This window comes from Maylandia zebra, linkage group LG22 (assembly GCF_041146795.1).
Source record: "Maylandia zebra isolate NMK-2024a linkage group LG22, Mzebra_GT3a, whole genome shotgun sequence".
NCBI classification, from domain to species: Eukaryota; Metazoa; Chordata; class Actinopteri; order Cichliformes; family Cichlidae; genus Maylandia; species Maylandia zebra.
In genome coordinates, this window is record NC_135187.1 from 537,501 (window position 1) to 665,000 (window position 127,500).

At 44.6% G+C, this 127,500-nt stretch overlaps 6 protein-coding genes, 3 pseudogenes and 5 gene segments (V, D, J or C); 8 read left to right on the plus strand and 6 right to left on the minus strand.

Annotated features, from left to right (window-relative positions):
* The window catches only part of LOC101475565 (semaphorin-6D), a 114,684-nt gene extending 110,627 nt beyond the window's left edge, over positions 1 to 4,057 (plus strand). For all 6 annotated transcript variants that reach the window (XM_024798330.2, XM_024798331.2, XM_024798328.2 and 3 more), the window contains one exon: positions 1 to 4,057. This exon is cut by the window's left edge and continues 323 nt beyond it. In XM_024798330.2, the coding sequence (XP_024654098.2) occupies positions 1 to 880 (880 nt within the window). In that variant the 3' untranslated portion in view covers positions 881 to 4,057.
* A 7,387-nt stretch (positions 4,058 to 11,444) lies between these two features.
* Positions 11,445 to 24,676, plus strand: LOC112429665 (Ig kappa chain V-III region MOPC 321-like). The segment is given in 5 exon segments: positions 11,445 to 11,520; positions 11,679 to 11,980; positions 19,709 to 19,711; positions 22,690 to 22,741; positions 23,529 to 24,676. Coding segments are annotated over 5 exon segments (729 nt in total).
* Positions 24,677 to 29,685: 5,009 nt separating this feature from the next.
* LOC112430190 (immunoglobulin kappa variable 1-5 pseudogene) lies at positions 29,686 to 30,918 on the plus strand (annotated as a pseudogene).
* A 59-nt stretch (positions 30,919 to 30,977) lies between these two features.
* LOC106675653 (Ig kappa-b4 chain C region-like) lies at positions 30,978 to 32,453 on the minus strand (the record flags this gene model as incomplete). The annotated part of the segment is given in 2 exon segments: positions 30,978 to 31,388; positions 32,297 to 32,453. Coding segments are annotated over 2 exon segments (483 nt in total), but the record flags the coding sequence as incomplete, so codon positions are not given.
* A 6,756-nt stretch (positions 32,454 to 39,209) lies between these two features.
* Positions 39,210 to 42,193, minus strand: LOC143414756 (paraneoplastic antigen Ma3 homolog). Its single transcript, XM_076879594.1, has 2 exons — positions 42,077 to 42,193; positions 39,210 to 41,671 (listed from the first exon to the last, which is right to left on the minus strand). The coding sequence occupies exon 2, from the start codon at positions 40,944 to 40,946 to the stop codon at positions 39,210 to 39,212; it is 1,737 nt and encodes a 578-aa protein (XP_076735709.1). The 5' UTR covers positions 40,947 to 41,671; positions 42,077 to 42,193.
* Positions 42,194 to 47,078: 4,885 nt separating this feature from the next.
* On the plus strand, positions 47,079 to 47,641 carry LOC143414757 (immunoglobulin kappa variable 6D-21-like). The segment is given in 2 exon segments: positions 47,079 to 47,124; positions 47,271 to 47,641. Coding segments are annotated over 2 exon segments (417 nt in total).
* Positions 47,642 to 48,454: 813 nt separating this feature from the next.
* LOC143414758 (Ig kappa-b4 chain C region pseudogene) lies at positions 48,455 to 50,271 on the minus strand (annotated as a pseudogene).
* Positions 50,272 to 51,427: 1,156 nt separating this feature from the next.
* Positions 51,428 to 52,903, minus strand: LOC143414759 (Ig kappa-b4 chain C region-like; the record flags this gene model as incomplete). The annotated part of the segment is given in 2 exon segments: positions 51,428 to 51,838; positions 52,747 to 52,903. Coding segments are annotated over 2 exon segments (483 nt in total), but the record flags the coding sequence as incomplete, so codon positions are not given.
* A 6,756-nt stretch (positions 52,904 to 59,659) lies between these two features.
* LOC143414760 (paraneoplastic antigen Ma3 homolog) lies at positions 59,660 to 62,654 on the minus strand. Its single transcript, XM_076879595.1, has 3 exons — positions 62,527 to 62,654; positions 61,965 to 62,121; positions 59,660 to 61,617 (listed from the first exon to the last, which is right to left on the minus strand). The coding sequence occupies exon 3, from the start codon at positions 61,394 to 61,396 to the stop codon at positions 59,660 to 59,662; it is 1,737 nt and encodes a 578-aa protein (XP_076735710.1). The 5' UTR covers positions 61,397 to 61,617; positions 61,965 to 62,121; positions 62,527 to 62,654.
* Positions 62,655 to 67,527: 4,873 nt separating this feature from the next.
* On the plus strand, positions 67,528 to 68,102 carry LOC112429664 (immunoglobulin kappa variable 6D-21-like). The segment is given in 2 exon segments: positions 67,528 to 67,573; positions 67,732 to 68,102. Coding segments are annotated over 2 exon segments (417 nt in total).
* Positions 68,103 to 68,915: 813 nt separating this feature from the next.
* Positions 68,916 to 71,188, minus strand: LOC112429661 (Ig kappa-b4 chain C region pseudogene; annotated as a pseudogene).
* A 1,391-nt stretch (positions 71,189 to 72,579) lies between these two features.
* LOC101479415 (uncharacterized) lies at positions 72,580 to 75,737 on the plus strand. Its single transcript, XM_076879143.1, has 2 exons — positions 72,580 to 72,989; positions 73,836 to 75,737. Exons 1-2 carry the CDS (start codon positions 72,818 to 72,820, stop codon positions 74,696 to 74,698), a joined length of 1,035 nt encoding a protein of 344 aa, XP_076735258.1. The 5' UTR covers positions 72,580 to 72,817; the 3' UTR covers positions 74,699 to 75,737.
* An 88-nt stretch (positions 75,738 to 75,825) lies between these two features.
* Positions 75,826 to 79,365, plus strand: LOC101478945 (uncharacterized). 2 transcript variants are annotated; one of them, XM_014410721.4, is made up of 6 exons: positions 75,826 to 76,505; positions 77,120 to 77,449; positions 77,583 to 77,708; positions 78,057 to 78,107; positions 78,216 to 78,340; positions 78,463 to 79,365. In XM_014410721.4, the coding sequence occupies exons 1-6, from the start codon at positions 76,466 to 76,468 to the stop codon at positions 78,646 to 78,648; spliced, it is 858 nt and encodes a 285-aa protein (XP_014266207.2). In that variant the 5' UTR covers positions 75,826 to 76,465; the 3' UTR covers positions 78,649 to 79,365. The 2 variants fall into 2 exon arrangements, with proteins under 2 accessions (XP_014266207.2, XP_014266208.2); XM_014410722.4 differs by lacking the exon at positions 77,583 to 77,708.
* Positions 79,366 to 86,850: 7,485 nt separating this feature from the next.
* LOC101478665 (cell adhesion molecule CEACAM5) lies at positions 86,851 to 108,903 on the plus strand. The gene is made up of 10 exons (XM_024801048.2): positions 86,851 to 87,002; positions 87,146 to 87,463; positions 89,792 to 89,955; positions 90,071 to 90,200; positions 93,974 to 94,243; positions 95,855 to 96,136; positions 99,289 to 99,543; positions 100,459 to 100,576; positions 105,116 to 105,157; positions 106,316 to 108,903. Exons 1-9 carry the CDS (start codon positions 86,948 to 86,950, stop codon positions 105,132 to 105,134), a joined length of 1,611 nt encoding a protein of 536 aa, XP_024656816.2. The 5' UTR covers positions 86,851 to 86,947; the 3' UTR covers positions 105,135 to 105,157; positions 106,316 to 108,903.
* The last annotated feature ends 18,597 nt before the right edge of the window (positions 108,904 to 127,500 follow it).

Genomic DNA, 127,500 nt, shown 5'->3' on the forward strand with positions numbered 1-127,500 from the left:
GGCGGCGGTGGGAGGGGGAGGAGTCCCGCATCACCACCACTCCCAGCAGTCCCTCCCCCAGACGGTGGTGGACGTGTCGGCGCTGGACGAGCTGCTCAAACACATCCACGAGGTCAGCGCGTCGGGAACCGGCGGCATCAAGGTCCTGACCTCCACCTCCTCTTCCTCGCTGTTCCCCGGGTCGTCCGGCTCCACCGCAGGGCACCATCACAGCCACCATCACCACCACGCACAGACGCGCACGCACCACTACAACCACGGCCATCACCATAGCAACCATCACCAGCAACAGAATGAGGCCGCGTCCTACCACAGCACCTCCGCGCTGCCGAGCGACGGCCTCCCCAAACGCATCGACCCTCCTCCTCAGAACACCACCTCCTCCTCATCTTCATCCTCCTCATCCTCAAACAACCCCACCTCCTCCACCTCCATCCCCTCATCCTCCTCCTCCTCGTCCTCCACTCCGCTCCAGCAGCAAGTGATTCCAGAACGACCTGGAGGAGGCGGCAGCGTCTCCGTGACGCGCCACCACTCTCAGCGTCACTCCCTCATCAGGATGGGCAGCGGGAGTGGCGCCGTGCCCCGCCACCACAGCTTCAACCAGCGAGGGCCGCAGCATGCTCACTTCCTCGCCAGGATGAACACTAACAACAGCAGCAACAACAGCGGTGGCCCCACCCCCGCCAACAGCAAGCAGCCGTCGGTGGCCAGCGCCTGCCTCACACGGCAACACAGCTACAGCGAGGGGCCGCACGCCCAGCGGGCAGCCGTCGTCCGGAGAACGGTGTCGCTCAAACCCCAGATCCCTCCTAAACCGCTCTTCCTGCCAAACACAGCCACGTCACCGGGCGCAGAGGCGGGAAAGTACAACTACTGAGGCTGCCGGGCACCGCGCCGACATGGCCGCTGCTGTCCTTAGACGCCTGCCGGGCTGGTGAGAGAGGATGAGAGGAGAGCGCCGATGGGCTGGAGACACAAAAGAGACCCAGAGCTTTTTGTCCCCATCGCTCCTCGTTACCACCCCTCAGCCGTGCTTGCTGCCCCGCCGCTGAGAGGACGCCGTCCGTCGCCACTCGAGCATCTCTGGCTCATTGAAAGGGGCGGGGCTCGAAACCAGCACGAACTACTAAACATTCCAAAGGCGGCTCGAGGTGGCCACAGAATTCCAGATTAATGCAGTTTTCTTCGGAGCACTTTGATGCGACATCCTGTCGTCGGGCCCGGATTTCATTCGCCAGGATCGTCAGCAAACCTGAACCCCGCAGCAGGGGCGGCTCCCGTCCCCGTGGGGGGCGCAGACTTGTGTTTTCAGCAGCACTCTGAGGACAGACCACCTCGGTCTTCTATACCATATTGGTATCTGCAGGTCGCCCAGCAGGTGTGATAACCGTCTCCACATCACTACAACGACCCTCTTGCATTAACGCCTGCTGAGCGTCACACCCAGACCCCCGCGGGTCGTTTCAGGCCCTGCACTCGTCTGAAGGGGGCGTGTTTTCTCTTCACCAGCTGAGCGCACACTGTGGAAACTTTAACAAAGTTTGCTCTTAAATTGGTGTTTCACCCAAATTACTGCCACGCTCATGCTCCCACTGACCTCCCAGGGTGTCCAGCGCCCACGAGGGTGGAGCAGAGGCAGACTCGTCACCTCAGCTATGCTCTGTAACCCCGCCCGAGGCTGGTGATGCGTTCAGGTACCTGTTAAACCTTTGAAATGTGAAAATGTGTGCAGGCATGCCCAGAGCCCAGAGTCTGGGAGAGGGGGCGTGGCCTGTTGTCTGCCGTGGCGGAGACATTTCAGTCGGACTTCAGTCTCACTCTGCACCTTCATTAAAAACTACATTTCCCAGCAGGCAGTGGGAACGTGAGGATTCTGTTGGTGGTAATTTGGGTGAAGGTCTGCTGGGAGGGTTTCCTCCCAGCTGAAGAACAGTGGATCAGCTGCTTTGTCTTTACCTCGGTGTTTGTTAGCGGCTCTGCCGGGTTCTGTTTCCGCCGCCGGGCTCAGGCAACACAGGTGAGACCGCAGAGCGGACCCTGCAGACCAGCGGGTGACGTGACGCCGGCTCTCCGTGTTGCCTCAGCGTGGATGCACCTGGATGCACTTTCAGGTCTGTTAGCATCATTGTCCACAGACGGATTCAGTTTCTGACTTGGGTGCTGAACACCTGCTTCATGTCACAAACCCTAAAGCTGCAGCTCTTTTAACTACACTGAGGCACAAACACTCAGAGCGCCACCAGTGAGCCGCACGGGCAGCGCCGCTAAACGAAGCAATAAATGTAAAAGAGATGATTCAGGACCTCTGCGCCTGCTCGTTCAGACCATAAAACACGAAGAGTTTCAGATACAAACACCAGTAATCTCGTCACATGTCCAAAAACAGCTGGCATCAACTTTCAAATCCAGTCATTCGAGCTTTGGTGTGGCGTTGCTACTACTTTATCTCATTTATGCCCAAATAGTTTGAGGGTTTCTGGCCCGCCTGGCTGTTTAGGGACAGCGCCGGGGTACATCAGGCAGTCGTACTAACCAGCACAAGTTTGAGACGTAGGCTTGAATGCAGAACACGCGGCTGTGACGTGTAGTCGTCTGAGCGAACTGACTGTCGCGTCCTGCAGACGTGACTTCTCCCCGCGGTCCACAGCGGAGGACGAGCTCTGCACCAACACGATGCAACACGCAGCCGAGAGCGAGCCGCGGTGCGTGATGCGTTTGTTGAGGTTAAATAAAAGAGGCCAAAGCGCGATGGTTGCTGCTCACTGTACAGGGATTCATGCCACAGCGTTTGAGGCGCTTACATCATCCTCTTTCATCTCGCCTGATTCAAACAGTTTGAAATACTGTAGTCACTGCAGATTACAGCTGCTGTGGTCACTGAAGGAGGCTGCCGCAGGACTCGGAGGCTAAATTTACTGCCAATCCCACCCTCTGCTCTCAGCAGGGGATTCTGCAGAAAAAGAAACGGCGTTTAAAAACGAGCCGAACGGGAAGGTTCGGGCGTTTGTGGCATCACTGCAGACGCACCTCTGTGAACACCGACCCGTTAGACACCGAGCGTTTCTCCAGGCACTGCTTTGGAGAGGATATCTGAGAGGTGTCATCCAGCCGTGACAGCTAACGTACACGTCAGGAAAAAGATGACGAACAAGGTTCAGTCAAACACTCAGACTGTCCTTAAACGCACCAACATGGAGAGTTTTCAGGTCTGGATTGTTAGAAATAATACAAAATAGAATAGAACTGTCCTTCCTCATGGCTCTGTGCCGACAGAGCAAACCTGTCGATACGCATTATTATTATTATTAATAAACAATAAGCCAAATTGTGTCTGTTTCTCTCTCTGTCAGCTGAATATCTTAAACAGAGCGACGGCTGTTTGAACCACAGACACGCCTGAACGCGTCGCCTCGGAAACTAAAACAACTTTTTTGCCTTTCGCATTCGTCCAATCGGTGGAAAAGGTAAAACACTGATTAATGGAAAACAGGGAGGGCTGCGTATAAACACCAAAGTGTCACATCGAGCTTTTTGTATTTGAATTTTCCTTCAGATGAAAATGCTGCTTTAATGTTTTGCTCAGAGTTCTGGTTCTGGTTCAGTTGGTAACAAATCCATGGTCCTGCTAACGTGCCGTAGATAATTGGCTGAACGCTCCTTTAGACCTGCGGCGAGCCGCTCCAACCTTCACACAGCACAAACACCACCTCAGAGTCTGTGAGCAGTGCTGAACTCTTCAATCTTCAAAGGTCCTTTATGAATGTTTCCACTGGGTGCTGCTAGGGGGCGCCGCAGAGCATAAAGACTTTGGCGTATTTTATAAAGGTTTTGTATGAGATGCACTTGTAACCTTGAAAATGATTTTGTTTATTCGTTTCGTGGTTCTCGTCCTCTGAAGTGCTGAGAGGAGCAGAGACGCTGTGGACTCACAGCGCCACCCGGTGGGCTACGCTGAAATGACAATGTAATAATGTCACACACTATTATGTTTACCTTACTGCTATTAATTAACAATGTGGATGACGGTGTAAATAAAGGCTACTGTGGAATAGTACTGGCAGCAGAGTGATTCTTCTTTGTGTGGACTCTTATTCTGAAAGGATGGGTGATTAGATTAGATTAGATTAGATGAAACTTTATTAATCCCTCGGGTGGGATGCCCGGCATTGTTCATAATGTCCATCAGTTTCTTTAAGGTCCTCTTCTCTGCCACTGTCACCAGAGTGTCCAGCTTCATGCCGACCACAGAGCTAGCCTTCCTGATCAGTTTCTCCAGCCTGGATGAGTCCTTCTTTGCTGTGCTGCTCCCCCAGCACACCACAGCATAGAAAAGTACTCCAGCAACCACCGACTGGTAAAACATCCTCAGGAGCTTCCTGCAGATGTTAAAAGACCTCAGCCTCCTGAGGAAGTACAGTCGGCTTTGGCCTTTTTTATACCGGTGCTGCGTGTTGCATGACCAGTCCAGTTTGTTGTCCACCCACAGGAAACTGTGCTGAAACACAGATATTATAAGTCAGAACACTTCCTGGTGGTTGATGTGCTGAATTGAGGGACACAGCAAACAGCCCAGTGAGGTTTGTGGGGACCTTAAATGCATCGTCTTCATTAGGGTTCAAAGTTCAAGAGTGGACCAAGGATTATTGGTTCCTTCATCACTGAGGAGGATGTCCTGCTGTAAATATATAGGTACTTAACTCTTTGGTTCACTGTCCACACACAGACTGTTGCATTGGTGTGTTTTGTTTACAGAGCAGTAACCACAGGCGTTATTACAGGCCCTGTTCCTGAGTGCACAACCTGGCCAAGGCTTTTTCTTGCAGCGCTCCCTGGAACAGAGCACAGCAGGACCTGAACTGTTTAATGTTTTATTCTCAGTCAGTTGGGTTGATGAACTGTGATGACTACAGTAAGCTTTGCATGGATATTTAAAGCAGGTCAGTGTTCTGGTTCTGAGGTCTTTTATCCTCTCAGTGTTTCAGTCTCCAGTCTGAGATATCTTTGGTCCTGCCGAGGATAAAGATGTCCTTGACAAAGTTCCTAAAACTGGGGAAAAGGAAGTGTTCTCCAGCAGCAGATGGTTTAAGTGAGCGGTGTGTTTGATATTCTGCGGTGTCGTCTGGTTCATTTCAATTCTGCCAAATTAATTAAAAGCATATGAATGAGTTTCTCACAGCTCTGGAGACAAACATCATCTGACTGTATGAAGGACTTCCTGCTTTCAGTTTTGGGTGTTTTACGTGTCCCGAATGCAGCTTCAGTGATCCTCGATGCGATGACCCTGAGACGGCGTGAGGACTCAAACCAGCTGTCAGGTGGTTTGTTGTAGCTGTTTGCAGAGGTGCTTGGAGGAGTAATGGCACTGTGACGATGTCCTGGATCACTGCTGATCACCTACTGCTGCGGTCAGTCGAACAGCACCATCAGCTGTGAAATTCAAACGGTGCACGGCGCGCTGTTCGATGACCACAATAAAATAACCGTTAAATAAAACGAAGGACATAAACGCTGACAAGCTGAAAGTCTGAACCCCGTCTGAGGATCCGAACAGGAAAACCATCCTGCACACCTCTGATGACTTCGCTTTATCCTTCCAGTAAGAGCCCGCCTCCAGGTCCAGGCGTCGTGGAGGTGCTGTGCTGCCATCTGCTGGTGTAAAGGTAGCAGGTCTTCTTACCTTGGGTTTCGTGAGGTAATATTAAAGAGAGGAAGGCTTTGATAAATGTAAAGACAGTGAAAGAAAAGCAGATTTTAAAGGCAGTGGACTCAGCAGCTCTCAGCACAGTCAGCTCAAATCATTCAGCACTTTTCTTTTTTCACTGTCGAATCGTGGGATTACCTGGATGATGATGAGGATGATGAACTGCAGTTTCCTGCCTTCATTTTTGCTGGTTTGAATCAAAGGAGCAAACCTGAGCTACAGTAAAACTTCAGACCACCTCTTTAAAGTCTCTTTGTGCTGGTTTAAGACAAAGGTCCGGCGTGTCCTCATCAGGACGCGATCTGTGCTGGGGTGTGGCGCTGGAGCCTCAGGTTTATATTTTTAAATGTTGGCTCTCACGTCATTTTACAGAGTAACGTGAAAGTAACATAACGAGTAGTATGACTGATGTCTGTACCTAATAAGTAACGTGCTGCATTCGTTTTAATAAAGTGTTCTGTGTAATATTGTAATTGATGTATCGTACTGAATGTAATCAACCAACACTGATCACAACAAAGAGACCTCGATAAGGAATCGAACTGAATCCTATCCGTGCTCACAGCGATGTTTCCGATCCAGAATCTGATCGGGTGTTCCTGCAGAGCATCAAACGTGCGTGTTCCCGTGGGTCAGGTCACGAACACGTTCAGATGTCAGCGCTGCCATGATGACGGCTGTGAGAGCTCCTAGGATTTCCTCTTCCTTCAGCTGCTGACTTCAGGCCTCTCTGTGCATGCGAGCCACTTTAACCTGCTTTTATTTTGAAATTATCAATTAAGTATTCATCCCTCCCTGCCCCTTTTTACCTGGCCTCTCCTCCCCCGGAGAGTCACGTGGTTACAGGTGTATACATATATACACCTGTAACTCAAACTTTCATCACATTCATTTCCTCTGCTCTGATTTCACGTCTCAGGCTGTGGGACAGGAAGCGTTCATGTTTCCATGGATCCAGCTGTCTCCTTAGAAACAAACAGCAGCACTGAGCGCGCTCAGGGCCTGCAGCAGAGAGCCCGGTTCATCAGATAACCTCCGTGGCATGGCTGTTATCTCTGACTGGGCTTGTAGGATTCACTGATCCAGCTAACGCAGAGCAAGCCTGGATATGTTGAACCTCCTCTGTAGCCACGCCTCCTGAGATAAAGTGGCGTTGTTACGATGTGGAAATCATGTAGATTTATTGTCTCACTCGAAATGATTTCTCACCAAATCCTTCTTTTTCTCATTTTAACCTTATTTGAAATGAAATTCATTGAGAAATCTGCTGTAATTAAAGGAAACTTGAGTTCATATCACGATGTAACCCTGAATTCCCTGATCTTTCTTTCCTCGTAGGCAGCGAACCCAAAGCAGACCTTCATGCTTTGTAACTCTGATGAGACCATAACCCATGTCTTACTCAGGATGACCACGTGGCCATGTATGCATGATGTTTCCATCCAGGCCCCGCCTCAGCAGGTCACCTCTGGGACTCCAGCACTCCGACAGCAGGCGCACACCAACCTGCTGACCAAATCCTTGCCTCCTTGTTGAAGAATGATTGTGGGAATTTAAACTGTGCTAAATTACTTGTTGACCTATAATCTGTCAGAAAAAGATCAACCATATCGCTCGTGAAGATTTTCTTTTCAGCCAGAAAGAGCATTCGTATCACGAAGTAGATGCTATGGTTTCCAGGAGAGATCAGGCCAAGAGGGCAGTTGTCACAAATACAAGATCACAGCTCTTTACACTGGGCTCAATGATGCACAGTCAAAAACAGCTTCTTTCTAGTATATGTAACCCCTTCATACATCTTCTTATCAAGATAAAAACTTGTCGTCCACCGCCGTCAGTCCGGTTCATGAACAGCTGCAGATGTTCGATCTCTGCCGGTGGGCAGCTCTCAGAGCTCAGGTGGAGCTTTTACACCCAGAAACACAAATGTCGTTCTGACTCTCCTGCTTTGTCTCAGCAGACACCAAACACTGACTGCCTGGTTTTCCTGAAAAGCAAGTCTACGTACATCTGTTTGACCAACGCTGTTTATAGGGCTTCGAAGCGTGATGTCACGGGAGGGGGCGTGACCGCCGAGGTGCCATTTTAGCAGGCCAAACAAAGGAGCAAAGCATCAGCAATGGTTCGTCCTTGCTGTGTTGGTCGTTAGATCGCACGATCGGGAAGGGAATAAGCTGGAAAATGGGCTCTGTTTTTATTCTTTCCCCACCTGGAAGCAACGTGAGGTCGCTCGTGTATCAGATGTTACCAAACGAAGGCGTTTGGTAACATCTGATACATCTGATACATCTGATAACATCTAGCCTGGATAGCAGCTGTGAGACGAGCTGATATCCAGTTCTCTACCATCCACAGATATCTGTTGGTGCTCCAGACGTTTTCATTCAGTTAAGTTCTAAATAAGTTCATATCACTCTTTATAGCATATTAGTTGCTAATTGTTTTTCATTATTGCAGCAAACCAGCCTATGAAATGGATGAAACAAATCCTGACTGGGTTCCAACGCTACACATGGGGCACTACGAAATCCCTGCTTCAAACCACATGCTACACACCACCATGCCAATCAGATTAGTTCTTCCATGTGAAGGTGAAGAGGTGACCCTTCTGGATAAGATGGTGAAGGTTTGCTGCATTTTGGTGAACATGTGCCCCAGTGTGGTAGTAAAACCAGGGAAAATGCTCTTGTTAAATACTCTTAAAAGTCTTGTGCTGTTTATGTAGTGATACATTTTCAAAAGAGACAGACAGTAAATTACAGAATGCTAGTAGTGGGTGATATTATATATGCTGTCATGATTTTATGTGAACATTTTGTCATTTGTAAACAATACATGACATTGATTCTACATTGTAACTGATGTTCTACAAAGTGGTTTTAATTAAAATAGGCAAACATTTATTTCTTTATTCAACTTTTGAACTGTGGTACTTAGTAAGTACATATTCAGTAAATGCAAATTATTTACATGCCCCCCTAAATTAAAACATTATGGGTTATTCAGAACAGAACTATGCTTGGAGAAATATTTTCCCATCAGTTGATCCAACTCCTCCACAGTAGCAGGTGGAATCTTTTCTTTTCCCTGTCACTACAGATGGTCTGTTTATGTTTTAATCGAGAGCCTTTTTTTGGGCAGCTGAAGAGGAGAAGTCCATCTTATGGCCAACCTCTGGCTGTATCTTGGTCATATTACCAGGCAAAACCCAGTATGCAGGTTCATCTGTAACAGTCCTTGTGCCACAGATCAACACTGTTGCTTCTACATTAAACAGAAGAGCAGCGACATGGCTGCAGGTCTCTGTGACTCCGGCCTTACAGGTGCAGCGGGCGGCTTCAACCTTCCCTGTGATGCTCACAGTGACCCATGGCTGCAATGCTGGTTCATTCAGTCTTTGAGAGTGCAGGACCTGAAACACACACAGACAAAGTTCATTTAAAGACAAGAACTATGAGCCAAGGCCGACACAAATGTGTTTATCTACTTTCAAATCCATCCATCCATTCGCTTCTGCTTATCCTTTTCAGGGTCGCGGGGGGCGCTGGAGCCTATCCCAGCTGTCATAGGGCGAGAGGCGGGGTACACCCTGGACAGGTCGCCAGTCCGTCGCAGGGCCAACACACAGGGACAAACAACCATTCGCACTCACATTCATTCGCACATTCACACCTAGTGGCAATTTGGATTAACCAATTAACCTATCCCCTCAAGCTGCATGTCTTTGGACGGTGGGAGGAAGCCGGAGTACCCGGAGGGAACCCACGCAAACACGGGGAGAACATGCAAACTCCACACAGAAAGACCTGATGGTGGAATTGAACTCAGGACCTTCTTGCTGTGCGGCAACAGTGCTAACCACCGTGCTGCCGTACTTTCAAATCCATTTATCATAAATGTAACAAAGTGTTTACATGTGATTTTTTTATCTTTTTATGTGTCCATCTATACAACGCTGCATGTTGTATTCTAAATCTGCCTGTTTGTTTTTTTTAATCTGCCAGCAAAAAATGAACCTAAAGTATGTAATGCAAGGATGTCATCGCTTTCAAGAGGGAGAAAGCATAAAGTTCGACTTTTATGAATCACTTAATATGATAAGGAGATTCTGCAGGTCATTAATCGATGTATAAAACCAAAATAGAATATATTTTTACTTACACAGGACACAAACACGGAAGCAAGATGTATAATTAGGATTATTTATAACAAATATGAATTAATTAGTGCAATTTCTTTAACCATAGAGAATGACTAAATCCTTCAGGACAATGTCACATAAATGCACTGAACTCACTATGTTTTCTCTCTAACAGCCTCCACATGTTCTGACTGTAGTTTCCCCTCATGAATGAATTTATGCTGCACTAATCTGAATGTTCGGGGGGAATCAAACGCATTTTACTCGCAGTACTCGAGCTGACTTTGTTTGAATGACGGCGAATTCACAACATGGAGGCTTAAAAAAAGCCAAATCTTGTACCGATCCTTGGTGGATGTGCGCCTCCAGACATTTATAATTGCCAAATTTGTTCAACGTGTATGCGCTGACTCCACAGACAACGTACGAGAAGATATCAGTCTAAGTCAATAGCACTTGGTCTTCAGGGTTTCTACTCCACGGCCGTTATTTCACACGGGTCCACATTTCCAGTGCACGCTATTTTTTGCAAGTACCGTCTCTTTGCATCCGGACGCAACCTGTCTCTATAACATCCTTTTTCTTTTGAGCTGCTTGTAAGTGTGGTTGGTCACAATCTTCCTTCTAACACAGTGTGTTTGTTTGGATTCGTAGCCTGCTAAAAAGGTGCTGCGCTCCCACAATCCACTGCGGTGTGACATCAACTCCAAAGCCCTATTCTGAAACAGCAGTTCACCTGGGCAAACTGCCACCGCTGCTCTACCTCTACAAAGTGTAGATGAGTTAAAGTAAGGTTCAGGTCCAGATGAATGAAGATGGTGGGTTAAAAAAACAAATGGTGATATTTAAAATGGGGAATTCGATTAAGGAGAAAGAATTAACTCATGTTCAGCGTGTTTCAGTCTGGATGTGTGCTCTGAGTCTCCTGTGAACTCTAACAGTGGGAAGTGAAAACAGGCTGTGGGCCTGTGGGGCTTCATGTTCATGAAGTTGAAAGTTTCCACCTGATTAAACACAGCAGTGACAAGACAAAGACGCAGCTGTGAGCAGTTTCCATCCACTCATTGTGGCCATGAAGTCAACTAAACAGGAAAAAGAAATGTTGCTGGCGGCTCTGTAGAGATACATCTTTAATGCTTCCAACTAATGAGAGCTCATAATTAAAGCAAATGAAAGGTGATGTTTGAACTGTTGCTGGTCTCACCACTGAGTGTCAGTAAAGCACAGCAGCCTGACCTCAGCTTGGTACAGTAGGATTTTATTTTACTTTATGAACTTATTCCGTTTCTGTCAGGATAACTCCTGGTTACTTAAATAACATTTCTAAAACAGATTTCCCTCAGATGGGTTGACTTGAAGTATTAAAACAAACTTTACATCCATTCGATTAAATACATTTGATTTGTAGACGATCCTGAGAAGACTGTGGACTTTATATAAACGAGCGTGCAGCGAGTAGAGCCACGAGTGAGAAGGAAAGGTGGTGATGTGCTGAGGACGGCTCCAGCTGACTGACTCTGTGTGTTTGCATACGTGTCCTGCCTCTGCTCACAGCCCTTAAGAGGCCAGTGTTGATCAGTGTCTGTCCAGGCCTTTCAGAGACACTGACACGCCGGCAGCACAATGATGATGTCACTGACTCTACTGCTGGCCACCCTGGGGCTCCTTGTTCAGGGTGAGACTCTCTGTGAGCGCGTGGCTTCAGCGTGAACACTGAAACCAGCAGCAGTGACCTTCTTCCATCTGTTCTCCATCTTCTGTTTGGATGCTGATCATCTTTCTCCACGCTGGATTTGTCTCAGTAACCCTTCTCCTTTTTTCCCTCTTTTCCAGGTTCATCAGGGCAAATCATCGTGACTCAGTCTCCTGGAGCTCAGTCTGTGGTTGCAGGGCAGTCTGTCTCCATCACATGTAGAACCAGTACAAGTGTTTACAGTAATTACTATAAGAAAAACCTGCTTTCCTGGTACCTCCAGAAACCTGGAGGAGCTCCTAAACTCCTGATTTATCAAGCTACATCTCGTCAGTCTGGAGTTTCAGATCGTTTCAGTGGAAGTGGATCTGGTACTGTCTACACTCTGAGCATCAGAGGAGTCCAGGCTGAAGATTCAGGAGTTTATTACTGTCAGAGCGTCGTATGGTGGAACAATCAAGACGTGTTCACACAGCGTAACAGCGTAGTACAAAAACCTCCCTTAGTCAGGCTGACACAGTTCAATGGACACACACCAATGTAAGATGCACACATCAGCAGCATTAATGTGCACAGCTTAGTTTCCCACTGACATACTGATTTTTACATAATTATGACCCCAAATTCCTGAACATCAGGACGATTCCCAAGATAAACACAGCAGACGTTTTCCATGAGTAAGATTCGTAAAGTCTGTGCTGCTTCAAACATGTGGAAATGACACCACACACAGGCGTGTCTCAAAGCACTGTTATCGTGTTTTCTGATGGTCTATATGAATGCACCAACAACATCAGCAGTGAAAGTAATCTAATATGAATGTGTCTGCGCAGACTCTCTGGATGACCGAGAGTCTGCGCAGACACATGTTGGTCTAAGCAGCTGGAAAGAAAGCGACACACTTCTTTAAGTTTCATCCGTGAAGCTTCATCAGTTCTAAACCAAATGGTGTGAGTCCCACCGTGTAACAGGAAAATACCTCCAGTGTGTTTCACTGGTCAGCCTTACACAACATGGGAGGAGCATAGCTATGACGTACATTCAAGCCTGTTATGTTGCAGCCTTTCTGACTTGCATGTAGAGCTGGGCGATATAAGATTTTTTCATATCACGATATGTTTTTTTCATTTCAGGCGATAACGATATCTATCACGATATCAGCCAAATAACTATATTTGTAAGATTTAAATGTGCCGTTGCTCACAAGTAAAATGTGAAATAATCAGCAGCTTGTTTTGATTTAAATATTTATTTCCCATAATAAGTTCAACAGGGTAGATGTACTTAAGGAACATGAGACTTTTTCAGATAAATAAAGGCAAATATTGCAAACTACACAAAAGGCAGCCGCTAAAGCGTTTAAGTTTCAAAATAGAACAAATGAAACAGACTAAATTGTCAATTCCACTTAGAAACAAAATATTAATTCTAAAAATAAATCTTAGTTTGTTTTACAGAAGAACAGACAAAACTGACTAACTTTTGTCAATATCAAATAAACTGAGAACTAAAAGGAAATTCTCAATCTCTCCTTGTTGTATAGCTGAGCTTTTCAAACAGCTGTAACAGTTACTTTAGTCTGACAAAAGCCGAATGACGAATCAGTGCTTCCAGTCAGAGACTGAGCTGCACCGCTTTATTGTATTTCCAGACTTGCTTTCGGCACATTTACAGTGCAGCTGCTCTGTTTTTTGTCAGACTTGAAATAGCAGAAATACCTTCACACTACGGAGCTTCTCTGGCTCTTCCGTTCGACAATCTCTCCGGCGTTGGAACCATCATCTGTTTTCTCCTCGGTAACCTTCGGTCACGCTCTCGGTTGATCTTTCTCTAGTCGGCACACATTTCCTCCATTACCGGGCGGCACGGCGGCTGGCTGCTTCCCAAATACACATGTGCGGCTTGGCACTTGTGCTGTACGTAACAAGTCACGTGACGTGACACTGCGGCTGTGATTGGTTCGGCTCTGCACTATTTAATTTGGATTGGCTGTTCTTTTTTTTTTAAGACGACAAGAGCGGCGAGGTCTATCGCAATAGTTTAATTTTTCTATTGAGAAAAAGTTATTTCGCGATACATATCGTTATCGTTCTATCGCCCAGCTCTACTTGCATGATATTGTAAAGTGTGAAAACTGAGAGACAGATTGAATAGAGACCTACTCAATGTTCACTTTGAGATGAACACAGTTAGCGCTTTGGTAAAATCTAACTTGAGCCTGTGTAATTGTGTTCTTTTGTGGCTCTTTGTGTTCTGGATGTTGTGTTACCAGCACACAGTGGGATCTCTGTGTGATGACCAGGGCAGAGCAAGAGTACACAAACAAAGAAGAAGTGGGTGGCAATAGCTCAGCAGGTAGAACAACCTGCTACCAACTGAAGGTTCGTGGTCACACACTGGAGTATGAATGTGTGTGAAAGCACTTCAGCATCGTCTGAATGTGTAAGTGAGGCGTGTTGTACAAAGCGCTTTAAGTTCCCCTGGAGTAGAAGAACCAGTGCATTCACCATTTAAGCACCGATCCTGGTAGAAAGTCAAAGTAAACTTTATTGTCATCTCTGCTATAGAGAGACGAGACGACGAGGCTCCAGTTCCATTCAGTGCAAAAGAACAACAATAAATATAGAAAGAGTAAGATTAACCGTACACTTTGAGACTGAGGTAAGGGGAGTAAATGTACACTATGAGGTAAAAGAGTTAATAACAGTCTAAACTTTACAATTGAGATTTAAAGTGACTTTGAAGTGGTTTGAAATGACCAACGTAGCAGCTTTACAGTTTACAGTGTGAAATAAAGTGATCAACATGAGCAGGATTCCTGAGAGTAGGACTGACCATAGAGCAGCATCTGTATTTACAAAGGCAGCGGTGTGCGAAGTCCAATAGAGTTCGTTAATGTCCCTCATCTCTGTACGCCGACTCGTCATTGCTGCTGATGAGTAGGGATGGGTATCGTTTAGGTTTTATCCAATACCGGTGCCAAGCCGGTACTTTTGAAACTGTGCTGGTGCTTAACCCTTTACAGCCGATCGGAGCGGGCACGCTCTGTTTTGCGTAACTATTTTTAAATCCCGGTAGCTCTGCAACCACTTAAGCTAGCGCAATCATTTTTTTTGCATATGAAACTGGAGGAGTTGTACTTACATCTTATGCCATCAGCTTGTCCTCGGTCACAGTTTCCTTCCACTTATAGCTTTGCAAAAACTGCATAAAAATCACTTGCAGCAACAAAAACATGATATTCCAGAAACACGCTTCGCCGATCCGATCAGCTTAGGGTTGCCAACTCCCTGAAAAATAAATAAGGGACACCTCGTGGCCAGGGCTGGGCAACCCAGTTGTCTTCACCCTTCCCAGTGTGGTAGCTCTTTTTTTGTGTGTGAAATTATTTTTTAACCATTTGACTTGAACTTGATTTAAGCAGATGCATATTCTTTGTGATATGACCATATGGGAAACAAATGATCATTTAGCCATTTATTTTTAGCTCAAAATGACAACATTAACACAGTAAAACAGGTCTCTTTCTTAAACAGAAGCCTGTCATGCTTAACTTTTGAGAATATAAGTAAATCTTTCTTTAAAAGAACTCTGTCCTGCTTAACTTAAAATTATATAAATTAATAGAAAACAATAGAACAAAATCATTCTTGTAACAGTGCACATTTAGTGCATTTAGTACAATTGGCTTCAGTTGAGGTATTATTTCAGCTTTTCTAATGCTAATCAGCTGCTCCTGTTTGTAAACCCGCTTGTTCCCATGATTACGCATCTTAACTCATCATCATTATTCATCTATGTATTACTTTTATGTATTAGTGATCAATTTGTTGTAATCATCTATCCTTGCAGTTGTTTATTACACAAAATAAATTATATTATCACACTTCTGGCCACATAGCGCTGATATTCACTGCACATGCCCATATTAACCTTAACCAGAGGGTTTAAACAACAAACCAGTGTTTACATACCATATCTGCTTCTGCCGTGGCCTGGTGGACAAGAAATTGGTTAAGGGTTCCCCGAGCTTTCACGCCCCTCGTGTTCTTCATGTGCCCACCATTAGAAGCATGCCTATGGAAAAAGTGCGCCAGCACACAGTGCAGTGCGCTTTATAGTGCACTTTTCCAGCCAGGTGTTTTCCTTTTCCCATTCCTCCCTGTACTTTTGCAGCCTTTTTTTTCTTTCTCTGAGCGAACAAACATTGCTGCTCTGATGCTGGGCTTACACTGTGCGATTTTTGGCCCATTTTGAGCCGATTTTTGAGTCATGCGACCGACTTGGTGATCGGCCCGATTTTGGCCCAGTGGCGTGTCTAGAAAATTTTTGTTGGGGGGGCCAGGTAGGGGCACCGATTTGGAGAAGGGTGGCAGATTTAATTGGCAGATAATGTTTAAAAAAAAAAATTCTACCAACCCTTAACCATAATTCAATAATCCTAATAACCAAATGCACTTTTAACTCTTATTAGAATGAGATTTTAACCACTACGGTGCAAAGTTTTTAGATACTGTGTTGATAAAGTACAAGAGATACAATCAGTGCTTTGTCAGTGTTTACTCAGCAGTCAAGGACATCAATATTTGCATAGTATTTTTACTGACATATAGTACACATATGTTTTGGGCAAAAACATTTTTGAAAATTAAAATACGAACATTTGTAACAAACAATTGACAAATTAGCCAATGCAAAACTTTATCTGCCTGTTAAAAAAAGAAGATAATCTTCTCACAAACTGGTGTTTGATTTTGAAACAGGAAAAAAGTGGGGAAACAACTGAAAAGACTAACATTTGAATAAAACCTGAAAGCAAGTAAATACTTTCTATGCTGCCTTATGGTAAACTTTGGTAATATTGATAAAGAACAACACTGGCTGATGATGAAATACAGTCAGCTGGCATGGTGACACTGCCAGTATTAACCTGCAGGGCTGGACTGGGACAGAAAATCGGGCATTTTGACTACTGACCGACCCACCAGGTATTAAAGCCATAAAGCCTTTGAATGAAAACAAATGCTGTTGTGACAGTGATGTACAGTTTTGTTGGTATATGTATGATTTCTATACATTTTACGTCAGATAAAAACTTTGGTTGTAAGATTTAGATAATTATTTAATAAAAGCGAGATATTTTAAATGAGAATAAGAAAGAAAAGTATTTCTTTGTGCCCACCTTTCCCTGTTACCTGGCCCCCTGGCAAAACTTTGCTAGACCCGCCCCTGCACAGTTACCAGCTGTCAGCTACATAAAAAAGGATCCTGGTGTTATTTGTCTCTCAGAAACAGTTCATAACTTCAACTCATTCATGTCACCTAAAAGGTAAACCTGTTTCTCCATCACCTGTTCAGCTCTGATGATCCAGTAAGGACATCTCCTGGTTTCATCTTCATGTTTCCCTCTCACCACATATCCAAACCGACATCATGACCAGCAGCTTTACAGCTGTGGCTCCAGCAAACATCAGCTGATACTAGAAATTAATATTAAATAAATTCTGACAACAGCTGATCAAGCTTAAACGTGCTGCTGTTGTTTAGCGCGACATCCGCTGGTTTCTTCTTTCTGGCGCAAAGTGGGCGATAAACAAACAAGAGAGAAAAGCCGATCAGCTGATCATTGATCAGTTTCATGATTGAAGCAGCAACAGGAGAGGGAGGGGGAGAGAATGAGAGAAGAGGCAGCTGTGCAGCATAACGACAGAATAAATCCAGCTTTGTGTCTTTTTTCCATTCTAGCTAAAGTCCGGGACAAACTGCGTCTCTTCTCAGCTCAATACGAAACGCGTAACATTTTCTCTGAATGAGGGACCATTCCATTTTTTTAAGGAGCCGTTGGCAACTCTACTAACTTTATGAATAAAATAAAGTTCACTATCAGTAACATCATAGCAACCGAACAGCTGTATAAAAACTCCGTCAAACTGGCTAGAACGCAGTATGAGTTATTGCAACTGACAGTAAAAAGTCAGCAACATGAAAATAAACTCCACCTAAACTTGGTTTATATCTGACCCAGATAGACTGCAGGTCATAACTTCTTACCTGAAGTTCAGTTCACCTGACACTCGGACTGGCGGCTGCCTCGGGTCTCTCCTCCTGCCTCCCCTTCCCTCATCCACCTGTTGCCTCTGTGGAAGCCCCGCCATAGCCACCACCAAACAACGGAGTTATTTCTACACATCGACCTGCATCTGGCCAATCCACCACCTCTCATTGTTGCCATTACAAAAAAAAATAAAAAATAAGTCACCGGGCAGATGCCCGGTATGCCCGATGGCCAGTCCAGCTATGTTAACCTGCAACCAAATCTGCAGCTCCATACAGCAATGTTACGACTTAGATTATATCTTATAACTCATAACTCTTATGTTAGCTGCCCTCAGTAGCATACTGTCTGAAATATTCCACAGCTGCAATAATTCTTTAAGTGTTATTTTTTTCCTTGGTATTCTAATTTCACCGAAGTTTACTAAACTCAACAAACTTAATATTACTTACCGGGACATTTATTCTGTCCTCATTTTCTTTCACCGAAAAATTGTTTCCTGCAGTGCCATCTTTCGTGCTTGGCTCTCCTACCTTTGCTAACGTGATGCACATAGCGCAGAAGCCGATGCTGCATTCACTTACACTCGGATATCTGAGCGTCACCGTGAAAACATAATCGGACATTTGATATTTGATTGAATTTTATTGTTTTGCCTTTGGGGTGGCACCTGGGGTGGCCAGTCTGGTTTGGGGGGTGGCCTGTGCCCCCCCAGCCCACCCCGCTGGACACACCATTGTTTTGGCCTTCATCGTGCATCGTGTAGTATACGTGGGGTAACGAGAAGCGATTAACACCTCACGACCAGCTCCCGATCATCAATCGCTCGTGAGGGTGTCACCACAGGCGCTCACATTGCTCACGCGCAAACACATAAACGTCGGTGAAAAAGATGGAGCAGCAGTGCAGCGTGTGATCTGGACACAAGCGATGGAGGCACAACTTGTAGAACTTTGGAAAGCTCATCCGAGCCTTTTCGATGTGGCATCACAAAATTATCACGACCACAACAACCGTGAAAATAGTTGGATTTACATGCTGCTCAATCACAGCTGCCTTATTAATGTTTTTCATTAGCAATTTAGCAAAGTTGATGGTGGCGGTGTGTCTGTGTGAGTGAAAGACAGACAGAGAGAGAGAGCGACAGATTTTCTGTTATAACCTTCATTTTATGGAGGCACAGTGTGCCGTCCGAGACTTGCACCGCAGTGTCGGCGTTTGTTTCCCTGTTGGCCGGTATTTTCTTCGTAAGCGACCTTTCCTCGACCAATGAGATAAGCGATAATCTGACTTGTCATACTCGAATTGTCATAAGTGTGCTGTCAGCGCATTGGTCACAAAGCAGGAGAGGGGCTGGGAATTATGTTTTCAAACAAAGTGTTAATTCCATTAAAAGTTACAGACTACTTTTGATTCTCACTGTATTACGGGATAAAGTGCGTCCCTTATTAGCTCAATACGGGACGTGAACTTTTGTTTCTAAATACGGGACGATTCCGTTTTTTAAGGGACGGTTGGCAACCCTAGATCAGCTGTTTGTAACACTTACTACGTCCATCAGCGCGAACTATCACATGACCGCATGACCTGCCCGAAACCGGAAGTGACGTCATTTTGCGGAAATTTAGTTTTTTTTTACCATCGTGACCTCAAGAGCTTATACTTGTGTTTTTAAAAGTTATGTTTGACTTCATGACTTTCTGTGTCGTTTCTGGGATGCTGAGGACTCAGATTGCACTGCTGGAAATAGTTTATTTTGATGCATATGCTGTTATTTTGCAAATTTGCACTATAATATTTATTTTCGTTTTTCCTGCAGTATATAAAAATTGGTGTATTTCAAAAATAAAACTATGAAGACACTTAAAATAAATTTCCTGTGGTGGGAAACTATTTTGTATTTACAGTTTTGAGGGATAAGCCTCTTAAATTTCTCTAACTAGAAATATATGTTAAAAAAACAAAAACGATTTTCAATTTTTTTGTAGTTTATTGCACTTTTTTGCAATTTATGTAATTACTATGCACCTAATGCAGACATATTATTAAAGTTTGGACTATAATGGTTGTATTGATGTATAGCAACTTGAAATGCTCCCAAAAATGGCTCCACAGCATGTAAAAATATAATATAAGCTCTGGCGGACTTGGTTCTATGGTAGGTCTTAAAGGGTTAAACGGTGCTCGAACTGGTGCTTAGAGAATGGTGCACACAAACTTTGTCCAAAAACCTCTCATGTTCAGCTGTTTTTTTTGTAAAAAGATAACAAGCTTTGCGCTGGGCAGAGGGGGGAGAGGCGGTAGTTACACTCACAGTAGCACAGGAACAGAGCGGGAGGGAGAGAGAAAGAGAGCCAGGGACAACAAGGTCACATCAGAAAGGTATCCGGTTGTTCAGTCTGACGTCACTAGTCGTGTCTGGACCTAAACTCCGCTGCAGGTCCATATATCAAACGATCACTATGGCATTACTGAGAGTTGAAAAACTGTCTAAAGTCTTTCATCTTTAATAAAATGATCAGCGTTCTGCTCTACCAGGTGTAACAATTGAGTTTAACATCCAGGCATCCATGAAAACGGAATTTATGACATTTAACGGAGTTAGAAGTTAGCAGGGAGTTAGCTCGCTAGCTTCTATCTAAATACTATATAGCATGTCCTGACTGCAGGGTTTTGGAAACAAATTAAAACGTACAGCTCTGTTATCACTTCCAGCATAAATGAAGACAGAAAACTAAACAGCAGTGACGTTTGTAGGGTTACTGAAGTTGGGCTAGCTGGTATATAATGATGTGCTACGTGACCGCTAGCGACACAGCTATGTTAGCATAATATAAACAAGGGCTTCTCACTGGCTCTTGTGGTGATGTTTTTGGAGACCATTACATCCTCTGTGCACTTACTGATGTAGCAGGTCACAGATTCAGTGAACTTGTCCAGGTATAAGAAGCCATTTTGGGTGGCTGCCTCTTTAAACATGTTCCAGTCTGTGCACTTGAAGCAGTCCTGAAGCGCTGAGACAGCCCCACTCGGCCAGACTCTGATGGTTTTCCTGGCTGGTCTTGTGCGTTTCAGCAGTGATGTGTACATGAGCAGCAGCAGCAGCATCTACAGTGGCATGGTCAGGTGAGCCGATGTGTGGGTGCACAGCTGCCTTGTAGGACCCGCACATGTTGGTGTAAACTTTATCCAGGCAGTTGTTCCCTCTGGTTGGGAAGTTCATATCTTGTTGCAATTTGGTGAGGACTGTCTTGAGGTTTGCATGTTTGAAGTCGCAGGTTGCGCCTTTTGGAGCTCGTTGATATCACGAGACAGTTCTGCTAGTGCCAATTGGCATTAGCATTTGGTGGGAATACACTGCTATAATAAGTGTCGAGGAAAACTCTCTTGGTAGATAGAATGGGCGACACTTTACTATTAGAAACTCCACCTGTGGTGAGCAGTGGCAACTCACTTCATCCAAATTCGTGCCCCACAGTCAATGTAGATGCACAGACCACTGTCCCGGCTCTTACCAGACAAGGAGGCTTCTCTATCGGCTCGATAGCATGCTAGGCCGGTTAGCTGGATAGCCAAGTCAGCAATATCCGCATTCAGCCATTTTTCTGTGAGGATGAAAACAACAGTTCTTAACTCAAGCCGGGTCGAGTGCTGGAGCCACGGATAATCCATTTTACTGTCCAGGGAGCGAACGTTGGAGAGCAGGATGGATGGAAGTGCTGGTCGGAACGGGTTAGCCTTTAGCCTAGCGCTAGCACTGGAATGCTTTCCTCGCTTTTGTTTACGTGTGTAGCACTTGCGTTTCAGCCGGCTGCCCCCCGCTTTATTGTCTGCTGTGGTTGGTGTGCATTGTTCTTTGGTCGCGACACACCATAGAAAAAAAAACACTGAATTTTGCTCGAGCGCTATCAGCCGGTGTATGCTCAAGGCGCCGCCAGTGTGGGCATCAGTAACTGTGGAGGTCCTTTACATAAGGTCAAGACCAGTGTTGGGTGTAACGCATTACTAAGTAACGCATTACTGTAATCAAATTACTTTTCCACTGAAAAAGTAGAGTAACTGATTACTGTTCATTTTTAGGTATTTTAATTACAGTTACTTACAATGTACTTGCGTTACATTTTAAAATAATTAAACTCGCTGAATATCATTATTTAATTTCAATAATTTATCTTTTAAAGGTAAAAGTAAATTCTACCGCTTTAACATCGTTGTAGTGCAGCTGCGCGTCATTTCGCGGCAGTTTGCTGCACAGTCGTATTCTACAGCGGAAGCTGTCGGACTCGGCTGAAGCGAGTGGCTGTTTCATGACATGGACATATTCCCGTCTCTTCACTTTTCTGAAACAAGCAGACAAGAACATTACAGTAATATGTTAAAACTATCGGCTGCTGTTAACAGCAGGACTAATCTACTGAAGCACCTGACACAGAGCATAGACGAACACTTCTTAGTGATCCTTGTTCATCATCCATGGATAACACCGCGGGAACTCCTGCTAAGCAGCAAAACCTGATTTTACTTCAGCAGCACAGAAAGTGTCTGAAGATGAGCTTAAAAATGATTGAAGGCTACACTGTGGAAGAGATGCTACCGCTGCGTACTCAGTCTCCATCTTTAAAAAATTTTTTTTATTATTTAAAGAGTTTAATTTCTATTGTTTGTCCACTCAAGGTTTATAGGGATTTTAAAAAGTATTTAGTTAAATTACTTATTGAGTAATTAAGTTACTTTTCAGACACAGTAATTAGATAAGTATTTTAAATACAATATTGATTAAGTAATTAGTAATTAATTACTTTTAAAAAGTAACTTATCCAACACTGGTCAAGACAAACAGCCTCTAAAGTACCGTTTGACTGGTTTGGCTTCAAAAAAAGAAGCAAACAACAATAAATGTGCAGCGATGAACTTTAAATACCTTTTTTTACATAAAACTGAAAAGAGAAAGGAAAGACTAAATTAAACTAATTCTTCTTGTTGTGATTTCTGTCACTCTGAGTGGATTTCCCTGTAGCAGCTGTGTTTCACAGACTGTTTGTGTTTAGAGTCAGAGAGCCGTGTCTCTACAGGTTTTTGTACGACGCCTCGGTCAGTTTGTATCACTGTGGCACACGTTCAGTGGAGGAACCAGGCTGGATGTTGACTGTAAGTTTCTTTGACTTCTACATGAAATTAATCGAGATTATTTTGCTGAAAAGGTTAAAAAATTGGGGTTTATTTTCTGATTTTTAAATAATTTTGCAGATGATATTTAGTTTGATGAAGAAACTCGTTTTTCTCTGTTTGGTCATTTTCACAGTGTGTATATAACCATAAATTATAATGTTATTAGAAAATACTGTTAGTTATTGGAGACGCTGCTTTAGTTCATGATTCTGTCCACAAAGATTAGATTAAAAAATGTGACTCAAAGAAAACATATTATAGTATTAAATGATATTTTTCATAATAATGACCAAAGAAAGAGCGTGTAAAGATTTTTCCTGGGAATCTTTGCACGTGTTGTCCTCAGTCTTCCTTTTTAATGACATGTAACATCCTCATTCTAACATCATAATGTGACTGATTGAAGCACATGCTACACTAGTATGTTTATTGGAGATGTAAAACGTCTTAGAGGCTTTAAAGGATATCTAAATGTTGAGGTGAGCCTGTGGTCATGCTTAGCAGTGATACCTGTAAATCTCCATTTGACTTTGTTCATGAAACTAAACTGAGATTTCCCTGCTTACAATATAAAGCGCCTTGAGGCGACTGTTGTTGTAAAAGTAGATTGAACTGAAAAATGATTAGTGAGCTCAGAGAGGGAAGTGAAACACTGAAGACCAGAACCAGCAGCCTCCCCAGCTGCAGCCAACAGGGTGGAGGTTCTCTTCTTGTTGCATGAAATTTCTTCATATTGTCTCTCTGTGTCCTCCTCCAGTGGGACAAGTTGCACCCACCCTGACGGTGCTGCCCCCATCCAGAGAGGAGCTGCAGCAGGGGAAGGCCACGCTCATGTGCCTGGCCAACAAGGGCTTCCCCTCAGACTGGAGTCTGTCCTGGAAGGTGGACGGCAGCAGCAGCAGCAGCTGGGAGGAGGGCAGGAGCCCAGGGGTGCTGCAGGAGGACGGCCTCTACAGCTGGAGCAGCACCCTGAGGCTCCCTGCAGACCAGTGGGAGAAGGTGAGCTCTGTGACCTGTGAGGCCACCCAGGGCTCCCACACTTCTCTCTCACAGACACTGAGGAGAGACCAGTGTTCCCAGTCCTGAGCTGACTCGCTGGTTTTCCTCTGCAAGTGTCTCTCTTTCTGTCACTCGTCTTTGTTTTGTTCATCATTTCACTGTTTGACACAATAAAGATTCATTCAAAGAAACTCTCGTTCCACTTCTGCTCTTTTTAACTTGCACAGATTGAGATCCTTTCACAATAAACACAGTTGTTCTTCACTCAGGGGTTTCAAACTCATGGTCCGGGGGCCACTTGCTGCCCATATATTGACGCGAAGAAATAAAATGCAGTTTGTCCCTTGAAGGGACTTTTTCTGTTCGGGAGGAAGTTTTCAGTGTCTTAGCTATGTTATGGCCCTGTCCATAATCTGTTTTGGTGGCTGTTGTTGTCTGTGCCTTTAAGTTTTGCAGGTCCCGGAGTGGATGAGCTGACGGCTGCTGATTGGTCCCCTGGCCATGTGATCTTCTTCAAATCCCTCACCAGCAGTTGTCCTGGGGCAGCTACTGACAGCAGCAGCAGACCTGACCCTGGCCTCCAAAACCTGAGACTTGTGTGCCTGTGATTTTTGGGCCTTTCTGAGTTTTGTATATAGTGTGTATATTAGCTTTCATTGTAAATAGCACATTGTAAATAGCACTGCAACAGAAGGGGTGAGCTGCCGTATTGTTTTTCCTTGCACTGTTTTCTCCTGTTTATTTCAGTTAGGGAGTTAGGTGTAGCGCTTGTCTTTTGTTTGATGTTTGATTTCACATAGGGTTTTAGATAGCACCTCCTCCTGACTTAGCTTGTTTTGTTTGTTATTTTGGCCTTTGTTCACCCTGGAGCTTCATTTTTGCAGTGTAGATAATAAAACACGATTCACTAAGGAATTGGTTTCCCTCTGTGTATGGTTTTGGGGACCAGGGCGGGGCAGTCTTTTCAAACTTATGTTGCGTTCCTGTACCCCTAGACTGGGGCGTAACAGCTAATATAGCCAAAATATCCTATTAGAGCGATTAGAACATGCTGTAGGTATTACAGGTACTGCACTGCAGTGGTTTGTATCATATCTATCTAATAGACTCCAGTTTGTGCATGTAAATGGAGAGTCCTCTTCACACACTGAGGTTAATTATGGAGTTCCACAGGGTTCAGTGCTAGGACCAATTCTGTTTACATTATACATGCTTCCCTTAGGCAGCATCATTAGAAGACATAGCATACATTTACACTGCTATGCAGATGACACCCAGCTCTATCTGTCCACCAATGATTTAACATGGGCGCTTCTATTTTAACTGGTGCATCCTTTCTGGTCTTTACAGTAGTAGTTCAGTGGGTGCAGAAATACTGATCATTTACACACAATTTATGAAGTTCAGCCTCACAAATCTGATCATTTTCTCTTTCACAAACCTGTCTATGCACACAAATGTCTAAACATGTCCTCACTCACAAAACCTTAGATGTGCACCAATCGCCCGACACGCACAGATCACGTCACATGCCCACGTGGGGGTTTCCGCCACAGCCACACAGATCCACAAATGTAAGCTGCTTTCAAGTTCCAGTGTGAAACTGGGACATCTGGTCTTTCACTGTGTACCTGCATTTTGTTTTGCGTTTTTAGCTTGTTTGTTTGTTTGTTTTTGGTTTATTGCAAATAAAATGGACATTTGTATGCATGCAGCAGCATGATAAAGAGTAAATATACTGCAGTTTACAATACACAACCATAAACAATGCAGTCAAAATAAAAGTGCCACAGGCGCCTGCCTGGCCTTGTGGTGTGAGACAATGCAGGAAGTGGAGTGTTTTTGAGGCACACCTGGACAACATCACTGACACTGTGACATCCTAAAACCTTCTGCGTATACAATAACAACAAACCCTGGTTTACAGGAAAATTCAGGGATAATGCCGCCTACAGGCGTGGGCACAGAGTCCTGTATACCCAGGCCAGAAACATACTGACAAAGGAGATCAGGGTAGCAAAGAGGCGCTACACTGAAACACTAAAAATGGGTTTTCAGCTAACAATCATCTTTCCCCAAGAAACACTCTGTTAATTAATGACAGACATGTTGCCCTGACGTCTGTAGTAAAGACATGAGTGTTGACCTATCTGCAAACATCACACGCTCCCTGGTGCAGGTCAGTGGATGATGCTGTCAGCACAGGAATGCACTTCAAGCTGGAACACCTTGACTGCCCTGGTACACGTAATAGGATCTGTAATAGGATCAGGTTGTGGACTTCAGCTCAACTCCAAACTACCCAGCTCACTGTCCCAGCCTCCATCTGTCAGTGGATCACTGGTGAGGCACATCCAGCACCTGGAAAATTTGCAGTGGCAACCCAGTGGAGGTGTCCTACACAGATGGCTGCACAGCAAAAGTCAAGTGTGTCAAAACCTTAAGTTTGCAGATGACATTACAGTCAGGATCAGGTTCTGTCATCAGGGTTTGCTGGATTGTGTCTATTTCCCAGGTGAGAGTGCCAATGGTGCAAGTGAGGGTCTCATTCTCAGGGGTAACCCGAGGGGACACAGGACACAGAGAGTCCTGAAACATGGACGCTAACATAAAACATCCTTTACGTTTTACTTACACATTGTGAGATATTTTTAAGTCGCTACATATTTCATGTATTCGATGAAGGATGAATGGAGCGTGAGGTAAATATCAAAGATAAGTAAGTAGTGTTGAACTGAGAACAGGGATGAGTTTTCTGTGAAAGGAAGAAAATATATGTTGACAAAAGTTTCATCAGTGATGTGCTGAGGACAGTTACAGCTCACTGACTCTGTGTTTGCATGTGTGTCGCTACTCCCAGACGTTATTTTTAAGAACTGAAAATGTCCACAACAGGTTTCAGTACCAGCAGACTCGTTATGTTGTGTGCTCTGAAAAAGTTCAGTATAAAATACACTGAGTGCTTTGGTTTTTCCTCCAGACTCTGAGAATATGTAAGGAGGAAGATTTCAGTGGCAGCGATAATAAATGTTAACATGGTCTGAATGCAGGTGAGTGAAATGATTTTGGAACGTAGGATTGTAAGTTATAAATAAAAGAAAACTGACATAGTTGTGCTTTCATTTAAGATCAGGGGTGTCAAATGAGCCGTGGGCCAAAGCTGACACTGTCGTCTTATTGGACGGCCACTTTAGTGTTCAAGTAGTACAAAAAAAAGAAGAAGAAGAAGAAAGAAAGAACACAAATATTTCCAAAAAGTGTTTTGTTTGGTTGTTTTTTTATTTGAATATTGTATAACATGAACACAGATTCACATATTGTATATTGTATATTGTATATTGTATAACATGAACACAATTTTAATTTCACTCCACTGGCTACCTGTACATTTTAGGATTGTTTTTAAAATTCTCTTATTTGCTTTTAAATCTCTTAATGGCCTGGCCCCCCCCTACCTCTCGGAGCTACTACAACCATATAAACCTGCCCGTTCCCTTAGGTCCGCCAATCAGCAGCTCCTTAAGGTACCAAAAACTAAGTATAAATCTAAAGGTGATCGTGCTTTTGCTGTAGTTGCTCCAAAGTTGTGGAATGATCTACCCTTGCATGTTAGGCAGGCCTCTTCTGTCTCTGAATTTAAAAGTCTTCTTAAAACATATTTATTCGCTGAAGCCTTTGGCATTGATTAGAGGGGTTGACTCAATTTGTTTTGACATGTTTCAATTTATTTTAGTTTTTTAGTTATTTATTTTATCTTATCTCATTTTAATTTTCTTTACTTATGCTTTTAGCATGTACAGCACTTTGTGAACTCTGGTTTTATGTTAAAGTGATTTATAAATAAAGGTGGTATGGTATGGTATGGTATTCTTTTTCCTCCTTCTTAACTAACTGAAGCCTTTCATTGAACTGCCAAATAAAGTCATTGGTCCTCTGTCTGCAGACATGTAGCAGTACGTCTGCTGTCATTGTGTTCGTACTTAACAGAATCAAAATGCAGACATAAGTGAACACATTAGTCACTGAACCTCAGCATGTTTGTACTCTCTGCTCATGTTGCAGTCATATTAAATCATTTTTGTTTTTTTAAAGAACTTTGCACTTAACAACAAACAAAAAAGTCACTTCAAGGGACAAACTGCATTTTATTTCTTCACGTCAATATATGGGCAGCAAGTGGCCACTTGCTGCCCATATACTGCCACGAGTTTGAAACCCCTGAGTGAAGAACAACTGTGTTTATTGTGAAAGGATCTCAATCTGTGCAAGTTAAAAAGAGCAGAAGTGGAACGAGAGTTTCTTTGAATGAATCTTTATTGTGTCAAACAGTGAAATGATGAACAAAACAAAGACGAGTGACAGAAAGAGAGAGAGAGTCAGCTCAGGACTGGGAACACTGGTCTCTCCTCAGTGTCTGTGAGAGAGGAGTGTGGGAGCCCTGGGTGGCCTCACAGGTCACAGAGCCCACCTTCTCCCACTGGTCTGCAGGGAGCCTCAGGGTGCTGCTCCAGCTGTAGAGGCCGTCCTCCTGCAGCACCCCTGGGCTCCTGCCCTCCTCCCAGCTGCTGCTGCTGCTGCCGTCCACCTTCCAGGACAGACTCCAGTCTGAGGGGAAGCCCTTGTTGGCCAGGCACATGAGCGTGGCCTTCTGCGGGGACTTTCTGACAGATGTTTTTCTGCTCCACCAGTCACTCACTCACACAGTGTTTCACTTCCCTTTAACAAAGCTCTCATGCACATCAGCGCACTCACAGTCCTCATGTGACCTGAAGATCAACAAACTGCACTGGGGCCAAACTGTTACACAGCATCTCAGTAATTATCTTCAGCATCAACTTCTAATTATCTGCATGGTTTTAGTGTTTAATACAAAATATAACACACTTTGAACAAATATTCAGTTATTTACATTCAACATTTTAATCATTTCATTTGGTGCATTTCTACAATCATAATTACTGTTAAACTATCACCAGCTGATCATTTCACTGATAAAGACCCTGCAGCTCATCAGGTTATACTAACACATTTCAGTTTAACAAAAGCTGAACTTTCTAAGTCAGTTTAGAAAAATTCTGTTGATGATCATTTTAATAACACAAACACTAAAACATTAAGTATAGATGTTTTTCATTGTTTACATTGTAGACTTTTATATAGGAAATTAAAGATGTTGTTTAATGATGAAAGCGCGTTTATCCACATGCTGTTATAAAAACAGTGACATCTACTATTACAGGATCGTACCACAGAATGACTCCTCCCACTCATTTCTGAGCATCTGTTAATTCTCATTAAATATTATAATAGTGTGTTAAAGTCAAATGAACACCAGTACAATCACATGTGTGTTTCTGTTATTAGTTTCCTGAAAACCCTCTCCTGCCTAATCATTTCCTGATAACATTTACATTTACAATCATTGATTACACAGCAGTGGAGAGTAGACTTTATCACAGTAGATGTCTTTCTGAAAGTGCTGTAACTAAGTTTAAGAATATAATCCACCCACTGTTATCATGTTGTCATGGGCCTGTTGAGTGTGGGATTTTTCATAGCACTGGGCTCCACCTTCAGGTGGAGACTCCAATCAGCCTTCACACCTGACTGCAATCAAGTCACCGGCAGTGTGAACGCTGCCATCGTACCAGACTGCTTAGTTTAAAAATGTTCTATCTTTGCGACCAACTAATTCTGGAATATGTAAAACTGTGAAGGTAATATCATAGTTTGCATGAGAAAAACAGCGAGTAGAGCCACGAGTGAGAAGGAAAGGTGGTGATGTGCTGAGGACGGCTCCAGCTGACTGACTCTGTGTGTTTGCATACGTGTCCTGCCTCTGCTCACAGCCCTTAAGAGGCCAGTGTTGATCAGTGTCTGTCCAGGCCTTTCAGAGACACTGACACGCCGGCAGCACAATGATGATGTCACTGACTCTACTGCTGGCCACCCTGGGGCTCCTTGTTCAGGGTGAGACTCTCTGTGAGCGCGTGGCTTCAGCGTGAACACTGAAACCAGCAGCAGTGACCTTCTTCCATCTGTTCTCCATCTTCTGTTTGGATGCTGATCATCTTTCTCCACGCTGGATTTGTCTCAGTAACCCTTCTCCTTTTTTCCATCTTTTCCAGGTTCATCAGGACAAATCATCGTGACTCAGTCTCCTGGAGCTCAGTCTGTGGTTGCAGGGCAGTCTGTCTCCATCACATGTAGAACCAGTACAAGTGTTGGTGACTGGCTTCACTGGTACCTTCAGAAACCTGGCAAAGCTCCTAAACTCCTGATTTATAAAGCTACAAATCGTCAGTCTGGAGTTTCAGATCGTTTCAGTGGAAGTGGATCTGGTACTGACTTCACTCTGAGCAGGCTGAAGATTCAGGAGTTTATTACTGTCAGCAGGGTAGCAACTTGTTCACACAGCGATACAGCGCCGTACAAAAACCTCCCTCAGCTTTAGAGGAACTGTCTCAACAGCTGCACTCAGACTAAAGACTAACTTAGCTGTGAAGGAAACAAACACTGTGCAGCTCATCAGGTTATACTAACACATTTCAGTTTAACAAAAACTGAACTTTCTAAGTCAGTTTTGAAAAATTCTGTTGATGATCATTTTAATAACACAAATGCAGGCCATTTACAAATACTAAAACATTAAGTATGGATGTTTTTTATTGTTTACATTGTAGACTTTTATATAGGAAATTAAAGATGTTGTTTAATGATGAAAGCACGTTTTATCCACGTGCTGTTATAAAAACAGTGACATCTACTATTACAGGATCGTACCACAGAATGACTCCTCCCACTCATTTCTGAGCATCGGATAATTCTCATTAAATATTATAATAGTGTGTTAAAGTCAAATGAACACCAGTACAATCACATGTGTGTTTCTGAACTCTGCACCACCTATCAGCCTTATTTAGACAGTCGCAGGTGGATGAGGCCGTGGGGGTCTCAGTCTCTATAACAACAAGTTATTTTAATGTCATCATTAAGAGTTGACAACAATGTGTGATTGAACACTGGGAACTTCTTAAATATTAAACAGTTTGAGGTACTTTGGTGTTTCTTTTATTGTTGTAACTTTAATATGTTTTTCTGAAACATTTCGCATTCAGACTCTGATGCTGTACAAGTGGGACTACCTGTATGAATAACGGTGAACTAAAAAATTTAAATTTAAGCTCAGTTAAAAAGGGCAGAAGTGGAACGAGAGTTTCTTTGAATGAATCTTTATTGTGTCAAACAGTGAAATGATGAACAAAACAAAGACGAGTGACAGAAAAAGAGAGAGAGTCAGCTCAGGACTGGGAACACTGGTCTCTCCTCAGTGTCTGTGAGAGAGAAGTGTGGGAGCCCTGGGTGGCCTCACAGGTCACAGAGCCCACCTTCTCCCACTGGTCTGCAGGGAGCCTCAGGGTGCTGCTCCAGCTGTAGAGGCCGTCCTCCTGCAGCACCCCTGGGCTCCTGCCCTCCTCCCAGCTGCTGCTGCTGCTGCCGTCCACCTTCCAGGACAGACTCCAGTCTGAGGGGAAGCCCTTGTTGGCCAGGCACATGAGCGTGGCCTTCCCCTGCTGCAGCTCCTCTCTGGAGGGGGGCAGCACCGTCAGGGTGGGACGAGCGTCACCTAGGAGACACCAATCAGCTTAGAGGACAGGGAGCACACGGCACAGCTGGCAGTAACGCCTTCACTGTGTGAGAGCAGATCTTCTCCTTTAAGGACTTTCTGACAGATGTTTTTCTGCTCCACCAGTCACTCACTCACACAGTGTTTCACTTCCCTTTAACAAAGCTGTCATGCACATCAGCGCACTCACAGTCCTCATGTGACCTGAAGCTCAACAAACTGCACTGGGGCCAAACTGTTACACAGCATCTCAGTAATTATCTTCAGCATCAACTTCTAATTATCTGCATGGTTTTAGTGTTTAATACAAAATATAACACACTTTGAACAAATATTCAGTTATTTACATTCAACATTTTAATCATTTCATTTGGTGCATTTCTACAATCATAATTACTGTTAAACTATCACCAGCTGATCATTTCACTGATAAAGACGTTATCTGCTAAACCGAACCCGTCAGAATATTTCAACATAAGCCAGATTTAAACAAGATAAATATTCTCAGACAGTTTCAAACTGAGGTCAAAGACAAAGTGGGACATTTTTAAAACTAACAGATGTGTCAGAAACACTAAGAAATGATCTCCAGTCACACTGTCCTGAGTCCTTTTAATTCTGCAGCAGGTTTAAAGAGTACATTTTCTTTAATCCTTTAAATTGTTCCTGTTTAAAAATGGAACACGTGAGGACAGGTTCAGTAAAGGAGCGAAACAAAAATGTGATGTGACTGAGTTCAGCTCACAGGAAAATGATGTTCAATGATTTGACATTTGAGCACAAACTTACTTCCAACAAAGTTGTAGACTTTAAAATTCTTTAAAATTTTACTTTATAGAGTTCAATGTAGATCCTTCAAACAAACGATTACTCTTGAAATAATAAAATAACCACAAAATTTGACTTACTTCCAACATCCAGCCTGGTTCCTCCACCGAAAGTCCACCACAGTGATACAAACTGACTGAGTGGTCGTACAAAAACCTCTGACTGGAGAGAGACACAGCTCTCTGACTCTGAACACAAACAGCCTGTGAAACACAGCTGGTTCACAGGGAAACAAAGAAGACATGTTTATATTTAACATCTTTTAAATTATCAACTTTCTTGAAGTAAAAATTAAACTAAATATTTTCATTAAAAATTTTCAGAGCGCTCTTGCTAATAGTAAATCATCTTTATTCTAAATTAAGGTTATAATTAACATATAAGTCTAAATAATATGCTGAATGTCAAATACAGTTTGAGTAATTAAAACTATTACAATATCTATTTTTTGTGTTTATAGACACGATCCAGCTTTGAGCTTGGCCTGATTAGTGTCTGTGTGTGATTGCTGCAATGTGACAAAAAAAGTCTGACCAACCAATCACTGTACGAGATTCTGAATAAGAGAAATGGTTTTACGTATGTTGTAATTGTTAAACACCAAATCATAATTCATATGTGACCCTGCTGACAGCTTGATTGGTTAATACTGATCAGAATATCATGTTCAGGTTTATCCAGTACAAAGAATGAGAAAATCTAATAATGATTCTTAGACTCTCACTGAGTGTGTGTGGAGAAGGCCTTGGAAGCTGTGAGTTTATGTAAGAATGATGGGAGGGGGGAGTGTGGGAGCCACTAATCTAAGAGAATGAGTTTAACATGTGTGATCTAAGGAAATGGGGTTATTGTAATTGACAGACACAGTGTTTAGAAAAAAAAAAGTATTGTTGTGTATTTGAATTAAAAAGATGAATGAATGTTCATGTGAGATTGAGCTAATGATAAATCTAACAAGTAAAACTTGTCAGGTTCCCCTGTGTGGAAGGCAGAGTGTAGACTAGCATCATGACTGTGCTTGTGTAACGCAATCTGTACTTACGCCAAACCTTTAATGCGTGGAAATCAGGACTGTTGACCTTGGGCAGTTCACTAGGTGTCAGTGTCATCAATTTCACCCCGATGTTTAACCCAGAATCACAGTTTCTCTAAAAATAGGTTACAAGAAATCAAATGTATCCCAAATACCTGTATCCTGTCAGAAGCTAGTTCCGTAAAGGAGATTGGTAGTAGCTGCTCCACCACAGGAACAATAAGGCTTCCAGCACACAATGGACACCACACTTACTTAGCATAAACACATTTATTTGACACAATTTTAAATAATAAACCCCTTTTTTTTGTAGTGTCTTTCCACTCAGTGTCATAAGAAAAATAAAACAAATAAATAAACAAAATCAAATATGTATCCTTTAAGGTCCTTTGGCCAAAAGAAAATCACCTGAGCTCAGGGAAAAATAGAGCGCATCGTTGGGGCCCTTTGAATTGTTCCTACCGCTCTGTTGGAACGGTGTAGCATCCAATAATAGCATCCAGCAAGCAGCAACGACCATCTATTTGCCAGGACGGTTCGGCAGAGTCATCAGATGAGGACTTCCACAAGGCAGTTCATCCAGTAGGATCCAGGGCACCAAAAGGGCAAACAAACCAGCCTACACACAAGTGTGCAGAAGAATTAACTGAAATGTTCATAAGTCTCAGTACCACTGACTCAGTGTCCATGTCACTAACGGCTTATTTAACAGACTTACCATTATAATAATACAGGTTTGTCAAAATAAAAATATAACAGAACATAAATGCTGTTAACAATGCTTATTAATGCTGTTCTCTTAGGCATAACATAATAACACTGTAACTGACCTCGTGTCGGCCGCCATTTCAGGACATTAGCTAGGCTCACTTAACGGCTAGCTTGCTAACAGTCAGCCAATAACACACGTTATACAATATTTAGCCTCTTTCTTAACAACATGACAGCAGTAGATTTGATACCTCGCTGCAATATAATAAGGCACAAAACATTTCATACGAACATGAGCTGCACGCTAACTCACCAGAGGAGTTCGTGTAATGGCGAATGCTGTCGGACTCAGCTCCGCTTCACGTTTGTAACCGCTACAAGACTTTTTCCTAACAACATATTAAATCATTAGCTTCACATATAAAGGTTTTTTAAAACTATTTACAGCAACTCAAATGTCTACTGTACCCGAATTTCCAGCTCGTAGAGGGCACGAGAGCAGCATGCGCCTCATCGGACGAACGGAAGGAAAAACTCTGTAGCTGGACTAGAGAGTGGCTATGCGCACGGCACAGTGGTGCGTTCAGTAACCACAAATAATCAGAAATCCCATACTCAAACAATGATCTGGGTTACACTCTCCCCCTCTAAAGTGCATGAGTCTCTGCATGCACACTTGACTTAACAGGTGTGTGAAGGAAAGTGCTCTGAGAGAATACAATTGCGAAACTCTGACAAAAAGGAACTGAGAGCCAAAATTAAAGGCTCACCTAACTCATCATAAGTTAGTTTACGAGGTTGGCGTCTCTCTCTCCCAGAACGCCGCAACTCTACTGTCTCTGGCTCTGAACTCTGCTCAGCAGTGTCGCTGCTTTCTTGATTCATTTCAACAGATTCTGTTTGTTCAGGAATGTCAATAACAACCCAACCTGGACCTTCATCAGATGGAATGGGAGATGTGGTCACCTCATTGCTTTCTGAGTGTAACAAAGGCTCAGGTTCAGAAACATGACTGGGTGTTTCTCGTGCGTGTGACTCGTCTTGTGGCTCTGCACGGGGCAAACTAGAATGCACATCCCCAGTGGACAGCTGAGGTGTGATAACCTGCCTTTCAGTCTGGATAAAAGGACCTCTGGTTATTATTTCTGGAACCACAAAAGCTGGATACACTTCGTCCTCATCACTGTATACCTCATCTTCCTGACCATCAGGGTTATCAGAAGATTGTACTTCTCTTTCGGCTTTGTTTCTCAGTTTCTTCCCTTTAGAGGACCCATGAGATCTGCTCCCTGCTATTTCTTCCACAGGTAAGAACCCACACGGTAGAAGGAGATCCCTGTGTAAGGTGCGTTTTGGTCCGTCTCCCAACTCGGGTTCCACAACATAGACAGGGCCATCATTGATTCGTTTAACCACAACATGTACTTTCTGTTCCCACCTGTCTGAGATTTTGTGTTTACCTCTGATACTCATGTTCCTAACCAAAACCCTGTCACCTGCACAGAGCTCGGCCACTCTAATCCTCTTGTCAAACCTAACTTTATTCCTTTCTCCGATCTTCTGGGAGTTTTTTGCAGCTAGGGTGTAGCTCTCCTCCAGACGTTGACGAAGGTTGTTCACATACTCTGAATGAGACTTATGGTTGGCATTTTCAGGTTGGATACCTAAGACTAAATCAATGGGTAGTCGGGGTTGTCTGCCAAACATCAGTTCATAAGGAGAGAAACCAGTTGTGTCGTTCCTCGTGCAGTTATACGCATGAACTAAGGGTTTAACAAAGTCCCTCCAGTGAGATTTGTCTTCCTCTTCCAACGTACCCAACATATCAAGAAGCGTCCGGTTAAACCTTTCCACCGGGTTTCCGCGAGGATGATAAGGTGTAGTGCGGATTTTGTCTGCTCCTATCAACGCACATAGCTCTTTGATTGTGTGAGATTCAAAGTCTCTACCCTGATCACTGAGTAGACGACTGGGAAACCCATAATGAACTATGAAGTTCTCCCACAGAGCTTTTGCAATGGTCCTGGACTTCTGATCTTTAGTTGGCACTGCCACAGCAAACTTCGTAAAATGGTCAGTGATAACTAATATGTTCCGGGTGTCTCTGTTGTCTGGCTCAACTGACAAATAGTCCATACAGACGAGTTCAAGCGGGTAAGTTGCTATAATATTTTCAAGAGGCGCTGCCTTCTGAGGCACTGCTTTCCTCCTGACACAGCGTGGACACTGTCTGCACTTCTCTTCTACAGACTTTGTCATCATTGGCCAATAGAATCTGGAACGGGCAAGATGCAGTGCTCGTTCAAAACCAAGATGACCAACTTCATCATGCACTCCACGCAACGCTTTCCCTCTGAACTGTTCAGGTAGGACTAACTGCCATACAGTGTTGTCTCTATTTGTCCATTTCCTGTACAATACTCCATCTCTCATTTCGAGTCTTCTCCACTCCTTGAGAAGGAGCCTAACATCAAGAACTTCAAGGTTTGTTTCTCTGAAGCTGGGCTTTTGAGCTCTTTCAACGAAGGTAATGACACGTGAGACAACCGGGTCATCCCTCTGAGCTTTATACCAGTCAGAGCTTGTCATAGATGGTAATGTGTCTTCTCCAAATACATCCGCAACTGTTGAGGGATCAACAGCAAGAGACTCTACAGCCAAAGGTTGTTCTAGATTTGAACAGTGCTCGATCTTTGACACCACAAGATGGCGTTGACATAAGGCAGATACCACCTCGTGACTCATCTCGTTGCTCACCTCTAGAAGACGGTTTTTCATGTCATCAACTCTCTCCCTTTCTTTGATGAAATCCTCATCTTCAAAAGGAGGAGCTTGTGGCCGTCGGGACAGCCCGTCTGCATCGCGATTGGCATGACCGGCCCTGTACTTAACGGTGAACTGATAAGTAGACAGCGCAGCTAACCAGCGATGACCAGCAGCATCTAACTTTGCAGATGTCAGTACATACGTGAGAGGATTGTTATCCGTCACAATGGTGAAGTTAGCGCCATAAAGGTAGCTGTTAAACTTCTCACAAACTGCCCACTTCAAAGCTAGAAATTCAAGCTTGTGAGTGGGATAGTTTCTCTCACTTTTGGAAAGTCCTCTGCTTGCATAAGCCACAGCTCTCAGCTTCCCGTCCTGCTCTTGGTAGAGCGCTGCACCCAAGCCTTCACGACTGGCATCAGTGTGCACGACATATGGTAGCTCTGGGTTGGCAAAAGCAAGGACAGGTGCCGATGTCAGTCTCTCAATCAAAGTCTTAAACGCATTTTCACATTCAGGTGTCCACTCCTCTCCAAAAGGTAAGTTAATGTTTGATGGTTGTTTGAAATGTTCTCCAAGATACACTTTACCCCTCTTTTTGGGTGAGTAGTAACCAGCCGTGAGACTATTTAAAGGCTTTGCGATCTTTGAGTATCCATCAATGAATCTCCGGTAATAACCGGCAAAGCCTAGGAAACATTTTAACTCTCTCTTGTTTGTAGGACGAGGCCATGTTTTCAAAGCTGAGATCTTATCAGGATCTGTGTGAACTCCTTGGGCATCAACCACATGGCCAAGGTACTTCACCGAGGGCCTAAAGAAATGACATTTTTCTGGGGACAGCTTCAACCCAAAGTCCCTCAACCGGTTCAGCACCCTCATGAGTCTCACCTCATGTTCCTCCAGGGTGTCTGAAAACACAATCAGATCATCCAAAAACACAAGTACCTCACTCAAGTTCAAATCCCCAACACACTTCTCCATCAGTCGTTGAAACGTACTTGGGGCATTTGTAACGCCCTGAGGCAGGCGATTAAACTCATAAAACCCAAGAGGACAGACAAAAGCAGTTTTAGCTTTATCTTCCTCGGCCATCTCAACCTGATAATAGCCTGATTTGAGGTCCATGACCGAGAACCACTTGGCACCACTAAGGGCCGTGAAGGTCTCCTCAATGTTTGGGAGGGCATAAGCATCCCTAATGGTCCGTGCGTTCAACTTGCGGTAATCAACGCACAACCTGATTGAACCATCCTTTTTACGCACAACTACTATTGGAGATGCGTAGGGGCTCTCTGACTCCCTAATAACCCCTGCATTAAGCAGTTCTTTGAGGTGTTGCTTGACAGCTTCTCTGTCACTTGGATGGATGGGCCTCGACCGTTCCTTAAACGGCGTGTCATCGTTCAGCCGAATGTGGTGTTTTACCACAGTGGTGTGACCATAAGACAGATCATCAACCGCAAACACTTCTGAAATAGACTTGAGCTTGGTGGTGATGCGCTCTTTCCATTCTTCAGAGATGGGTGACTCATCAAGATTAAACTTAAGCTTCTCTCCATCAAACTTGTCATGAGAAGAAGCATTTGAAACAGGCACCAGGGGTGAAATGTGCTGGGCTACACATACCTGGGCAACTGTACTTCCTGGTTGCAATACAATACTATGCCCACTCAAGTTCTGCAAGACGACTGGAACCTTACTCTTAGCTTTGTAAGGGATGTCTATCAAAGCAGTTTCAAGAAATAAACCACCAGGTAACTTGTCGTGTTCATTTGGTTCAAGGACGAAACTTACGTTAGGAGTGTTCTTTCTCAGCCTAACATCGCCCATTAAACAGCACTTGTGGTTGGCAGGGATGGTGACTGGTACTTTCCCGTTCAACCTCACTGGGTGTATGTGGCAATCATCCATTTGTTTAGCCAAGTGCTGGAGAACCAGTGCTACATCTCTGGAACACAGTCTGTGAAGGAAATCTGGACCGTCACGTTCAGATAACTTATCATGGAGTCTTAACAGTGCATTGGTACCAATCAAAACTGGTATTCTGCTGTTAAAATGGCACTCAGGCACAACAAGAGCCAAAACAACCAACTCTTCCTCTTTGCCTGTAATGTTGTGAGGAAAAGTGATGTGGGTCTCAACATAACCAAGGTAGGGAACGTGCTGTCCACCTGCACCCTCAATCTCAAGCAATGCTTGAATGGGCTGAATGGGGAGATGTGCCAGCTTATCCTTGTGAAATGATTCGGAGATTGTAGTGACTTGTGAACCACTATCCATGATAGAGTTGCATTGCACACCCTCAACCAAAACAGAAGCTGAACAACGAGGACCTATCAGACCGGGTGGCAAGCGGGATTGGGAACTGAAATCTTGAACCGTTGTCTGGGTCTTTATTTTGCTCTGAACACCAATTCTTTGGTCACTTGAGGCGGGACTAATGCTGGTCTCAGCTCCTGGACGTCCCACAGCAGGAGCCGCTACAAGTTTAAAGCAAAAGGCTCAGTAACCTGTTGGGCTTGGAACCTTCCTTGCTTTTCCTTTAACTCAGCATTCTTCTGGCGGACTAGTGCCTGGTTGGGTTCATTTGGGCATCGAGCGGCAATGTGGTTATCTTCACCACATCTAAAGCAGAACCATGCTTTTGGCATAGAGGGAACCTTAACTGGTCTCCTGGCACTGCTATTTCTTGCCGTAAGGAAGTCTTTGCCACTATTATTCTCTTTAGGACATTTTTGGTTCCGAGTGAGCTCTCTGAGTTGTTTAGACAACTCATCTATTTTGCTTTCAAGTTTAACAGTTTCTTCTTGCCGCTGTTTTAACGCTGCACTAAGCTCACTGTCAAAAGGAGAATTCTTGGACCTTTGACTCAGTTTCTCTACCCGCTTTGAAAGCTCATCCATTCTCCTCTCAAGCTTAGATGCTTCGCTCTGCTTTGCAGTCTGTGTTGGAACGGGCTCATCATCATAGGAGGGTACATCAAAAATGGAGTGGGCATGTACAGCTGCTTTTGTAGCACCCAGATGTTTTTTCATCCTGTCTAGCTTTGCAGATCTACGACCTTCCTCGGTCCTCAACATAAGGAGTAGATCTGGGAATGTTGGTGGACTGTTCTTTTTGTTTTCTAGTTGGAGAGCTATAATGAGACTCTGGTCCCAGCAGCCTCTAATAAACTGTCTGAGTAGGTGTTCGCTCAAACTTTCGACAGAGACTCCCCCTCTAGAAATAGCTCGAGTAAGGAGGCTATGGAGTCTGTTCAAATATGCTGAGGGCTTTTCTCCGCTATTCTGGTTGGAGCTGAGAAAGGTTGCAAATAACTCTTCTCCGTCCTCTACAACACTGAAAGCGGAATCGAGCTGCCTAACATAAGCCCTGGGTGGTGAACTCACACCAAGCAACTTAACAACATCGGCTGCTGGACTTAGCAAACTTTCAAGTATTTTCCTAACCTTTTGCACATCACTAAGAGAGCAATCACTGACAAGAAGGTCCACTTGTGTGCGCCATGTTTCATAGTCTACCTCACCATTGGGCCTAGGAGCACGGCCAGAAAAGGTGCGCAGTCTGGTTTGTGTAGACCACGGGGCTGTTGAGTCATTTCTGATAACGTGCTCAACGACAACTTTTTGAATCTGAGGTGGGTTAAGGAGACTGCGGTCGATATTAACAGGGTTCACCACAGCACTATCAGGTGCATTGTGGGTCTGTGTGTAGTGATTAGGTTCATCATGATCACTAGCTACAATGTCATGGAGGGATGTGTCCCCATCCTGAGCTGTGTGTGGCTGTGTGTCAGGAATCTCAGAGTTATGTCGAACTTCTTTGACCTCACTCTGAATAACACTCAAGAAACCTGCTTTACCACTATCTCCAACAGCCTTCAGTTCTTCTAAATATCTACGAGCTAACTCCTTGCCTACCTCTTCCTGAGCAACATCTCGAATGGTTTTGACAGACCAACCGATAGCAGGATCCTTGGGGCTCGGCAAGTCGCCTAAGATCTGGGGGTTGATCTTGGAAATGGCTTGATCGGACAAATATTGTATCAGGACTCTACCCTCTGGCTGGTTTGATTCATCTGGAATTCGAACTATCCGAGAAACTTTACCATTTACTGAAAAAACACTAGCAATGTCATCATCTGTGTAAATCCCTTCAACGCCAGTCACAAAAAGTGAGCACTGGCCATCTACATCAAAACGTCTGCAAAGATCCATGTCCAACACAATAGGGTCAAGGAAAAGAGGTAGGTGTTGTGAGCTGGAAAGTCAAGGTGCTACTTTTCACCAATCTCCTGGCTGGCTCGCCACTTGTAACGCAATCTGTACTTACGCCAAACCTTTAATGCGTGGAAATCAGGACTGTTGACCTTGGGCAGTTCACTAGGTGTCAGTGTCATCAATTTCACCCCGATGTTTAACCCAGAATCACAGTTTCTCTAAAAATAGGTTACAAGAAATCAAATGTATCCCAAATACCTGTATCCTGTCAGAAGCTAGTTCCGTAAAGGAGATTGGTAGTAGCTGCTCCACCACAGGAACAATAAGGCTTCCAGCACACAATGGACACCACACTTACTTAGCATAAACACATTTATTTGACACAATTTTAAATAATAAACCCCTTTTTTTTGTAGTGTCTTTCCACTCAGTGTCATAAGAAAAATAAAACAAATAAATAAACAAAATCAAATATGTATCCTTTAAGGTCCTTTGGCCAAAAGAAAATCACCTGAGCTCAGGGAAAAATAGAGCGCATCGTTGGGGCCCTTTGAATTGTTCCTACCGCTCTGTTGGAACAGTGTAGCATCCAATAATAGCATCCAGCAAGCAGCAACGACCATCTATTTGCCAGGACGGTTCGGCAGAGTCATCAGATGAGGACTTCCACAAGGCAGTTCATCCAGTAGGATCCAGGGCACCAAAAGGGCAAACAAACCAGCCTACACACAAGTGTGCAGAAGAATTAACTGAAATGTTCATAAGTCTCAGTACCACTGACTCAGTGTCCATGTCACTAACGGCTTATTTAACAGACTTACCATTATAATAATACAGGTTTGTCAAAATAAAAATATAACAGAACATAAATGCTGTTAACAATGCTTATTAATGCTGTTCTCTTAGGCATAACATAATAACACTGTAACTGACCTCGTGTCGGCCGCCATTTCAGGACATTAGCTAGGCTCACTTAACGGCTAGCTTGCTAACAGTCAGCCAATAACACACGTTATACAATATTTAGCCTCTTTCTTAACAACATGACAGCAGTAGATTTGATACCTCGCTGCAATATAATAAGGCACAAAACATTTCATACGAACATGAGCTGCACGCTAACTCACCAGAGGAGTTCGTGTAATGGCGAATGCTGTCGGACTCAGCTCCGCTTCACGTTTGTAACCGCTACAAGACTTTTTCCTAACAACATATTAAATCATTAGCTTCACATATAAAGGTTTTTTAAAACTATTTACAGCAACTCAAATGTCTACTGTACCCGAAATGGGTTTATTGCTGGGTTACAGTAAACAAACTGGAAGGCAACTGGAAAATACTAAATAGACGGGTTCAAACAGAGAATAACCACAGAGGCAGAACACAGAGCAAGAGGGAGATCGCGACACTGGACAGAAGGAAACACGGACACTAAACAGTGGCGTGTCTAGAAAATTTTTGTTGGGGGGGCCAGGTAAGGGCACAGATTTGGAGAAGGGTGGCAGATGTAATTGGCAGATAATGTTTAAAAAAAAAATTCTACCAACCGTTAACCATAATTCAATAAAACTATAAGCCTAATAACCAAATGCACTTTTAACTCTTATTAGAATGAGATTTTAACCATCCATCCATCCATTCACTTCCGCTTATCCTTTTCAGGGTCGCAGGGGGTGCTGGAGCCTATCCCAGCTGTCATAGGGCGAGAGGCGGGGTACACCCTGGACAGGTCGCCAGTCTGTCGCAGGGCCAACACACAGGGACAGACAACCATTCACGCTCACATTCACACCTAGTGACAATTTGGATTATCCAATTAACCTATCCCCACAAGCTGCATGTCTTTGGACTTTAACCACTACGGTGCAAAGTTGTTAGATACTGCGTTGATAAAGTACAAGAGATACAATTAGTGCTTTGTCAGTGTTTATTCAGCAGTCAAGGACATCAATATTTGCATAGTATTTTTACTGACATATAGTGCACATATGTTTTGGGCAAAAACATTTTTGAATATTAAAATACGAACATTTGTAACAAAAAATTGACAAATTAGCCAATGCAAAACTTTATCTGCCTGTTAAAAAAAGAAGATAATCTTCTCACAAACTGGTGTTTGATTGTGAAACAGGAAAAAAGTGGAGAAACAACTGAAAAGACTAACATTTGAATAAAACCTGAAAGCAAGTAAATACTTTCTATGCTGCCTTATGGTAAACTTTGGTAATATTGATAAAGAACAACACTGGCTGATGATAAAATACAGTCAGCTGGCATGGTGACACTGCCAGTATTAACCTGCAGGGCTGGACTGGGACAGAAAATCGGGCATTTTGACTACAGACCGGCCCACCAGGTATTAAAGCCATAAAGCCTTTGAATGTAAACAAATGCTGTTGTGACAGTCCCATATGGAAAAGAAATAGTAAAAACTATTTGTATGATTGTATGATTTACTCATGAAAGTGGCCACTTTCTCATTACTTTCATATATTGTTTTAGTAAGTATCCAAAAGATACAAGTTTCATTATATAATTTTTCAAGGGATCTTATATCTGTTTTTACTCTTATATGCTTTTCATACAAGTTTCACACAAGACAGATACAAACTTTATAAGATTTATATATATCTTTTCCATATGTACACTGTCTTGTTGGTATATGTATGATTTCTATACATTTTACGTCAGATGAAAACTTTGGTTGTAAGATTTAGATAATTATTTAATAAAAGCTAGATATTTTAAATGAGAATAAGAAAGAAAAGTATTTCTTTGTGCCCACCTTTCCCTGTTAATGCCCTACCTGCCCCCCTGGCTAAACTTTGCTAGACCCGCCCCTGCATAGTTACCAGCTGTCAGCTACATAAAAAAGGATCCTGGTGTTATTTGTCTCTCAGAAACAGTTCATAACTTCAACTCATTCATGTCACCTAAAAGGTAAACCTGTTTCTCCATCACCTGTTCAGCTCTGATGATTCAGTAAGGACATCTCCTGGTTTCATCTTCATGTTTCCCTCTCACCACATAACCAAACCAACATCATGACCAGCAGCTTTACAGCTGTGGCTCCAGCAAACATCAGCTGATACTAGAAATTAATATTAAATACATTCTAACAACAGCTGATCAAGCTTAAACGTGCTGCTGTTGTTTAGCGCAACATCTGCTGGTTTCCTCTTTCTGGCGCAAAGTGGGCGATAAATAAACAAGAGAGAAAAGCCGATCAGCTGATCATTGATCAGTTTCATGATTGAAGTAGCAACAGGAGAGGGAGGGGGAGAGAATGAGAGAAGAAGAGGCAGCTGTGCAGCGTTACGACAGAATAACTCCAGCTTTGTGTCTTTTTTCCATTCTAGCTAAAGTTCGGGACAAACTGCGTCTCTTCTCAGCTCAATACGAAACGTGTAATATTTTCTCTGATTGAGGGACCATTCCATTTTTTTAAGGAGCCGTTGGCAACTCTACTAACTAACCTTATGAATAAAATAAAGTTCACTATCAGTAACATCATAGCACCCACCCAGCTGTATAAAAACTCCGTCAAGCTGGTTAGTACGCAGTATGAGTTATTGCAACTGACAGTAAAAAGTCAGCACAACGAAAATAAACTCCACCTAAACTTGGTTTATATCTGACCCAGATAGACTGCAGGTCATAACTTCTTACCTGAAGTTCAGTTCACCTGACACTCGGACTGGTGGCTGCCTCGGGGCTCTCCTCCTGCCTCCCCTTCCCTCATCCACCTGCTGGCCTCTGTGGAAGCCCCGCCATAGCCACCACCAAACAACGGCGTTATTTCTACACATCGACCTGCATCTGGCCAATCCACCACCTCTCATTGTTCATGCCGTTACAAAAAAAAATTAAAAATAAGTCACCGGGCAGATGCCCGGTATGCCCGATGGCCAGTCCAGCTATGTTAACCTGCAACCAAATCTGCAGCTCCATACAGCAATGTTACGACTTAGATTACATCTTATAACTCATAACTCTTATGTTAGCTGCCCTCAGTAGCATACTGTCTGAAATATTCCACGGCTGTAATAATTCTTTAAGTGTTATTTTTTCCTTGGTATTCTAATTTCACCGAAGTTTACTAAACTCAACAAACTTAATATTACTTACCGGGACATTTATTCTGTCCTCATTTTCTTTCACCGAAAAATTGCTTCCTGTAGTGCGTCTTTCGTGCTTGGCTCTCCTACCTTTGCTAACGTGATGCACATAGCGCAGAAGCCGATGCTGCATTCACTTACACTCGGATATCTGAGCTTCACCGTGAAAACATAATCGGACATTTGATATTTGATTGAATTTTATTGTTTTGCCTTTGGGGTGGCACCTGGGGTGGCCAGTCTGGTTGGGGGGGTGGCCTGTGCCCCCCCAGGCCACCTCGCTGGACACGCCACTGACACTAAATACAAGAGGGAATGAGGACACCTGGGGAACACAGCTGGCAACAATCTAACAACTGAGAAGAAGCTGGGAAACAAGCCTGAACATGACGCACACAGGACAAGACACTTTCAGAATAAAACAGGAAACACACAGTAAGATGCAGACCGCCTAAAATACAAGGAACAGAATGAGAAGACAGACAGGACAGGACAGCGAGAGAGACCAGACAGAAACACAGAGCCATGACTGGTGAAACAGGCAACTATACCTGGACATGAGACAGACTTCACAGAAATGCCAGGTTAAGGACACAGAGACGAGACCAGGACATAAAAAGGGGCCTAATAACAAAGTAGGAATAGAGATAAGTCAACTAGGAAACATAAGTCACACAGAGAACACAACAATATCATTACACAAGACTCAAAAAAACATAAACAAAAAACACTAGGTCAACAACACAGGTACCATGACAAAAGTGCATACACTGAATGAAACGTGAAGTGAAATATATATATAACGGAAAATTCATATGTGATGGCCTTATTGAAAAATTATGTTACGTAAACATAGAAAAGAAAACATGTACTGAACTGATTTTAAAGAATCTCTAAAATCATGTATTTGAAAGTCCAAACTCCACACAGAAAGGCCTCAGGCAGGTGGTGCAATCAAAATCAGGACTTTCTTGTGTTGAGGCAACAGTACTAATAACTGTGCCACATGTCAGCAAGGATAGGTGATGGATGGAGGCAGCTTTAGGCCGAGGGGGCGGTGTGGCAGCAATCTTTCACACCAGCCTATTAATCAACCAAAGACCCAGACAGACTTTTCATTCATTTGAAAGCCTGATGCTTAGCCTCGTCCACCCCAGCTGTGAAACTCAGAAACCAGTCTTACTTGTTATCATCTATCGTCCACCTGGGCCTTACACAGACTTTCTCTCTGATTTCTCAGACTTTTTATCTGATATAGTTCTGAGCTCAGATAAAATAATTATTGTGGGTGATTTTAACATCCATGTAGATGCTAAAAATGACAGCCTCAACATGGCATTTAATCTGTTATTAGACTCAATTGGCTTCTCTCAAAATGTAAAAGAACCCACCCACCACTTTAATCACACTCTAGATCTTGTTTTAACATATGGCATCGAACCTGAACATTTAACAGTGTATCCTGAAAACCCTCTCCTGTCTGATCATTTCCTGATAACATTTACATTTAAAATCATTGATTACACAGCAGCGGAGAGTAGACTTTATCACAATAGATGTATTCTGGCTGTGCTGTAACTAAGTTTAAGAATATAATCCTGTTATCATGTTGTCATGGGCCTGTTGAGTGTGGGATTTTTCATAGCACTGGGCTCCACCTTCAGGTGGAGACTCCAATCAGCCTTCACACCTGACTGCAATCAAGTCACCGGCAGTGTGAACGCTGCCATCGTACCAGACTGCTTAGTTTAAAAATGTTCTATCTTTGCGACCAACTAATTCTGGAATATGTAAAACTGTGAAGGTAATATCATAGTTTGCATGAGAAAAACAGCGAGTAGAGCCACGAGTGAGAAGGAAAGGTGGTGATGTGCTGAGGACGGCTCCAGCTGACTGACTCTGTGTGTTTGCATACGTGTCCTGCCTCTGCTCACAGCCCTTAAGAGGCCAGTGTTGATCAGTGTCTGTCCAGGCCTTTCAGAGACACTGACACGCCGGCAGCACAATGATGATGTCACTGACTCTACTGCTGGCCACCCTGGGGCTCCTTGTTCAGGGTGAGACTCTCTGTGAGCGCGTGGCTCTGAAACCAGCAGCAGTGACCTTCTTCCATCTGTTCTCCATCTTCTGTTTGGATGCTGATCATCTTTCTCCACGCTGGATTTGTCTCAGTAACCCTTCTCCTTTTTTCCATCTTTTCCAGGTTCATCAGGACAAATCATCGTGACTCAGTCTCCTGGAGCTCAGTCTGTGGTTGCAGGGCAGTCTGTCTCCATCACATGTAGAACCAGTACAAGTGTTGGTGACTGGCTTCACTGGTACCTTCAGAAACCTGGCAAAGCTCCTAAACTCCTGATTTATAAAGCTACAAATCGTCAGTCTGGAGTTTCAGATCGTTTCAGTGGAAGTGGATCTGGTACTGACTTCACTCTGAGCATCAGAGGAGTCCAGGCTGAAGATTCAGGAGTTTATTACTGTCAGCAGGGTAGCAACTTGTTCACACAGCGATACAGCGCCGTACAAAAACCTCCCTCAGCTTTAGAGGAACTGTCTCAACAGCTGCACTCAGACTAAAGACTAACTTCGCTGTGAAGGAAACAAACACTGTGCAGCTCATCAGGTTATACTAACACATTTCAGTTTAACAAAAACTGAACTTTCTAAGTCAGTTTTGAAAAATTCTGTTGATGATCATTTTAATAACACAAATGCAGGCCATTTACAAATACTAAAACATTAAGTATGGATGTTTTTTATTGTTTACATTGTAGACTTTTATATAGGAAATTAAAGATGTTGTTTAATGATGAAAGCACGTTTTATCCACGTGCTGTTATAAAAACAGTGACATCTACTATTACAGGATCGTACCACAGAATGACTCCTCCCACTCATTTCTGAGCATCGGATAATTCTCATTAAATATTATAATAGTGTGTTAAAGTCAAATGAACACCAGTACAATCACATGTGTGTTTCTGAACTCTGCACCACCTATCAGCCTTATTTAGACAGTCGCAGGTGGATGAGGCCGTGGGGGTCTCAGTCTCTATAACAACAAGTTATTTTAATGTCATCATTAAGAGTTGACAACAATGTGTGATTGAACACTGGGAACTTCTTAAATATTAAACAGTTTGAGGTACTTTGGTGTTTCTTTTATTGTTGTAACTTTAATGTTTTTCTGAAACATTTCGCATTCAGACTCTGATGCTGTACAAGTGGGACTACCTGTATGAATAACGGTGAACTAAAAAATTTAAATTTAAGCTCAGTTAAAAAGGGCAGAAGTGGAACGAGAGTTTCTTTGAATGAATCTTTATTGTGTCAAACAGTGAAATGATGAACAAAACAAAGACGAGTGACAGAAAAAGAGAGAGAGTCAGCTCAGGACTGGGAACACTGGTCTCTCCTCAGTGTCTGTGAGAGAGAAGTGTGGGAGCCCTGGGTGGCCTCACAGGTCACAGAGCCCACCTTCTCCCACTGGTCTGCAGGGAGCCTCAGGGTGCTGCTCCAGCTGTAGAGGCCGTCCTCCTGCAGCACCCCTGGGCTCCTGCCCTCCTCCCAGCTGCTGCTGCTGCTGCCGTCCACCTTCCAGGACAGACTCCAGTCTGAGGGGAAGCCCTTGTTGGCCAGGCACATGAGCGTGGCCTTCCCCTGCTGCAGCTCCTCTCTGGAGGGGGGCAGCACCGTCAGGGTGGGACGAGCGTCACCTAGGAGACACCAATCAGCTTAGAGGACAGGGAGCACACGGCACAGCTGGCAGTAACGCCTTCACTGTGTGAGAGCAGATCTTCTCCTTTAAGGACTTTCTGACAGATGTTTTTCTGCTCCACCAGTCACTCACTCACACAGTGTTTCACTTCCCTTTAACAAAGCTGTCATGCACATCAGCGCACTCACAGTCCTCATGTGACCTGAAGCTCAACAAACTGCACTGGGGCCAAACTGTTACACAGCATCTCAGTAATTATCTTCAGCATCAACTTCTAATTATCTGCATGGTTTTAGTGTTTAATACAAAATATAACACACTTTGAACAAATATTCAGTTATTTACATTCAACATTTTAATCATTTCATTTGGTGCATTTCTACAATCATAATTACTGTTAAACTATCACCAGCTGATCATTTCACTGATAAAGACCCTGCAGCTCATCAGGTTATACTAACACATTTCAGTTTAACAAAAGCTGAACTTTCTAAGTCAGTTTAGAAAAATTCTGTTGATGATCATTTTAATAACACAAACACTAAAACATTAAGTATGGATGTTTTTCATTGTTTACATTGTAGACTTTTATAAAGGAAATTAAAGATGTTGTTTAATGATGAAAGCACGTTTATCCACATGCTGTTATACAAACAGTGACATCTACTATTACAGGATCGTACCACAGAATGACTCCTCCCACTCATTTCTGAGCATCTGTTAATTCTCATTAAATATTATAATAGTGTGTTAAAGTCAAATGAACACCAGTACAATCACATGTGTGTTTCTGTTATTAGTTTCCTGAAAACCCTCTCCTGCCTAATCATTTCCTGATAACATTTACAATCATTGATTACACAGCAGTGGAGAGTAGACTTTATCACAGTAGATGTCTTTCTGAAAGCGCTGTAACTAAGTTTAAGAATATAATCCACCCACTGTTATCATGTTGTCATGGGCCTGTTGAGTGTGGGATTTTTCATAGCACTGGGCTCCACCTTCAGGTGGAGACTCCAATCAGCCTTCACTTCTGACTGCAATCAAGTCACCGGCAGTGTGAACGCTGCCATCGTACCAGACTGCTTAGTTTAAAAATGTTCTATCTTTGCGACCAACTAATTCTGGAATATGTAAAACTGTGAAGGTAATATCATAGTTTGCATGAGAAAAACAGCGAGTAGAGCCACGAGTGAGAAGGAAAGGTGGTGATGTGCTGAGGACGGCTCCAGCTGACTGACTCTGTGTGTTTGCATACGTGTCCTGCCTCTGCTCACAGCCCTTAAGAGGCCAGTGTTGATCAGTGTCTGTCCAGGCCTTTCAGAGACACTGACACGCCGGCAGCACAATGATGATGTCACTGACTCTACTGCTGGCCACCCTGGGGCTCCTTGTTCAGGGTGAGACTCTCTGTGAGCGCGTGGCTCTGAAACCAGCAGCAGTGACCTTCTTCCATCTGTTCTCCATCTTCTGTTTGGATGCTGATCATCTTTCTCCACGCTGGATTTGTCTCAGTAACCCTTCTCCTCTTTTCCCTCTTTTCCAGGTTCATCAGGACAAATCATCGTGACTCAGTCTCCTGGAGCTCAGTCTGTGGTTGCAGGGCAGTCTGTCTCCATCACATGTAGAACCAGTACAAGTGTTGGTGACTGGCTTCACTGGTACCTTCAGAAACCTGGCAAAGCTCCTAAACTCCTGATTTATAAAGCTACAAATCGTCAGTCTGGAGTTTCAGATCGTTTCAGTGGAAGTGGATCTGGTACTGACTTCACTCTGAGCATCAGAGGAGTCCAGGCTGAAGATTCAGGAGTTTATTACTGTCAGCAGGGTAGCAACTTGTTCACACAGCGATACAGCGCCGTACAAAAACCTCCCTCAGCTTTAGAGGAACTGTCTCAACAGCTGCACTCAGACTAAAGACTAACTTCGCTGTGAAGGAAACAAACACTGTGCAGCTCATCAGGTTATACTAACACATTTCAGTTTAACAAAAACTGAACTTTCTAAGTCAGTTTTGAAAAATTCTGTTGATGATCATTTTAATAACACAAATGCAGGCCATTTACAAATACTAAAACATTAAGTATGGATGTTTTTTATTGTTTACATTGTAGACTTTTATATAGGAAATTAAAGATGTTGTTTAATGATGAAAGCACGTTTTATCCACGTGCTGTTATAAAAACAGTGACATCTACTATTACAGGATCGTACCACAGAATGACTCCTCCCACTCATTTCTGAGCATCGGATAATTCTCATTAAATATTATAATAGTGTGTTAAAGTCAAATGAACACCAGTACAATCACATGTGTGTTTCTGAACTCTGCACCACCTATCAGCCTTATTTAGACAGTCGCAGGTGGATGAGGCCGTGGGGGTCTCAGTCTCTATAACAACAAGTTATTTTAATGTCATCATTAAGAGTTGACAACAATGTGTGATTGAACACTGGGAACTTCTTAAATATTAAACAGTTTGAGGTACTTTGGTGTTTCTTTTATTGTTGTAACTTTAATGTTTTTCTGAAACATTTCGCATTCAGACTCTGATGCTGTACAAGTGGGACTACCTGTATGAATAACGGTGAACTAAAAAATTTAAATTTAAGCTCAGTTAAAAAGGGCAGAAGTGGAACGAGAGTTTCTTTGAATGAATCTTTATTGTGTCAAACAGTGAAATGATGAACAAAACAAAGACGAGTGACAGAAAAAGAGAGAGAGTCAGCTCAGGACTGGGAACACTGGTCTCTCCTCAGTGTCTGTGAGAGAGAAGTGTGGGAGCCCTGGGTGGCCTCACAGGTCACAGAGCCCACCTTCTCCCACTGGTCTGCAGGGAGCCTCAGGGTGCTGCTCCAGCTGTAGAGGCCGTCCTCCTGCAGCACCCCTGGGCTCCTGCCCTCCTCCCAGCTGCTGCTGCTGCTGCCGTCCACCTTCCAGGACAGACTCCAGTCTGAGGGGAAGCCCTTGTTGGCCAGGCACATGAGCGTGGCCTTCCCCTGCTGCAGCTCCTCTCTGGAGGGGGGCAGCACCGTCAGGGTGGGACGAGCGTCACCTAGGAGACACCAATCAGCTTAGAGGACAGGGAGCACACGGCACAGCTGGCAGTAACGCCTTCACTGTGTGAGAGCAGATCTTCTCCTTTAAGGACTTTCTGACAGATGTTTTTCTGCTCCACCAGTCACTCACTCACACAGTGTTTCACTTCCCTTTAACAAAGCTGTCATGCACATCAGCGCACTCACAGTCCTCATGTGACCTGAAGCTCAACAAACTGCACTGGGGCCAAACTGTTACACAGCATCTCAGTAATTATCTTCAGCATCAACTTCTAATTATCTGCATGGTTTTAGTGTTTAATACAAAATATAACACACTTTGAACAAATATTCAGTTATTTACATTCAACATTTTAATCATTTCATTTGGTGCATTTCTACAATCATAATTACTGTTAAACTATCACCAGCTGATCATTTCACTGATAAAGACGTTATCTGCTAAACCGAACCCGTCAGAATATTTCAACATAAGCCAGATTTAAACAAGATAAATATTCTCAGACAGTTTCAAACTGAGGTCAAAGACAAAGTGGGACATTTTTAAAACTAACAGATGTGTCAGAAACACTAAGAAATGATCTCCAGTCACACTGTCCTGAGTCCTTTTAATTCTGCAGCAGGTTTAAAGAGTACATTTTCTTTAATCCTTTAAATTGTTCTTGTTTAAAAATGGAACACGTGAGGACAGGTTCAGTAAAGGAGCGAAACAAAAATGTGATGTGACTGAGTTCAGCTCACAGGAAAATGATGTTCAATGATTTGACATTTGAGCACAAACTTACTTCCAACAAAGTTGTAGACTTTAAAATTCTTTAAAATTTTACTTTATAGAGTTCAATGTAGATCCTTCAAACAAACGATTACTCTTGAAATAATAAAATAACCACAAAATTTGACTTACTTCCAACATCCAGCCTGGTTCCTCCACCGAAAGTCCACCACAGTGATACAAACTGACTGAGTGGTCGTACAAAAACCTCTGACTGGAGAGAGACACAGCTCTCTGACTCTGAACACAAACAGCCTGTGAAACACAGCTGGTTCACAGGGAAACAAAGAAGACATGTTTATATTTAACATCTTTTAAATTATCAACTTTCTTGAAGTAAAAATTAAACTAAATATTTTCATTAAAAATTTTCAGAGCGCTCTTGCTAATAGTAAATCATCTTTATTCTAAATTAAGGTTATAATTAACATATAAGTCTAAATAATATGCTGAATGTCAAATACAGTTTGAGTAATTAAAACTATTACAATATCTATTTTTTGTGTTTATAGACACGATCCAGCTTTGAGCTTGGCCTGATTAGTGTCTGTGTGTGATTGCTGCAATGTGACAAAAAAAGTCTGACCAACCAATCACTGTACGAGATTCTGAATAAGAGAAATGGTTTTACGTATGTTGTAATTGTTAAACACCAAATCATAATTCATATGTGACCCTGCTGACAGCTTGATTGGTTAATACTGATCAGAATATCATGTTCAGGTTTATCCAGTACAAAGAATGAGAAAATCTAATAATGATTCTTAGACTCTCACTGAGTGTGTGTGGAGATGGCCTTGGAAGCTGTGAGTTTATGTAAGAATGATGGGAGGGGGGAGTGTGGGAGCCACTAATCTAAGAGAATGAGTTTAACATGTGTGATCTAAGGAAATGGGGTTATTGTAATTGACAGACACAGTGTTTAGAAAAAAAAAAGTATTGTTGTGTATTTGAATTAAAAAGATGAATGAATGTTCATGTGAGATTGAGCTAATGATAAATCTAACAAGTAAAACTTGTCAGGTTCCCCTGTGTGGAAGGCAGAGTGTAGACTAGCATCATGACTGTGCTTGTGTAACGCAATCTGTACTTACGCCAAACCTTTAATGCGTGGAAATCAGGACTGTTGACCTTGGGCAGTTCACTAGGTGTCAGTGTCATCAATTTCACCCCGATGTTTAACCCAGAATCACAGTTTCTCTAAAAATAGGTTACAAGAAATCAAATGTATCCCAAATACCTGTATCCTGTCAGAAGCTAGTTCCGTAAAGGAGATTGGTAGTAGCTGCTCCACCACAGGAACAATAAGGCTTCCAGCACACAATGGACACCACACTTACTTAGCATAAACACATTTATTTGACACAATTTTAAATAATAAACCCCTTTTTTTTGTAGTGTCTTTCCACTCAGTGTCATAAGAAAAATAAAACAAATAAATAAACAAAATCAAATATGTATCCTTTAAGGTCCTTTGGCCAAAAGAAAATCACCTGAGCTCAGGGAAAAATAGAGCGCATCGTTGGGGCCCTTTGAATTGTTCCTACCGCTCTGTTGGAACGGTGTAGCATCCAATAATAGCATCCAGCAAGCAGCAACGACCATCTATTTGCCAGGACGGTTCGGCAGAGTCATCAGATGAGGACTTCCACAAGGCAGTTCATCCAGTAGGATCCAGGGCACCAAAAGGGCAAACAAACCAGCCTACACACAAGTGTGCAGAAGAATTAACTGAAATGTTCATAAGTCTCAGTACCACTGACTCAGTGTCCATGTCACTAACGGCTTATTTAACAGACTTACCATTATAATAATACAGGTTTGTCAAAATAAAAATATAACAGAACATAAATGCTGTTAACAATGCTTATTAATGCTGTTCTCTTAGGCATAACATAATAACACTGTAACTGACCTCGTGTCGGCCGCCATTTCAGGACATTAGCTAGGCTCACTTAACGGCTAGCTTGCTAACAGTCAGCCAATAACACACGTTATACAATATTTAGCCTCTTTCTTAACAACATGACAGCAGTAGATTTGATACCTCGCTGCAATATAATAAGGCACAAAACATTTCATACGAACATGAGCTGCACGCTAACTCACCAGAGGAGTTCGTGTAATGGCGAATGCTGTCGGACTCAGCTCCGCTTCACGTTTGTAACCGCTACAAGACTTTTTCCTAACAACATATTAAATCATTAGCTTCACATATAAAGGTTTTTTAAAACTATTTACAGCAACTCAAATGTCTACTGTACCCGAATTTCCAGCTCGTAGAGGGCACGAGAGCAGCATGCGCCTCATCGGACGAACGGAAGGAAAAACTCTGTAGCTGGACTAGAGAGTGGCTATGCGCACGGCACAGTGGTGCGTTCAGTAACCACAAATAATCAGAAATCCCATACTCAAACAATGATCTGGGTTACACTCTCCCCCTCTAAAGTGCATGAGTCTCTGCATGCACACTTGACTTAACAGGTGTGTGAAGGAAAGTGCTCTGAGAGAATACAATTGCGAAACTCTGACAAAAAGGAACTGAGAGCCAAAATTAAAGGCTCACCTAACTCATCATAAGTTAGTTTACGAGGTTGGCGTCTCTCTCTCCCAGAACGCCGCAACTCTACTGTCTCTGGCTCTGAACTCTGCTCAGCAGTGTCGCTGCTTTCTTGATTCATTTCAACAGATTCTGTTTGTTCAGGAATGTCAATAACAACCCAACCTGGACCTTCATCAGATGGAATGGGAGATGTGGTCACCTCATTGCTTTCTGAGTGTAACAAAGGCTCAGGTTCAGAAACATGACTGGGTGTTTCTCGTGCGTGTGACTCGTCTTGTGGCTCTGCACGGGGCAAACTAGAATGCACATCCCCAGTGGACAGCTGAGGTGTGATAACCTGCCTTTCAGTCTGGATAAAAGGACCTCTGGTTATTATTTCTGGAACCACAAAAGCTGGATACACTTCGTCCTCATCACTGTATACCTCATCTTCCTGACCATCAGGGTTATCAGAAGATTGTACTTCTCTTTCGGCTTTGTTTCTCAGTTTCTTCCCTTTAGAGGACCCATGAGATCTGCTCCCTGCTATTTCTTCCACAGGTAAGAACCCACACGGTAGAAGGAGATCCCTGTGTAAGGTGCGTTTTGGTCCGTCTCCCAACTCGGGTTCCACAACATAGACAGGGCCATCATTGATTCGTTTAACCACAACATGTACTTTCTGTTCCCACCTGTCTGAGATTTTGTGTTTACCTCTGATACTCATGTTCCTAACCAAAACCCTGTCACCTGCACAGAGCTCGGCCACTCTAATCCTCTTGTCAAACCTAACTTTATTCCTTTCTCCGATCTTCTGGGAGTTTTTTGCAGCTAGGGTGTAGCTCTCCTCCAGACGTTGACGAAGGTTGTTCACATACTCTGAATGAGACTTATGGTTGGCATTTTCAGGTTGGATACCTAAGACTAAATCAATGGGTAGTCGGGGTTGTCTGCCAAACATCAGTTCATAAGGAGAGAAACCAGTTGTGTCGTTCCTCGTGCAGTTATACGCATGAACTAAGGGTTTAACAAAGTCCCTCCAGTGAGATTTGTCTTCCTCTTCCAACGTACCCAACATATCAAGAAGCGTCCGGTTAAACCTTTCCACCGGGTTTCCGCGAGGATGATAAGGTGTAGTGTGGATTTTGTCTGCTCCTATCAACGCACATAGCTCTTTGATTGTGTGAGATTCAAAGTCTCTACCCTGATCACTGAGTAGACGACTGGGAAACCCATAATGAACTATGAAGTTCTCCCACAGAGCTTTTGCAATGGTCCTGGACTTCTGATCTTTAGTTGGCACTGCCACAGCAAACTTCGTAAAATGGTCAGTGATAACTAATATGTTCCGGGTGTCTCTGTTGTCTGGCTCAACTGACAAATAGTCCATACAGACGAGTTCAAGCGGGTAAGTTGCTATAATATTTTCAAGAGGCGCTGCCTTCTGAGGCACTGCTTTCCTCCTGACACAGCGTGGACACTGTCTGCACTTCTCTTCTACAGACTTTGTCATCATTGGCCAATAGAATCTGGAACGGGCAAGATGCAGTGCTCGTTCAAAACCAAGATGACCAACTTCATCATGCACTCCACGCAACGCTTTCCCTCTGAACTGTTCAGGTAGGACTAACTGCCATACAGTGTTGTCTCTATTTGTCCATTTCCTGTACAATACTCCATCTCTCATTTCGAGTCTTCTCCACTCCTTGAGAAGGAGCCTAACATCAAGAACTTCAAGGTTTGTTTCTCTGAAGCTGGGCTTTTGAGCTCTTTCAACGAAGGTAATGACACGTGAGACAACCGGGTCATCCCTCTGAGCTTTATACCAGTCAGAGCTTGTCATAGATGGTAATGTGTCTTCTCCAAATACATCCGCAACTGTTGAGGGATCAACAGCAAGAGACTCTACAGCCAAAGGTTGTTCTAGATTTGAACAGTGCTCGATCTTTGACACCACAAGATGGCGTTGACATAAGGCAGATACCACCTCGTGACTCATCTCGTTGCTCACCTCTAGAAGACGGTTTTTCATGTCATCAACTCTCTCCCTTTCTTTGATGAAATCCTCATCTTCAAAAGGAGGAGCTTGTGGCCGTCGGGACAGCCCGTCTGCATCGCGATTGGCATGACCGGCCCTGTACTTAACGGTGAACTGATAAGTAGACAGCGCAGCTAACCAGCGATGACCAGCAGCATCTAACTTTGCAGATGTCAGTACATACGTGAGAGGATTGTTATCCGTCACAATGGTGAAGTTAGCGCCATAAAGGTAGCTGTTAAACTTCTCACAAACTGCCCACTTCAAAGCTAGAAATTCAAGCTTGTGAGTGGGATAGTTTCTCTCACTTTTGGAAAGTCCTCTGCTTGCATAAGCCACAGCTCTCAGCTTCCCGTCCTGCTCTTGGTAGAGCGCTGCACCCAAGCCTTCACGACTGGCATCAGTGTGCACGACATATGGTAGCTCTGGGTTGGCAAAAGCAAGGACAGGTGCCGATGTCAGTCTCTCAATCAAAGTCTTAAACGCATTTTCACATTCAGGTGTCCACTCCTCTCCAAAAGGTAAGTTAATGTTTGATGGTTGTTTGAAATGTTCTCCAAGATACACTTTACCCCTCTTTTTGGGTGAGTAGTAACCAGCCGTGAGACTATTTAAAGGCTTTGCGATCTTTGAGTATCCATCAATGAATCTCCGGTAATAACCGGCAAAGCCTAGGAAACATTTTAACTCTCTCTTGTTTGTAGGACGAGGCCATGTTTTCAAAGCTGAGATCTTATCAGGATCTGTGTGAACTCCTTGGGCATCAACCACATGGCCAAGGTACTTCACCGAGGGCCTAAAGAAATGACATTTTTCTGGGGACAGCTTCAACCCAAAGTCCCTCAACCGGTTCAGCACCCTCATGAGTCTCACCTCATGTTCCTCCAGGGTGTCTGAAAACACAATCAGATCATCCAAAAACACAAGTACCTCACTCAAGTTCAAATCCCCAACACACTTCTCCATCAGTCGTTGAAACGTACTTGGGGCATTTGTAACGCCCTGAGGCAGGCGATTAAACTCATAAAACCCAAGAGGACAGACAAAAGCAGTTTTAGCTTTATCTTCCTCGGCCATCTCAACCTGATAATAGCCTGATTTGAGGTCCATGACCGAGAACCACTTGGCACCACTAAGGGCCGTGAAGGTCTCCTCAATGTTTGGGAGGGCATAAGCATCCCTAATGGTCCGTGCGTTCAACTTGCGGTAATCAACGCACAACCTGATTGAACCATCCTTTTTACGCACAACTACTATTGGAGATGCGTAGGGGCTCTCTGACTCCCTAATAACCCCTGCATTAAGCAGTTCTTTGAGGTGTTGCTTGACAGCTTCTCTGTCACTTGGATGGATGGGCCTCGACCGTTCCTTAAACGGCGTGTCATCGTTCAGCCGAATGTGGTGTTTTACCACAGTGGTGTGACCATAAGACAGATCATCAACCGCAAACACTTCTGAAATAGACTTGAGCTTGGTGGTGATGCGCTCTTTCCATTCTTCAGAGATGGGTGACTCATCAAGATTAAACTTAAGCTTCTCTCCATCAAACTTGTCATGAGAAGAAGCATTTGAAACAGGCACCAGGGGTGAAATGTGCTGGGCTACACATACCTGGGCAACTGTACTTCCTGGTTGCAATACAATACTATGCCCACTCAAGTTCTGCAAGACGACTGGAACCTTACTCTTAGCTTTGTAAGGGATGTCTATCAAAGCAGTTTCAAGAAATAAACCACCAGGTAACTTGTCGTGTTCATTTGGTTCAAGGACGAAACTTACGTTAGGAGTGTTCTTTCTCAGCCTAACATCGCCCATTAAACAGCACTTGTGGTTGGCAGGGATGGTGACTGGTACTTTCCCGTTCAACCTCACTGGGTGTATGTGGCAATCATCCATTTGTTTAGCCAAGTGCTGGAGAACCAGTGCTACATCTCTGGAACACAGTCTGTGAAGGAAATCTGGACCGTCACGTTCAGATAACTTATCATGGAGTCTTAACAGTGCATTGGTACCAATCAAAACTGGTATTCTGCTGTTAAAATGGCACTCAGGCACAACAAGAGCCAAAACAACCAACTCTTCCTCTTTGCCTGTAATGTTGTGAGGAAAAGTGATGTGGGTCTCAACATAACCAAGGTAGGGAACGTGCTGTCCACCTGCACCCTCAATCTCAAGCAATGCTTGAATGGGCTGAATGGGGAGATGTGCCAGCTTATCCTTGTGAAATGATTCGGAGATTGTAGTGACTTGTGAACCACTATCCATGATAGAGTTGCATTGCACACCCTCAACCAAAACAGAAGCTGAACAACGAGGACCTATCAGACCGGGTGGCAAGCGGGATTGGGAACTGAAATCTTGAACCGTTGTCTGGGTCTTTATTTTGCTCTGAACACCAATTCTTTGGTCACTTGAGGCGGGACTAATGCTGGTCTCAGCTCCTGGACGTCCCACAGCAGGAGCCGCTACAAGTTTAAAGCAAAAGGCTCAGTAACCTGTTGGGCTTGGAACCTTCCTTGCTTTTCCTTTAACTCAGCATTCTTCTGGCGGACTAGTGCCTGGTTGGGTTCATTTGGGCATCGAGCGGCAATGTGGTTATCTTCACCACATCTAAAGCAGAACCATGCTTTTGGCATAGAGGGAACCTTAACTGGTCTCCTGGCACTGCTATTTCTTGCCGTAAGGAAGTCTTTGCCACTATTATTCTCTTTAGGACATTTTTGGTTCCGAGTGAGCTCTCTGAGTTGTTTAGACAACTCATCTATTTTGCTTTCAAGTTTAACAGTTTCTTCTTGCCGCTGTTTTAACGCTGCACTAAGCTCACTGTCAAAAGGAGAATTCTTGGACCTTTGACTCAGTTTCTCTACCCGCTTTGAAAGCTCATCCATTCTCCTCTCAAGCTTAGATGCTTCGCTCTGCTTTGCAGTCTGTGTTGGAACGGGCTCATCATCATAGGAGGGTACATCAAAAATGGAGTGGGCATGTACAGCTGCTTTTGTAGCACCCAGATGTTTTTTCATCCTGTCTAGCTTTGCAGATCTACGACCTTCCTCGGTCCTCAACATAAGGAGTAGATCTGGGAATGTTGGTGGACTGTTCTTTTTGTTTTCTAGTTGGAGAGCTATAATGAGACTCTGGTCCCAGCAGCCTCTAATAAACTGTCTGAGTAGGTGTTCGCTCAAACTTTCGACAGAGACTCCCCCTCTAGAAATAGCTCGAGTAAGGAGGCTATGGAGTCTGTTCAAATATGCTGAGGGCTTTTCTCCGCTATTCTGGTTGGAGCTGAGAAAGGTTGCAAATAACTCTTCTCCGTCCTCTACAACACTGAAAGCGGAATCGAGCTGCCTAACATAAGCCCTGGGTGGTGAACTCACACCAAGCAACTTAACAACATCGGCTGCTGGACTTAGCAAACTTTCAAGTATTTTCCTAACCTTTTGCACATCACTAAGAGAGCAATCACTGACAAGAAGGTCCACTTGTGTGCGCCATGTTTCATAGTCTACCTCACCATTGGGCCTAGGAGCACGGCCAGAAAAGGTGCGCAGTCTGGTTTGTGTAGACCACGGGGCTGTTGAGTCATTTCTGATAACGTGCTCAACGACAACTTTTTGAATCTGAGGTGGGTTAAGGAGACTGCGGTCGATATTAACAGGGTTCACCACAGCACTATCAGGTGCATTGTGGGTCTGTGTGTAGTGATTAGGTTCATCATGATCACTAGCTACAATGTCATGGAGGGATGTGTCCCCATCCTGAGCTGTGTGTGGCTGTGTGTCAGGAATCTCAGAGTTATGTCGAACTTCTTTGACCTCACTCTGAATAACACTCAAGAAACCTGCTTTACCACTATCTCCAACAGCCTTCAGTTCTTCTAAATATCTACGAGCTAACTCCTTGCCTACCTCTTCCTGAGCAACATCTCGAATGGTTTTGACAGACCAACCGATAGCAGGATCCTTGGGGCTCGGCAAGTCGCCTAAGATCTGGGGGTTGATCTTGGAAATGGCTTGATCGGACAAATATTGTATCAGGACTCTACCCTCTGGCTGGTTTGATTCATCTGGAATTCGAACTATCCGAGAAACTTTACCATTTACTGAAAAAACACTAGCAATGTCATCATCTGTGTAAATCCCTTCAACGCCAGTCACAAAAAGTGAGCACTGGCCATCTACATCAAAACGTCTGCAAAGATCCATGTCCAACACAATAGGGTCAAGGAAAAGAGGTAGGTGTTGTGAGCTGGAAAGTCAAGGTGCTACTTTTCACCAATCTCCTGGCTGGCTCGCCACTTGTAACGCAATCTGTACTTACGCCAAACCTTTAATGCGTGGAAATCAGGACTGTTGACCTTGGGCAGTTCACTAGGTGTCAGTGTCATCAATTTCACCCCGATGTTTAACCCAGAATCACAGTTTCTCTAAAAATAGGTTACAAGAAATCAAATGTATCCCAAATACCTGTATCCTGTCAGAAGCTAGTTCCGTAAAGGAGATTGGTAGTAGCTGCTCCACCACAGGAACAATAAGGCTTCCAGCACACAATGGACACCACACTTACTTAGCATAAACACATTTATTTGACACAATTTTAAATAATAAACCCCTTTTTTTTGTAGTGTCTTTCCACTCAGTGTCATAAGAAAAATAAAACAAATAAATAAACAAAATCAAATATGTATCCTTTAAGGTCCTTTGGCCAAAAGAAAATCACCTGAGCTCAGGGAAAAATAGAGCGCATCGTTGGGGCCCTTTGAATTGTTCCTACCGCTCTGTTGGAACGGTGTAGCATCCAATAATAGCATCCAGCAAGCAGCAACGACCATCTATTTGCCAGGACGGTTCGGCAGAGTCATCAGATGAGGACTTCCACAAGGCAGTTCATCCAGTAGGATCCAGGGCACCAAAAGGGCAAACAAACCAGCCTACACACAAGTGTGCAGAAGAATTAACTGAAATGTTCATAAGTCTCAGTACCACTGACTCAGTGTCCATGTCACTAACGGCTTATTTAACAGACTTACCATTATAATAATACAGGTTTGTCAAAATAAAAATATAACAGAACATAAATGCTGTTAACAATGCTTATTAATGCTGTTCTCTTAGGCATAACATAATAACACTGTAACTGACCTCGTGTCGGCCGCCATTTCAGGACATTAGCTAGGCTCACTTAACGGCTAGCTTGCTAACAGTCAGCCAATAACACACGTTATACAATATTTAGTCTCTTTCTTAACAACATGACAGCAGTAGATTTGATACCTCGCTGCAATATAATAAGGCACAAAACATTTCATACGAACATGAGCTGCACGCTAACTCACCAGAGGAGTTCGTGTAATGGCGAATGCTGTCGGACTCAGCTCCGCTTCACGTTTGTAACCGCTACAAGACTTTTTCCTAACAACATATTAAATCATTAGCTTCACATATAAAGGTTTTTTAAAACTATTTACAGCAACTCAAATGTCTACTGTACCCGAAATGGGTTTATTGCTGGGTTACAGTAAACAAACTGGAAGGCAACTGGAAAATACTAAATAGACGGGTTCAAACAGAGAATAACCACAGAGGCAGAACACAGAGCAAGAGGGAGATCGCGACACTGGACAGAAGGAAACACGGACACTAAACAGTGGCGTGTCTAGAAAATTTTTGTTGGGGGGGCCAGGTAAGGGCACAGATTTGGAGAAGGGTGGCAGATGTAATTGGCAGATAATGTTTAAAAAAAAAATTCTACCAACCGTTAACCATAATTCAATAAAACTATAAGCCTAATAACCAAATGCACTTTTAACTCTTATTAGAATGAGATTTTAACCATCCATCCATCCATTCACTTCCGCTTATCCTTTTCAGGGTCGCAGGGGGTGCTGGAGCCTATCCCAGCTGTCATAGGGCGAGAGGCGGGGTACACCCTGGACAGGTCGCCAGTCTGTCGCAGGGCCAACACACAGGGACAGACAACCATTCGCGCTCACATTCACACCTAGTGACAATTTGGATTATCCAATTAACCTATCCCCACAAGCTGCATGTCTTTGGACTTTAACCACTACGGTGCAAAGTTGTTAGATACTGCGTTGATAAAGTACAAGAGATACAATTAGTGCTTTGTCAGTGTTTATTCAGCAGTCAAGGACAGCAATATTTGCATAGTATTTTTACTGACATATAGTGCACATATGTTTTGGGCAAAAACATTTTTGAATATTAAAATACGAACATTTGTAACAAAAAATTGACAAATTAGCCAATGCAAAACTTTATCTGCCTGTTAAAAAAACAAGATCATCTTCTCACAAACTGGTGTTTGATTGTGAAACAGGAAAAAAGTGGAGAAACAACTGAAAAGACTAACATTTGAATAAAACCTGAAAGCAAGTAAATACTTTCTATGCTGCCTTATGGTAAACTTTGGTAATATTGATAAAGAACAACACTGGCTGATGATAAAATACAGTCAGCTGGCATGGTGACACTGCCAGTATTAACCTGCAGGGCTGGACTGGGACAGAAAATCGGGCATTTTGACTACAGACCGGCCCACCAGGTATTAAAGCCATAAAGCCTTTGAATGTAAACAAATGCTGTTGTGACAGTCCCATATGGAAAAGAAATAGTAAAAACTATTTGTATGATTGTATGATTTACTCATGAAAGTGGCCACTTTCTCATTACTTTCATATATTGTTTTAGTAAGTATCCAAAAGATACAAGTTTCATTATATAATTTTTCAAGGGATCTTATATCTGTTTTTACTCTTATATGCTTTTCATACAAGTTTCACACAAGACAGATACAAACTTTATAAGATTTATATATATCTTTTCCATATGTACACTGTCTTGTTGGTATATGTATGATTTCTATACATTTTACGTCAGATGAAAACTTTGGTTGTAAGATTTAGATAATTATTTAATAAAAGCTAGATATTTTAAATGAGAATAAGAAAGAAAAGTATTTCTTTGTGCCCACCTTTCCCTGTTAATGCCCTACCTGCCCCCCTGGCTAAACTTTGCTAGACCCGCCCCTGCATAGTTACCAGCTGTCAGCTACATAAAAAAGGATCCTGGTGTTATTTGTCTCTCAGAAACAGTTCATAACTTCAACTCATTCATGTCACCTAAAAGGTAAACCTGTTTCTCCATCACCTGTTCAGCTCTGATGATTCAGTAAGGACATCTCCTGGTTTCATCTTCATGTTTCCCTCTCACCACATAACCAAACCAACATCATGACCAGCAGCTTTACAGCTGTGGCTCCAGCAAACATCAGCTGATACTAGAAATTAATATTAAATAAATTCTAACAACAGCTGATCAAGCTTAAAAGTGCTGCTGTTGTTTAACGTGACATCTGCTGGTTTCCTCTTTCTGGCGCAAAGTGGGCGATAAACAAACAAGAGAGAAAAGCCGATCAGCTGATCATTGATCAGTTTCATGATTGAAGTAGCAACAGGAGAGGGAGGGGAGAGAATGAGAGAAGAAGAGGCAGCTGTGCAGCGTTACGACAGAATAACTCCAGCTTTGTGTCTTTTTTCCATTCTAGCTAAAGTTCGGGACAAACTGCGTCTCTTCTCAGCTCAATACGAAACGTGTAATATTTTCTCTGATTGAGGGACCATTCCATTTTTTTAAGGAGCCGTTGGCAACTCTACTAACTAACCTTATGAATAAAATAAAGTTCACTATCAGTAACATCATAGCACCCACCCAGCTGTATAAAAACTCCGTCAAGCTGGTTAGTACGCAGTATGAGTTATTGCAACTGACAGTAAAAAGTCAGCACAACGAAAATAAACTCCACCTAAACTTGGTTTATATCTGACCCAGATAGACTGCAGGTCATAACTTCTTACCTGAAGTTCAGTTCACCTGACACTCGGACTGGTGGCTGCTTCGGGTCTCTCCTCCTGCCTCCCCTTCCCTCATCCACCTGCTGGCCTCTGTGGAAGCCCCGCCATAGCCACCACCAAACAACGGAGTTATTTCTACACATCGACCTGCATCTGGCCAATCCACCACCTCTCATTGTTCATGCCGTTACAAAAAAAAATTAAAAATAAGTCACCGGGCAGATGCCCGGTATGCCCGATGGCCAGTCCAGCTATGTTAACCTGCAACCAAATCTGCAGCTCCATACAGCAATGTTACGACTTAGATTATATCTTATAACTCATAACTCTTATGTTAGCTGCCCTCAGTAGCATACTGTCTGAAATATTCCACGGCTGTAATAATTCTTTAAGTGTTATTTTTTCCTTGGTATTCTAATTTCACCGAAGTTTACTAAACTCAACAAACTTGATATTACTTACCGGGACATTTATTCTGTCCTCATTTTCTTTCACCGAAAAATTGCTTCCTGTAGTGCGTCTTTCGTGCTTGGCTCTCCTACCTTTGCTAACGTGATGCACATAGCGCAGAAGCCGATGCTGCATTCACTTACACTCGGATATCTGAGCTTCACCGTGAAAACATAATCGGACATTTGATATTTGATTGAATTTTATTGTTTTGCCTTTGGGGTGGCACCTGGGGTGGCCAGTCTGGTTGGGGGGGTGGCCTGTGCCCCCCCAGGCCACCTCGCTGGACACGCCACTGACACTAAATACAAGAGGGAATGAGGACACCTGGGGAACACAGCTGGCAACAATCTAACAACTGAGAAGAAGCTGGGAAACAAGCCTGAACATGACGCACACAGGACAAGACACTTTCAGAATAAAACAGGAAACACACAGTAAGATGCAGACCGCCTAAAATACAAGGAACAGAATGAGAAGACAGACAGGACAGGACAGCGAGAGAGACCAGACAGAAACACAGAGCCATGACTGGTGAAACAGGCAACTATACCTGGACATGAGACAGACTTCACAGAAATGCCAGGTTAAGGACACAGAGACGAGACCAGGACATAAAAAGGGGCCTAATAACAAAGTAGGAATAGAGATAAGTCAACTAGGAAACATAAGTCACACAGAGAACACAACAATATCATTACACAAGACTCAAAAAAACATAAACAAAAAACACTAGGTCAACAACACAGGTACCATGACAAAAGTGCATACACTGAATGAAACGTGAAGTGAAATATATATATAACGGAAAATTCATATGTGATGGCCTTATTGAAAAATTATGTTACGTAAACATAGAAAAGAAAACATGTACTGAACTGATTTTAAAGAATCTCTAAAATCATGTATTTGAAAGTCCAAACTCCACACAGAAAGGCCTCAGGCAGGTGGTGCAATCAAAATCAGGACTTTCTTGTGTTGAGGCAACAGTACTAATAACTGTGCCACATGTCAGCAAGGATAGGTGATGGATGGAGGCAGCTTTAGGCCGAGGGGGCGGTGTGGCAGCAATCTTTCACACCAGCCTATTAATCAACCAAAGACCCAGACAGACTTTTCATTCATTTGAAAGCCTGATGCTTAGCCTCGTCCACCCCAGCTGTGAAACTCAGAAACCAGTCTTACTTGTTATCATCTATCGTCCACCTGGGCCTTACACAGACTTTCTCTCTGATTTCTCAGACTTTTTATCTGATATAGTTCTGAGCTCAGATAAAATAATTATTGTGGGTGATTTTAACATCCATGTAGATGCTAAAAATGACAGCCTCAACATGGCATTTAATCTGTTATTAGACTCAATTGGCTTCTCTCAAAATGTAAAAGAACCCACCCACCACTTTAATCACACTCTAGATCTTGTTTTAACATATGGCATCGAACCTGAACATTTAACAGTGTATCCTGAAAACCCTCTGCTGTCTGATCATTTCCTGATAACATTTACATTTAAAATCATTGATTACACAGCAGCGGAGAGTAGACTTTATCACAATAGATGTATTCTGGCTGTGCTGTAACTAAGTTTAAGAATATAATCCTGTTATCATGTTGTCATGGGCCTGTTGAGTGTGGGATTTTTCATAGCACTGGGCTCCACCTTCAGGTGGAGACTCCAATCAGCCTTCACACCTGACTGCAATCAAGTCACCGGCAGTGTGAACGCTGCCATCGTACCAGACTGCTTAGTTTAAAAATGTTCTATCTTTGCGACCAACTAATTCTGGAATATGTAAAACTGTGAAGGTAATATCATAGTTTGCATGAGAAAAACAGCGAGTAGAGCCACGAGTGAGAAGGAAAGGTGGTGATGTGCTGAGGACGGCTCCAGCTGACTGACTCTGTGTGTTTGCATACGTGTCCTGCCTCTGCTCACAGCCCTTAAGAGGCCAGTGTTGATCAGTGTCTGTCCAGGCCTTTCAGAGACACTGACACGCCGGCAGCACAATGATGATGTCACTGACTCTACTGCTGGCCACCCTGGGGCTCCTTGTTCAGGGTGAGACTCTCTGTGAGCGCGTGGCTTCAGCGTGAACACTGAAACCAGCAGCAGTGACCTTCTTCCATCTGTTCTCCATCTTCTGTTTGGATGCTGATCATCTTTCTCCACGCTGGATTTGTCTCAGTAACCCTTCTCCTTTTTTCCATCTTTTCCAGGTTCATCAGGACAAATCATCGTGACTCAGTCTCCTGGAGCTCAGTCTGTGGTTGCAGGGCAGTCTGTCTCCATCACATGTAGAACCAGTACAAGTGTTGGTGACTGGCTTCACTGGTACCTTCAGAAACCTGGCAAAGCTCCTAAACTCCTGATTTATAAAGCTACAAATCGTCAGTCTGGAGTTTCAGATCGTTTCAGTGGAAGTGGATCTGGTACTGACTTCACTCTGAGCATCAGAGGAGTCCAGGCTGAAGATTCAGGAGTTTATTACTGTCAGCAGGGTAGCAACTTGTTCACACAGCGATACAGCGCCGTACAAAAACCTCCCTCAGCTTTAGAGGAACTGTCTCAACAGCTGCACTCAGACTAAAGACTAACTTCGCTGTGAAGGAAACAAACACTGTGCAGCTCATCAGGTTATACTAACACATTTCAGTTTAACAAAAACTGAACTTTCTAAGTCAGTTTTGAAAAATTCTGTTGATGATCATTTTAATAACACAAATGCAGGCCATTTACAAATACTAAAACATTAAGTATGGATGTTTTTTATTGTTTACATTGTAGACTTTTATATAGGAAATTAAAGATGTTGTTTAATGATGAAAGCACGTTTTATCCACGTGCTGTTATAAAAACAGTGACATCTACTATTACAGGATCGTACCACAGAATGACTCCTCCCACTCATTTCTGAGCATCGGATAATTCTCATTAAATATTATAATAGTGTGTTAAAGTCAAATGAACACCAGTACAATCACATGTGTGTTTCTGAACTCTGCACCACCTATCAGCCTTATTTAGACAGTCGCAGGTGGATGAGGCCGTGGGGGTCTCAGTCTCTATAACAACAAGTTATTTTAATGTCATCATTAAGAGTTGACAACAATGTGTGATTGAACACTGGGAACTTCTTAAATATTAAACAGTTTGAGGTACTTTGGTGTTTCTTTTATTGTTGTAACTTTAATGTTTTTCTGAAACATTTCGCATTCAGACTCTGATGCTGTACAAGTGGGACTACCTGTATGAATAACGGTGAACTAAAAAATTTAAATTTAAGCTCAGTTAAAAAGGGCAGAAGTGGAACGAGAGTTTCTTTGAATGAATCTTTATTGTGTCAAACAGTGAAATGATGAACAAAACAAAGACGAGTGACAGAAAAAGAGAGAGAGTCAGCTCAGGACTGGGAACACTGGTCTCTCCTCAGTGTCTGTGAGAGAGAAGTGTGGGAGCCCTGGGTGGCCTCACAGGTCACAGAGCCCACCTTCTCCCACTGGTCTGCAGGGAGCCTCAGGGTGCTGCTCCAGCTGTAGAGGCCGTCCTCCTGCAGCACCCCTGGGCTCCTGCCCTCCTCCCAGCTGCTGCTGCTGCTGCCGTCCACCTTCCAGGACAGACTCCAGTCTGAGGGGAAGCCCTTGTTGGCCAGGCACATGAGCGTGGCCTTCCCCTGCTGCAGCTCCTCTCTGGAGGGGGGCAGCACCGTCAGGGTGGGACGAGCGTCACCTAGGAGACACCAATCAGCTTAGAGGACAGGGAGCACACGGCACAGCTGGCAGTAACGCCTTCACTGTGTGAGAGCAGATCTTCTCCTTTAAGGACTTTCTGACAGATGTTTTTCTGCTCCACCAGTCACTCACTCACACAGTGTTTCACTTCCCTTTAACAAAGCTCTCATGCACATCAGCGCACTCACAGTCCTCATGTGACCTGAAGCTCAACAAACTGCACTGGGGCCAAACTGTTACACAGCATCTCAGTAATTATCTTCAGCATCAACTTCTAATTATCTGCATGGTTTTAGTGTTTAATACAAAATATAACACACTTTGAACAAATATTCAGTTATTTACATTCAACATTTTAATCATTTCATTTGGTGCATTTCTACAATCATAATTACTGTTAAACTATCACCAGCTGATCATTTCACTGATAAAGACGTTATCTGCTAAACCGAACCAGTCAGAATATTTCAACATAAGCCAGATTTAAACAAGATAAATATTCTCATTATCTACTTTCACTATGTAAAAAAACAAAGAAAATACTTAAAGAAACTTAAGAGATGCAAAATGCAGAGAAGACTCCAGATGAATCCTGTGATAACTGATAGATCCATGAGAGTAATCGAGTCCGCCTTGGAGTCAATCTGAGCATGTCCACGGTGAGCTGCTTTGCATCAGCAGCACCATGCTCCAGTGCTCTGGGAGAGTTTATAGTCCTGACAGTTGAACACTGCATGACTGACAGCTGGCCTTCATCACAACAGACGCCACAGAAATCCTCTTCATCAAAAACATGACTTTGATCTGCGTCCTCATCTGGACTCTCCTCTGCTTGACTCAAGGTGAGGAAAATCATTTTTCTGTCACGTGAAAATCATTCAGAGCGTAGCTGAGTTTCACCTCACCAGCTCATGTCCAGAGTTTTTTCTCTCCTCAGGGTCTGCTGGACAAAACGTTGTGGTGACTCAGTCAGCATCCAAATCTGTGCAGCTTGGTCAGACTGTAAACATCAACTGTAAAGTCAGTACACAAGTAGCTCAGTATTCTGGTTCACAATACTACCTGACCTGGTACCATCAGAAAACTGGAGAAGCTCCCAAAGCTCTGATCTACAGAACATCAGACAGACTTTCAGGAATTTCCTCCAGACTGAGTGGAAGTGGAGCAGGGAATGGCCTGGACTTCACTCTGAGCATCAGTGCAGTCCAGGCTGATGATGCAGGAGTTTATTACTGTCAGAGTTACCACAGCACTCCGATGTTCACACAGTGAAAAACACTCGTACAAAAACCTCACAGACGGAAGTGACTGCTGCAGCTGGAAGATCATCACTGTATCAGTGTCTGCAGTGAGGACACACACACACACACACACACACACACACACACACACACACACACACACACACATATGATATGCTGAGTAGTAAAACACTAATTGCAAAAAACTTGGAAATCCATGTAAAATGAAAACAACAATAGGAGTGAGGAGAAGTGACAATCACAAACATTTTATTCACAGCAGATCACAGAAAACATGTCAGCCTGTCATTTGAGGAAATGCATGATTTCAGGAAAACTAGGAGCTCATTTCAGAGCTCCTAGTTTTCTAGTTTGCAAACGCACACACAGACGCACGTACACACACAAACACACACACACAAACGCGCACCCACACACACACACAGACGCACACACAGACGCACACACACACACACACACACACACACACACACACACACACACACACACACACACACACACAAACTAGGAGCTCATTTCAGAGCTCCTAGTTTTCTGGGTCTGTGAGCTGAGGAGAGCAGAGTTTTAGCAGTCCTGGCTCTGCTTCGTCCTGTTGTTGCGTTCATGATGATTCACATCTCGGCTGATCAGAGGTCAGTACTGCAGCCGTGCTGCTGGAACAGATCTAGTCTGCAGTTACGCATTGTCCTGCTCAAAACACGAAGGCCTTCTTGAAAACTATTCTTCACTGCCTGATATGTCCTTCAGTGCACATATTACAGTTTTTTACAGACGCTAGGACTCATTTCTCAATACTTAGGTCACTTTTGCAAAACTCCTCACACAGTGAGCACAACAGAAGTCTATGTGGGCTAAACTGAGGATCAGTTATCATTGTTTTGGCACAAAAGGCATTCAATGACTACATCTCTCAAATTTCATGAATTATTTTCTCACTCAGACACAACAACTGCCAAAAATCTTTGTACGTACAGGACATTTTGCATGTACTTACATACTGTTTTCAAAACTGTTAAACTTATGGCCAAAACAATAACACAATGCAAAACTTAAAAAGAGCAAAATGCAACAGCAATATTTTATTGAAACATATTTTAAATCTAAAAATCCAGTTTAACCAGCCACAGCTGATTCTCATTGTAGATGAACATCTACACAGGTGTTACTCCTTCAATTTCATTACAAAAGGAGACGACTGCTGAATAGGTTTGCTTTGTGATGTAAACATGGACCCAGCCAGAAATGGAGAAGACCGAGTAGATTAGCATTACTATTGTATGTGTATCAGTGGATGGTGTGTATACAAATTCTTGTATTTTGGGATTACTTAGTGCAAAAAAATAAAAATACATAAACAAATATTAACGAATTCTGCATGATGTCTGATTCATTCCAGTAACATATATTGAAATTATAAACAGAGATGTGTCCTTGTTTTACACAGGAAAACACTGTGTAATGCTACATGTTGTTAGTGTTTTTTAGGTCATTGTTTTGTGGGTGACAAAGTGTGTTTGTCGGCTGTCAACCTTTGCTAGTGTTCTGGAAGAATGAGTTTATTTGAGACCTGAATGAAGTGTTTTGGTAGTTGTAGTGCATTTTGAATGTGAAATGAACTGCTTTGCCAAGCTGAAGGTCAGTTACGGGAATTGTGTGAAGAGTTTTGCAAAAATGACCTAAGTATTGAGAAATGTGTCCTAGTGGCTGTAAAAAACTGTAAACAAATATGTAGGACTGCTTTCATATGTAGGACTGTATGAACTGTCCAATTCATATCTGACATTAACGTATAACGTATTTACAATCTTATCAAGCTGAAAAAATGAATATACAATATTATTAAATAAAAAGTCTCCCAACTTTGATCCTCTCTCCTGTAAAGTATGTTCTTATTTATTACACCTCATTTTCTAGTAATTTTGATGTATGTCAAGCACTTTGTTGTTATACTGAACACAATGACATGTCCATCCATCAATCCTCTCTTTTATCCATTTTAGGGTCGGGTGGTGCGGGGTGTCCATATGAGAATCGCGCTAAAAGAATGCTTTTATTATGAAAAGTCGAAAAGGGGAAGTAGTTTGTTCAGCGCATGTGCAGAACAAATTAGTAGCAGTCGGGTTTCCGGTTCGGATTAGACAGGCTCGGTGTGTTCCGTCCCAGTAAAGAAACACAGGTGAGGTCAGGGTTAGGTCCTGGGGAGGTTAGCGGGCAGGTGTCGGTGCTCCCTGCGACTTTGTCCTCCGAACCTTCTCCGCGCAGCCGCAGACTCGCTCGGCTCGGCATCTGCGTGTCCGGCTGACGGCGGGGAAATGTCGAAGGCTGAGGTGCTGAGAGCGCTGGTGAAGCAGCGGCTCAACGCGGCCGCTGAGGAGATTTTCGCGCTTTTTGAGAGGACAATGGAGGAGTACGAGCAGGAGATCCGCCTGCACAGGAGCAGGCAGCCGGACGGACACCCTGCCGAGAGCCGGGGGGGCCCGCACGGTGGGTTACCGGAGACAGACCGGACGGCTAACACCATTGATGTGGTCGTTATTGTTATCGTCATCATCACCATTGTTGTTGTTGTTATTAATAATGACAATAATGAATGAATAATGACAATTTTTATTATTGTTATTCATGTTATTCTTTTATAATAACAACAACAAAATAACAACAATACTAATAAAAATATTACTTTTGTTATAATATTTATAGTAATAATAGTTAATATTATTTAGTTGTTGTCGTTGGAAAGGATAAGCAGCTGTTCCAGATGTTGTAAATTTTAACTAGGCAGTTTAATTGTAAGTTGGGTGCAGGTGAGATGTGTCTCCGTAGGAACAGTAACCATGGAGAATAATTTTTCTCTGGTGTTGTGGATGGAGCAGCAGCATGTTTTCACTAACGGTGCAGGTGAGTGTGTGTACCTGCAGCCCCACAGGGACAGCTGTGGGGCTGCAGCTGACACCTCCCCCTCAGCACCTAAAGGAGCCACTATGGTTCAGCAGTGATGTCACCGCAGCCCCATTATTTTTCATTTAAATGATATACTGAAAGTTAACCCCCCCAAAAAGAAGACAGTAACTGTTTATGAGTAACCGTGTTACACGACACTAATCACATGACCGTGCACTCTTAGATGGACGTAACCATGGTAACTAATCCTGCTGTCTGGTCCTCTGTAACAAAACCAAAATGTCCAAAATGAACTTCATGTTTTATTCAGTCAGCCTGAAAGCAGTGAATGGGACAGACGTACTCATAGCTCCAGAGGAGCGCCCCCTGCTGGCCACGTTTGGTCTGTTGGGCTAACCAGTGCTCGTTTCCTCCCTCTGTGTCCTCCAGGGTCTCCCCTGAGCCCCACAAAGTTTACGGCGGATAAAGGAGCATCACAGGAGCAGAAGAGCCCCGGTCTGCACCGGGAGAGTCCAGAACCGCCACGAGTCAAAGATGAACATGAGGGGCTCTGGACCAATCAGCCGGGAGAGCGGCCCGGAGTGCACGAGGACCTCACCATCATTCCCGTCACCGTGAAGATTGAGGAGGAGGTGGAAGAGAGCACTCAGTCCCCCGACCTCCTTCACACCCGCAGCGAGCTCAGCAGCCGCCAGCTGCAGGCACGAGCTGGTGGAGAGGATCGAGCAGGACCAGAAGCAGCCAGAAACCTCCACCCGCAGCCTGTCAGGACTTCCTCTGACACCGGGGCCCCAGAGGACGCTCCAGTGCAGAGCGGGAAACCGCCGTCAGAGGACGCTGTGAGAGACGCGGGAAGTAACTTAGCCAAGAAACCTTACAGCTGCTCTGAGTGCGGCAAACGCTTCGGAGGCAAGAACCACCTGCAGAGCCACATGAAGAGCCACACGGGGGAGAAAACGTGCCCGTTCTGCGGCAAGAAAATCTCCAAGAGCTCCAACTTCACCACACACCTGCGCGTGCACACCGGGGAGAAGCCCTTCACCTGCTCCGTGTGCAACACGAGCTTCAGCCTGCGCAACACGCTCGTCAACCACATGAGGGTGCACACGGGCGAGAAGCCGTTCAGCTGCTCCGTCTGCGCCAAGAAGTTCACCAACAAGGCCAACGTCATCACGCACATGGCCGTCCACTCGGAGGAGAAGCCCTTTAAGTGCAACGTGTGTGACAAAAGGTTCACGTGGCATTCGCAGGTCAAAAAGCACAAGTGCGTCGCCGAAAGCAGCAAGACGTGAACGCCGCGAGGATGACAGCTCGGCGTGGCATCACAGCTCAGCCAGCCCGTCGCTCACCCTCGCCTGACGGTGGAATCAAAACTTCATTCAGACATCAGCAGAAACCAGCGTGTTCCTGTTTTCACTGCAAGAACGACCTCGTGACGCGGACGCCGTCGGGAATGCTGTCCGTACACCGGCAGCAGCAGCGTGTCCGCACTCTGTGTGACATCACACGCGTGGTCACACCTGCTGCAGGTGGGAGGGAGGCAGCTTCGTAACCTCCTGGATCCGACATGCAGTCGTGCATTGCTGAGTAATTAGAGTCACGTGTTTGTCGTCCACGTCGCACATCCCCGCTGCTGATCAGCTGACTGCGGTCAGGTGACAGGCTCCTGTGAGGTGAGCTTGTGTTATTGATAAAGCATGCGTAGGATGATTGGGACTGATGCGTGATCTCGGCTCTGTGGCTCAACCAGGTGTAACCTTTGCTGAGTGACCAATCAGTGCTCTGGAAGAGAAGGAGCACGTGGGAGGAGCCAGTATGAAATACAGATCCTCAGAAACAGTTTTATACCTGCTGCTTCCCTGTTGCTGTCAAACAGTATAAAGCACTTTGACCTTCCTGTGGCCACGCCCCCACACACCTGATGTTAGCATAACTTAAACCTGATAGGTCAAACATATCCTGGTCATGTATCATTATTATTGTGTTTAGGAGAAGGCCGGCGTCTCACAGGTGTGTCACACAGTGCAGCTTCCGATGAACTCGTTAGGAGGATTAGCTCATCGCTCGGCTGATACTGAGGTTTACAGGATGTCCTTTAACTGCACGTCTTCCTCTTTGTGAGATAAATGAATATGCAAATGTAACACTGAGGGCGGCTCAGTCACCACATCAGAAACAGTATTAGCTGGACTGCTGTAGTTTAGCATGAGCGCGTCCTCACTGACGTCCACCAGATGGCAGCACTGCCTCTTGGTTTGTTTTCCAGCTGTTCTTCATTTTCTGACCTTTTGTTATTTAATAAAGAGCTGAAACGCTGACAGACTCATTTAATGTGTTGGTGTCTTTGTGGTAAATAATGTTTTAGTCTTCAGGACGTGATGATGAGTGATTTCATCATCAAACGGGTCTGAATCTGACAAACGAAGCCAGCACGTTTCTTGATTGCAGGAAACATGTTTCACCCACACTGGAGTCTCATTTGGACCCTTCATAGATTTAGTAATGTTGTAACGGCAGCACAGACATGTTTGTGCTGCCGTTAATGTGTTAGAGCTGGACTCTGCTTCAGATGATGGTGGAGGTTTCATGTTTGCGAGGATGACCATCGGGTTCCTGATGAACAAAGCGCTTCATAAGCTCCTAGGTTTCTGTCTGAAGAGTCCTCCTGGATCCAAACATCTTCCGCCCGCTGTGCCTGAACGCTCGCAGGTTCAGAAACACTTTCAGACGTCCTCTGTATGTGTGTCTACGCGTGAAACTGAGGGTCAGTGTGGTCGTGCTGGAAGGTGTACCAAGGATGTCGGAGAGGTCGCAGTGGGATCGCTGACATCATCCTTCCTGTGATTACCAAACTTCCCCCAGCTGTGGGCTTCAGGCCCGTGCAGCCATGAAGGCTCGGACGCTTCCTCGTTTGCTTGGTGATTTTCTAGAAACCCTGAAATGTGCCAGCGTTTGCAGAAAACACGGACCAGCTTCCTCTTCGGCTGTGAGTCGGAGCTGCTAGAAAGATCAGGAAACCAGAGCCGAGTCCTCAGCTGGGAACGTTGGACGCGTCCACCATGGCTCGGGTCGCCCTCCTGTGTCTGCTCGCGTCCATCGGTAAGAATTTAAGCATCTCAGCGCTGAATGTTTAATATTTTAGTCATTATAAAGGCTGAAGCTGCTGCCCTTTAGCTCTGACCCGTCCTGGTCAGAGCTCCGCTGAAGTTAACGCGAAGCAGTCGCGCTGAAGCCTGAACCAGGTTTGGGATAACCTCCAACAAACACGGGTATTTATCGGAGGTTATCCCAAACCTGGTTCATCTGCTGGAGCGTGACCATTGCTGTTACCATGGTGATCCAGCAGGTAAACAGAGGTAAAGAGAAGCCGTTGGTCTGGGCTTGTAGTCCGGCCCTCCTCAGAGCTGACCCCGCTCTCAGCTGAAGGAAGGAGCTCTGAGGAAGGTTGTAAATGTGACCTCGGAGCAGATTTACAGGAAACAAACAAACTGAAATCAGGAGTGAAAACGTGTGAAACGGATCCACTGTGGAGAGGACAGCTGGAAATGTGAACATGTTTACATAAAGTGGGTTTTGGTGCTCGGTTTTACTTTGAAAGCTTTGCTGTTTTTGCTTCCTGTGGTAAAGGTGTGGCACAGCTGTTAGTGTCAGAGGTCACGGCGGTATAATCAGCACAGCTCTGATGGTGCGTCATGTGACCTGTGTCCCTGCAGGGCGCTGCGTGGGTCAGAGGATCCTGTCAGAAAGCTCCGTGCACGCAGGTGTCGGAAGCAACGTGACGCTGAAAACGCCGATTCAGGACCTGCAGAGCTCGGCTCTGTTCTGGCACTTCAATGACGGGAAGGAGATCATAACCGTTGCCTCGGTGAGCTCCTCCACGCTCAGACTGAACACGTCCTACGAGGGCAGAGCGTGGATTAATGCAGCCAACGGCCACCTGACCCTGGGCGCGCTGACGCCGCAGGACAGCGGGGAATATATCATCACCATCGTATACAAACACGGTCAGAGCGACGCCGCAAAGACACGCCTCACGGTCTCAGGTGAGTCGTTACTGGATCCCAAATCATTTTTATTCAAACCAAACTTCATGCATCAGCCTGAAAACGTCATGCAGTCATCATCACAGCTCTGCTTCTTTATGTTGTTCATTTAGTTTGATTTTGGGTTTAACAGGGAGCCGGCACGGGGGAAATCCACGCGCTCGCTCTTCACTCGTCACATGTGGAGGCTCAGTTCTCAGCACGTACGGCCAAACCGTGTCAGGGCCAGGTGTGGCGGTCCCAGCTGCAACAATGACATGTAATGATTGGTATAAACAGGCCTGAATACTGGACAGGCGCCACTTTTCTTTCTGCTGAAAGGGGAAGTGACACCATCATATGGATGCTCTGAAATAGTCTTTGTGTTATTTTAGGAGTGTTTGTGTTTTCTCAGCATCAACACGACGGCTTTTTCAGGAACTTTCAGCTTCACTGACACACAGATTTCCTCTTTTATTGAGAGCTGACTTCCTTAGAAAAAGGGAAGTGATGCACTCAGAGACTCCTGTGAGTGAGTCACTGAGACGTCTGTCGCCCCCTGCTGTTCATAGCTGGAACAGGACTAGTTTTCTGTCTCACGTCTCTAACGGCATTTCTCTGTTCACAGCTCCACCCACCGGCACCACCCCCACGCCAGCTCTCCCTGAGCAGATCACAGGTACTCACCTGTCTGGCAGCTTTATTAATATCCTGTCAGTGCAATAAAACGTTCTGTTTATGACCCTGAAACACACACGTCCCACTCAGTGTCGTCTTCTGTGTCCAGATTACTTTGTGTCTCTGGTTGTGTGTGTGGTTGTGATCGTCGTGCTGTCGACTGGCTTCCTGCTGCTCCTCTACAGATGGATGGAGAACAGGAAAAACAGGAAATCAGATGGAAGACAGGTGGAGGTAACTCCATCAGTGTTTCTGTCAGTGTTTAACCTTGCATGACAGATTAGTGCCACTAGAGGGCAGCAAACACCAGCTGCATACATACATGTGCTGTAACTGGATGTGTTAAATATTTTCAGTTACCTGCAGCCCAGCAGAAGAGCGGAGCTCCAGGATCCACATGTGACTCCACCTATGAGACCATGACTCCAGCCCCCACAGACCAGGACCACATCTACTCCACCCTCACCGACATGCAGAACATGTCACATGTGCGATTCAGTCAGACGGACACAATTTCCTGCAAATCAGTAACATCCCAGTAAAATCCTGAAATGTTTCCATCACAAACTCATCCACAGATACGTCTGTGATGTTTATAACTGTATAACTGTAAACATCAGTTATAATATTTATCATTTTCAAGTTTTTTTTATTTGTGTATGTTTGTTATCACTTCAGTTTATAAGCCCCGCCTCTCTGAGCTGTGGGTGTAAATGAAGGCTAACCCCTGAACTTTGTCCTCTGTTGCTGCCGTCCCTACAGACGCTGGATTTCACATCACGTATGTTACATGATTGTCACTAATCTAATGACTTAATAACTTTTGCTACAATGTGATTAATAAAGAGGCCACTTTGACCAGCTTCACATTAAAAGGCCGTAAATAAGATTACACTAAATAATGTGTTTTGGTATCAAACATAATTAACCTTTGTATTGTAAATTCTTTACATAGCTGAATGGTTCCTGTTTAACTGTGTTTAATAGTAAAACGTTGCAATGCTTCACACTTTATCTGATTCTTGCTCCTGTGAGTGTTGCTGGTCTGTTGCCATCGTACTTACTGACCTGTGATCATCTAATCAACTAAATCCAGCTATCAGTATGAGCACTGATGCTGGATCTGTACTAGTGTGCTACGATCAATACTTTGTTTCCAAGTCCAGCATGCAGCTCACTGAACTGTGTTAAGTCAGTCATTTCTTTGGAAATAAAAAATGTACGCCACGCAGTCACTATAAAAATATCTTTTTCATGTTGGTTGTCACGTTTGTTTTATTTAAATCTAATCAACAGAAGCTGACCCGACGAGAGACAGGGACATTTACACTCAGGTCTACAAAAAACAGTTTCAAAATAAAAGCTGAAAGTATGCAAATTAATGACTGATCTCATGACACAGTGTTCTTCCCCACAGAAGCTACATTTGTGGGTTAAAGTATCAGTATTGGCATCGATGCTTATAATTGGCCGTGTATTTACCTGGTATCACATCAGTGCCAACGTTTGCAGCATCACACACAACTGTCTTACTGAGCTGGTCCTGCTGATCATTTGAAATGATCTGAGAGCAGTTACTCAGGCCTGCACCTGAGCGTTACTGCCCTGGTTGGGCCCAAGGTGACGCTGACATTTATCTACTCTGTGTCTACAGTTTCCTGAGCTTTCACATGTAAGTGTACGATGTTGAACAGCTTTCTTTATTCACTCTTACCCTGTATGTGAGTCCAGAACTCTGGGCATGACACTAACCTGTGCCTACATCTTAAGTCTGAGTATCTTGGTCGAATAAAGACTGAACAGAAAAGTTCTGAAGTGCGTTTTCGGTCTTTGGTGTTCAGCCCTCGTGTTTTTGAATGTGTCCTGATGGCTTTAAATTTAGAAAAACTCTTAGAATGAAAAGCAAATAATTCATAATTCCCAAAAACATCTCAAAAACAAACTGAGACATTTAATATTTCCTCAATATTTCTGACTCATTTTAAATTTGATTTCAGCAACACGTCTTAAAGTTGACTTGAGGGGAAAAAAAGGCTGAAAAAAAGAGGTGGAGCAGCAGCTGACCGGGTTATTTTCAGCAGGTCCGTCACATGATCAAGTATAAAAACATCATCAGTTGTTCACCAATGTGCAAAAACCTGCATCTACAGACTGTGGAACAGTCTCAGAATAATGTTCCTCACTGTGATCTACAGAACATCATATCCTCAACGTCCTCACAGATCCTGGAGGAATCTCTGTGCGCAGGGTCGACTCTGGGATGAAATCAGTGCATCAGGACTTCCAGACATCAGCGTATGCGAGCAGCTCGGCGTGCCGCCCACACCTGCAGGTTACAGCTTCATCACTCAGAGAAGAAGCCACATGATGATGGACACATGATGGAGAAACTATCTCCTCTGGACTAAAACTGATCTGAGGTCAGAGAGAACCTCGTGTACACATCTGTCTGGAGCTGCTGTGTCTCATGTCTTCAGCGTGTCTCTGCGTCATCACTGATTCTGGATCTGTTCACAGCTCCGCCCACCTGGACCACACCCACCTCAGGTCTGTTTGTTTTAATCAATCTTTCATATGACTGTTTGACGTCCCACTCAGCATCGTCTTCTTCTGTGTCCAGATTACTTTGTGTCTCTGGTTGTGTGTGTGGTTGTGATCGTCGTGCTGTCAGCTGGTTTCCTGCTGCTCCCCTACAGATGGATGGAGAACAGGAAAAACAGGAAATCAGATGGAAGACAGGTGGAGGTAACTCCATCAGTGTTTCTGTCAGAGTTTTTTTTATTTTTATTTAACCTTTATTTAACCAGGAATGACCTGTTGAGATCAAAAACCTCTTTTTCAAGGGAGTCCTGGCCAAGAGGCAGCACATTTCCAAACAAATACATACGAACAAACAAAGTTAAAATTACACAAAACAATTACACATTATTGAGGCAGCCTGTAGGCCTTTGAGTTTAGTTTTAAAAACATTTAAAGACAACAGTTCAGTCAGTTTCCAGTCTTTCTGTAACAGGTTCCACGAAAAAGGCGCAGAGTGGACAAAGGCTTTCTTACCCAGCTCTGTGTGGACAAGGGGAACAGACAACAGCAGCTGATCATTTGAACGTAAGGAGTAAGAACCACTATTTGTCCTTGTGACCAAAGTACAAATATAAGGAGGCAGCAATCCAAGCATAGCTTTGTAAATAAAAGTGTACCAGTGCCCCTGTCTTCTAATGGCCAAAGAAGGCCATTTTACTCTTAAGTACAAATCACAGTGATGGGTCAGATATCTACAGTTGGTAATAAACCTCAAGGAAGCATGACACATCGTGTCCAACATTAGAAGACATGAAGAAGAAGCGTTCATATACAGAATGTCACCATAATCTAACACAGATAAAAAGGTTGCAGTGACAAGACGTTTTTTCACTGCAAAAGAAAAACGAAGTTTAAGTCTCAGTTTCTTTACTAGTCTCTCTATATGTGGTTTAAAGGTGAAGGAGTCATCAATCCAGACACCAAGGTATTTATATTCATGAACTATCTCTATGACAACAACATTAACCTTGCATGACAGATTAGTGCCACTAGAGGGCAGCAAACACCAGCTGCATACATACATGTGCTGTAACTGGATGTGTTAAATATTTTCAGTTACCTGCAGCCCAGCAGAAGAGCGGAGCTCCAGGATCCACATGTGACTCCACCTATGAGACCATGACTCCAGCCCCCACAGACCAGGACCACATCTACTCCACCCTCACCGACACACAGCACACACTTTGCTAATGCTCAGCAAACCACAGGATGATATTTGATAGTCTGTACATAATAAAAGAAACAGATCTGTCTGCATCAGCGAGCTTTGGTTGAAACAGCTGACACAGCTCCAGTGTTTGTGTCCTGTCTCAAGAAAACAAACGTTTTGGTCCCTGATTAACCGAGCTGCATTCAGTCCTTTCTGAGGACTACATTCCTCCGTACGTGTTGATAATCTGGAATTTCAGCAACTGAGAGAAACATCCTGCCAATCCTGGCACTTAACAGCGTACACTATGTTACTCTGTTTGTGTCGGGGGACCCGATCCTTGCTTAAAGTGTGATGCTAAATAAAGTGCTTTTAATAAAGTGAAAGGTGTGCTGCTAAAGTGCTATACAGATTATAATATAAATGACAGTAAGGGAGTCCTCCTCCTTACGAGGAGAAATCTGCTCTCTTTCTAGTCCCTGTCAGTACTCTTGCTGCAGCATTTTGGATCAGCTGAAGGCTTTTCAGGGAGTTTTTAGGACATCCTGATAATAATGAATTACAGTCGTCCAGCCTGGAAGTAATAAATGCATGAACTAGTTTTTCAGCGTCACTCTGAGACAGGATATTTCTAACTTTAGAGATGTTGCACAAATGGAAGAAAGCAGTCTTACATATTTGTTTAATATGTGCGTTGAAATGTGTCCATATTTCTAGAAATGAGAGCTGCTCCATCCAAAGTGGGATGGGTGCCGTCTCTCCTAACAAGACCAGGTTTCCTCCAGAAGGTTTGCCAATTATCTATGAAGCCCACATCGTTTCTGGGACACCACTCAGACAGCCAGCAGTTTAAGGAGAACATGCAGCTAAACATGTCACTGCTGGTCTGATTGGGGACCAGAGGAAACGACAGAGACTCAGCCAGTAGTTTTCAGGTTCCCTCAGTGTCGTCTGCTCTGGCCTCTGGATGACAATTCACTACTGTGACTAGTGTCACGTTTCCCAGAACACAATCTGCAATAACCAATTCAATTCAATTCAATTTTATTTATATAGCGCCAAATCACAACATAAGTCGCCTCAAGGCGCTTCATAGATATAGAGAAAAACCCAACAATCATATGACCCCCTATGAGCAGCACTTTGGCAACAGTGGGAAGGAAAAACTCCCTTTTAACAGGAAGAAACCTCCTGCAGAACCAGGCTCAGGGAGGGGCGGGGCCATCTGCTGCGACCGGTTGGGGTGAGAGAAGGAAGACAGGATAAAAGACATGCTGTGAAAGAGACCACAGTTTGTTCCTCAGTGGTGAAAAGAAACGAGATATGAATATAGATCATAGTGGTGTAGATCGTGCTGGTTCTTACAATGAAGGGCCCTCAGCCAAAAACACCCATCCTTCCATTCACACAGTCAGTTTAACGGTTTAGTGAAGACTGAGTGAGAAGGGTCTCGATCTCTGTGTTGCTGGTAACCATGAGGTGGTGTGTGCTGCATATAGATGTGGTCAGATAGCTGTGGTTCATTGGCACAGGAAGTGACAGCGTCACAGCAGCAGTTATTTTTCACTCTGTTACCAGACTACATAAAGTCTGATGGTTTTAGCAGCACGGTGGTTAGCACTGTTACTGCACAGCAAGAAGGTCCTGAGCTCAGTTCCACCATCAGGCCGGGGTCTTTCTGTGTGGAGCATGTTCTCCCCGTGTTTGCGTGGGTTCCCTCCGGGTACTCCGGCTTCCTCCCACCATCCAAAGACATGCAGCTTGTGGGGATAGGTTAATTGGATAATCCAAATTGTCACTAGGTGTGAATGTGCGAATGAATGTGAGTGCGAATGGTTGTCTGTCCCTGTGTGTTGGCCCTGCGACGGACTGGCGACCTGTCCAGGGTGTACCCCGCCTCTCGCCCTATGACAGCTGGGATAGGCTCCAGCGCCCCCCGCGACCCTGAAAAGGATAAGCGAATGGATGGATGGATGGTTTTAGCAGCAGATGACTGCTGACTGTCAAAGATCAGAAAAAGGAAACACTGTGTTTTACATTTTGTTCCAAAACAGAAACAGAAGCCATGATTTCTCATGAAGACACATTTTATTCACAGAGCACAGAAAACATGTAATGTTTGAATGTTTGCTTTGTTTATGTTAACAGTCTTAACACTGTTAACACTGCTTCACTGAGTGAATGGGTTAAATGCAGAGAGCAATTTCCCCACGGGGCTCAATAAAGTACAATAATGTACACACTTTCTTTCTTTTCTTTCTTCTTAATATGCGCTCACTTTGGATTTGATGGCAGCAGCATGTGTCTGAGGAAAAGAACTCAGTGGTTCTGAAGAGAAACAGCTCTCAGCTAATCTGGTCCACTGGCAGCAGGTCAGTCACATGACTGGAAGTTCAAAGAGGATCTTAGAGGCGGTTTGTCAGAAGTAAAGATGTGCAGAGGCAAGCTGTGAACAGAACAACGTCCCTCACTGTAAAACGTTGTTGTGTCCATATACTGCTGCATTTTGTTCTGTATGTTTTTCTCCGGTGATCCTGTGTGTGTGTTAATGCCTGCTGAAACCACAGCACAAATACTGTTTCTTCTCCCACATGTTTGCACTGAGCAAGAGATGCTCTGTATCTCACTGCACTGCTGTGATAAGAAAGGCATTCTAGAGGCCTTCATACCCACACGATGCACCTTGCCCGTATCAGGCTGAACTGCTTTTTCCTTCAGAGCTGCTTTAAAATTTCATGGCTGAGATTTGTTCCACCCCAAAGACGGACCGAGAACGTAGCAGAGAGTGTTTTGTCTTTTTTAATTGGGAAGAGGCTGTTTCTCCGTTCCTCAGTAAAGCTTTGGATACGCTCTTTCCTTGTCTGCACAACTATGCCACGGTGTTGCCCTGGGCAACAAACCACATTTCACATTATGTGTTCTGAATATGGGATATATTAGGGTGACCAACTGTCCTCTTACCCCCGGACATGTCCACTTTTCACGTTCTATCCAGGCGTCCGGGGGGACTGATAAAAATGTCTGGGCTTTCCTGTATTCTGACAGAGGGCCCATGTGTGAGACATCATCCCCGAACTGCTGCTTTGTGAGTGCTTGTTCTGCGCTCACAGGCGGGACTGACAACGCGCAGCAACGCGCCTAATGATGTTTAAAAGATCCCAAAGTGCAAGTGCATCTTATCAGACGAACTGCAAAAGAAATTTCCCTCGTACCGACCATAGCTTTACAGACCGATGGTTTTGTTGTTGCTGTTGTTGTTGTTTTTGTAACGGTATAAACAATGAAAGGTGTTGGATTGGCCAGATGCAGGTCGATGTGTAAAAATAACTCGGTTGTTTGGTGGTGGCTATGGTGGAGCTTCCACAGAGGCCAGCAGGTGGATGAGGAAAGGGGAGGCAGGAGCAGAGACCTGAGGCGGCCGCCGGTCCGAGTGTCAGGTGAACTGAACTTCAGGTAAGAAGTTATGACCTGCAGTCCATCTGGGTCAGATATAAACCAAGTTTAGTTTATTTTCGTTGTGCTGACTTTTTACAGTCAGTTACAATAACTCGTACTGCGTACTAGCTAGCATGATGGAGTTTCTATACAGCTGGGTGGTGCTATGATGTTACTGATGGTGTTATGATGTCGGTTTGGATATGTGGTGAGAGGGAAACATGAAGGTGAAACCAGGAGATGTCCTTACTGAATCATCAGAGCTGAACAGGTGATGGAGAAACAGGTTTACCTTTTAGGTGACATGGATGAGTTGAAGTTATGAACTGTTTCTGAGAGACAAATAACACCAGGATCCTTTTCTAAGCAGCTGACAGCTGGTAACTGTGCCGGGGCGGGTCTAGCAAAGTGTTGCCAGGGGGCCAGGTAGAGCATTAACAATATCTCGCTTTTATTAAATTATTATCTGAATCTTACAACCAAAGTGGTCATATGATGTAAAATGTATAGAAATCATACATAAACCAACAAGACTGTACATCACTGTCACAACAGCGTTCGTTTTCATTCAAAGGCTTTATGGCTTCTCCTGTAATACCTGCTGGGCCGGTCTCTAGTCAAAATGCCCGGGTCAATTGTTTGTCCCAGTCCAGCCCTCATACCGACCCAATACTGGTAATTTTTCTTATGCAGATGAGCCATTATTTCTGTATCACTATTTAATTCCAGAGGATATTTTGTTTTGCACTTGTTGACTTGTAAAACCTATATGACATATTTTATTTCATAATTCATTAACCGCACAGAGGTGTCGTTTAAATATGTTAAATATGTTTCTTTAAGCAAGTTCTTCATGACTGAGCTAAGTGTCCTTATTTTTGTAAATCAAAATATGGTCACCCTAGGATATATACAAGTTTACCCTTTTGAATAAGGTCATAGAAAACACTTCAATGCATTGCAAAGGTAAACTGTGTTGGACTCGGCCCTGGCGTAATGCGGACACACTTCTGTGTAATGAATTCTGCCTGCTTCCTGTTCACTTCCACAAAGTTTCATGCAGGTGTTAGTGTGATCATTGCAGCTGATAGCGCAGCTCCACGTTGAGTGTCTCTCCACTGAGTGGAAGCATCGCCTCACTGAACTGCAGGTCCACTTTCTTTGTGAGTCTATTCAACCACAGTTATGGTTAGAGATGGGCTAACTCATACGTGTCTGACATGCCTTTGATGCGTTACACATGATGCATTCATCCAACGTTCATTTCATAACATCCGCAGATGCTGTTTGATTTCCAGGAAACGACTCTAACAGTAAAGTCACGAGTTATATCCACTTTATTAGGAATCACTCAGTGTCCAAAAACACCAGAAACAAACACAAGAACCCCCAAAGTAAAGACACACCGTGAGCACAGGGGGCCGGGGGACAGCAGAAGACCGCGCTCGGTGGTCTCAGAGGTAAGGTGTGTGTGTGGGGGGGTGCACCTGAGCGCGGAGGTGGGAGGGTTTAAATCTAAACTCTTTAAGAAACAGGAAGAGTGACGCAGGGCGGGCTGCATATAAATAGGGAGTCTGCGTGTGCGCGTTCACCTTTGGGTGTATCCCTCTAACAGCAGCAGGTACTGCCGCGTCTCCTCCGTGTCTCTCTCTGCTGGGAACACTTGAACCGTCCGGATGGATCCGCTCTCCCTGAAGTCGCTCCTGCTCCTGCTCCTGCTGCCGCTGCTCGGTGAGAGGATTAAGCTCCGAGCGCTCCGTGCGCTCCGCTGCTTCATGAGCTTTTCGTAGTTTTACTGTGTGCACATGTTCTCCCTGACTCTCGTTATTATTATTATTATTGTCTAATGTGCCTCTGTGGGCTGTTCTCTGCAGGATGCTGCGTGGAGCAGGGCATTCTGCCCGAAGGTCCCGTGTCTGCACTTGTGGGGGGAAATGTCACCCTGAAAACTACGATTACAAGCCAGAACCTCGACGTCATAACCTGGATTTTCAATAACCTAAATGGTGTGGCTACATTTGTTGGTGGAAATTTGAGAGTGACTGCAGCTTACACGGGGAGAGTTTCGCTTAACCCCACCGACGGCTCCTTGACCCTGTCCGCCCTGAAGCCTGGGGACAGCGGGGACTATACCGTCACTGTGATAACATCTGATGCCACACTAGTCGGAGAGACTAAACTTCAGGTGGTCGGTGAGTAGTAATGTGTGCCATACCTGTGCGGTTACCTGCAGAGGTGTGGCTTCAGACAAATGGAAGCTTGTGAGACTGCAGCAGTGCGGAGCTGATCACGGTGAGGAACAGACTGCTGTACGTGACCACCTCCTCCCTGTGTTTCATTAGTCGCTTCGAACCAACAACCCAGCAGTGCTGGCGCGATTATTAAATACAGAAAGTGTCTTCGTGTAGTTTGGGGCTTATAACGTACCCACGGGACAGCTGCCTGTAAAATGCCCACTTTTCTAAATTCAGTTTGGTTGGGATTTAGCTGCGAGCCACGCCTGCTTATCCCTGCAGTCTGGAGGAGGAAAAGTTTGCTTTGTCACAGGTGAACGCGACACTGCCGGTGCGCGAGCTCCTTTACAACTCTGTTCATTTCAAATAACCAGCAGTGTGTGAGGGCGTGGCTCGTGACGCTGCACCTTCCAGTCAGTGTGGCCGTGTGTACTCAGCTGCGTGATTTGAGTGTCAGGGTTACAGTTAGGTTATGGTTTAGGCCCAGGGTTAGGGTCAGGGGCTGGGGAGAGCATTAGGTCAGTTAGACGTCCCCACGAAGATGTGAAAACACGTGTGTGTGTGTGTGTGTGTGTGTGTGTGTGTGTGTGTGTGTGTGTGTGTGTGTGTGTGTGTGTGTGTGTGTGTGTGTGTGTGTGTGTGTGTGTGTGTGTGTCAGCTCTGATGCTCTGACCTCACATTCAAAAACAAGGTGTGTCCTTCAGCAGCTGCTGGAGACCCAAACCAGCATAAGGAGGAGAGTAAGGCTGACAGTCACCACAGCAGCGCTGCTCATGTTGCTCTGCAGCTGCTCGATGATGAGGATGTGATAACAAGAAGGAGCAGAGTGTGTGGTGCACAGACAGTGTGGATGTGTGGTGGATGCTTGATGTTCTCCTCATGGCTGGAGCTCTGTTGTGAGTGGAGGTGGGTTACAAAGCAGCTTGCAGGTGCAGCAGCAGCTGTGGGCTGGCTTAGAGAGCTTGGCTTCATACTGATCTGTGCGCTAGATTGTAAAGTAGCAGCATCATTAGGTGATGTGAGCTGGCTGTAACTATGACAAACCTCCAACAGGAACATCCTGCCACTCAGCCTGCCAGCATGCCTACAGGCTCTTATTTTGGAGGTCACGTTAGAGAAGACTAACTTGATTGCTGTTACGGGGACATAAAAGCTGCATGTGTAGAATCACCAGTGAAATCAGAGAAACACAAACAGCTTCCTTCATGTTAGCTGTGCCCTCATGTCTCTCTGTCTCCTGTACCTCTGCTGACCAATAATACTCTAGTTATTATGGATCTATATCATGTGCTGGTTTTGTTGCCTGATAAAATCAGTAAAGCAGTTTCTGGAGTAATTACACAAATTCAAATATCCACACCCACTGACTCTCTTTGCACCAGAGTGGATCTTTAATGTTCCTGTGGATCAGTCAGCTTATCTGTTATCAGCCAAGCTATCCTAGAACAGTAATCTCAAAGTAGCGATGGTGTGAAGCTCCTGAAGGCCGACTGGTTTCCACTCCTTTGCGTTCCCACACACCCACTGTTGCTTAATCACCAGTGAACAGTAGCTCCAGGATTACTGCAAACGAGTCGAGCCGGTTGCTTCTGTTTCTCTTTCGTCTTCATCACGATTTCAGAGCACAATTGTATGAAGAGAAGCCGGCCTGCGCCGCTGGCTGCTCATTTGTAGTAGGATTTCACAAATAAAGATGCTGATTAATTTTAATCTGTGGAAATATTCGCCTTAACACACCCTGACACAGTCCCAAACTAGTGCAAGGCCTGAGCAGGCTCGACCCAATCAAACCTGTGTCCTTCACAACCAATTAGAAAAGGAAGTAATGTTTTATGTTTGTCCTCTGAGTCGGCCTCCCCTCTCTGAGAGCCAAAGGCAGCAGGCAGTGCTAGTAGACCTCGCTGAGATCCCCAACCTGCTCTAACTCGCACACAGAGGCTGCTTTAACTCTGCTCAGCTTTTATGGCGATGCTTACTTGGTTAGTCATCATCTACAAACGAGGAGGTGATGCAAACGTTGGCCTTAAACCAACAATCCAGCAGTGCTTAATCTGCTTCTGCACCGTCCATAAGGCCCTCATTCAAAGGAGAAACGATGTAGCTGGGTGTGTTTAGCTCATTTCTGCCAGACAAAAAGGTGTGGAGTATTCAGAGAAAGTGATGGTAGGACAAAATGTAAAATAACAATTCATTCTTGGAAGCTGCGAGGAGAAAAATCCTTAAAAAATCAGAAAGAACGTTTGTGCTCATGCTGTCCTCTGCTGCTGTGTTGGTTCCTCCCTGCAGAGCCCGTCTCCAACGTGGACATCAAGTCCAACGTCCCTGATGCCATTGAATACAACAGCACTGTGATTCTTACCTGCAGCGCTATAGGCTCCTCGCTCAGCTTCAAATGGATCAACGGCAGCGTGCCCATCGTGGTCGACGGCACGCGCATCACAGAGATAAAGGTCAGTTCAACCCTGATTGTTTCTGCGTTGTTTGATGTGAATCTTTGGGTCGGTGTTTCACTTCTACCTGAGTCATCCTCATTGTTTGTCTTCTGTCCTCGGGTTTGTATCGCAGACGAACTCGTCCAGCGTGCTGACCATCAAAAATGTTCTGAGGACGGACCTGGTGGGTCCGATCTACTGCACAGCATCTAACTCGCTGACAACGAAATCTACCACCACCCCTTTCAACCTCACCGTCTACTGTAAGTACTGCAGCCGGACTGCATGACACCGTTCAGAGCACAATACCAGAGGCTTTTAGTCTGGGTGTTACTCGGCAGACATGCAAACGCAACAGGAAGTGTAGCAGAGAATCCGCCGAGTTTCTGCAGATGTGGAAGCACGGCTGAGGTTGCATCCTCGCAGCAGACGGTTTCAGCTGCTCAGCCCCGTCAGGTCTGTGCTCAGCTCTTAGAAAGCTGGAAGCTGGCCGTGGAAGTCAGCGAGCGTTGGATGTGTAAGGAGGTGTTTTTGTCCCCAGAGGGGGAAACTGGAACTGTAATACACACCTGCTGTTCCACAAAAACTGCAGTTTTCTTGGAAAGACGTCCTCGGCTGCTGACGTGTCGTGACATGAAAGCCGTGGGCTTATTTTCCCGCTCATCTCGTGACCTCCCGTCTATCACCGACCTCGCATCAAAACACAGATTAACACAAATTCTAGTTTGGCAGATTGCCACAAAAGTCCCGACTGCAGTTTTCTGAAAGATGAGCCGTCGTCATTTAACGACTGCGCGCTCATCACCGCCCTGGAGCAGATATCTAATGGCAGACTGCGTTGTGATTACAAACAGGAATTGGTTGCAAAACTGGCTTTACATTATAAAAGATATAATGCAGCAGCAGCAACATCAGTGGACCCACACAGCAGCAGCTCCCAGAGGTGGGACCAAGTCATTGTTTTGCAAGTCTCAAGTAAGTCTCAAGTCTTTATCCTCAAGTCTCAAGTCAGTAATGTCAGGCCAGTCAGAGTCGAGTCTCAAGTCACTGGTGTAAAAGTCCGAGTAAAGTCACAAGTCTGAAACTTTGAATTTCAAGTCCTTTCGAGTCTTTAAAAAAAAAAAGAAAAAATAATGTTGCAGTTATGCTAAATGTAAATATTAGACCATGTAATTTTAAAATCTGTGTTTTTCTCAACACATGACAAAATAGTGAACTTAGAAAATATACACAAATTGTGAAATTGCACCTCTTTAAAATGCAGCTCAATTAAACCTAGCTCCAAGAATAATTTTCACCGACAGTTCTGAGATAAGCTGCATGTTATTCTTGGATGCGCTTGTAGGACCGGCTTTAAAATCGCATGACAAAAATATCATACACATTAAAAAAAACTGTATCACCAACGTAGCCTGGACAACATTTGCTAGTTAGATGAAGTCAGCTATCTCATCTTAGCATATTTATATGCATATTTATAATTATACGGTTCTTGGAGTGAGTGCACACACTCATGAAGTTTAGTAACTTCAGGTCACTGCAACAAGCCCAGGTACAGTTTACCGACGGATGGGTGCAGGACCTTGAAATGCACCGTGTAGAAAGTAAAGACCATCGTACGTATCATAAGTTTACCAGTCTCACAAATCGTCTTCATAAATACACATTCCTTAACAGTTTATTAATAGGACCTTTGAGCTCAACGGTAATTAATTAGTAGTGGAAATAATTTCTGGTAGCATCACAGAAATGTAGCAGTGACAATAATACTGTATGCTGTAATCGTACTGGGCAATTAGTGATACAAAAAACCTGTTTTATCCTGTGAATAAAAGTATATATTTTTGTCAATGTACCATAATAACAGAAGCGAAACGCAATATTGTGTCAGGACAATTCACTATTTATGCACAATAAATAAAGGCGCGACAATTTCTGTTCAGCGCCAGACTTGCTTGTAACCTATATCACCAATTATGTTAAGAAAAATGACGCATTAACTACAACAGCAGACTGACCTTTGTGGAAATGCTTGGAGCAGACTAACCTGTGAGCTGGAGTGTTCTGAGACGTTATATTTGGTCTTTGAATGGCTGCAATCCAGGCCATCCGTCGCGTCTTTGTTACTTCGGAAACATGGCTCGAACAATTTCTCTTCAACGACGTAATCCGATAACAACCGATCTCTTTACCCGTCGGCTTCCCGTGGCTGTCATGCGACCGGCTATTGCAGTTAATAATACAACAGCTTCTTGACATTTTTGTGTTTCTTTTTATCGCTGTATAGCTGATTTTAATTGAAAGCCTGCGTGCGCTAGTACCGCTTGCCACGAGTTCCCAGAATCCTTTGCGGTTCTACCCGTGAATGACGTCACATTTTCAATCTCTATATAATATGCATGTTAAATTTTATATTTGGGGTAAAATATCAAGTCTTTTCAAGTAAACTGGTTCAAGTCCAATTCAAGTCCCAAGTCATTGGTGTAAAAGTCCAAGTCAAGTCACAAGTCTTAGAACATTTTTTCAAGTCAAGTCTAAAGTCATAAAATTAATGACTCGAGTCTGACTCGAGTCCAAGTCATGTGACTCGAGTCCACACCTCTGGCAGCTCCTCCCTTTAGCACGAGTGAAAACACATAAAGGAGCGTTTAATGGATAAGAAGCAGGTTCCATTCCTATTTTCCTCTTTCAAAGTAATCAAAAGCACTTTGGGAACCTTCAGCCCTCAGAACTCATACTAATAATAAAACGCCACATTTAAACGTATCATTTAGTACAGGGGGAGGAGCTACAGAGAACGTGCCTTACCACTGTGGAGTCCATGCAACTGTGGCTGGGAACCCCCACACATGCAACATGTTTACTAGCGGTGTCCCACTGATTAGTGCCCCACTGTAACAGTGACATGTGGAACCTTAGTATTACACAAATTCCATTTAAATAATAACAAATCAAATATATGCAGTGCTGTTTATCTCAGCTACACGTGCAAACGCTCGCTGCCCTCACATTTGTGTTTCCCAAAGAGCGAGCTCAGCTGTGAGGGGGACCTGCTGTTTCAGGGCTCTCTGATGCATACTCTTAATGCTGGCATGTTTCGTGACACCTGCATATTTAGCATTCCTGTACAGGTATTTCCTGTTAGCTGTGGCAGTTGGACAGTTAGCCCGGTCTTTACTCTTACATTGTTTGTAACGTTGCACCTGAATGAGCGAATGAGCTCCACACCTGCCGCACAACAAAGGTCAAACATGAGTCAGGCCCGGTCGGTCCTTCACACCCCGGCATTTAAAGTCCTCAGTAAGCACAGAGGTGTCACTGCTGGGTGAGACGTGACCATTGCTACTCACACACGCAGGCATGTGTGTGTTTGTGTGTTTGCACGGCGCGCCCTCTCAGTCTGTGCTAACCACACTGTGTACACACTTCCACTCCTGCATGACTAACCTGAGAGGCAGCGAAAAGCCACAGCGACTGCTGCTGAACTCTGTTATTAATTAATATGAAGCTGACGGCTTCATCGGGTCTGGAAGGAACTCCCAGTTAGCCATGGGGGCGAAATCTGTTTCTCTACAAGCCTGGAAAAGCTGTTCTTGTAGAGCTGGAGTCACAACGAGCAAATATATGCTGGACTGTGTTCACTGTGGTGTTTTAAAGGAGAACAATCAACCATATGGAGTTTGTTCTAAAGCAGTAGTTTGTCTCAGGCCTGGACGACTGTGCTTGATTTGTTAGCTCGTTATTCCTGCAGGTCTACAAAGCGATGAAGATGAGGTGAGATGAGTTTTACTGGTGGGGAAAAGATAACTTCATTCATAATCTCTGAGCACTAATTATCAAACAATAAGGGAAAGTAAGTAAAAGGGAATTATTGCAGTCATTCTGTATTAATGTCACATGAAAGGATGTAGTCACTGACTCCACCCATCACGTTTCTGCTGCTGCCATCTTGGCGATTAGAGCTGCTGGTTTGTCAGTCGGTTTAATGATGAAGTACAAACTGTTTACAGTCATGTTGCACTCCCCCTCTCCACAGACGGACCTGATGATGTCACCATCACGCCTGCAAATCCACCCAAGTTCATCCAGGCTGGTTCCACGTTCAACCTGACCTGCTCGGCCAGCTCCCTGCCGCCCGCCTCCTTCACGTGGTACTATAACGGGATGAGGATCGAGACTTCCAGCTCCGTCCTCACTCTGGATATGATCAAAGGGTACACGGAGGCGGCTAACTACACCTGTCGGGCTGAAAATCCCAAGAGCAAACGCAGCGTCCCTTCCCCGGCTGTTTCCTTCACCATTATGGGTGAGTGACGTGGCTGAGTGGGGTCATTGTACACAGCAAAATCTCCAGTGTTAAATTAACACTTTTGACAGTGTTACATGTTTAAAAGTAACCTAGTCAGTTTTGAAGATCAACAATGGCTGACACTGAGCAGTGTTGATTTTCTTACACTGGAAAATAATACTGAAGGACTCCTGCTCTTTTCTCTGTCCGAGGCTTTTAAAGGATGAGTCATAATAAGTGCTCGTGACCTTCGTCACAGTTTTCACCTGTGAGGTGTTGAAACGTTGTGCTAACAGAAAATGTGAGTCGTCTGTCATTACAGCCCAGGACTCGTTTTCTTCATGTTTTTCAAAGATGTTGTTTTCAAGCTGGCTGTGCTGTGGGGCTGGCAGACCTGTGAGAAACCTGCTGGGTTGGAGGCCGGTTTCATGTTTGTGCCCTGAGGAGTTTCTCTTTGTTGATGACGGAGGGTTCTCGCGGGCTGAAACGATAAACTGTAGCCTAAAGCGTAAAAATCACAAACGTTATAGCAGCTGCTAGGCCACGCTTGTGTTAGTCTTAGTGAATTAAAAATGGACATCATTGATTATAAGCCTTCAAATCATAGACAAGCCCCCAAATGATCATAAAATGACTCAAGATTACTGAGACGATGAAACTAACATAACAGAAACACCTGAGAGGGCTGATGGCAGGCCGATGAAAAAGAGGCGGAGCCTGTTGGTGCTCTTATCAGTGGAAAGCAAACGGTAAAGAGAGCCTGAACTACAAGAGAGAGAATGAAAGGTTAGCCCCGTTCTTCTCCCTCAGTTGGATGTTTCTTCTTCCCTTACTTTGGGATCATGTCAGTTTGAGTACACGGAGTTCAAAGTTTTAGAATTCCTACAATTATGCTCATTTTTAATAGCTTTAAATGTCCGAGTTAAGGATTCAAGCATCAGGTTTCTTAGTTTGTCGAAGCCTCCAACCTCCACAGAGGTCACGATGCTCACAAAACAGACTTTAATTGGCTGCCGCAGCCGTCGTGTACCGCCCAATCACAGGACAACCTACCTGGAGGTGTGGAGTGAGAACGTGTTTGTTTAGCAGGCGACGTGGCTCTAATCAGAAACCCTGTGCAGTTGCATTGTGGGACGTGTTGGATCCAGCTTGCCGCTCACTGGTTCATGAGGTTTTGGCATTCGGCCATCAGCGTCTTTTGTTTTTGAAATCAGACGTTACTAAGACACGGAGGCAAAGGCATGCTCACGCTGTTGCAGCATGTCAGTCAAAGGCCTGCCACGCCCTGACTCTATTGTCTGTTTCTGCTGAACGAGACCGTAAGTTAGAAAACGAACATCATGTTGTTACCGGTAAGACTTCAAACTCGCTCCTAAGACAGAAGCATCTCAGGAATTTGCTCTGCCGAGGTTGTAAATCAGGCGCAGAGTGGGGTCATTTTCTCAGACATGCTCACACCTGGACTATCCTGACTGTATTTACAGTCCTTACTGCACTTTGGATCACTTCTTTATGTATCTTTAATAATTGATGTAATATGTGCCAGAAAATAGAATGATCACAGTAAAATCAGAATAATAAACACAGGAAGACCGTTATCATCCTTGTGTCTCCCTTTAATTTTCCTAGAGGGAATCTCAAGTGTTGAAATCATCGGTCCGACTGGTGACCTCATCGCCAGCAACAGCACGGCAAACCTCAGCTGCCAGGCGACGGGGGGCACTGTGGGGAAGGTAGACTGGCTGAAAGATGGTAAACCTCTTGGGCCTTCCAGCCCTCGTGTGGTTTTTGCCGCTGATGAAAGTTCTGTACTGATCAGCCCGCTGCAGAAGGACGACAACGGAAGGTTCACCTGTCGGGTCAGCAACGCCGTCAGCAGCAAAGAAGCCCACTACAACATGCAGGTCGTCTGTAAGTGTTTGCTTTGCTGAGATACTCGAACATGTGTGTGGGGCTGTATGCATTCATGTGCCTGTGTTTGACACAGTGTTAGTCAGACAGTAGAGGTCCTGCACACGCCTCACTCACTGTCCCATCCACGGCAGGTATAAATATGAGACAGTAAGCTCAGCTCCAGCAACAAAGACGTGCCATTTTTAAATTCACTGTCGTTATTTCCAAAGAATATCGTGATGTAATACCTTGGACTGTGTTCTTTCACTATCCGGTGCTTAATTTAAGAGTCTTCTGTCAGTAACCTTCCAGTGTCTGTGTATCGAGAGCATATGTTTCTAATCAGGTAGTACCACCTTTAATTACACCTGCAAAAGGCTTTTTACATGAGCCAACTGAAAAATGTCCCTGAATCAGAAGTGAGGTTTGCTCATAACCAATGTTCCCTCTAAGCTGCGCGCGTGCGCAATTGCACACTGCTGGCACGGCCTCTGCACAGAAAATCTGCACTGCGCACAAAAAAACTAACCTGAATTGAAAAATAACATTAAAACTTCAACAATCCTGTTCTGCAGTGTGAGTCAGTGACTTGCTGCTCCCGTATGGGATCAGAACGATGCCACCTTATCCCACAGTCCAGCCAACGATGCGATTCACATTCGTATATACGCAGCTAATCAACGTCGCTGACAGGCTATGACAGCGTCCTTATGTGCCGGTGTTTTAGCAAAGCGGCTGATGTGGAGTGAAGCCACGTTAATGACAACGTGTACAACCATTGGAGATGTGAGCAGGACAGACGGAACAACTGACGGACAAAGTGTGGACTTTATACCAGTTTTTAAATTGTGTTGATCGGCCACGTAAAACCAGAGTTATGATAAAATATCTGCAATGTTTGTTTTTCTTCCTGAATACTGTCGTTGTTTATATTTACTGCAGGAAGAAACGGTAAAAACGGCGTTTTAGAAGGAAAACGCTCGAAAGCCTGTGAACAAAGACAACACCAACCCCCCACCCTTTCCTATTCGTCCAAAAAAGTACCATGTCGACCAATCAAAACATGGCATCTAGTTGTTAAGAAATGGGGGAAGTTTTAGGAGTGACGGCGTGTTTGAGACGTTTAGCGCAAATCTTGTGTAGTTAGTGTGTAGTCAGTGTGTAGTTAGTGTGTAGTCAGTGTGTAGTCAGTGTGTAGTCAGTGTGTAGTTAGTGTATAGTTAGTGTGTAGTTAGTGTGTAGTTAGTGTATAGTCAGTGTGTAGTTAGTGTGTAGTTAGTGTGTAGTTAGTGTGTAGTTAGTGTATAGTCAGTGTGTAGTTAGTGTGTAGTTAGTGTGTAGTTAGTGTATAGTCAGTGTGTAGTTAGTGTGTAGTCAGTGTGTAGTCAGTGTGTAGTTAGTGTGTAGTTAGTGTGTAGTTAGTGTGTAGTCAGTGTGTAGTCAGTGTGTAGTTAGTGTGTAGTTAGTGTGTAGTTAGTGTGTAGTCAGTGTGTAGTTAGTGTGTAGTCAGTGTGTAGTCAGTGTGTAGTTAGTGTGTAGTTAGTGTGTAGTCAGTGTGTAGTTAGTGTGTAGTTAGTGTGTAGTTAGTGTGTAGTCAGTGTGTAGTCAGTGTGTAGTTAGTGTGTAGTTAGTGTGTAGTCAGTGTGTAGTCAGTGTGTAGTCAGTGTGTAGTTAGTGTGTAGTTAGTGTGTAGTTAGTGTGTAGTTAGTGTGTAGTTAGTGTGTAGTTAGTGTGTAGTTAGTGTATAGTCAGTGTGTAGTTAGTGTGTAGTCAGTGTGTAGTCAGTGTGTAGTTAGTGTGTAGTTAGTGTGTAGTTAGTGTGTAGTTAGTGTGTAGTTAGTGTGTAGTTAGTGTGTAGTTAGTGTGTAGTCAGTGTGTAGTCAGTGTGTAGTCAGTGTGTAGTTAGTGTGTAGTTAGTGTGTAGTCAGTGTGTAGTCAGTGTGTAGTTAGTGTGTAGTTAGTGTGTAGTCAGTGTGTAGTCAGTGTGTAGTCAGTGTGTAGTTAGTGTGTAGTTAGTGTGTAGTTAGTGTGTAGTTAGTGTGTAGTCAGTGTGTAGTGTAGTCAGTAGTGTTGTTGTGTGTCAGAACAATGAGGCGACTGCTGAGTGTTACAGGTGTTACAGCAGTGATTCATCTGCTGCTGTCAGGCCTGCAGGTATCAGGCTGTTGTTCTCCTTCATCTCATAGTGGACAGAAATTATTTTTTGGAGTGACACAAATAATTTGTGTGGCATCAGATTTGATGCAGAACAGCTGATTGTTCTGTAAATAGTTTGAAATGTTTATTTAAAAACACCTTGGCTGCATTTTTAGGTAAACAGCTGCAAAAACTCAGTAACTTTTTTGAAGAAGTAACTATATAATTAATTGCCCAGCATTGGTCATTATTTACTGTATTTGCAGACAGAGTTACAGACTCTCTCCCAGACCACAGACTCATCATACAGTCAGAGCTTTATGAAAAATAAAGAAAGTTGTGTTTTCAAAATTGGAGTTGAAGTTATTTTTCCTTCCAATAGTGTTAACATGCTGCAGGTCATGAACAAGATTTTTTACATTTTCATTGTCAGTGGGCTAAAGCAGTTAATTAAAAGTCGTCTAACAGAAATGTAAATGCTGTGATTTGATTATTTTAATAAACCTGTAGCTTGGATGGATTCGATGCTGGCGTGACCACAGTGCACACGTCTGCTGTTGCTCACAGTGGTACTGCTCAGGGAGTTTGTGTGTTCGCTCAGACATGAAACATTAGAGGGAACATTGGTCATAACTGAAGTTTACGGCATTTGGATCGTTTTTAACCTCAGGTTCTCTTTTTTTGTGTCGCCTCCTTTCTGATCCTGTTACACTACACAGCTACTGAGGTCACACATCCTGGTTTTAAGTAGAAACATCAGAGTCCACACAACAGTTTCCTTTTTCACTACCAGGGCGTAATATTTCATGGATGGATGGTTACGCTCTGTCAGCTGATGGTCATCAGTAAAGAGTCAGAGTAACGACCGACGTGCTAATAATTAAGTTCGCTGTAAAGACAAGTTCGTGATTATGAATCATGGAGAAAAATAACTTATCTTGGGTTTTACTTCTGTCATATCCAGGCTCTTATTTTGACACATTTTTCACCTAAATCCAAACGATAAACCGGCTGTGTTGTCATGTTGTGTCCAGATGGTCCTGAACAACCGACTATAACGGCTAGGAAAGCCGTGGAAGTCAATCAGCAAGTGGAGCTCACCTGCTCCGCTGCATCTGTTCCTCCTGCCAACTACATCTGGAAGTTAAACGGCACCGCAACTACAACCACAGCGGCGGTGTTCATTATTGCAAGTGCAACATACAAAGACGCTGGAACGTACACATGTGAGGCACACAACATCATCACCAGCAAGACCACCTCCACCAGCCACAACCTGTCTGTCCAAGGTGAGCGCCGTCATGCAGCCCAGACTGATCATTCAATGAATATACAGACTTCACTGCCTCAGCGCTGCACAGCCTGCAGGGACAGCCTGAAGTTTTGCGCTCCTCTTAAATTCTTACAGGCGTGAACGTTTATGTTTGTATATTTGTTTTTTCAACCAATGAGGAAGCACCAGGTCAGAGTTTACTGCCGGCACGTGACGTCCACGTCTCTGACATCATCTCAGAGCTTCAAAGAAACCCAACCAGTTCATGTCGTTTGCATATGGCATGACCCCACGTTTAGGTTTTAATGCTGGCAAAGTATGGCAAGTGCAACTCTTCAGGTCATTACAGACGCCTAAAAGCGTGCGTGCGTGCGTGCGTGCGTGCGTGCGTGCGTGCGTGCGTGCGTGCGTGCGTGCGTACGTACGTATGTATGTATGTATGTATGTATGTATGTAGTCAAATCGGTGTACAGCAGATTAAAAAATATTCCTACTTGCATATTTTCTTAGCATATAAACGTCATAATCCACAAACAAAATACCAAAATAACATCGCGTCCCGTTACTATGAAAAAGAACTGAATCAGCTCCATTGTTTATTTGTGAGTAATCTAACGGAGTGACACGGACAGGCCAGTGTGACTAACGAGGTGACGCCACCCTGAACCAACCGAACATTATCAGACTGTTTTTAAACTCGTCCTGTTTTCTTCTTCTCTAGTCTCACTTTCAGTCTTGCCAGCTAGCAGCGGGGAGGTGTAGCGGTGCGCCGCTTGTTTACTGTTATGTTGGAATGAGGTCTGCGTTTCCGCCTTTATCTTCTGTCCCGTACATTAATCAGAGTTAGAGATCAGTCACACTGAGTCATGCATACTTAAACACACAGTCACAGAGAATGTCCATACTAAACTACCAATGACTGTCTTTACAGGGGAGGGAACGCTGGACGGTCTCTCAGATGGAGCCATTGCTGGAATCGTCATCGCTGTCATCATTGCTGTGGCCCTCGTTGTCGTAGGCGTCTGGCATTACTGCCGACAGAAAGTCCCGTAAGTACTCCTGCTTCCTGATATCTAAAAGGGGCATGCAGGGGGGGGGCACGTCGGTCAGCCAATGGGATGAGGCGTTGGAGCGGCTGAGTCGGAGAGGCATCTTGCTTCGAGGCTGAACCAACCAAACCAACAAAACAGGTCTCACTGTGGCTGAAAATGATAGTAACGTTGGCCTCAAACTGTTTGAACCAGACTGTTTACTCGAGGGTAGTTTCCTGATTTTAACTGGCTGACGAGATATGACTGAGATACTGTTGTTCCTCAACAAACTGGGAAAAACACTTTGTGTGGAGCTGGAAACAGAAAGAAATATCTGTGAGATTCACCACCTGTGGACCCAAAGCAGCTGACAGCTTAAAGCAGTGAAAGAGTGTTTGTGTCGTTCATGGTGACAGTAGCTCATGAGATGTTCTGTTTGCACGGCTGTTGTTTCTTTAGAGCCACAGCAGCGCTCTAATGTGTTGTAACGTGGAGAAGCTGGGTGATCACACCGAGTCAGTCTCCAGAGACTCCAGATTCAGAGTCAGCTGCTTATTTTGATTTTTCCCATCAGAGTGCTTCAGATGTCCAAACAGCGTGAGGAACGTTACTCCCCCGCTCTGTGCTTTTCTCCGCTGTCTCCCACTCCATGACCTCCCAGGAAACTTCATTCCTCTCATGCCTCGGCGTATTGAAACATGTTCCCAGATGTACCCTACTCAGATATTAAAGAGCCGCCGCGCCCTTCGGCACCATTTCAAAAGTAACTGTCACCTTTGCACAAGCCGGCCGCAGCCGCTGTTTCTTAGACGACAGTTTGGGAGCAGCACCTCCACCGGTAAGATGGAGGTAAAGACTAGAAAGAACATTAGAGTTCTGCAGCACGGTCGTATCTTTAGGAACACTTTATGACAGACTATCATCGGGGAAACGCTTCCCTGTTGCAAACAATCAGGTCTGCAGACACAAATATGTTAAACGGTGCTACAGTTGAAGTCACGGCACGCTCTTCCAAAGCAGAGCGAGTGATGCAATCGCATCGCATTTTGACACACAGCAGGAAGCTGCGCTGCTGAAACAAAGAACAGTCTGATGAGTCACAGACGCAGCCTCCAGCATGCACACACTCACATTACTCACTGCAGCCAAACCAAGCAACGCAACACAGGAAGTTACCTTTGGAAATGTGTGTGTGTGTGGGGGGGTACCTGAAGTTCCAAGGAAGTGAATGAATGAACAGGTATGAAGTGTGTCTGCAGGAATCTCACAAACACGAAAGCAGCAGAATTACCTGGTGGGGGACGTTGTTCTCGTCCACCTGCAGGCGGCTGGAAGCCCGTTTGTCTCTGCGGACGCGAGCACAGTCTTCTTAACAGACCGCTGTCATGTGACGGGACCTCTTGATGTCTCGGGTAAAGGACTGACCCCTCCGATGTGGTGACAGGAGGCCTTTGTTCTGTTATGACTTCCTGTGACGGTGGAGATGTGGATGGATGATTGTCATCCTGGAGCTGGTCACCTTTGTTAGCTCTGCCCTGGTGAAAGAGGCGGAGACGTAAATGAAATGTTAAATATTTAAAGAGGTGATTTCCTGGAAAGGAAAAGCAGTTTTCACGGTGTTTCGTTCTTTAGGAATAAATGTAACAGCAACAAGGTTTTCTCTGAAAGGAATCTGTATTATTATTTCCTCCTACTGATTGGTCAGTGGGAGTCTGTAGCAGGATCTGGGCATGCTCTGATGAGCTTTCTCTTCCATGCTGTGTGACACCCCGATGGACATGTTGACCTGGTTAAAGAGGGTTCATGGTAGAGCGTCTCTATAGGCTCCGGGGCCACCGAGCCGGGCAGGTGGGAGCCCGGAGCTGTAGGTGGGACTGTAGCGGTCGGTCAGTGGAAAACAAGAAAGACAGGAAGTAACCGTACGTTCAGACAAACACAGCTATCACACACAGGCATCTTAAACACACACACCCAGAGCGAGCGAGAGATGGAGCGAGGCAGTGACAGCAGATAAAGACTGGCGATGACAGACGAGTGTGCAAACTCACAAACATGCTGTTTGTGCGCTGCACAGTGTGAGTTTGTTGTACACGTAGTCTCACAGTAATGTTACACTAAGGTACGAGAGTGAAACACAGGTCCTCGAAACATCTCAGTTTTTCCTGCTCCAGGCTCTGGATGATGTCATGGAGAGCTGATATGCCAAATATGGTAATCTCATGAAAACAGCTCTGACTGTGAGCTCAGAAGCCCCGCCCCCACCCCACCTGCAGAACAAGATTGGTCTGAGCTGTGAATCCAGGAATAAACACGAGGAAATGAGCAGAACAGGTCGAGCATCAGTGATGTGTGCTTTTATTTGTCAGTTCTTGTCACAGTCTGGGGACTACATTACCCACAGTGCAACTTCTAGCACAGACTTTGCACAAAGATGGACATGTTTGCTGTGAAGTAAAACCATTTTTTGGGAAAGTCCAGTTTTGTAGTCTCAGTTTACAGATTTAGGGTCAAGAGATGGAGCTGAGGGTGGAGCTGAGGGTGGAGCTGAGGCTAGCCCTGGGTGCAGCTCTGTCAGCCATGACTCAAAGCATGCATGATCAGGACTGGACGACGCAGAGGCTGAAGTCCTGCAGGTGCAGCGCTGACGTTCAGGGTGGCGAGAACACGAGGAACAGCTCAGCGTTCACTTCTGCTTCCAGGTCAGGTTAGAGTGGCACCACCCACACACACCACCCGTCATCCTGCCACTCTGCGGAGGGAGGCCGGTGGTGTTTTGGATGAAAACGTCCCACACTGAGGACAAATGTCAAACGACAGACCTCGTTGTGTCGGAGACCAGAAACCCGTCCATCTCTGCCCGGGTGGCCTTGAGGTGCAGTCGCTGCAACGCTGAGGAAACATCGTGTTTCACATGAAACCCGGAGTTCCCAATGTGAGAGCAGGCGTGGATAGACCTGACAGTGGGGAACACCGGGAGTGCTCTGACCGGTCGGCCCTGCAGGCTCAGGCAGTGAGCCGATGCTCCCGCAGAGCCTGACTGACTCCAAATCCAGCCTGTAATTAAGCATTTCTCTGTGGTTATTTTGCAGCGCCATGAATCGTCTCTCCAGATAAAAGCGCGACTTTCCCATAATTACAGGCGGCAGCTGAGATGCAGTTTGGTGACAAACCGGACGGCTTTAAAAGAAGGTTCAAATCAAACATTTAGACATCCTTTCATTGGCTGAGGAGTTGACGGCCACTCCAATCGGGGGCTTGATACAAAGCGAGTGATGGCTGCAGCGCGGTGGGAGGTAGCAGCTTTCAAACGCAGTGGTTTTAAAATTCCTCACCTCTGAATGAATCCCGGGAGCTGCTCGTGCCCAGCGGGGCGGGGCCTGTGCCGGGGGAATGGCAGGAATGTCGCTGTCATGTCTGCACACGTCTTCTGTGTGTTTGTGTCGCCGCTCGTCTCTCCCATCACCCTGCAGTTCAAAGGTTTCTGCACGCTGCCCACCTCCTTCCTGTTTCCCTGAGGTCGTCCATCAGCGCTGAGCTGCGTGTGTGCGGCTTGTTCTCCCAAGCGAGCGGTGCTGAGAGGCTGAAAGAGGAAGGAGGAACTCGTCTGTAGATCCCAGAGAGACGGAGCCTCGTCTCGTTCCTGCTGCAGGTGTTACTCACAGCTGAACACAGAAATCTTCTTCTGTGTGAGCAACGCTGAACCTTTAAACAGGATTTCATTACATGTATGTTATTTAATAATCTCTTTTCTTTTGGGGAAAACGAGCATCGAGTAGTAAGTCCACTAACGTCGGTGCGTGACCTCTGACCTGTGAGCTCATCGCTGTCCCTGACTGTTTGAAACAGCCAGTTTTCAGCAGGCAGCGAGTTCTTTGAAGGCCGATGTTTGGGCTGCTCTTATCAGCAGACGCAGACGAATGTATCCGAGTTTCTGTGATAAGATTCAGCGATTGAACCAAAAAGTATTTTCTTTGATGTTTACTCCGAGAAATCTCGACTCCCTGAGTACTCCTGAGGTCGCATGACTGTTACTGATGTTTTCCAAGGACACCGTGGGAGTGGGGTGTGTGGGTCAGTGAGATCTGATAGCAGGATGGGCTCATACTGCAGCCGCTGTGTGTGAGTCACCCAGCGGTCTGTTTCTCTTGCGTTGGCCTGAGATGAACGAATCTTTATCGAGACTGAGTCAGAATCACAGCAGCCATTAAAGTGCGTCAGGCGTAATGACGGCTGCTGCTCTGCAGGTAGAGAAGCAGGCGAGCCATCGACGCCGTGATGCGAGTGTTGAGGAGGCACGAACGCCGGGGTTGTAACATTAGCAGCCGTGCGCTCTCTGACCTTTCACCTTTCTAACCTCTAAACGGAAACTGTGCTAGCAGCTGGTGGAGACTGCAGCTGGGTCGTGTTACACGTTATCGTGTTTGAACATCTCACGCTGAACGTTTTCAGCTGACAGCACGGTTTGTTTGAAGGTCACGGCTCCTCGCCGTCAGCGCGCTGCTGCAGAGACACGCCGTCAGTGCTAATCACTGTTTTCTGTTTCTTTGTGTTTTTCAGTGCGACCTCGCCGTACTAAAGAAGACGTCCTGATTGCTGCCGGTAAGTCTGATCTGTGGGTGACGTAATGCACACTCAGCTGTGTGTTTGAGAGCAGCTGCTGTGGACACAAGAAGAGACACTGACACATTTTTGCAGTGTGACATCAGCAGGAGCGTCCAGGTGATGGTCTGAGCGGGAGCTCCTGCTGCCGTGTGTGTGTGTGTGTGTGTGTGTGTGTGTGTGTGTGTGTGTGTGTGTGTGTGTGAGCGCACGTGTGTGTGTGTGTGTGTGTGTGAGCGCACGTGTGTGTGTGTGTGTGTGTGAGCGCACGTGTGTGTGTGTGTGTGTGTGTGTGTGTGAGCGCACGTGTGTGTGTGTGTGTGTGTGTGTGTGTGTGTGTGTGTGTGTGTGTGTGTGTGTGTGTGTGTGCCGTGGGGATTCGTTTCTCACACCTGAACAGAGGAAAATTGGACAGATCCCCAATTTTAGGACCAGTCAAACATTTCTAGGCGGATAAACCGTCATGATGTCATGCTGCTGAGCACGCTTTGACTGCAGCACGCTACGTTACCAGCTGATGCTGACTAAGGCAGCATAGCTGCTAATCAGTGCTGAGAACCAGCCTGATAACATCCTCAGTGCTGACACGGCCATCCTTTATGTACAGTCTGTAGCCTGACGCTGTGTTCTATTGGCTGCTCGCTGCTGATGCAGCAGCTCCCAAGGCCGTCCCCACGGCTCGAGCTAACACAGCCCCGTGTGTGTGTGTCTGTGTGTGTGGTGTTGATGACATTTATTCCTCCTGAAGGAAATGTGTGAGATGATTGGTCTGCTCACCAAAATAAAAGCATTCACAGGAAACAGTTAAAATCACAAGTTTAATCAAAAAGCAGAACAAATAATAAAACAGAGAAATGGAGAGCAGCACCGCTGAGCTCAGCTGTGATTGGAGGCTGACCGCTGTTCAAAACAGGAAATGAAGATGTATTATTATTATTATTATTATTATTATTATTATTGCACGGTGAGTGAATCCCCACAGTCACATGACCTCCTGTGTGGAGGATGTCGGTGAACTCCATTTTAACAGGAAGTGACCTGTTGTATTTGTGTCTGCTAGTTCAGCTCCTCGTGCTAACAGGCTTCCATGTTTGTCTTTGAATTTGAAGGCTGGAGATCACAATTCCTGCTAACGCCATCTTCTCTTTCTCTGCGCAGGCCTACAGTTCCCATAGTTGTATTTCCCATGATTCACCTGTGCAGCCCGGAGGAACAGCCAGACGGATCCAGCTGGTTTCCTGCGAAGCCTCGTCCCTCTGTCCCTCTGTCTGCCGTCTGTCTCAGCGGAGACACCATTTAACCCAAACCATGGATTTAATCAGGGCTCAAGTTGCTTTTTATTTCACTTCTCTTACATTTTGGAGCTTTTTATTTTTACCTCCATGTTCCTGTATCACTGGATCCTCCTCTCTTCTTCTTCTTCTTCTCTCGCTGTTAACAAACTTTATTCTTTGTCTCACCGCCGCCTCCTCTGCAAAACTCACAACACCGAAAAACTGAGACTGAGACGCTTCCTGAGCTGAAGCTGACGCACTGACAGCTACAATGAGTGACTCTCTTTATCCTGCTGAAACCTGAGGAACACACACACACACACACACACACACACACACACACACACACACACACACACACACACACACACACACACACAGCTGTGATGCCTGGCTGATCACAAACACAAAGGAGGCCACACATGTAGAAATTTCAGGTTTCCAGGGTTAAAATAATGCTGCGGTTTGGTTTATCTCTTGGTCTGTACCGGGTGGGCGGGGCCTGTGTGATGGGGGACATTTCAAATGCAGCAGAGCATTTTAAAGTAAAGGTTTAGAGGCTTCCCTGGAAGCTTCGTGGGATCCCACATACCTCAGTTTATCCTGGCAGTGTTTATTTTTAGCATTTATAACGTTCCTGTTCCAGCCATCATCCACCGCGGGCATTCAGATAAAACATGGAACGATGTTTACTCAGGCTGCTCCATTTTGAAATCGCCAACAGTCCGGTCAGACGGTCCCCATCAAAGGTGTGCACACGATCCACGAGTGAAAGCGTCTGCGCTCAGTCCTGCATCGCGCAGGCTGCGATCGGCGCTTCTCCTGATAAACAGCATCGCACGGCCTGGTGTTTCTAATATTTTGTCCGTCCCACTCACATGAGAGAAAGAGCAGCTGGTGTAAAGCAGGAGCTCAGCCCGATCTGAGCGCGCTCACTTTTACTCTGATTACCTGCAGTAACTGGAAGCTCAGTCTGTGATTAATGAGGGGTGCTGTCAGCCCACCAATCAGAGAGCAGGTCTCAAACTCCCTGAAAGCACTAACAGGGAAACACATGAATGCTGTAACACACACACACACACACACACACACACACACACACACACACACACACACACACACACGGGTACAGTGCAGGGGTCCCTCCATAACCCCGGCTGCCTCCCTCCTGCAGCTTTACCTTCAGGCTGTCGCAGCGCTGCGTTAAAGTGCTGCTGTAGTGTTTAGTGGAAGTGCGCGCACACAAACAAAGGGAGGAAACTTTGAGTAGGGCAAGATTCAACACGCAGGGAAGAGGTGACAGGAAAACGGGGCTTAAAGAGTTGGTGGGGGGGGGGGGGTGTTTGTGGGCGGGGACATTCTTTGACTTTTGGAGGGAAGGTTTGGTGAGGTTCGAGGAGGTGCTGACATTCTTAACCACGATTGGACAGAAGCTGTTTTAAATGATTCACAGCTGTGCGCACACTCACGCCGCGCCTTGTTTTATTTGAAGTTCAGCTTCCAGGCAGCCGTTTGAGTATTCTGAGTCCTGCGCTCTGAGCTGATCCACCAGTTTGGTTTGTCTGGTGTGTGAGTGCGTGCACTGATCTCCAGTAAGAAGAGTATTTATTTAGTTTACTTTATTAAAAAAGGAAAAACTTGGTAACTGGAGCTGAAGATCATAGCAGGTCTGCAGATCACACAATCAGAAGCTTTTTGGTAGTTTAAGTTTGTGTGTTTTCACAAAGCCGCCGTGACCTCGTCCTCTGATTCTGGGCTCATCGTGAAGCCTCGGCACCATTTGAGCTTTTTCAGAGACAGACGTGACCTCGTTCAGACCGCAGGGTTATCAGCTGATATCAATCCGCATAGCAAGCCATGTGATTGGATAACGGAATAAAAATGAATGCAGGGGTCCGGTCCTAGCAGCCACGCCCCCAATCATGGGAATGGTGACATGTAATCATCCAAAGATTATGTGTCAGCGTTGGAAACATCATTATTATCAAGTTTTAATGGGAGTCTGTGGGGCTGACTCTCTGCTGGACCCCTGCTGGCTGTTAGAGGAACTGCTGTGTCGGTTTTTATCTGGATCTCTGTAGCTGAGTTTCTGAAAGCCATAAACATCTCTCACCGTCTCCGGTTTGGGAAAACACACAAACAGAATGTATTAAAACCAAGATGTGAGTCCTCTGTTGTCTGAAACACGAGACGCGTGTCTTTGAATACAACACGAGCAGCTGTGGAAACTGGCCTCGCTGTAAATACATGATGATGTTCTACACTGTAAACTGTTTGTGTGACATGTTTCTTTTAATTTTATATATATATATATATATATGTGTGTGGGGGGGGTTTATGATTCTGTTTTTAATGTTTACAAAAACTCTCTGTATGAAATAACATTTGTATAAATACTAAAATACTAAATGAGAAAATAAATGAAAATCATGTTTTTGAAAAGCCATAAAAATTGTCAAAATATTTTCCTAACTTCTTCCCGTTTCTTGTGTTTCCTTTTACTATGAGGCTTTTTTTGAACAACCAATCAAAGTCTGTATGTGTTCAAACTGTCCAATCACAGCATGTGTGCCTGCATGCCTGTGATGACTCAGGTGAAGAACACCTGAGGGCTTGGGGGACCGTGTCTCTCACCGGCACGCCCGAGTGAAATCAATCTGCCGCAGCGCGTCATTGTTCTGCAGGTTTAAAGCTGACCTTCTGTTGTGTTGGAGCACGATCACATGAAACACAGCTACAGTTTCAGATAACGAGGTCAGCAATCCCCGTGAGCAGGCTGCTCTAAACCCTGCTTATCACAGCTTTTCCTACTTTTGCCTCTTTGTGATATAACACAGAGGGGGTGGTCCCTGCTCTTTCAATGTGAGGTTAAATGAAGGAACCCTGTGAGAGACAAATGACTCTTCCTGCAGATGGTTTGTCTCTCCCTTGTTGCACAATCTGACTTGCAAAACACAGACCTGCAACAAACTGGTTGGGACTCTGCATTCCTGTCGGTCAGGTTCGCGATAATCATATCAAATTCTTATAGTCACAAGTCACAGTTTTCCAACATCCGGCTCCAGAACCCACATTGCTATTTAAACTGGCCTGCTTTAATGGTGCCACTGAAGTGGACTGTTTCCAGTCGCTCTCTGTAATCCCTCTCTGGCTGTGCGTCCGAACAGAAATCAAATTATTGATCAGATCATTGCATTCATACTCCAAAAATGATCCTGCTGCCAGCAGAGGCCACGCCACCGCTGGATCAGACCCTGGAGAACAACCTCAGACACAAACTGGATGGATGGATGATGCATAGATGGATGGATAGATGGATGGATAGATAGATGATGGATAGATGATGGATAGATGGATGGATGGATAGATGGCCTGCATTTGTATAGCGCTTTTCTAGTCCCTAAGGACCCCAAAGCGCTTCACACTACATTCAGTCATTCACCCATTCACACACACATTCACACACTGGCGATGGCAAGCTACATTGTAGCCACAGCTGCCCTGGGGCGCACTGACAGAGGCGAGGCTGCCGGACACTGGCGCCACCGGGCCCTCTGACCACCACCAGTAGGCAAACATGGGGTTAGTATCTTGCCCAAGGATATTTGGCATGCAGCCAGGAGGCAGCCTGGGATCGAACCACCGACCTTCTGATTAGTGGCTGACCTGCTCTACCACCTGAGCTACAGCCACCCCTAGATGCATAGATGCATAGATGGATGGATGGATGGATGGATAGATGATGGATGGATGGATGGATGGATGGATGATGGATAGCTGGATGATGGATAGATGGATGGATGGATGGATGGATAGATGATGGATGGATGGATAGATGATGGATGTATGGATGGATGGATGGATGGATGATGGATAGATGGATGGATGGATGGATGGATAGATGATGGATGGATGGATGGATGGATGATGGATAGATGGATGATGGATAGATGGATGGATGGATGGATGGATAGATGGATGGATGGATGGATGGATAGATGATGGATGTATGGATGGATGGATGGATGGATGATGGATAGATGGATGGATGGATGGATGGATAGATGATGGATGGATGGATGGATGGATGGATGGATGATGGATAGATGGATGATGGATAGATGGATGGATGGATGGATGGATAGATGGATGGATGGATGGATAGATGATGGATGTATGGATGGATGGATGGATGGATGATGGATAGATGGATGGATGGATGGATGGATGGATATATGGATGGATGGATGGATAGATGATGGATGGATGGATGGATATATGGATGGATGGATGGATGGATAGATGATGGATAGATGATGGATGGATGGATGGATAGATGATGGATATATGGATGGATGGATGGATGGATAGATGATGGATGGATGGATGGATGGATATATGGATGGATGGATGGATGGATGGATAGATGATGGATAGATGATGGATGGATGGATGGATAGATGATGGATATATGGATGGATGGATGGATGGATAGATGATGGATGGATGGATGGATGGATATATGGATGGATGGATGGATGGATGGATAGATGATGGATAGATGATGGATGGATGGATGGATAGATGATGGATGGATGGATGGATGGATGGATAGATGATGGATAGATGATGGATGGATGGATGGATGGATGGATGGATGGATAGATGATGGATGGATGGATGGATGGATGGATGGATGGATGGATATATGGATGGATGGATGGATGGATGGTTAAGGTCTGGGGTTCAAAGGATGTGTGGAATCAGCTTTACACATACAGGGAGTGCAGAATTATTAGGCAAGTTGTATTTTTGAGGAATAATTTTATTATTGAACAACAACCATGTTCTCAATGAACCCAAAAAACTCATTAATATCAAAGCTGAATGTTTTTGGAAGTAGTTTTTAGTTTGTTTTTAGTTTGAGCTATTTTAGGGGGATATCTGTGTGTGCAGGTGACTGTTACTGTGCATAATTATTAGGCAACTTAACAAAAAACAAATATATACCCATTTCAATTATTTATTTTTACCAGTGAAACCAATATAACATCTCCACATCCACAAATATACATTTCTGACATTCAAAAACAAAACAAAAACAAATCAGCGACCAATATAGCCACCTTTCTTTGCAAGGACACTCAAAAGCCTGCCATCCATGGATTCTGTCAGTGTTTTGAGCTGTTCAAATCAAATCAAATCACTTTTATTGTCACATCACATGTGCAGGTACATTGGTACAGCACATGCGAGTGAAATTCTTGTGTGCGAGCTTCACAAGCAACAGAGTTGTGCAAAATACAATAATGTAAACAAGCAAAATATAAGAATGGCTACATCTGAAACTAATAAATATATGTACAATATATAATAGTATATGCATTTCTGGATATGTATACTAAATATTTTTCTACGTGTGTGTGTGTGTGTGTGTACACATATTTTACAAATTAAATAGAGTAAACAATAAATAAAATATATAAAAATATACAGAGTTGAATATGTGCAAAACAGTGGCGTTACTGTACAGTGTGGAGTGCATAATGTTGAAGTTCCAGTAGTGAAGCTGAGGTGTCTATGACGTGTTCAGCAGTCTGATGGCCTGATGGAAGAAGCTGTCTCTCAGTCTGCTGGTACGGGACCGGATGCTGCAGAACCTCCTTCCTGATGGAAGCAGTCTGAACAGTTTATGGCTGGGGTGACTGGAGTCCTTGATGATCCTCCCCGCTTTCCTCAGGCACCGCTTCCTGTAGATGTCTTGGAGGGAGGGAAGCTCACCTCCAATTATCCGTTCAGAGCACCGCACTACTCTCTGGAGAGCTTTGCGGTTGTAGGCGGTGCTGTTGCCGTACCAGGTGGTGATGCATCCAGTGAGGATGCTCTCAATGGCACAGTGATAGAAGGTCCTGAGGATGCGGGGGCTCATGCCGAATCTTTTCAGTCTCCTGAGAAAGAAGAGGCGCTGCTGCGCCTTCTTCACTGTTTTGTTTGTGTGTACTGACCACGTAAGATCCTCAGCTAGATGTACACCAAGGAACCGGAAGCTGCTCACTCTCTCCACAGCAGCGCCGTTGATGGTGATGGGGGTGTGTACTTCTCTGCACCTCCGGAAGTCCACTATCAACTCCTTTGTCTTTGCGACGTTGAGGGTGAGATGGTTGTCTTGACACCAGTGGGTCAGGGCGCTGACCTCCTCCCTGTAAGCCGTCTCATCACCGTTGGTGATAAGACCCACCACTGTAGTGTCGTCCGCAAACTTCACAATGATGTTGGAGCTGTTAGTGGCTGTGCAGTCGTAGGTGTAGAGTGAGTACAGGAGAGGGCTCAGTACACACCCCTGTGGAGCACCAGTGTTCAGTGTGATGGGGGATGAGGTGATGCTGCCCAGTCTGACCACTTGGCGTCTGTCAGACAGGAAGCTAAGGATCCAGCTGCAGAGGGAGCTGCTCAGTCCTAGATCCTGCAGTTTCCTGTCCAGCTTCGAGGGAACGATGGTATTGAATGCTGAGCTGTAATCTACAAACAGCATCCTCACATACGTGTCTCTCTTCTCCAGGTGTGACAGGGCAGTGTGTAGTGTCAGGGCTATGGCATCATCAGTGGACCTGTTGTGGCGGTATGCAAACTGTAGAGGGTCCAGTGAGTCGGGTAGTGCAGAGCAGATGAAGTCCCTGACCAGCTTCTCGAAGCATTTGCTTACGATGGGGGTCAGGGCTACAGGTCGGCAGTCGTTCAATGAGGAGATGGTGGAGGATTTGGGTACAGGGACGATGGTGGCCATTTTGAAGCAGGCTGGGACTACAGACAGAGAGAGGGAAAGGTTGAAGATGTGTGTGAACACTCCAGCCAGCTGAGCCGCGCATGACCTGAGGACGCGGCCGGGAATCCCGTCCGGACCAGTAGCTTTGCGTGCGTTCACCTTCCTGAAGCACCTCCGCACATCCTCCTCAGACACAGTGTGCGCACTGACGTCATCCGCGGTGCGCACACTGTCCGGTCTCATGGTGTTCGCTGTGTCGAATCTAGCGTAGAATACGTTTAGATCCTCACACAGAGAGGCCGTGTTCACCATCAACATTGCGTGCAGCAGCAACCACAGCCTCCCAGACACTGTTCAGAGAGGTGTACTGTTTTCCCTCCTTGTAAATCTCACATTTGATGATGGACCACAGGTTCTCAATGGGGTTCAGATCAGGTGAACAAGGAGGCCATGTCATTAGTTTTTCTTCTTTTATACCCTTTCTTGCAGCCACGCTGTGGAGTACTTGGACGCGTGTGATGGAGCATTGTCCTGCATGAAAATCCTGTTTTTCTTGAAGGATGCAGACTTCTTCCTGTACCACTGCTTGAAGAAGGTGTCTTCCAGAAACTGGCAGTAGGACTGGGAGTTGAGCTTGACTCCATCCTCAACCTGAAAAGGCCCCACAAGCTCATCTTTGATGATACCAGCCCAAACCAGTACTCCACCTCCACCTTGCTGGCGTCTGAGTGGGACTGGAGCTCTCTGCCCTTTACCAATCCAGCCACGGGCCCATCCATCTGGCCCATCAAGACTCACTCTCATTTCATCAGTCCATAAAACCTTAGAAAAACCAGTCTTGAGATATTTCTTGGCCCAGTCTTGACGTTTCAGCTTGTGTGTCTTGTTCAGTGGTGGTCGTCTTTCAGCCTTTCTTACCTTGGCCATGTCTCTGAGTATTGCACACCTTGTGCTTTTGGGCACTCCAGTGATGTTGCAGCTCTGAAATATGGCCAAACTGGTGGCAAGTGGCATCTTGGCAGCTGCACGCTTGACTTTTCTCAGTTCATGGGCAGTTATTTTGCGCCTTGGTTTTTCCACACGCTTCTTGCGACCCTGTTGACTATTTTGAATGAAACGCTTGATTGTTCGATGATCACGCTTCAGAAGCTTTGCAATTTTGAGACTGCTGCATCCCTCTGCAAGATATCTCACTATTTTTGACTTTTCTGAGCCTTTCAAGTCCTTCTTTTGACCCATTTTGCCAAAGGAAAGGACGTTGCCTAATAATTATGCACACCTGATATAGGGTGTTGATGTCATTAGACCACACCCCTTCTCATTACAGAGATGCACATCACCTAATATGCTTAATTGGTAGTAGGCTTTCGAGCCTACACAGCTTGGAGTAAGACAACATGCATGAAGAGGATGATGTGGACAAAATACTCATTTGCCTAATAATTCTGCACTCCCTGTACAGTGTATTTGCAGCCCATAGATAACATTGTAATAATAAAACAATATTTATATTTTTTAGGAATGACTCATTTTTATACACAGCTCCCAATTAGACAACGGAGTGAGGAGAGAACAGGCCTCATCTGGCCTTGAAGTGCGTGCTATTTCATGACAGAGTAATCCTCAGAGTTACCTGTGGATTTGGGAGCTGTTCACTGGAACACTTAATGAGCTCCAAAGAGATGTCAGTGCAGGTGAGGGAGCCGTCATCACGCTGGAACAACAAACCGAACCCACGAGAGAGCAGAGAAAGACGGCACGCACTGCCTGGACCGTTTCACCACATTCAGCACACACACACATTCAGTTCTTCAACGCAGCAGATGTCACAGATATGACAGAGTGTGTGAAAAATGTTCTTCCTCATACACACCACTTTACATCACGACACCAACTCGGAAGAAATCCCTGCTGCAAAAGTATTTAGACAAAACCACTGAAGCATGGCCGTGGTTTTGTCTACATACTTTTGGTAAAAGATGAAAGTTCTTGTACTGCAGAGGTCACAGTGGTTCTTTGGTCACATTTTACCATCATTCTAATGAAAACAGTGTATTTGGAGGAGTGTGTGCAGCACTGAACACGTCCTGGTGTTCTCTCTTATCTTGTCATCTGTTACACCTGCAAACTGAAAACCTGGTGACAAAGAACGCAGGTCAAACTTTGCAGGAAGCTGTGACGGGAGATCAGATTAGCTGCATGTTTGAGGTTTGGCTCAGTGTTCTGTGGAAGTGAGTTACACACACACACAAACAAACACACACACACACTTAAACAAACACACACACACACACACACACACACACACACACACACACTTAAACAAACACACACACACACACACACACACACACACACACACACACACACACACACACTTAAACAAACACACACACACACACACACACACACACACACACACACAAACAAACACACACACACACACACAAACACACACAAACAAACACACACACACACACACACACACACACACAAACAAACACACAGAAACAAACACACACACACACACACACACACACACACACACAAACACACACAAACACACACAAACAAACACACACACACACTTAAACAAACACACAGAAACAAACACACACACACACTTAAACAAACACACAGAAACAAACACACACACACACACACACACACACAAACACACACAAACAAACACAAACAAACACACACACACACTTAAACAAACACACAGAAACAAACACACACACACACACACACACACACACAGAAACACACACAGAAACACACACACAGAAACACACACAGAAACACACACACAGAAACAAACACACAAACACAGACACAGAAACAAACAGACACACAAACACAAACTAACACACACACAGACCGCCTGTGCTTGTTGCATGTTGACGTGTTGCGTGTCAAAGTGAAACCAACATTTCACACATGCAAACTTTGAAGTCAGGAAAACCAAAACCTGCAGAACCAAACTGGAGTCTGAGCTCGAGTAACACAGATCTAACACGCCGCAGCCTCTCCGAGAGCCTCGCGTGACCCTGAACGGCTGAGAGATCAATACTTACATCACTGCATCGGGCAAATGGATCTCGTCTCCATCAGCCTGAGCTTCTGAAAGCTGCTCCACACTTTTTCTTATCTCGATAAGGTTTCTAAAGAGGCGGTGTTCTCTCAAGCCTGGGTCACTGGAGAGGGCAGGAGAGGAGTGGCATCCAGCCTAAAACCGCTGCCAAGAAAGCACGCGTCTCATAAATGAATAAAGGCATACTTTAAATGCTGCTTACCTGTGCAGCACCTCAGAGTGGAACGCTACACTGCAAACACAAACTGAGGTAAAATGTGAAAACATGGTCCTACAAAACATGTTCACATCTGACAAACTAACATTTGAAACACAAATAAAGTGTGACGGGATAATTACGAGTAATGCGTGTGTGCAGGAGGCAAGGTGAAGGAGAGCGAGGCCGGGAGCGCCGGAGGTGGTGTGGAAGAGAAATGGAGTGGTGGTAAGGCAAAGCAGGACAACTGGGAGTAGGATTATTAATTTCAGAAATGTAATCACTGAATACTGTAAATACAGCACAGTGAAGTGTTCGTGTCAACATTTAAAGTGAGTAGCATTCAGCCAATCAGGTTTAGGAGCAGGTGACCGGTGCAGGTAGGCCTTTTGGCGTTCACGGTGGAAAGCTGCAGGTCCTGTAAAGAAAACTGCAGAAAAAGAAGAAACTTGTTCTCGCTCGACGGCGCACACTTTGTGTTTGTGTGCGCTGGAGCAGTACGGCTGACAGGACCTGACACGCCTGCAGTATTTACTCAGGAATGTGTAACAGTAATACATGCAGGGCGGGAGTGTGGGAGGAGCCTGAGGAGAAGGCGCTCCCCCACCAGGAATTCGAGCACGAGGTCACTGTGTTACCAGCAAAGACAAAGAGTTATTCATCACGCAGCGCTGCAGAGCACACAGAGCTAGCTGTCCTCATGATGTCACAGTGTTGCCCTCACCCCCACCGGCCACAGCAGGTGGGCGCCCCTCCCTGAGCCTGCTCCTGCCAGAGGTTCCTTCCTGTTACAAGGGGTCTCTTCCTCCTCGCTGTTGCCAAGTGTTTAGGACCGTCGGATTGTTGAGTTTCTCTCTGTAGGCGACTGTTGATTTGGTGTTGAACAGAGATGTTTCAAGGCTTTCTTATCATTTCTAAAGAAGTCTGGATCAATAGTTCGTCTTTGGACCTTTTCCTCATGTTTGTGAAGTGACTTCAGTCTGCTCTGTGTTTCAGTCAAACATAAAAAGGCTCAAAGATAAGCTGTGTTGTGTCTACAGATAAAAGATAAGTTATCGAAGAGCAAATTTAACATTTTATCTTTAGACTCTGTCAGTCACGGATGGGCCTCCGCAGAGACCCGGAGCATCCGTGGAGCAGTGTGGGATCACGCTGACAGAGAACAGGAGGCAGAAACATCCAAAGAGCTTTGGGTGTCCTTCAGGAAGCCTGGAGAACTGTTCCTGAGGATCCTCACAGAGCTGACAGAGAGCTGCTCAGAGGATGAAGATGTTCCAGCCTTTGTTGTGGCCCTCTCCTCCCTGCCTTGCTTTCAGACTCTTCTTCTTTGGTGTTTATTGGCAGCTGACAGTCAACAAACTGGTGCGTACCTTCAGCAGCTGGTATGGAGTGTGGACCAGAAAGTCACTTAAGATTAGATCCTATCATACAGACGTGTGTGTCTAAGATAATTAGATGTGCCTGATAAGTTTCACTTCTTCAGTAAATCAGTTGTCTTCTTGTAATCATCAGAGCCATCGTGTTCACTCTGTATTGTTGAGTTTCTGTCCCGGCTACTTTCTGAATGGCTGCACTGGAAACGTACTTACAATGAACTGGAATCTGAACAAATGACTGATTTTAATGGTGTGGTGTCTTCAGCCCGGTGGACGGCTGATAACATCACAGCCGTTCCTCTGTCTGTGCTGAAAGCCCATCACTTATCCTCAGTGTTGGTCAAGTTACTTGAAAAAAGTAATCAGTAACGAATTACTGATTACTTCCCCAGAAAAGTAATCCCGTTACTTTTCTGATTACTTATTTTCAAAAGTAATTAGTTACTCAGTTACTTTTTAAAAACACGATTTACAACCTGAAGAGGTGATAAAGTGATAGATCTTTCAGCCCAATTCTACTTTTTCTACATAATCCATCATACAAAATGTAATCAGATGGAAAAGTCTCTTTTTAAAACTTGTTTTATTAGATTTAATCTTTTAACTTTATGCATCAAGCAAAGATTTAATTATATGCAACATTCTCTGACTGGAAGAAATTAGTTTAACATTTAAACCTATTTTCTGCACATTCCAGCACATAAAATAAAATATTTTTTGTGTTTACACTCACTCTTTCAAATAGATGCAAGTAAAACACAGCAGAAAATAAATAAAGTCACAGACTCAGCGGTCCTGTTGCTCTATTTTCACCTGTAAAGCAGGAGTGGGGTAGGCGGAGGTTTACCCTGGTGCAGGTGTGCCGAGGTCAGTGGAAGAATCCGCGAGTGTCTCTGTGAGTTTCCCATTACGTCGTAGCTACTCGGTGCTTGTTTGGAAGTTTAGGGGTTTTTTCGCTGTAAAAAGAAGTTTTCTTCCCACGCACAACGGACACTAATGTTTTTGTCACTCTTTATGGAATCAAACTCAAAGTAAGGTCAGTACTTCCACGCTTTAAACGCTGCACGCTCATACTCTTTCCTGCACTCGATATATGATCCATTGTTGATCTGCACACAGCTGTTGTCACGAACGTCGCACGCAGTAACGCAGCGTTCCTACGGGAAAGTAACGGTAATCTAATTACTGTTTTTGCAATAGTAATCCCTTACTTTACTCGTTACTTGAAATAAGTAATCGGATTACAGTAACTAACGCGTTACTGCCCATCTCTGCTTATCCTGTTCCCTACGTTGATATTAAACACAATCACAGCTGCTCCCGCTCTGTTAGATATACTCTTAGATGCTGTATCAATCTGCACATGACAGCAATATTGATGAATATGTTTCTGTGCTGTTTGCCAGTTTAAAGTAAACTCCTCATTTCTCCTTTCCAACAGTGAGTCTACTGCAGCTTCTGGAAGTATCCACGGCTGTATTTCTGGTAATGACCGTTTGACTTATTGACCTGATCTATTCACAGTCCAAATAAAATGGCTCACGTCTTTTTCTTCTTTCTCCAGCCCAGCTGTTTCCCGATGATCCGCCCAGTAACTCAGTGTTAACTGTTCTCTTCTTTCTCCTGGTTCTACCTGTCTGAGTTCACCTGTACAGAGTCTCAATGCTCCGTACTGGACACGATCTAACCCGAGCCACACATGCACACACTGACCTGTATATAAGCCTCAGGCCTGTTCTGTCACGTCCACTCAAACTTCTCATGATGTTTAACACTTTCTTGCATTTGTCTGAACGTGTCATCAAACCAAACCTCAGGAAATGTTATTTCACTTCTTCTACTTTAGTTTAACGTCCTTACTTGATGTCTTTCCTTGTAAAAACATTGTTCGTACCCACTCGCGTGACCGTCCTTCAGCTTTAAAACCACTTCCTGTACCTTTCTAGTAATAAACTCCTTCCTCTCTTCCACACATGTCGCCATCATCTGCAAAAAGGGAAATCCCATTCCTCTGTCTACAACACATCATTTATCATCAGTGAAAATGATAAAATAATAAGTGACTCGCTCTGCTCCACTGTGGTGTTACATTTCCTACTATACACGTCTTTGAATACTTGTTTCCTGTCCTTACTTTATCCATCTGTGCAGTCGCCCTGATACCATCTTTAATTAGTAAACCTTGTCTCCACATCTTATCATACATGCTTTCTCAACATCATAAAACACTGCTATAATTCTTTCTTTGTTTGCTTTGGCTTTTCAAAACTCCAGTTCCAAGCTCATGTGTTTCTACTTCTCCTAAAACCACTTTGTGATTCATGCCCCTTTGTCCTATACAGTATGTCAGCCTTGCATGCATCTTTTTCTCCATTCAAGCAGTTTGTTCTGTAGTGTTTTGCTGTTGTGTCATCTCTGCCTGGCTCGTGTGTCGGTACCACCCTCTTTTTAACGGGACCAAAAGTAGTTGGACAGTTCAAGTGTGGGCAATTCCTTCTTTATGCCAAAATACATAAGTAAATAAATAAAAGGTCTGAGTTGATTTGACAGATTGTGCTGTGAACAGAGTACATGTGGTCAAAGCAGCTCTCTATACAAGACATCCTTAAACACCATCTGAGAAACGTCTACAATCGCAGGAGTGGCAAAATCTACAGGCTGGTGCATCGTGAGGATGAAAGAAAGCACCGGTGAACAACACACCTGGACAACCACCAGCCTGTCTGTGTGGCTTTTCTGAAGGCCCTGGAGAGGAGGGTGGAGCAGCTGGGACTTCAATCAGCAGCACCTGATCCACCGGAGTCACCCAGCCCTCAGAGCTCGGGGACGATGTGGTCCTCCTCTCCGACGGGCTGTTGGCTGTTTCAATCCTCCAATCCTGCAAGAGACGTTAAAAAGACATAAATTAATGAGATTTGTTATTAGCCCCACTATCGCCCCCGTGTGGCACAGCGGGTCATTGCTGTCTGAATAAGTTCTCGTGTGTGTGTGTGCAGCAGGTTTTACTGTCCCTGTGTGATTACAGGCTGGAGTAATAACAGGCTTGCTTGGAGGAAGAACAGAAGCTGAAGCTTGGAGCTTGTTTCCTTCTCTCTCAGTGTGGGAGTCAGTCTGAATCAGACCGCTAATGATTTCATTTACAGGGCCGGACTTTTCCCCACAGCAGTCTGAGGTTTGATCATCTACAAGTCAGAATATATTCATGCTTCTGTTACACCACCCAGTTTTCCAGCTGAGCAGCAGAGACTGTTTTAATGCGCAGAGTGATGAGAGTGTTATCGACCGCATGAAGAACTTCCTGAGGACGGAGATGTACCTTTGCAAGAAGATGTAAACAACGAAAGTGAACTTCTGCACAGCTGGACTCGCTTACTGCTGGAAACTTTATGAGCTTACACTGAAACCTAATACAGTTCAGTAAGATGATGTCATTATAAATGTGTTACATCCACCTGTCAGTCAAACAGGCCACGCCCCTACTGACGGTAGAAACTATCCATGAAGAATAAAAGCAGGCTGTAAACACGTCTGCTCTTCTGCAAAGCTCGACTGACTCGTGGGCGGAGCTGTAGGTGCAGAGAACAGGAAGTGCAGTCGTTAGAAGTCACACTGCTGCGTCACCATGACTGGAACTGCTCTTCCAGCATGTTTGAGTGAGTGTTCCAGCCCATACGCTTCATATTTAATGGATGGAGTGATGAGAGTGATATTGATCCTCTGGTCTAATGTTCAGGAAGTGAGGACCGAGATCAGCTCAGGACACTTTGAACTGGTCCTTTAAGTGGTCTGGAGTAATTACTGGATCATTTCATCCTCAGTTGGATGAAACTCAAAGAGAAATTTGTACAAATCAAACCAGAAACTCCCACAAACTGTCTGAAAAGGAAACAGTCCCTGTGAGCAGGGAGGACATGGACCACAGGAGCTCAGCCCTGCTTCAGGCTGACAGTCAGAGCGCCACGGTTACCGGGGAAACACTGTCACAGAACCAGCTTTCTGATTGGCTGTCCTAAATACAACGTTTGAGTGGCAGGTGGGCAGAGCTTTATTTATACAGCGCCAAATCACAACAGTCACCTCGAGGCACTTTAAGGTCGACCCTACAATATTCCAACAATCATATGACCCCCTATGAGCGACAGTGGGGAGGAAAAACTCCCTTTAACAGGAAGAAACCTCAGGCAGAACTAGGCTCAGGGAGGGGCGGCAGAAGCTTTGAGCATGAGATGGCCTCATGAGCCATCTCTCTATGACATCATCCAGAGCCAAGAGTAGAAAAAAGGGTGTGAAACTGAGTGCTGGGCCCACAGCGACCAGTGGACACACACATCCATACGTTATAACTGCAGAGTCGTTACCCTACAATACGAAGCGCCCTGTGTGTTGTTGTGGTTTAAACTGAATCACTGAAATGAGCATCCACAGTGTGACAGTACATGTTTAGGTCCCGGGTGATTTCCTCGCCAGTTTGTGAATCTTTAGACAAGTTCAAACTAAACCTGCCCCAACAAGCCTGACATTCAAATACAAAACGTAGAAATGAAATGTTGTGGGAATGTATTAATCCGCAGGGCATACAAATCCCAGCTGGCACAGTCTGAGCGATTTGTCCCGACACGGCCACCTGAGTCATGTTCAGTCAAACAGCAGCAGGGGCCGTCTAATTGCTGGAAACGTTTGAGTCCAGCGTCAGTGTTTGTGTTTGGATGGATTTCATGCTCACACAGAAGAAGCCTGTTCTTTTATTGGAAGTTCTCCAGATGAAGGTGTATGTACAGCATATGTAAGTTGAATAAGGAAGCTCTATGGTTTCAGGTGCGTCCGCCCTCAGGTATCTAAGCCTGGGATCACTTCCACTCTCTGCATCTTTCAGCCTCCGGCAGGCTCTACGTTGTGTCGGCCATCAGCGGCCTCGTCGCAGCCTCCATCTCTACCCCTTGCTAACCACACCTTCCCCAGTATCTCACTCTAATGGTGCTCATGCGTGCTTTGCTTGTGCCATGCATTACTGGTTATGTGCACGTGCTTTCTGTAGAACTCCTGCATCAGTAAGAGAGCTTTTCCTGTCTTTGAGCTCAATGCCTGTCATTGCCGGGTTCTGCTCCGCTGAGGCGGGCCATCGGAGTCTAACCTCTATCTAAATTCTGTGTATCAATAAATCATTTCTCTCCATAACAACCTACAGATGTGGAGGAAACACCGGCCTACACGTGATGAAGCTCTACCGCAGACAGGTGATTGTCCAGGTGAGTAAAACCAATCTGAAGACCTTCAACTGCTGGATACGCTAATTATTAGAACATGTAAACACAAGAGTCATTTAACTTGACAGAAAATACTGTGCAAAAGTCTTGAGCCACCCCTAATTTTTAAATCCTGCTTTGACGATCTTTCTGAAAGTCACTGGCTGTGAAGGCGGCTGCTGTTGGATTTCCTTCTGAGAGCAGATAGCTGTTTAAAGGTACGCTCAATAATTAGTTGAGTTTATAGAAAAAAGATATTGTACTCATGAATAAACATCCTATAATTAAAGTTATCATTTACTAAAAATGCTGAGGAGCGGGTCTGCCGTTTGAGGAGCCGCCATGTTTCCCTGTTGTATTTGACTGCAGCAGCCGGGAGGGGCGTCTCCCACCAAAGGTGGAGGTGAAGAGAATCCGTAGGCTTTGGATGCTGCGCAGGGACATTTACATCCATGTCTGCAGCTTCAGACTTGAGATATGAACTCATGCTTATGATTTATCATCTGAGAACGTGTCCCCTCATCAAAGAAATGAAAATATGAAAGTTACCACATCATCATCTGCACCTAATAAAACGTCACCAAGGCTCATCTCCTGAACTGAGGTCAGAATTATTCTTCGAAGCAGCAGATTAATATGAGCCTGAGCTCAGGTTATTGCTGCTGGCCTCCACAGCAGTCCCAGTTTCTCCTCTGGGGAAACAAACTGGTCTCTCTAAGCAAACATGTGCCATCCCAGCGCCGCAGCATCGCTGAGCGGCTGCAGCAGACGGAGCGAGGCCCAGTGCCTTTAATGTGCACTCCATCTTTAGCTTCACAGCTGCGTGCACACCACATTCATCGTGACCTTTCACCTGCTCTTGTCATGACTCCCACCAGCTTCTCCTGAAAAAGGCGAACTTACAGAATCATTACACCACATTTATTTCTGGAAGCAGTGTTGCATCATGTGACGTCTGCATTTGCATATTTGAGGAAATGATGCGTGTGATTAATCACCGACTGACAGCCTGAGGGGGCGTGTCACTGATTTATTGCCTTTTACAGTCATTGTCACATCCTTTGAATCTGACAGTGTCGCAATCTAAAGCCAGCATGTGTGTCATGTTCAGTAAACTGCACCAATTTAACGTGAAATGCAGAGTCGGACCTTTGATCTGTTTCTTCATAATTCTGCAGAAAACCTTCAAAGCTCGTGTCATCAAAGGTCTCCTGCTCACCACGCTTTCATCTTCCTGGGTTCCTTCTGGTTCCTTCTAGTACAGTGCTGTGCAAAAGTCTTCATCTGCCCCTCATTTCTTTCTGTTTTGGAGTAAAGTATGAAATACGTGCAGAGATTTATTCAGACATTCATGTGTATTTAGTTAAAAACAGAGTTTGAATATTTTAATCTGGAGCTCAGTGTGAGCTCTGTGAGGATCCTCGGGAACAGTTCTCCGGGCTTCCTGAAGGACGCCGGCGTGTTCGCTGTCAGGATGAAGCTTCAGTGATGCTGAGGCTCTGATAGTTCCCCCGTGTGTTTCTGTCCAGGCGTGCTTCCCTGCGCTGGCGGCGTGTTTGGATCGTTGCCGTGCTGAAACATGAAGCTGCTGTCAGTCAGATGTTTGTGATGGTTTTGGTGCTGGATTCAAATCTGATAGCAAATTTTCATTTTGTCAGTTTTGACAATATCTCAGATCTGCAGCTCCGAACGTCGACAGACGTCTGCGCATCGCGTTTGTGATCAGATGATCCCACATGAAGAGGAGCTGTGGTCACGGCTGTGTGAAGAGCCGATACGAGAGGATTCAGCTGAACTGGAACTAAGCCACACCCTGCGTGGGTCACATGACACGTGGTGCAGAAGTACATATACTCTTCAGTGAAGTAGAAGTACACGTGTGTGATAAAAAAGTACCAACTGTGACCGCACCACAGCGCAGCGGGCTGACCTTTGACCTGCAGGCAGCTGTGTTTGGATTGTTTCACTGTTTGCAGGAGTTTCAGTAGATCATCATCTTCATCGTGAAGAGGAAACCTGCGACGCTCTAAGAGACAGATATCAAACCTGTGCTTTGGTGTGTTTGACCTCTCAGGACAGAAATGTGTTCAGATATTTATGTGTCTGAGACCGTTTCTATTAAAGCGCCACCGAGAACGCTGAATCTGCAGGCGGAGATGTTTTCTGTTCTTAGCTTTATTCACAGATGCAGTGAAGAAGTGTCAGGAGCAGAGAGACGTGCGGTAAAGACGGCGGACTCGAGCCCGGGCCGGCCGCTCTCAGCCGTACAGCCCGAGCTCGAGCCTTATTATTAATAATTATATTTGTATTATTGTTGCCATATCAGCCTCCAGGAGCCCAAAATAAAAAATGACAGATGATGAATAAAGATGACATCATGCTTGTCTGGTGGTTTTCACTGCAGAGGACGCAGCGAAACATTTTATTATTGCTGTCAAACACAAACGTCTGTGACTCACGTCCTCCACGCCGTAACCTGTCATGTTGCTATTAAAGAAACCAGTGACTGTAAGTGAACGAGCCGTGGGCGTCGACCAGCAGGAGGAGGCACTCACAGGAGCAGCCTGCTGATGTCACTTCCTGCTCTTTGGAAAATTTGTTTGTGCAACATTTTCTGCTGAAACCTGCGAGTCAGCATCGTGCATCCTGTTCCCAGCAGCGCCATCTGATTCCCTCACACAGGTACACAAACCCACAGGAGAGGAGGAGGAGGAGGAAGGCGTGAACATGGCCGAGCGCCTCCTCGGGTTAACGGCTTCTCTCCTCACTGAAAAACGCAACTGTCCCAGCCCGGCTCGCTGTCACGACACCACGCTACAGCGGGCCGCCATCAAAAAGCTCCAGTCACATCTGATCACATGGTCACATGGTTTTATTTATGACCCTGTTCCCACGGCTGTGATCACTCCATCATGTTTCTCACTAACATCAGCCTGGTGGAGGGAAGTTCAGGTACATTTTCATCCATAGCTGTCAAGTTAACATGCATCTGCCATTTCATTAGGTACACCTGGTAGCTTACGCAGGCTTTAAAACTCCCCAACATGTTAGCAGCTGCTACGCTGGAAGTCCTCATTCTCACTGATTCAGGTGAGTTTGATGACAGTGCTCACAGGCAGCGTGATGGAGAAGATGAAGAAAAGTGCTGTAAACAGTTTACTGTCTTTGTGGATTTTAGAAATAAACTTGATCTTAAGTCAGTTTAGTGTTAGTGCGTTTCCACAGTCAGTCTGACTTTGGTTTCTCTTTGTTTCAGTCTTTATTATTGTTGTGTGGACGGCTTGTGTCAGACGGAGAGTCAGTGCATGTATTACAAGAAAAAGACCTTTCAGTAAGCACGTCCATCAGACTTCTGCAGCGTCCTCTAAAGCTGGACTCTTTCCTCCTGCCGAGGCCACTCAGGGTTAAATAAAGACCCGTTTGCATCACACAGCTAAAGAGCAGAAGTTTCAGTTCTTTTAATGAACTTCATCATCTGAATTATCTTTTGAGGAAAACCTCATAACCTCCAGAGATAACCCAGTCATGACGTCTACTCTGAAGCACAACCAGCTGAACTGCCTTTCATTCAGACTTTCCTACACTGTTTGTGCATCACACCTTATTTTTGAATGAAGAATCATTATCATTGATAGGAACAGGTCAGGATCACTTTAAATCCATCCTAACGATTATTTTTAAAGGACACAGAGCTGCGTTTGCTGCTTTTCACTCATGGGTGCAGCGCTATATTAATGGGGAGGAGGATTTGTATGTAGGGAATGAAATACTGTTGAACCATGTGTGAAACAAATAAATAAATAAATGTCACATTAAGGAACGACTCGCTCCAACTTCCACATTCTTACCTGCTGATGTGAACACGCCTGCCTCAGCTGTGGCTTTCCTTAGTCTGCACCGCCCTCTGCTGGCTGCCCTCTGTTACTGCAGCATCCCTGCAGGTGTCCTCATGAATGATGTCAGAGGTGATTTCTGTCCCATCACATGTGACGGGGCTCATTTCTGCTCACAGTCACTAACCTGCTGTTGTCGTGGCAACGTGGCTGGATGTAAACGCTCTCTGCTGGGTTCTGGCTTTGATGGAGAACGTGCACAAATAAAATAAAAACGCAGGATTAGAGTTAAAGCTGAAAGAAAGACACCAGGAACTCAACCTCGTCCACCCGGCTCACGCTGCATCCGTGGCTGCTGTTACACTTGATGTACGCGTCCACAGGACATTCCTAACCGGCGTTAAACGAATTCCCCATCCCTCGAGTTCTGAATGAACAGCTGATCACAAAAACATGGAATATTGGGAATCAAACAACAAAACAAACCCTGTGTGCTGCTCCGTGACCAGCAGCCCAACCCCACCTTCACCTCCTCCACCCGGGGCACCTCAACACACCTTT

Excerpts from the sequence above, each read along its gene's own strand:
- LOC143414756 (XM_076879594.1), bottom strand. The coding sequence starts at position 40,946 with ATGGATCTTTGCAGACGTTTTGATGTAGATGGCCAGTGCTCACTTTTT.
- LOC143414760 (XM_076879595.1), bottom strand. The coding sequence starts at position 61,396 with ATGGATCTTTGCAGACGTTTTGATGTAGATGGCCAGTGCTCACTTTTT.
- LOC101479415 (XM_076879143.1), top strand. The coding sequence starts at position 72,818 with ATGTCGAAGGCTGAGGTGCTGAGAGCGCTGGTGAAGCAGCGGCTCAAC. Across the intron at positions 72,990-73,835 it reads GAGCCGGGGGGGCCCGCACG|GGTCTCCCCTGAGCCCCACA; the intron begins GTGGGTTACCGG and ends TGTGTCCTCCAG.
- LOC101478945 (XM_014410721.4), top strand. The coding sequence starts at position 76,466 with ATGGCTCGGGTCGCCCTCCTGTGTCTGCTCGCGTCCATCG. Across the intron at positions 77,450-77,582 it reads GACACGCCTCACGGTCTCAG|GGAGCCGGCACGGGGGAAAT; the intron begins GTGAGTCGTTAC and ends TGGGTTTAACAG. Across the intron at positions 78,108-78,215 it reads TCTCCCTGAGCAGATCACAG|ATTACTTTGTGTCTCTGGTT; the intron begins GTACTCACCTGT and ends TTCTGTGTCCAG.
- LOC101478665 (XM_024801048.2), top strand. The coding sequence starts at position 86,948 with ATGGATCCGCTCTCCCTGAAGTCGCTCCTGCTCCTGCTCCTGCTGCCG. Across the intron at positions 89,956-90,070 it reads CGCGCATCACAGAGATAAAG|ACGAACTCGTCCAGCGTGCT; the intron begins GTCAGTTCAACC and ends TTTGTATCGCAG. Across the intron at positions 96,137-99,288 it reads CTACAACATGCAGGTCGTCT|ATGGTCCTGAACAACCGACT; the intron begins GTAAGTGTTTGC and ends TGTTGTGTCCAG.